At 56.4% G+C, this 129,902-nt stretch overlaps 3 protein-coding genes across 5 annotated transcripts; all 3 read left to right on the forward strand.

Annotated features, from left to right (window-relative positions):
* Positions 1-2,747: 2,747 nt before the first annotated feature.
* IFFO2 (intermediate filament family orphan 2) lies at positions 2,748-46,308 on the forward strand. 3 transcript variants are annotated; one of them, XM_084872036.1, is made up of 9 exons: positions 2,751-3,750; positions 31,213-31,273; positions 33,015-33,110; positions 34,232-34,372; positions 35,506-35,645; positions 39,517-39,637; positions 39,745-39,837; positions 40,759-40,889; positions 42,015-46,308. In XM_084872036.1, exons 1-9 carry the CDS (start codon positions 3,104-3,106, stop codon positions 42,118-42,120), a joined length of 1,536 nt encoding a protein of 511 aa, XP_084728162.1. In that variant the 5' UTR covers positions 2,751-3,103; the 3' UTR covers positions 42,121-46,308. The 3 variants fall into 3 exon arrangements, with proteins under 3 accessions (XP_084728163.1, XP_084728162.1, XP_084728164.1); XM_084872038.1 differs by lacking the exon at positions 2,751-3,750 and adding an exon at positions 8,930-8,997; XM_084872037.1 differs by lacking the exon at positions 34,232-34,372 and having other exon boundaries at positions 2,748-3,750.
* Positions 46,309-48,954: 2,646 nt separating this feature from the next.
* ALDH4A1 (aldehyde dehydrogenase 4 family member A1) lies at positions 48,955-66,755 on the forward strand. Its single transcript, XM_084875249.1, has 15 exons — positions 48,955-49,072; positions 52,880-52,973; positions 53,676-53,768; positions 53,900-53,947; positions 54,782-54,937; positions 56,346-56,495; positions 56,575-56,649; positions 58,066-58,253; positions 59,652-59,725; positions 60,423-60,619; positions 60,766-60,813; positions 61,997-62,149; positions 62,857-62,978; positions 63,730-63,848; positions 64,470-66,755. Exons 1-15 carry the CDS (start codon positions 49,017-49,019, stop codon positions 64,580-64,582), a joined length of 1,686 nt encoding a protein of 561 aa, XP_084731375.1. The 5' UTR covers positions 48,955-49,016; the 3' UTR covers positions 64,583-66,755.
* A 4,652-nt stretch (positions 66,756-71,407) lies between these two features.
* Positions 71,408-81,566, forward strand: TAS1R2 (taste 1 receptor member 2; the record flags this gene model as incomplete). The annotated part of the gene is made up of 6 exons (XM_084871322.1): positions 71,408-71,589; positions 72,400-72,700; positions 74,331-75,125; positions 77,448-77,657; positions 78,554-78,677; positions 80,638-81,566. The coding sequence occupies 6 exons, from the start codon at positions 71,408-71,410 to the stop codon at positions 81,564-81,566; spliced, it is 2,541 nt and encodes an 846-aa protein (XP_084727448.1).
* Between the last annotated feature and the right edge of the window lie 48,336 nt (positions 81,567-129,902).

Genomic DNA, 129,902 nt, shown 5'->3' on the forward strand with positions numbered 1-129,902 from the left:
TAGTACATATATCTCCCTTTTTTCCCCTTGACCTACCCCAGGCCTCCCCTATCCCCTGGCACATGCCCTCCTCCCCTCCCCAGTGTCTTGTGTCCATTGGTTATGCTTATATGCATGCAACAAAAGTCCTAGAATAACTTTTAAAAATAAATATTTTAAAAATTGATTTCAGAGAGGAAGGGAGAGGAAGAGATAGAAGCATCAATAATGAGAGAGAATCTCTCATCTTGCTCCCTACTGGGGATTGAGCACACAACCCAGGCATGTGCCCTTGATGGGAATCAAACCTGGGACCCTTCAATTTGCAGGCCGAAGCTCTATCCACTGAGCCAAACTGGCTAGAGCCTCCAAATAATTTTTAAAAATTGCATTCAGATCACAATAAAAACAATTTTTACTAAAATACAATTATAAAGTATTTAAAAACTTTCGGGATATAATAACATGTGCTTCTTTATTAATCCATTAAGAAAGATTTAGCCGAAACCGGTTTGGCTCAGTGGTAGAGCGTCGGTCTGCAGACTGAAAGGTCCCAGGTTCGATTCCGGTCAGGGGCATGTACCTTGGTTGCGGGCACATCCCCGGTAGGGGGTATGCAAGAGGCAGCTGGTCAATGTTTCTCTCTCATTGACGTTTCTAGCTCTCCCTTCCTCTCTGTAAAAAATCAATAAAATATATATATATATATATATATATATATATATATATATATATATATATATATATATATATAAAGAAAGATTTAGTGGTGAGTCTGATATGACCTTCATACCAAGTTGTGGTAACTTAAACTATCTTTTGAGATGTCTACGGTAACTGAAGTGTGATGTGAAAATATGTGTGATTTTTATTAGTGGCAAAATCACAGGGACTTTTACCTGTTGGCCGCATTCATGACCAGAGCAAATGCTAAGTGTCATTTAGAGATTGGTGAAAAGTGGAGATACAAACTCTTGTCCATCCCAACGTACGAACCCTTCAGAATTGGATCCTCAGCTCCCTCGGGGATGTCCATGAACTCCTGCTTAAGGCAAAGGGGTTTTGACTCTCTAGGTGAAGTAAACAAGAAAAGCACCCAGAGCTGAGGGAACAAAGGGTAGAGAGCGGTGCCCACACTGGGCTGGGGTAAACAGAAGCGTTTCCCGGCAGGGCAGTTTCAAATCAAGAAGCTAGAGGGGAGGAACGAAGCATGTGGAGGATTTGCTCTTAGGAGTGAATCCAAAACAGCAAACATCACAGCCTCGACCTCACCCTAGAGCAAGCCTTTGTGTCACCTTTGTGTCTCTTTGGTGGCTGGGAACATCAAGCCATTGTCCCTGTAAAACAGGGTACCCGCCCTCAAGCTTATACACAATGGGACAAAACAAACACAACATTTAATAACAAGACAAATATTAAATTTCAATTAAAAAATGTGTCCAGAAGAATCTGGAACATGCCACATATCTTGCTAAGCGCACGCAGCACAACCCACAGGCATTCAAAGGTGGGAGTCACCGCCTCTCCGAGGTTTGTGGTGAGGATCAGATGGGGAAGTGGACACGAGGCCAGTGGAGTGGGAAGGATGAGTATTCGCTTTGGGACTGCTTGCTGCTGCTTCTCTAGTCTCAATGATCTCCGTAAAATGAAGATAATAACTAAGTACGGCGCCTGACATATACTAAACAAACAATAATGAGAGCTATTATTACCATTAAAAAATGATAGATGTTTGCCAATTGATTCCAGCGAACACCAGATTGGAGAACTTGGTCTTTAGGGTGGTAGGTATGAAAACAGATTGAATGAATGAAGGAATGTCCCAGCAACGAGAATGAATGAACGCGTCCTCGGGTTGGCTCCGCCCTCCAGATGGGGTCCTCCGCTTCGTTGCCCCCTAAGTGGCTCAATGAAATGGACCTCCTGCTCTGGGGTCAGCTACATGCCAGCTTGTGAGTGGGCAGTGGTGTGGAGGTGGTCAATCCGGGCGGAGCAACAGCAGCCTAGGCTGAGCAAGAGTGTCATATTCCCGAATGGTCTTCACTGGGACTGCCTTCCCCCCTCCTCCGTATCCCCTTAATGGGCGTGGCCCTCTAGGGACTAGAGGGCCCTGCAGTGCCCAGGAGGAACCTGGGGGCAAGGGGTGGAGGGAGGAGCCCGCCTGGGTCCACCGCGTGGGGAACGTGCAGGCACAAGAGAGACCATATCCCGGGAAGGTCGATCTAGGATGCCCAGGCTGGAGTGGAGGTGGGGTGCAGATGCACCTAAGGACGCTATGGTTCCCCAGTCCTCCCAGGCCGAGGTTTTCCGTTCCCCGTGAGAATTTGGGTCCTGGGAATTGGGGTGCGAGAGAAGCGGAGTCTCCTTGGCAGAGGACGTAGGGGAGAGAGGGCTACCTAAAGCGGAAACGAGCACTGCCGAAGCTGCTTGTCCCTTTAAGGGGCCGGGCCAGCTCTGCGGCGGCTCCAGCTCACCGCAAGCCTGATGCAGCTCGGCGGGCCGTGTCTCCTCGCAAAGCATCCGACCAGCGCGTGGCGGCAGGACCCGGCCGGGGAGGCGTGGTCCAGGGGACATGGGCAGAGCCAGAGCTGCAGACAGCCGGTCATTGGCGCTGAGGGAGGGGCGGAGCCCGGGACTGGGCGGGGCCGACATGGTGGGCGTGGCCCAGCGTTGCCGGTCTCCAGGCCCCGCCTCAGACAGGAGCAGCGCCGCAGGAGGCGAGTGGGCGGGGCAATTGAGGGGCGGGGCCTGTGTCTGCAGTGGGCGGGGCCCGCCGCAGAGCGAGGGGCAGTGCCGGCTAAGAGTCCTCTGCGCGCTGCCGCCCGGCGACTCACTTCGTCCGTGACAGCTCCCGCGCCGGTATCCGCAGCCCTCGCTCCATCGCGCAGCCGCCGCGGCCTCCGTCGCAGCCTGAGTCCCGTTCCTCGCCTCCGCGCCCACATCCGGGGCGGCCCGGCTCTCTGTCGCTGCGGAGGCCGCATCTGGAGCTCATCTGGAACTGCCCGCCCGGCCGGCCGCGCTGGAGCCCGCGCCCAATCTGGCCCGGCCGCGCCGGGAGCCTTGCCCGGAGCTGGAGCCTCCTCTGGACCCGCGGGCCCGGGGCCCCGAGCTGCGCAGCCGGCGCATGGTGAACTCGCTGCTGTTCGGGGAGATGGCTTTGGCCTTCGGCTGTCCGCCGGGCGGCGGCGGCGGGAGCTGCCCCGGCGGGGGCGGCGGCGGGCCCGGGCCGGGGCCATCGCCGGTGACGGCGGCGCTGCGGGACGACCTGGGCTCGAACATCCACCTCTTGAAGGGGCTCAACGTGCGCTTCCGCTGCTTCTTGGCCAAGGTGCACGAGCTGGAGAGGCGCAACCGGCTGCTGGAGAAGCAGCTGGAGCAGCAGCAGAGCGAGCGCGAGCGGCGGCTGCGCTACAAGACGTTCACCCGCGAGCAGGCCGTGCAGACCGGGCCGGACCTGCTGCGGCCCCCCGCGCCCGGCAGCGGCGGCAGCGTGGCGGCCGGCACCAACGCCAACGCCGTGGCCCTGGGCGGCCTGCCCCCCGGCGGCGGCTCGCACCCGCAGCTCTACGGCCGCTTGCCGGGCACCATCTGGAGCTACACGCAGGTGCGGCGCACGGGCGGCGGCGGCGTGGAGACGGTGCAGGGCCCCGGCGTGTCGTGGGTGCACCCCGACGGCGTGGGCGTGCAGATCGACACCATCACGCCCGAGATCCGCGCGCTCTACAACGTGCTGGCCAAGGTGAAGCGCGAGCGCGACGAGTACAAGCGGAGGTGAGTGCGCCCTCCCTCGCCGCTCCCGGCGGAATGTGTGCGGGTTCGGGAGGGGCCGGCAGCCAGCTGGTCCTGGCAGGTGGGCTGCACACTGTTTGCAGAGGCCCCTACGTGCGCTTGGCAAACTCAGTTATCTCTAGTTCCAGGAATGGGGGGCGGCGCTGACCACAGCAGGGGGCACCTCGGAACCTTTGTTGGACCAGGCACGTGGTTCTCTGTAGGTGACAAAATAGCCATTGGGTGTTTTCAGTTATCTCATTTAATTCTCATAGCCACACGGAGTGTAGTGCATTCTTATCACCATTGTATAGTTGAGGAAATTAAGGTACCGAAATGCAAGTGGCTTGCCTAAGGGGCCTTGTCTAATCAGTGGTGACCCCAGGATTTGAACTAGTGATTTTAAGGACTCCTGTCCAGTCTGTCTCCCGGCCTCCGTACTTTCCCAAGCATGTGGAGAGGGGCTGCCCACCTTCCCCGGGTGAAAAGAAAAAACTCTGAAGTAACCCACTGACCTTTTGTTCCTTGAATTCAATGAGATTGTGTATTTGAAAACGCATGCATCTCTGTCTATCCACTGGGGCTAGGGTCTTCCTTCTTGCTCCAGCTCCATAGGATCCAGCTGGCTGGGCTGGGTCACCAGACCTACATTAGATAGGCCACACGCTTTTAAAAAACACCTCCCTCCACTCCTCTCCCCTGCCATCCTATTGTCATGGTTTATTGGGCCTCAACACACTCGGCCCTGATGGCCCACAGAAGGAGGTAACCTTGGGCTGGAAGACTGGACATTGAATGGGCCAAGACCACCCTCTCTGAGTAGGGGGCCAGGGAGACTACCTACAGGACTGGCCAGCACACTTCTACCCAAGCCCAGATCCCCCGGGTGGGAAACGAACATGGTTTCCTGCCTACAGCCTGGCTGAGAGGACTGTGGGCTCCACTTTCAGAGGAGAGGAGGGGAGAGGGGTCTGTCTGTAGATCTCAGGCCTGGGTGGAGGTGTCCCAGCCCGGGCAAGTCTGAATTGAGAACTTGGCCCTAAACTCCTGGATTTGGAGGATGTGCTGAGAGGATCTTGTTTTCCACTCCCTGAGTCCTTGAGTCACATGAGCACAGAGGTCTGCCCAGGGAGCTGGGCCTGGGTCTCCTCCTTTTCCTCTACTGGGAAGGCTTCAAATATCAGCGCCATCACCTGAGATTATTGAACCACTTGGAAGCCTGCTTGCTCGTCAGAGAAATGCAACCATGAAATTCACTCACAGTTGCATGAGGGGAGAGTAGGGTGGCGATGCTTTTTGGAAGGAAAAGAATAATCAAGTTGATGTCATTAAAGATGGTAGTCTCTCTGTCAAGCTCGCTGGACACAGGTGCCTGGAGTCTCAGGGCTCTCTCAGGCAGGGCCTGGCTTTCTGGGGTAAGTCTTAACCCCACTGTGCACTAGCTACTCTGCTGGGCTGGTTGTCTCTCGTGAGAGCTTGAGAATGGCCTTGGGGGAGGGGGCACCTCTTGACTCCCTGTGGGCAGCTTCGTGGGGGAGGGTGGGGCAGTCAAACAGGCACTTGGTCTTGATGGTGAAATGCGGAGGGATGGGCCCTTCTGTCTGCCACTGTGGAGTGTGTTGTCATGCCCCAGGCTTGTGTTGCGTGTGTGTGTGTGTGTGTGTGTGTGTGTGTGTGTGTGTGCTTCTTGGAGTTGGCTACTAAGGAGATGAGAAAACCATGCCCAATGTTAAGGGGAGGTAGGCTGGCATTGAGCAATGCTCTGTTTAAGTTGTACTCGGGGTGTGGGCTGTGATGTCAGCCTGTGGCACTGGCCTGGAATGAGATGGGTGCTGTGGAGACAGGTGGAGTGAGGTGTCTCTCCTCCTGCCCTCTGGGATGTGTGTGCACCTTCTCTTCCTCTTCCTCCTCTTCCTCCTCCTCCTCCTTCATTTTTCTTTTTTCTGAAGTTGATTCAGGGCTCACGTTGGATTTTTCCAAAGCAAGTATATGTCCTTGCTTGGGCCTCAGTTTCCCTAACTGTAAGCCCCAGGCTTCCTCAGAGATGCCTTAGGGATTTCCTTGAAAATTAAATAAAAATCAATATCTAAAGAATATTAAAATGTTACAATGGTCGTAACAATGTGCTCACTCCCTTTTAAGTTCTTAATGTTCACTCATTGAAGCTCACTTCCGTGCTAACTTGTTAGTAGTCGGACTCAAGTGAAACTTTCCCTTCTGCCATCTCTGTCCGGAGAGTATTTTGAGATTACAAAGCAAAGGGCTAAAAACTATTTCCATTTGTAGCCACTAATCTGTGTGTCAGGATCTTCTTGACGCTCTGCAGCCAAAACTGGAGATAAAATTAGATGGAATGTGGAACTGTCATCCACGATCCCAATTCTAAATATTAACAGATCAAAACAGCCCCAGCAACCTCGGGGATTGAATTCAGAATCGGGAGCTGTTATATGTTGGGACCTGCGCTACAAATGTACACAAGTCCCATTCTGCTTTTACTTGTTTCTATAGTCAGGTTGCTCAGAAGAATTTTCTTTTGCGAGGATGTGATCAACTTTTCAAAAACCGCTGGGTTAGAAGATCTCAAAGGGTCTCCCCAGCCTTGACAATATGTAAATCTGAGTTGGCGCTCCCAGCCCGCTCCTGATTTCCTGTCTGTAAGAGAAGTTAGAGTCTGAGACCAAGGTGTTTGCCGGGGCTGCTGGCCCCCGGAGGCTTCGGGCCTTGCAGGGTGTCTAGCGTGGAGCCCCACGCTGCGAGCAGGGGCAGGAGGCGGTGCCGGGAGAGGTTCCAGGCTCCTCTGATCCCGCTGGAGGGACTCACAGCTTGGAGGCCCCACTTGAGTTCAAGGCTCTCCAATGTGGAAATGTTTCGGGTTCCATCTCCATGACTCGTGGCCAGATCCAGGCGCTATTTTTTATGTAAGATATGTTAAACAGCTTTATGGAGGTACAACGTTCAAGTCATACATTGCTCCCATATGAAGCATGAAATTCACTGGTTTTTAGTAAATCCACGGAGTTGTGCAACCATCACCACAATCCAGTTTCAGAACGCTTGCATCACCCCGATTAGATCCTTCTTGCCCATTTGCAGTTAGCCTCCAGCCCCAGCCCGGGCTACCTCCGACCTGCTTTCTGTTTCTCTAGATTAGCCTTTTCTGGACATTTCATGTGAATGGAATCATGCGAGGTGCCGTCCTTTGTGCCTGGTTTCTTTCACTCGGGTAATGTTTTTGAGGTCCGGCCATGTAGCATATATCAGTGGTATGTTCCTTTATGTTGCTAAATAATGTTCCCCTGTGTGGATAGATCACATTGGGTTTATCCATTCACCTGGGTAGTCAAGAACATGTAAAAGGAGAAAGTCACCTGTTGACCACCTCACCTCAGTCAGCACAGGTGCCATCAGTGGAAACACCCACCTGAAGCAGAGCCCCTGGCCTCGGGTCGCCTTGCCCAGCCCTGCTCACGATGGCCTTGGCTCTGCCTCAGCCCAGTCAGCTCTGAGCTCCTCACTGGGTGGGCGGGTGGGGAATGTGGTTGCAGAAACTGTAGTACCGACAGACCAGGTTGTCAAGCGTCGATGTGGAAACCAAAACAAACATCTCTGCTCTGTCACCACCCAGTGCCACCAAGATATCCTGTTCTGAGTCTGCAAGGCAGGGGCTTTTCCCTGGGAGATCCTTCTGGGATCCCTGGGCACTTTAAAGGGTGGCGAGTTCTCTGGATTGCCCTCCAACAGGCTCAGACTCCGGGTCCGACTCTGCCACCAGGCACTGTGGGACGGGCTAGTTGCTGCTCTCTCTGAGCCTCAGGTCCTGCACCTTTACACTGGGGGTTCATGTAGGGGACCCCTCCCAGCTCTCTCTACACTTCGGGTCTGTGACTTGAAGGGGCCTGGGTGGGGGCTGCCCTCTCTGCCTGCCAGGATGATAGGTGGGGCCCGGAGGGTGTGGATCCCTGTGGTTTTGTTCCCTCCCTCCCCCTGTAGGCTCGGTTTGTTTTTCCCGGGTACCTGGGTGGATTGGAGCTTCGTTTGAGAGCCAGGGAGGACCATTTAGCCTGGTGGTTTTCAAGGAGGCCCTTTGGAGCCTGGGGTCCAGAGCAGGGTGCCTTGAGGTGATTCTGGGACAGTGGGAGGCTGAGCATCTGGGGTTCAGCCACAGCAGCTCCATTTCCATGACTCTCAGATCAATATGCTGAGGATTCAGTTGGAAAACAGGGCTTTGCTGTTAAGGAAATAAAAAAGAAAGGAAGGAAGGAATCACCGATTCAGCTGAGATGGGGAAACTGAGGCACAGAGGGGCTGACCCACCGCTCCGAGGTGATGCCATCATCCACCAGAGGTTGGGGCTTGGCAGAGTTTTCATCTCCTTTTTGCGTGTCTGCCTTTAGGCATTTTTTTAAAAAGCCGCTTTCAGGGAGGGGAGGGACTTTTGTCACAGCTATTTCTGATCCTGAGCCGGAAGGGGCTGGGCTGCTGGCCTGAAGAGAGGGCTCCCCTAAGGGGTGTGGGGGTGTGGGGGAGCCAGCTGGAGTGTCACCTGCCTTTCCCCTCCACACCCTGCGAGGCCCTTGAGCAGGGGGCGTTGGCCCCTGAATGTCCCAAAGCCCGAAGATGGCCCGAAGGGCCTTGTGTGCTGTCCTTCCCAGGGACACGTTGGTCACTTCTGCAGCTGCCACGGAGAGGGATTCTTTGTTTCTGGTTTTCCTGGGGCAGCCTGGGGCGGTGGGAAGAGTGTCTGAGCCTGGGGCGCCGTGTCCCCTGCACCAGCCCACCCCCTTCCCTGCGCAGTGCCTGCCCTCTTCATTTATGGGGTTTCCCAGTGTGTGCCGGACTCCCGGCACACCCATTTCAGGGCATGCTGCCTCTCTGTCCCACGGAAGGCGCCGCGATGGTGTTGGGGGGGAGGGGGAGGGCTCCTTCTTTGTCCAGCATCTAAGGAGGGTGTTATTCCTCCTCTTAGCGGCTGATTTGTGCCTCCGGAAATCTACCCCCGACCCCCCATCCCAACCTCCTTTAAAAGAAGCACCCAGCCCCCCTCCAACTAGCTCCTCAGTATTCCACAGTCCTCTGGCCGAGTTGGCATTCGCTCCGAGGACACATTTGGGAGGGATTTTCAGAGCCTCACGAGAGGGAAGGGAATGAGGTCCCAGAAAAGAAAAGGAAGCAGAAGCTGGGAGACAGCTGGAGCCGAAGATTCCTCCTCCCAGGAATGCGAGGCGGGGCCTTGCCACCGGATGCGATGTGAGGTCCCCCAGCACGCGCGCTCTCTCTCTCTCTCTCTCTCTCTCTCTCTCTCTCTCTCTCTCTCTCTCTCTCTCTCTCTCTCTCTCTCTCCAGGCCTGTGGCCTGCATCCCCACACGTGTCCGTGTTTGAAGGACACAGAGGGTAGACGCAGAATCTGAACACGCCCTCTGCTGCAGGGCGACGGGTTGGCTGGCAGGGGAATTGATTGACACCACGCCACGTGTCAGTGATGCCGGAGGCTGTGGGCTTTGCATCTGGAGTCCCAGCTTTTGATCCCGTTGCCGAGATGTAGCCCGGCTGGTGTTCTGTTTATTCCCATGTCATGGCTGGTGGAAGGCCTGGGACAGGAAGGAGGCAGCCAGCCCTTTTGTCTGCTGTGTTGGGATTAGGATGGGTTGCTCTTCTCTGACTTTCTTCTATCGGAAATTTCTGCGCACCCACTGCCTCCCGCAGCACAGCACTCTGCGCCCTGAACTGTAATTGCCCAGGATGTGTCTGCAAGCTCTGAGGGGCCGGGCCGGCTCTGGGTCTGTCTTCACCTTGTGGTCACAGAGCCCCGCCAGGGCCTGGCCAGAGTCCCCCTGAGCGAGCATTTGTGCGGCGAGGGAGGCTTTGGGCCTGGCTGCTGGGTGCTGGTGGCCCCGTGGGGCGGGGGCGGGGGGACAGAAGGCACAGATGCAGGGATGACCAGCGCGGACTCTACATTCAGGGACTTGCTGCTGGTGGAGGGAAGGGTTTGGACTTGGAGTCAGAAGACCCCACGCCTCTGTCCCAACACATCGCTTCAACAAGTTTGAATGAGCATCCGTTGCCTGGTGCCAGACGCGGGGTATTGAGCACAGGAGCTAAAAGCTGAGCTTGCTTGGGCGAGTCCCTTTGCCTCTCTGAGCCTCAGTTCCTTCTCAGGACAAGAGGACGCTGAGCTCTGTGTCCCAAGGCTGAGGGAGAAGTGAACGGGTCCGTATGGCTACAGCCCTTTGTAAATGGTGACGGTGAAGAGAGTTCCATGGCAAGGTTCACAGGTGGAAGGGCGGGTGCCCTAAGGGGCGAGTGGTGCCAACTCTGTGAGATGGGCAGAAGCCGGGAGGAGGGTGGTGCATGCCCTTGCTGGCAGCATCCGAGGGCTGTGCAGCCTCTGGGGGTTGTGCAGTCTCTGTGCATTGCTGGCTGTGAGCTACTTAGAAAGTTCCGGGCCAGGTGGGAGGCTGGGGAAGATTTCTGATGGCGCTGCTTGCCTGCCAGGGCAGTGCCCTCCCACCCTTCGTGGGCTCTGGGTGCTTGGTTTCCTGGGCAGGATGTGGTTTCTCACTCTAGTTCCTGGTACAAGAGAGGGTACTTGTCACCCATTGGTAACCCTGATACATGACCCAGGTTCCCTCGAGGGGCTGTGGCCTGGCTGAGCCCCCTGGCTGGTGGCATGGGGCAGCTAGAGCCCTGTGGAGTCCAGGCCGTGTCCTGTTGCCCGCCTGGGAGTGGAGAAGGTGGGAAGATAGGCTTAGCCAGTCTCCTGTGGAGGCTCCTCTCCCTGTAGCTTTATTCTGCACATGCTGTTTAATCTCTTGCATCTCAGTTTGTCGCTCTGTGAAATGGGGATAAGGTTTCTTATGAATTCCACTTCCTGGGGTGGATGAAAAAAATTTAATTGAAATAATCGAGTGTGAAAGCATTTAAAAAAAGGTTTAAAGACAAATCGTCGTAACTTAATAGCCACCATCAACTGAGCACCTACTATGCGCTAAGCTCTGCGATGGCTCCTTTAAATAAGTGAGATTTAGTGATCGCAGCAACCCCCAGAGGTGGGAATGGTGGTGAAGAAGTCTGGCCCAGATCCTGCATCGAGTTCAGTCTGGGTCTCCAGACCCCACGTTCAGTGCTCTCTGGAGGAGTCCAGGCTGGTCTTGGCACATGCCAACTGAGGCAGGACTCCCCAGTGCCTGCCACAATATTGCCACGGCTGGAGGCGGTGGAACAGGAGGTAGCTGCTCCGCTGGGAGGACTTCCTGCTGTCACTTTACAGTAGCTCTTTCTTGAGAAGCCCAAGAGTCACAGGCAGTGGCGTGCAATGAGCCTCCGGGGCCACCATCCTAGGTCGTCCGGACCCCCTCCCTCTCTGGGTAAGGGAACTCCTGGTCTCAGCAAAAGAGGTTAGCACACCTGGGCTGGCAGGCCTGGCAGGGGAAGGGATGGGGAGCAGGCAACACGTACATATTATTACCCGTCTAACACTTGCCATGTGATCTGATTTAAACCGGTGGCAATTCTGCGGGATAGAAACCAAGGCTCAGAGCAAAAGTAACTTGCCCTGAGCCATGTAGCAGAGCCAGGCCTGGATGTGGGTCCTACATTCGGAGTCCGTGCTCCCTTGATCATGCCCAGCACCCAAGTGCTCCCAGGGCTACACGCTAACTGCTAGCAGGCAGGAGGGAGCCTCGGGCATTCTGGTGGCAGGAGAGACGCTGGCTTCCGCCTGGGCTCAGGTCTCCCTAACTTTTGCTTTCGGTTGGTGCCATGAACTCTGCCAGGGTGGAGGGAACTTGTTACAGTCATTCCTTGACACTTTTGGGGAAGATGAGACTGCGGGGTGTGGCTATCTGAGAAGCCGAGGTCCCGTTGTCTTGACAATGGCTGGCACCCACCACACCAGACACTGCCCCCTCCCTCAGCAGCTCAGAGTCTGCGGACACAGGCTATGGGACAAGAACCTGCTCAAATAGTGCCTGTGCAGACTAAGGACATAATAAATAATTATTAGTCCATTAACTTATTAAACAATTATTTATACGGTCTTGATTCTTTGCCCGGCTCCACTTAACGCAGTTTACATTTAATTCACGTAACCTCATATTAACCTTATGAGTTGGGCTCTATCATTATTCCATTTCAGAGATGCTGAAACTGAGTCACAGAGACAAGAAGGGAATTGGGCCAAGACACAGCTTGCAGGCAGCAAGCCAAGATTTGAACCCAGGAAATCAGGTTCCAGATCTCACTTAGGAAGAGGCCTCAGTTTTCACATCTGTGAAACGGGAATAATAAACCGGACCTCATGGGGCTGTTTGGAAGATGAAATGAAGTGATGCCTGCAGGAGCACTTTATGAACTGCTGGTTGCTGTGCCCGGGGGACTAAGTGATTGGAAGCCCGGGGCCCTCCCCACACTGCTGTTCCTTTTCCAACTTCCTGTGCACCCAACTTCCTGCCCCATCCTCCCCTTGCATTGACACTCACCCTTTCCCTGGATCCCGGGACAAGCTGTGATGGGGTGTCCGACAGAAACCTGCTAAACCAGACAGCTGGGAGCAGAGCACCGGTGCAGAGCTGGGAAGCTGGGAAGAGAGGAAGCTGAGGAGCACATTTCTGCCGCTTATCAGCCCTGTGACCTTGAGACGGTCCGTTGCTTCTCTGAGCCATGTTTTCTGATCTGCCAAGTGGGGACACACATACTGCATGGACAGCATGAGAGAGAGAATGGGGTGATGAGACTCAGACCTGGCAGCGGCCGTGGCGATGGCTACGTGAGGCTGGGTGTTCTGGGGAGCGAAGCCAGGCGGGGGGATTGAATGGCATTAGCACCCTGGCCTGGGCAGGAGCCCCTCCACGGGGCTGCGCTGGGTGGGGGCTGCCTCCACGCCGTCTCTCTCCGATGCTTGCTCAGCGCTCCCCGGGCTGCGTGCTCTGACTGGGGATGTGCAGGTTCACACGGCCGCCTGCTCCTCAGCTGCTCCATGGAGAGGCCCCCACCGCGGAGACTCTGCCTTCCGCCGTCTTTACTGCCTCGGTTATTTAAGACGGCTCTTGGCTGGCCGCCGCCTGTGTGCCGCCCGGGGGGAGGGGCCTGCCAGCTGGGCTGAGTGGACCTTGTGAGTCCCCGGCAGACCGGCTCCTCTGGGGCAGGATGGGCATGTCTTCCCAGGGCCTCCTTCGGCCCTGGCCGGCTGTGGTCCTGGCACACGGCCATCTGGGGGTGCGGTGGGAAGACCGGGACGGGAGCAGCCTTGGGGAGAGCTTGTGGCAAAGTCAGACACAGGACCCCAGAGGCTTTGGACTCTGTCTGGGTGGGAGCCTGGTGGGACACGGCGGTGCCTGAAACCCGGGGATTCTGGGAGGCACTTAAACCCGACTGGGGTCAGTTAAGGAGGGCTTCCTGGAGGAGGCACCGCCTGCGTTGGGTTCTGAAGGCCCAGTAAGAGTTCGGGGGAAAGGGGAGGGTGCTCCAGGGGGCGAGGACGGCGTGTGCAGAGGCCTGGAGGTGAGATGCCGGGCCGGCGCCTCGTCCAGAGCCCCTTCCTCGTGCCCAGGCCTGAGCCAGGACATGGCCTGCCTGCTCCTCCTTCCTCCCCTTGGTGTTCTCCCGCCCTCCTCGTGGCCTTCTCGGCCCTCTTTGTTCTGTTTGCTATCTCACATCCTCCCTCTCTCTCTCTCTTGTTTTGGGCTCTGCTCCCCATGGCCGGCTCTCACCCCTGCCCTGTCCTTCATCGGAGGCAGGGGAGGGCTGGGAGGGGGCCCTGTGCCCCCCTCCCCCTGCCTGATGCCAGGCCTCGACCAGGGGCTCTTTGTCGGCCGCTAAGGCTTTGTGAGCCCGTGTGCGTGTGTGCATATGAGCATGTGTCTGGGGCCTCCCCCTGCACCCTATGGTCCCGAGGTCAGGACCTGCCTCTGGCCACCCCAGATCCTTTGTACTGCCCCTTGTAGGTCATGGGGGAGGGCAGGGGCAGCCTGGTGAGAGCATAGCTGCCGGGTCTGGGAGGTCAGTGATGCTCAGGGGACCTCAGCCCCCACCAAGGTCTGGGCCCAGGATTTGACACGGGTTGGGGAATGGGGTGGGAGGCTAGGCTGCCCACCTTAGCTCCCCCTGGCCTGACCACCCTGCCTGTCTCTTCTCCCTCACACCTCTGATTTCCTCTTACACCACCCCCCAAACCCCTCACTCCCCGCAGAGGGTCTGAGGCGCTCTCAAAGCCCCTTAACCCATCCACTGCTTCCAGGCAAAGTCATGGCCTGTCATCCCAGACGGCTAAATGCGCCCTTTGTGTTTTTAGAAAGACCCGAGTGTTTATGCTTTAGTGTTTTATATTTCCCTCCCCACCCGCCCTGACGTGCCCATGCCCGGTTTGCGGATGAGGCCCAGAGAAGGAGAGCAGCTACCCTGAGGCCACACAGCCGAGTAGGGGCCGGAGCCCAGGCCCCCTGAGCAGGGTTTCTTACAAACCCCTGTGCTAAGGGATCCTTCTGGGCTGCCAGTCCTTTAAAGAGAGTTTGTAAAACGCCCAGAGGCCAGATCGCCTGGAGTGGAGGCTTGCCCGTGGGCCGGAGGGAGGGGTCCTCTGCGTGTAGCTGGACCTCTCGGTCTAGAAGTAAAGTCGCCATGGGTTTGTCTCCTTCGAACGAAAGGCACTTCCTGGCTTTGGCCCAGCTTTGGGGTCTTGGGGTGGTGACTGACTGATCTACTATTCCCATTGCCAGTCACGTGCTTGGCTGCGTCATTGCTCTGTGCCTCGGTTTCCTCCTCTGTAAAATGGGATGGTAAGCCCCACGGGCTGTTGAGAAGCCTGGGCCAGTGAGGGCCATCCCCACCCTCTCTTTCCGGGAGACCCCTGGGGTTGGACGGTCTGAGGACTCTGTCTGAGGGTGGAGTTGGGTGACTTGTGGAGCCTGACCCCCTAACTCCCACAAACTGTTTCCCGGGGTCCCCCGTCAGGGGCTGGGGCCTGACAGTGAGTACTTGTGGGTCTCTCGACAGTTCCGTGTGGAAAAGCTTAATGCACACACCGTGCTTTTACACTGGCCTTCAAAGAACATGCTAGGACTTGTCCACGCTGGGGAAACTGAGGCCCGAGCTCAGCCAGCTGCTGGCAGAGCCGGGATTACCCTGAGGCCAGGCTCACAGAGCCCCAGTTCCCAGCTTGTTCCTCTCTGTGCCTCCAGGCCCGATGCATCCATGGAGAATTAAAGGGACATTGCTTCGGCCGCTCTTCCTTGGTGCACGCCGTTGGCCGAGACCTGGGCCTTCCCGCGGGTGTGAGCTCCGACTCTGGAGTGAGCATGTCTGAGCTCCTAGCACCATCCTACGCCTCACTCCTCTCATCTGCAAAATGGGGGTGACCGCCTCAGCTCCCAAGGCAGTCATGAGGATTCGGTGAAACAGTGGGCGCTTGTCCTCCTGCCCAGGCGAGGCCCTCCCCAGCCCCCGGGCCCAGGCAGTGGGAACTGCCTGCTCCCTCCCCGTTCCGGCTGCAGGCTGGCCTTTTGTGTTCGGGCCACTTCCTTTCTCCAGCAGAGCCTGCTGCCTGGCCAGCGTGGAGGAGGTCACATCCCCTCTCCTCCCCAGCAGACTGTCGGCGCAGGGTCACTGGGAGGACAAGGCCTCGCCTGGAGCCTGTGGTGGAGAGTGGACTCTCCTTAAAGTCCCTGTCCCCGCTCCCTGGGGCATCTGTCCCTGTCCCTGCCTCCTGGCCTCCTTGTGCCGATGCGGAAGCCGCCGAGGAAGTCCCGTCCCACGGGGTCTGAGGTCTCACCATGGGGCAGGGGCAGAGCTGGGATTAGAACCTGGGTCTGGCAGACCCCTGTAGAGAGAGTACCTCCCGTCCCACGGACGGGCTCAGTCTCCCAGGCTGAGAAATGGGCCGTGTGCTCCTGGCCCTGGCCCTTGAGCTGAGAGACGGGAGTTGCAAGTTCAAGTCCTGCTTGCCCCTCAGGATTCTGGGACTCCGGGAAGATGGCGTCCGTGCCTGTGCAGCCCACAGACCGCCTCTGGGAGGCCTTGTGGGTGAATGCTTGCTCCCAGATCTTGGCAGAGAGGTGACGCGGAAGGCTGCCTTGGCATTGTTTTTCCAGGGTTGACGTCAGGGCGGCTGGTTTAGGGTTTCACCTGAGACAAAGGCTGCTTTGTGGCTTCTGCTCCCCCCCAGGTGGGAACAAGGTGGATGGGATTGTGGGGCCCAGGCACAGCAGCCCCGGAGGCCCGGCCCTCCCTCTGCTCCTCCAAGAGGAAAGCCGGGATTTCATCACCCAGGATCCTCATCTCACCTTTCCCAAGCACTGCTCAGGGGCCCGGCACAGGCCAGCCCTCGTGGCTGCGATCATGGCCCTCCCGGAGGTTGGCTGTGGTCATGCCGCTGTCCCGAGGAGGACACAGCCCCGGCAGCTGAAGTGACTCAATGGCTTAGGAGTCCCACTGGGTTCCACCGCTATTGAGTCTCCTGACCACCCCTGTGTGGGGGGTGTACTTCAGGGAGCCGGGTGCTCGGGGGAAAGGCGTCGGGGACCCATAGCTTCAGTTTCTGTTCTCAGGGCTCAGAGCTGGGTTACTCCGCTTGGAGTGTGTTGTGTATGCAACCATGCGTCTGTCGGCATATGCATGTGTGTGTACACATTACGTGAAGGAGGCTGGACACTGAAGGGCAGCCATGAGAAAGTGACCCAGGGAGGCCTCTGGGCAGGTAAGGAATCATTTCAGGGGGTACCGGGGACCTCCTGCTCTTCTCCTTCAGGAGTTACCCCAGTTTATCATCCATCCATCCATCCACCCATCCATCCATCCTTCCATCCATCCATCCATCCATCCATCCATCCATCCTTTCATCCATCCATCCATCCATCCATCCATCCATCCATCCATCTATCCTTTCATCCATCCATCCTTTCATCCATCCATCCATCCATCCATCCATCCATCCATCTATCCTTTCATCCATCCATCCTTTCATCCATCCATCCATCCATCCATCCATCCATCCATCCATCCATCTATCCTTTCATCCATCCATCCTTTCATCCATCCATCCATCCATCCATCCATCCATCTATCCTTTCATCCATCCATCCATCCATCCTTTCATCCATCCATCCATCCATCCTTTCATCCATCCATCCATCCATCCATCCATCCATCCATCCTTTTATTCATCCACCCATTATTTTTGGGACCCCTATGCTCAGGCCCTATGCTTGGGCTCTGGAGAGGCAGACTCTTATCAGTGGGGAGCTTGCCAACTGACTCTTCAATCAGAGCTGGGAGAATCCTTAGAGATGGTTTTGTTTCTCCCCCAACACACAGTCTTTTCAGTGAGGGGCAGTGACTTGGCCAAGGTTGCACAGCGCGTTGATGGCAGAGCCAGGACTCACAGCCGGGGCGCACCCCATGTTCTCGCCCCTCTGCACCAACAGCTCCTCTCCTGGCTGCCGGCCCTCTCGCCCGGCCCTCCCGCCATGGCTGTGTTGACGTGTTCTTGGCTTTTCTGGATCCTCTGCAGCCTCTGACCTGAGAGGCCTCCAGAGTTGCCGGCGGGACCAGAATGCCAGTCCCAGCCTGGAGCCAAGCTTGGCCGTGCTCTGCCCTCGGATGACATACGCGTCTACTGGGAATGTCAGGTTGGCTGGACACTTGAGCGCAGAGACCCTGGGGCCCACTTCCCTGATCCTTGTGGACACCGGCTTGCTGCCCCCAGGGCATCTCCGGAGGTCACGTGTTCCTTCCTCACCTTGAAGCGAGGACCACTGCAGAGCAACTTACACACCTTAGCGTCCTTGTCGCCTCTTCCTTTGGGAATGCTTCCTGGTCTCTAGCCCTAACCCCACAGGCAGCCTGTCCCCCTGTTTACCTCCCTTAGAGGAGCGTGGGCGGATTTCCACTGCCTGGTGATGACCCTTCCCAAGTCCTCAAGGCAGGCCCCCCCCCCCCCCCCCCCCCCGCATCCCGAGGTTTCCTCTCTTCCTGCCCGAATCCCTCCTGACTCACGCTCACTGGTCGGGGCATGCTCTGTGCAGAAAGGCTCTGGACCTGTAGGATCCCACAGGTTCCTAGGAGGGAGGCACATTCCATCTCGTGGAGTCATGGAACCCTCTGAGCCAGAGCGGCGTCACCTTTCCCGATAGAGAAACTGAGGCCCAGAGAGGCTGGGCCACATGCCAGCCTGGGCAGTGCGGTTTCTAGGGTTTGGCCTGGGAGTGGGGTTTCCAGTCCCATAAAGGCGGCTGCTGGCCTTCTGTCCTGGCGGGTCCTGCCCCACAGGGGTGTCTTAGAGGCAAAGCAGCTGGTTCCACCTGGCCCCACAGTGCTCCCCGCCCAGAGTCGGTGCCCTCCTCTGCGCGCTCGCCTCTGGGCTGGCAGATTCCTGGCGGTCCAGGCCTGCCCTCACAGCTGGCAGCGGCCTCCTCCACTCCCACCTGTCCCCTGGTTCCCTCTCATCCCCTAGCCTCCCTGCCTCCCTTTTGGCCCCGGGAGGCCCTTCGCTTGCAAGGTGAAGTGAATGGCAGTGGCTCAGTTGCCAAGCAGACACTACCTCCTACGGCTGGGGCAGGAAGGGGTTAAGCAGCTCTGCCTGCCGGGCTGGACCTGCAGCTGGTGTCCTGGCCCTTCAGGCCAACCAGGCCATCTGGCTTGACAGATGCCACACGGTGTTCCATCTGTCCCAAGGCAAAGTCACCAGGAGGAGGCCTTTGTGGGCCTGTGGGGTGGGTGTGGACCGGCTGTCTGTCCCATTGGGGAAGGGCCCACCCTGGGCAGCTGCCCTGAGTCCCCAGGGGCTGGGAGAGCTTCCCTGTGCAGAGGGGTCCAGGAGATGCAGGCACTGGCCCAGGGTCGGTGCAGGTGAAATGGGGTCAGACTGGACTCTGCTCGCTGCTCTGCCCCACGGCTCCAGCTCACAAGCCCATTCATCCAGTCAATTGGCACCAGTTGAGGGCTTTCTATGTGCTGGTCCCTTGGCAGGACTGGGGTTGGTGACCCTCTGCCCACCCTGGGCTGGCACTTGGCAGGGTCCGGGCAGCTTGGGGACTTGCTCAGGAAGGGGGCCTCTCTGGTGTCTGAGGATCCCCCGGCCATCTGAGGGCCTGGGTCGGGCCGGACCAGACTGGACGGGCACTTCATTCAGGGGCCACAGTCAGGGCCAAGCGGGGATAGCGTGCTCGCATCCTGCATCCGCCATCCCACAGGGAAGCAGAGGCAGGCGCATCGGGTGGCTCTGAGCTTGGGCCCCGGAGCCGGACTGTCAAGCTCTGAGACCTTGCATACCTTGCTTCACTCCCCTGGGCCTGTTTCCCCGTCTGTAAAATGGGTAAAATTATAGTGCCCACCTCCTAAGGTTGCTGTGAGGATTGGATGAACTAACAGTGCCTGTCAGTGCCAGCACTTCATGACGTTAACTATTGTGATGATGTCACCTGGGCAAGTCGCCTGACCTCTGTGAGCCTCAGTTTCCCCATCAGCAGAATGGGGGTGAGGAAAAGAGGGGCTCCAATACAGTACCTGGCCAGGGGCTGTACGGTCACAGAAAGTCCTCTGGGCGTCTGGAGGGAACTGACTTGTCTATCTCCATCAGAGAGGCAAGGTCAGGTGGGAGGAATAGTGTGTGTGTGTGTGTGTGTGTGTGTGTGTGTGTGTGAGAGAGAGAGAGAGAGAGAGAGAGAGAGAGAGAGAGAGAGAGAGAGAGAGATGGGGACACCCCGGTGCCCTCCCCCAGGTTCATGTCAAGTTGAATGCCAGGGCCCGCATGGAGACAGGAGGCTGGTATTAAGTACTGAGCCTGTCCCCTTGAACTGTGTGTGGTCACTAACCCCTCTCTTGGGGCAGGCGATGGCAGTTTGTCCCGCTGCCTGCAGCCCTCGGGCCATTGATGACACACAGGCAGGGTCCGCAGTGGCCCATCCTCAGCTGCACAAGCCCCACGTGCAATTGATGGCTCCTTGTCTCTCTTCCTCCTTCCTCTGTGGCGGTTACTCAGGAGTGGCCTCCTTTCCGGTGGCATGGCAGGAAGTACGCGGCTCTGGGCTCCTGACCCCGCTCGGCCGCTGCCCCACGGTGTGACCTTGGGCAGGTCACTTTCCTCTCTGAGCTTCAGGCGTCTCCCTTACAAATGGCCTGGGCTTCTGGGCGTCCCTCTCTGACATCCCGGGACCCCGTGTCCGTGTGCTGTGATGTTTCCTCCCACACAGGGAGCCTCTCTGTGCCTGCCTGTCCTCATTTCACTCCGGCGGGTCCTTCTCCCCCACGTCACAGATGAGGAGACCGAGGCCTGCAGAGCTGACTTGCCCAAGGCTGCAGGGTCTTGGCTTAAACGCAGGATGGGGTGTGCCAACTCCTGGCTGCAGATGATTCGAGAAACTTGGCATCGGAGGAATCAGCCCCAAGGCTGCGGGGTGAGCAGTGAGAGCGAGGATCTGACTTTGATAAGGAGATTGCATCCAGCGTCAGACCCACAGTGCCCTGCCTTTACCTGCGGGGCACAGGCACTTGGAATAAACAAGGGAGAGATCCAAACTGCAAATTAGTTTCCAAAATAGCCCTGGGAGTTGCTATTTTACTCAAAGCTGTAAACATATCCTGGGGTGGGGCCCCCAGCCTCCTGGACACAGATAGGGCCTCCCAGCTCCTGGCCTGGGTGCTCAGACCCCCTGCCAGCTTCTGGAGTTGAGCAAGAGCAGCAGCCCTGGGGGCGGAGAGCCTGCGCCACTGGGAACGCAGTTGGGTGGAGGGTGTCTGGGGGCTTGGCCAGGCCAGGCAGAAAGGGGAAGTGCCAGGATGGAGAGCTGGGAGCACCGTCCTTCCTGTCACCTGCCCCCTGCGAGGTAGGCCCGGGCAGGGCAGCGAGACAGGAGGATCATGGGAGGAAAGTCGCAGAGCTGGCAGGGACTGTGGAGGTTGTCTGGGGAAACTGAGGCTCCTGGGGAGGAGCAGGGAGGTCATGTCCAAGGTCATATACTGTGTAGTGGAATCAATGCTTTACTGACTCCAGATTGGATCTCCTCAGAAGGCCCTGGAGGTGACTCTCAATGGGCCCTCTGTCCAGCGAACATTTGTTTGGTGCCTGTGTGCCAGGCTCCATGCTGGGCTCTGGGGTTGCAGCTGGGGAGCTAGATAGACATGGAGTTGTAGGAGCTGAGTTAAGTAGGGGAGAGCCAACAGGGGAACAGATAACCTCGGTAGCCAGTGACTGGAGCCTTTAGAGTCAGAAGAGGGGCATTTGACTTTGAGCAAAGAGTCGGGGAAGGCTTCCTGGAGGAGGGGGTAGATAAGCTGTGTTTGAAGTCGGCATGAGGAGGGAGAGAGGTGACAAAGGAGGCCAACAGAACAGAGCCTTCCAGGCAGATACACAGCACATGCCAAGGCCCCGGAAGTGTGAGGCAGCCTGGCATGCCCAGGGCTGGAGCTGCTCTGGGGGTTGGTGTTTTGTGTGGCCCGTCCTGGTATATGGCACGTGCTCCAGGGCTCATCACACACCAGGTGGGAACCTCTGCCCTTTCCGAGAAGAGGTTTGGCCGCTCCCAGCCCTTCTCCTTGGGGATGTCAGAGTGCCACCCCAGCTAGGGCATGGAAGGGAAGTACTTATGATGAGTCTTCCTGTACCTGAGCCCTTTGATGAATAGGGAAACTGAGGCACAGATCAGTGTTGTGGCAGGAGCTGAGGTGAGGACCAGGGACCCTGCTTTTCCTTGGCAGCTGCGGAGCCCGGAGACTGCAGCCCCATCACACACACACGCTTTTTTTTTTTAAAAAAAAATATATATATATTTTATTGATTTTTTACAGAGAGGGAGGGAGAGGAATAGAGAGCTAGAAACATTGATGAGAGTCATCAATCAGCTGCCTCCTGCACGCCCCCTACTGGGGATGTACCCGCAACCAATGTACATGCCCTTGACCAGAATCGAACCCCGAACCCTTTAGTCCGTAGGCTGACGCTCTATCCACTGAGCCAAACCGGATTCTCGCGCGCGCGCGCGCGCGCGCACACACACACACACACACACACACACACACACACACACGCTTTAGAGGGCACGGAAGCCCTTTCTAAGTTTGCTCCCTTGACCCAAGCCACGCCCCGTAGACACCCGGACGGATATGCAGATACGAGTGCACTGAGATGCACTTCGCGGCTCAGATGGCTGGGATTTGGGGGGTGACAGTGCAGGACCCCTTAGGTCAGTGATGCCCCAGCCACCTGCCGTGTCACCTGCTCGGAAGGAGGCTTGCCGAACGCTGTTCAGTGGAAAAGGATCCCAAAGACCAAATGTGGACCGACCCCATTTTCATTTTGAAAAGATCGCACAAGGAAAACAGTCTCATAGAGAGGGTGTGCAGCCAATGCAACATCGATCGTCTCAGGAGGGGGGATCGGATGGGTTTCGATTTTTCTGTTTTTCTGTTTGGCTTACCTGATTTTAAAAAAAAAATGATTTCTTGTGTAACCATTGTGAAATTCTCATGCTATTTAAAACAGGGGGAAACGAGCAGGTCTTTTTGCCTTTCTAAAATGTAAATGGTTTTGGTTTTTCTTATTAGGCGACACATCACATCACTCAGAAGTTTTAAGAAGATACGGAGGGAGAGGGGATTGTGGAGGAGGCTCAGGCTTGGCAGTCAGATGGACCTGGGCTTGACCCGGAGCAATCGTTTCACTGGCGCCTCAGTTTTCTCATCTGTAAGGTGGGAACAGTCACACCTGGCTCGCAGAGCTGTGGTGGGAGTAGAGTGACGTCGTGAACATTATGCAGTTAATGCAAGTCTTCCTCTTCTCCCGGGAGACCAGAGTCTGGTGAGAGAGGCAGAGAAGTAAAAACGCACAGCACCCTGGATGCCGTGAGGAAGGCGTGTGCCAGGACTGGAGACGCCGGGATGGGCGTATTAATTCGTGCTGGGGAAATCATGAAGGGCGCCCTGGAGGAGGTGATGACGATGTAGCAAGCCTGGAAGAAGTTGGAAATAGTGCCCCGAAACCTCACGGTGGCCTGCAGTTTGGGCCGCAGATTCCTCCTTGCCATGAGATGCCCGCTGAGTCACTTTCCTTCTTGGAGTGGCCTGGGTTGTTGGGGGGGAGGGGCAGTGCCCGCTTGGGGTGTGGTTCCTAGACAGAGGCCTGGAAGGAGGGTGCTGTCCAGCCTACAGCTCTGGGTCGCAGGCATCCACAGAGCAGCTGGGTCTCCAAAGGAATTTGCAATAAATGGCACCAACGTCGAAGTGACGCTGGGAACCAGGGCAAATATGGCCACTGAGTAATTGGACCATTGACTCATATAAACAGCCAAAACCTCAGGTTGGCATTGGGGCAGGTGACCAGGGGTTCCTCTGGGCCTGGGAGAGGCCCTTAACTGCCTCATGCCTCTCAGGGTGGCTCTGGCTGGTGGGACCTCTCCTGCCTTGGTCTCACCTGCTGCTATGGTGGCTCTGGTACAGATCTCAGAGGGCTGGGCATGTGCCCATTCATTCTTGGGGCACATTGGGGGGCATAGAGGGCAGACACTGGTAGGCGGATTGGTGCCAGCTCTGGTTTCTTTCCCTCTGCCATTCCCACCCTTATGTACCCCTGATCATCCATCCAGGTGAGTGTGGGATCTACCTCATTATTATTATCATCATCATCAACATGATTATTATGGAAGCACAGTGGCTCTGGGGTCAGCTGGTCCTTGGCTCAGGTCTGGCCCTGTCACCTGCAGTGTGGCCCGGGACCACTGTCCAGGTCTCTCCCGACTTCTCTGGCCATCTGTCATTGGGAGGTCCTGCGGAAGAGGATGACCCGCATGCTCATGGTGTGTCAGGCGCTATTCCGGACACCCGCCATACACGAGCCCACTGGACACTGGCAAAAACCCTATGAGGTGGGTGGTCTCCCCGAGGCTCAGAGAGGGTCAGTAGCTTGCTGCAGGTCACAGAGCTGCCAGATGGATAGCTGGGTTTGATCCCCAGCCCCTCGGGCTCCAGAGCCCTTTGCCCTTCTCCCTGCTGCACACATTGCTTTGGACTCAGAGACTGATGCCAGCTGCCTTCGAGATGTTGTGGTTTGTTAGAGAGCTTTGTGGTCAGCCTGGCGGGCCTCTCCGGGGACCACGGACGTTGTTTCCTGGCCTGGCTGGGTGGGCCCTTAGAATGGATCTAGTTTGACACCATGGCATTGAGAACGGGAAAGTCATACCAGAGGAGGAGAAAGGGACGTGCTCAAGGTCACAGAGCAAGTCAGGGCAGAGACAGGACCAGGTACCGGGCTTCCTGCTCAGCACAGGCTTCTCGCCGCCTGAGGGTGTGTGGGATGGGGTCCATCTAGGTAGGGACTTACCCGTCTTTCCTGCCCACCTCTCTCCGGGCCTGGTGGCTCCTTACAGAGGGGAGGCCCGCCAGCAGGGTGCAGAGGGCCCCTTTGGTCACTGAGGAACAAGCAGCTCGCCCCACAGACCCCGCAGGGCTTGCTTTCACCTCTTTGCTGGGAAAAGGCTTTAAAGTGGAATTTCAGAGCCACGCCTCGGTGGGGCAGGATGGAGCAGTGTCCCTGCTAAGGTGCTCGGAGTCTTACCTGCTCACCGGTCCCTTCCTCCCTCCTCTGAGCAAGTGCAGTCTGGGTAATTCCAGTGGTAAAAGTGACTGTCTACCAGGAGCACCTGTGTACCTTCCCGTGCACTCTCTAAACCTGTCTGAATCCCGCAAGGCAGATTGCTAGCCCATTTTACAGAGGAGGAAACGGAGGTTCCTGCCTCATGGTAAGTGGGGCCCCCGGGATCGCAACTTTCTCAGTTTGCCTGTCCTTAATGGGGCGGTTGAGGGTCCTGTAACCGCTGATTCTATGAAGCCCGGGTGCACATGGCAAGCCCCCAGGGACAATTATGGAATGAATGAATGAATGAATGAATGGGCAGATGATCGAACCAATGTTCGATCTGCACCCGAGCCCCTGCTGTTGGTTGTTGGCGCAGAGAGCCAGAGCCAGAGACCTGGGCCCTGACCCAGGAAAACTCTGGATGGGGTTGGCATCCCTGAAGCTGTCCCCTCCTCTGGGCTCCAAGGAAGGGCCACCTGCAGGGTCTGCAAACAGCGCTGCAATGTCATATGCAGAGGGACCCTTCGAGATCCTATGACCGAGGGATTGGGAGGCCCAGGCGGGGAAAGGACTTGCTGGGGTCATGCCGTGAATTAGTGACAGAGCCGGGACTCGAACCGGGACCTCCTGTGTCCCAGCCCAGAGCCCTCTCCTCCACGGGTGCTTCCTGCTCACCCCCGGATAGCCTGGCACAGGCCTCGCCCACTGGGGTCCCGGAGGAGACTGCTGAGAGCAGGTTCATGTACATGTCTGCGTGGCGGCAGCATGTGGGGCGGGGTGGAGGGTGGCTGCTCAAACCCGGCCCGTCACCGGCTCGCACGCAGCCTGCCCTCCCGGGCCATTACCGCCGCCTGTAATGGAGCCGGAGCCGGCCGCCCCGGCTAAGTGTTCGCATTAAATGAATCCCTCCTCCGCCGAGACAATCAGTTGGCATTTAATTTGTCTTTCCTTCGGAGCAGCGGAGTACAGCGGGGCGGCCGGGCCTCTGGTGGGCACGTCTGCCAGGCATCCCTTCCCTGCGCTCCGGGGCTGGTGTGGATGGGAGCAACAGGGAGGAGGAGGAGGGTGTGTGGGTGCTGGTAGGCACCTGGAAGAGGGGGGTCAGGGACGCGGGGGGCCTCCCCACTTGCAGGCTGGGGGGGGCCAGCCCCTCTTTTACTGGAGAGAAAAGAGCCAGTACAAGCAGGTGGGAGAGGACGGGGCCAGGAGATGGAGGCTCTCCGTGTCTCAGTGCTCAGCCCTCAGCGGGGCGGGTTCTCTCGGATCCCCCGCCCCACCCACTCCCCCTGCCTTTGTGCCCCTTTTGCTCCTCGCCGTGACTTTTCTGCCCCAGATGTGAATTGCTTGTGATAACAGACAAGGGCTGGTGGTGGTGTGGAATGAGGAAGTTGACTCAGTTGTGAGTGTTACGCTCTCTAGGTGGGCTCATAGGTGGGCTCAGCAGAAGCTACAGGAGTGGGGGCATTGAGCTCCCATCACGCCATAGTGTCCACTCTGATCTGTTAACCCATTGGCTTCTGGGAAACTGCACCGAAGACAGGGCCCCTAGTCTGCCTCTGTGCCCGCAGCTGCCTCCTCCAGTCAGGGCACGGGCTCCGCCTCAGCGTGGCATCACGGGGTGCGGAAGGCCCAGAAAATTGGGGGGCAGCTCAGAGCCCAGGGGTGCCGGCAGCAGAATGGCTCCAGCACGCCCCCGGCCACCCCCTGCAGCCTACACCTGGCCGAGCTGCCATGGGGTAGAAAATGCTCTCCGCCCACCCGCCCGTCGCCCCGGGGGCCAGGCCCACGCTTGGCCCAGAATGAAGTTTTCCACTGAAGCCTCACCTGAGCTCGCTTCCCGGCACCCGAGTGACTGGCCTGGGTGTGCTGCCCCCGCCTTTCCTGGAAGGTGTGGACCATTCCTGGGGTGCCCTCCCCGAGAAGTGAGCCGCTGAGCGCTTTGTCTGCCATGTGCCAGGGCTGGGCTGGTGTTTGCACCCGCACGGTCCACCTCATGGGCTTCTCACATCACCCTCAGGAGTGGTGGTGTGCTCCCCTCTCCCAGATGTGGAGACTGAGGCTCAGAGCTGGGGGGGAGGAGGGACTGACTGGCCTGAGCTCACACAGCCGGGAGTGGTTAGGATGGGCAGGAGATGAACCCAGGGCCTTGCTGGCCAGGAGTCCCCAGGACTTTCTCCCCAGAAGCCCCGAGGCCTCCTTTTGCCGGGGGCTGCCCCCACTTTCCTTCGCGCTGGAGCCCCGGAGCCTCTTTCTGATCACAGAGGAAGTGAAAAGTCTGTGAGTCAGTCCCCGCAGTGACTGAGCTGGGCTCCCCTCCCCTCAGTAAGCCGGGCTTTGTCAGCCCCTTTCCTGTGGGCTGTGTCATCGGGATGGAGGGGGAGGCGGCACAGCACGCTGGTCCCAGTGTTGGCTGGGGGTGGGGGCTGGCTTTGAAGCTGCCCATCCCCTCCCCCCAGGGGCTGGCTGAGACTTCTGGTCCGTCACGTGGGCACAGCGGAGGCTCCGCAGGAATGTCTGGAGAGCACATCTGGCTGGGGCGGGCGCTGCCCCTCCCCCTCCGGGCCGCCGGCCTCACACGTGTGCTCCTTCTGCGGAGATGGTGGCCCGGGCCCCGGACTCAGCGCAGTATGGAGTCATTTCCTCTCCCGGCCTCATTGTCCGAGGCCCCTGCACCCCCTCTCGGGCCGGAGGGCCGTGGGAAGTGGGAGAGGGAGGCTTTCTTCCCTCGCCTGCTTCCTGCCTGGCCCTCTCCCCCGGCCTGGCCTGGTCTCTCCCTGGAGAGGCTCCGGAGCCAGCCGAGCGGACAGAGCTGGGGGGAGGGCTGGTGCTGGGAACGCAGCTCCGGGAAGCCCCGGGCTAGCAGGGGGCAGAGAGGAGTCATCCTTCCAGGCAGAAGGGACCCTCAATGGGAAAGGGCGGAGCTGGAGGGTTGCTGTTAGGATCCATTTGTTCATTCATTCATTCACTCATTCACAAATTTATACAGCAATTCTTTGACCCTTACCCGGTGCAGGTGAGCTGTAGACGCAGGGACTAGAGCAGCGAGCATAGGAGTAGTAACGACAAGCAGTTCTCTAGGCTGGTGGAGGGGCTGGACCCCCAGCTTTGGTCCCAGCTCATCTAGTGACCGGTGACATGTTGCATTTTATGAGTCTATGAATGTCTAACATGGTGAACACAACCCAGAGGCTGCCCAGTAAATGTCCCTCCTCTCCTTTCTCTAGTCCCGTGGTCGGCAAACTGCTGCTCGAAAGCCACATGCGGTTCTTTGGCCCCTTGAGTGTGGCTCTTCCACAAAATACCACGGCCTGGGCGAGTCTATGTTGAAGACGTGGCGTTAGAAGAAATATAAGTTTAAAAAATTTGGCTCTCCAAAGAAATTTCAATCATTGTCCTGTTGATATTTGGCTCTGTTGATTACTGAGTTTGCCCACCACTGCTCGAGTCTAACACTTGAAGAGAGAAGAATTTGGAAATTTTAGGAGCTGGGGGGTGGGGTGGGCAGGATGGCTCTCAGTGACTCAGGCCATCTTGGCCCTGGCGTGAGTTGTCTCTGTGCTGTGGGCCTTCATTTTCCCACCTGTAAAATGGGTTTTTTCCCTCTGTGTGTGTTTTTTCCCCGTGACCACCTTTGCTGAGCATAGGGTCAGGCAAGAGAATTGGACAGTGAAGGTTAAAGGACATGACATCCGCCAGCCCCTGACCCATAGTTCCCTTCTCAGTGGCCACCGGCTACTCCCTGCCTTCCTGCTGCCCCTCTTTGCTGATGCTGGTCCCTCTGCCTGAAACACGGTCCTACCGGAACCTGACTCCTGTGGACTGATCCAGGACGGGGAGGGGGCCGGGCCGGGCCTGGCAAGCAGGTGTTGAAGTTCCATAGCCCAGAGCTTGGCAGACCGGTTCTCTGGAAAGCGGGTGCTCCCTCCTCCCGGGCTGCACGCAGTGAGTGAGGGTGGGGTGTCTGGGGCATCTTAAGAAGCATATCACCTGTCGTCATCCTTTCGCCCCGTCAGCCGGAGCAGCTGAAGGGCAAAGCTTTTCTGCACCGTCAACACTGGGGCCGGCCGCACAGCCAGGTTTTCCCGCCGCAGCCAGAGGCCCGTCAGCGTGGGCAGAGGATCCGGGCTGCCAGGCCAGCTGCTATCTACACGCTGGGGTCCGTGCTCGGTCTTCTGGGACCAGGAGTGCCGGCTGCCCACGCAGCCTGGCTTTGGAAACAAAAGGCTCATGCAAGAGTTATCTGCTGGGGTGCAGCTCAGAATGGCTGGCGAGGAGTGGAGCCACTCCACGTGCCATCTGCAGGGGAGCTCACTGGGACTGCAGCATGTCCGCCCCACCCCGGCCCTGCCGAACCCGGTCTGCACCTGAGCCCGTGTGTGATGCCCATGCTTGTCACGGTGTGAGCAGGGCCTGGGCCTCAGTCCCAGCCCTGCTGAAAGCTGTGCGACCTTAGACAAGGGACCTCACCTCTCTGAACCTCAGCTCTCTCATCTGCAAAATGGGTTTGGCGGGACATCCTTTGCCCTAGAGCAGGGGTCTTCAAACTACGGCCCTCGGGCCACATGCGGCCTGCAGAGGAGTCTGATCCGGCCCGCCAGGTTTTTTGGGCAGTGAGCGCCGCCGAGGTGTTACAGTAGGAATTAGTAGTTCATATAGTCCGGCCCTCCAGCTCTCTGAGGGACCGTGATCTGGCCCCCACTTTAAAAAGTTTGAGGACCCCTGCCCTAGAGGGTGAATAGTTCACATGAAAGGTGATGAGTTTATGTGTAGGAGGCACTGAGCCCAGGGCATGTGTGGTACCCAGATGTGCTCACCAATCTGTGGCTGCTAACGTGGCTTGGGTTCTTGGGTCTGGGTGGACTTGGGGCCAGTGGTTCTCCTTCTCTGGGCCTCACTTTTCCCATCTGTACAATGGGTCTGCTGACTCCTGCCCCACCTTCCTCAGGAGAAGGTTGCTGAAAGCAAAAGTGGGAGGGGGCTGGCGCCCTGTCCAGGAGCTTGGGGAATGGGGGTGTGTGTAGGGGCGGAAGATGTCTCTGGCGCCTGCATCTCATCCTTCGCTGCCCCCTTCTCTGCTGCTCCAGCTGTCGCTGTAAGATGCAGCTGTGAGGCCAGGCGCTGGCACCCGCTCAGAGCGGCATGGCCAGGAGGGATGATTCAGCATGGGACCTGCCCTCTGGCCTTGGCTTCTCCTGTGGGAAGCCCTGGATGCCCCATGCTGCTGCGCGGGGCGAGGGCAGTCTGTGGGCTTCTCCCCACCGGGGACTTCTGTCCCCCACATCGGGCCTAGGGGTGAACTCCTGGCCTGGCCCTTGACACACTGGATGACCTTGCAAATTCCTGGCACATGGTGGGCCTGGTTTCCCTGCTTGTACAACGAGGGAGTTCAGTGAGAATGTCCCGCCTGGGTCAGACCCTTAGGTTGCCTCTCTGCCCCTTGGCTTCCTCTGGGTCCTCCATCCCTGGGAGAAGCCCTGCCCAGCCCCGCTGCCCTCCAGGTTCTGGAGCCGGTGGCCCTCGGCAGATGGAGGCCTGGCTGCCAATGTCAGGGGCTGATAAGGATCCAAGAGAACATGGGAGAGGGTGTGTGTGTGCGTGTTTGTGTGTGTGTCTGTATGTCCCTCCGGGAGCCCTAGCCAGGCCCGCCTCGTCTCGTGTGGGAGAAAGGAGGAATTTTCCTCTGTGTGTGCAAACAGTATCCGTTTTCTCTTATTTCCAAAAGCTGGTGACGTAACCCTCCATCCATCCCTCCCCCTGGCCTATTTTTAGCCGCCCCGGCAGCATCCGAAAGGCTTCCAGGTCTGCCTGCTCAGAGGCCATGTAGGGAGGCGGCAGTGGGGCCGGGAAAGAGAGGAGCTGTCTGTCTGTCCCAGGATGGAGAGGGCAGGGAATCCTGGCCCCGGCCTCCTCTGGGGAGGGAGGCGGTCTGGGTGGGGAGCCGGGGCAGGCCTTTGATTGGTCCTGGGTCCTGGAGGAGCCTGGCAGGGTTACCAAGCACTCCATCTGGGGCCTCGAGCCCAGGGTTTGAGTCCTGGCTCCACCTGTCTGCACCCTGACCTTGGGCACCTGCCTCGGTGCCTGCCTCTCTGCACCGGTAACGTGGGGATAATGGAGGCTGTTATGACGATTGAATTACGTCATGGAGACGAGAGCCTCATACATAGTAAGCCCTGAGTGAAGGCGAGCTGGGATTGTCACGGCGATTGTATTGGTATCGTCTCATCCAGCCTCCAGGGATTGCTCGGGTGCACCGTTAGCCCACTGTGCCTGCTCCTGTCATTTCCCGTCCAGCTTCGACCCGCGTGGTACATGTAAAGCCAGGAACAGGGCCTGGCGTGAAATAAGCGCTAGAGAAGTGAGCGCCGTGTTGGTTATCTTTTGTTTTCTGTAATAAAACAGACTTGGGTTTGAAGTCCAGCCCTAGCTGTGTGTCGTTGGGCAGGACATTTGACTTCTCTGAGCCTCTGTCCTCCTCTGGCCGGTACAGCGATGTCTTTGTTGGTGAGGGTAGGCTACGGGACCACAGACTATAAGATGGAGACAGTTAGCACAAATGAAAGTGCAGAGAGCAGCCTGGCTCCTGCGTGCCAGCCTCGATACTGCGTCTTGCAGCCACAGCAGGAGCAGCAGCATTTGCACAGCACTTTACAGTTTGCCTTCCTCTCCCGTGTGCTGTGCTCATGCCTGAAGCATGACATTCGTCAGCACCACCTGGTATCATGGCCTGTGTCAACCTGGCTGTCTCTGCCCCACCCCCAGCCCCTAGCCGGGAGCTCCCGGAGGGCAGGCAGGGGTGGAGTCACTGCTGTGCCAGGGACAGGCCCAGGGCGGCTGCCTGCACGGTGTGAGGCCGGACGGGCATGGGCGGCTCCCTCTGACCGCCTGTCCTTCTTGGCTCTTACAGATGGGAGGAGGAGCTGGCCAAGAGCATGAACCTGCAGACCATGGTGGACACGCTGAAGGAGGTAAGAGCCCCCAGCGGTCCTGATCAGAAGAGGTGCAGTCCTCAGTCCTCAGGGGGCACCGTCGTCAGGGGGAAAAGCCGGGGGCAGTTCCCAGCACAGCCCCTATTCGGTCATTTCCTGCTGCCTCAGTCTCTCCTTGATGGGGCCAAGGGGCCTCTTCTGTCCCCTGCTTTGGAGCGAGGCGGGGATGGCAGTGTGGCAGCGAAGTTCAGGTACTGGCGTGGGGAAGCCTGGGCCCGAGTCCTGGTGCCGCCCCAGCTGGTGGGGTGACCTTGGGCTAGTGACCCCCCTCTCCTGCCTCTTCTCCCCACCTGGATGGTGTTTAAGCCCCTCCTACCTCCCAGCTTACGGGAACTGACTTGGGGCCCAATGCCTTGGAGAGGGCAGTGGGCAGGTCACCAGGTGGGCACCCAGCCCGAGTGGGCTCTCCGGGGGGCGTGAGGGCCTTCCTTGCCATTTTGGCTCAGTAGCTCTGTGTTCTGGGCCCCGAACTCAGCCGCCTGCCGGGTACCCTACGCACCTTCACCTTCCTGCCTCTCTTTTCCCCTCAGCCAAATGGGTCCAAGCATAGTGACCCCATGAAAAGGCGTGGAAAGCTCTTTCAGATATTTTTATTTTTTTAAAATATATTTTATTGATTTTTTTTACAGAGAGGAAGGGAGAGGGATAGAGTTAGAAACATCGATGAGAGAGAAACATAGGCCAGCTGCCTCCTACACCCCCCCCCCCCCCACTGAGGATGTGCCCACAACCAATGCACATGCCCTTGACCGGAATCAAACCCGGGACCCCGCAGTCCGCAGACTGACGCTCTATCCACTGAGCCAAACCAGTTTGGGCTCAAATATTTTTAAAAATTGCTTTCTGATACTTAAAAAATGTATCTTCTAAGCAAGTTAGAGACAGGCTAAAATAATATCAGTCCTTCGACGGGAGAGATGGACGTCCCCCACTTTGACAACAAAAGTGCTTTTTGCTTCCCAAACATACATGCTCACGCTCAAATATTTGGAAGGCTGGGGAAAGCTTGGCGAAGAGAATAAAGCCGCCTCCAGCCCTGCCCCTCCCCGTGGCACAACGGGGTGCCGCCTTCCGGTCGTTCCCATGCACACACGCATTCCAGGTGCAAATGTTCCATTAGGCTGGCACTTGCCATTTTGGAGACCAGGGTGGTCAAATATGGGCGATGCCCCACGAATGGACCTGATAGCTTCACCTGTGGGGACCACTTACTGCATTACTTCCTCTTACTGTCTGCCACGGGTCTCCGTGCAGGAATATCCCTTTGAGAAGTGTTTTAGTCGAAACCGGTTTGGCTCAGTGGATAGAGTTTTGTTGGCCTTCTGACTCAAGGGTCCCAGGTTCGATTCCGGTCAAGGGCATGTACCTTGGTTGCGGGCATATCCCCAGTGGGGTGGGGGGTGTGTGTGTGCAGGAGGCAGCTGATCGATGTTTCTAGCTCTATCCCTCTCCCTTCCTCTCTGTAAAAAATAATTTAAAAAAATATATATGTATATGTATATGTATATGTATATGTATATGTGTATGTGTATGTGTATGTATATGTATATATTTTTAAGAGAAGTGTTTTAACTGAGTGCTAGAAGTCAGGCTGGGCCGAGGTCCTTGGTGCCCCCTCCCCAGCCATCAGGCACCCTGGCCTGGCTGGGCCCCGGTGTCCAGTCCCTCCTGCCCTCAGGGTGCCCGGCCCCCCTAAACCCTCCCATCTCTGCCCCCGCAGGCAGCGCAGGAGGCCGAAGCCATCCAGGAGGAGATGAACGAGACGATCGAGCGGCTGAAGGCCGAGCTGGTGGTGTTCAAGGGGCTCATGAGCGACGTAAGTGCCCTGGCCGCCGCCCAGGTGCCGTCACCTCCCCTCCCCCGTCATGCAGAACGCTTCATCCACTCCGAGGCTCCGAGCTCGGCTTCTAGTTAGCGTCCTGGCTGCGCGATGGACTGCGAGGATGACCGATGCATCCGAGACCAGGCGCCCCTCCCGCCCGCCCTCCTCCGCTTCCCTCGGTCTGATAGAGATGCATTAATCTGCCGCTTAACCCATCCCGCCTCCCGGGCTTCTGGGACGGTCTGTGTGTGTTTTGGCTCCGACTCTGCCCCAGCTCGCCAGGACATGGCAGGCGGAGGCCGTGGGCCTCGGTGTCCAGGCACAGGTCGAGGGAGGCCCTGGCCTTGCCGTCCCTAGAGGCTCCCAGGCCGGCGGCCTTGCGAGGGCTGCTCTGTACGGTCGGGGAAGGCGAGTGTGTGCTTCCTTTTGCCAGTCAGAGCCCTCTGAGCGGCCACCTCCCTGCGGGGACCCGGGGCTCCTGCCACCTGCGCCAGCGGGCGGGGTGCAGGGAGAGCCGCCAGCAGAAGGTGCCCGTTTCTGGGTGACTGGTCCAGGGGCGGCCTCTGGTCCCGAGGGGCGTGAAGCCGGGTGTGGCTGGGAGAAGCCTCCCGGGGCTCCAAGTGGGGGCCACGTGGCTCCCCTCTCCGGGGTCCTGGGGGACCCCTGTCCTGGGCAGACCCCGCTGTCAGACTGGGAGAAATCCTGAAGAGAGAGCCGCCTTGGCAGGCACCTCCATGGACACAGGGGGCAGGCTGGGTGGGGAGAAAGGAGTCTTTCAGTGTGGATTGCCTTTGTGTCGTCTTTGCTCGAACAGAACACACAGTGACACTGTCTGCAGAGAGGTGTCGTCCAGCCCTCAGGGAGCCGCCAACGCGGCCTCACATTGTCCCCTCGGCGCCAGAGCCGTTAGCTCCCACGGCCCCGCCGCCCTGCCCCAGCCCGAGCAGCGCTGACCCAGCCCTTCAGGCCCCTCAAGGCCAGCCTCGGACTCTGGGGCCTCCCACCAACACCTAGGGCCCTCCACCCCTCTCTGTCCAGCAGGGGCCTGGGAGCAGCACCCCACGCCATGCCTGCTCCATCCCTCGCTCACGTAACCCCTGCTGTCCTCCCTGCAGCCCATGACAGACCTGGACACAAAGATCCAAGAAAAGGCCATGAAGGTGGACATGGACATCTGCCGCCGAATCGATATCACGGCCAAGCTGTGCGATGTCGCACAGCAGCGGAACTCGGAAGACGTGTCCAAGATCTTCCAGGTGACTAGGGCCAGCCCGCTCACCACCGCCATCTCCTCCCGCCACCGCCACCCTCCCGAGGAGCCCCAGCCTCAACCCCTGCCTGGCCAGCCCTGCTCCCCTCACATCTTCCCTGCCCCTCGCCCCCCGGCCCCCAAGGCAGCGTAGACTCAGGGACTCTAGACTCAGGCTGGCCCGACTCCATCCTCAAAGTTGACAGTTTCATCCTGTGGCTGAGGAGACCTCTCCCCCCGGGGGTGACAGGATGGGGCTCAAGGACGGAAAAGGCAGAGCTGGGACTAGAACTCGGGTCCCCTGACCCTGCAGGGCTTCGTCCACCCGCCCACACTGTATGTTGTCATTCCCACTGAAAAGGCGCTCGTTCTTCCCCCTCCCTATTCCCCCCTTTGTGAGCAAGTGTGTGTCCCGAGAAGAGGCGATGGGGTCACAGCCGCTGTCCGGGGCTGGCCAGTCCCGCTGCCTGAAGGGCGCTTCCCCGAAGGTGCTTCTGGAGTCTGGGTCGTGGCTGGGCTTCTGCTAGCCCAGGGCAGGGTCTTGTTGCTTTCAGTGTGTGACTTGGGATGTAGCTGGGTGAGACCTGGGCGTCCCTGGGCCCCCTGTCCCCCTCCGGGCCTCCTTGCTGCCTCTCTGCGGGGGAACAGGGGGCACCATGTCGGCCGTGGTGTGGTCAGCTCACGTCTTGTCTGCTGGGAGTGGAGGGAGCTTGGTGGACCGGGCCTGCTGCCTTCGCATGTGAGCAGGAGGGCTCTGGGCGGCGGGGAGCCATCTGGGCCTCCTCCGTCGGAGCTCCTCCGGCTCCCTGGCCGCCGCTGAGACATCCCAGGGGGATTCTGTACCCCAGTCTAGCTCGCTCCCCTCCCCGGATCTGGTGGTGACGTTTCTGGTGAAGGGGTGCGCTGAGCCGGCCGGGGTCCAGGCTCTCTGTGTCCTCCCTCCCTCATGCATGTCTCCCCGCCTCATGCTTCCTGCTAATTCGCCTGCTTCTTAGAGGACCCTGCATCTCTGCTGGCAGCAGCTGGCCCCAGCCACGCTCCATCCATCCCGTGAGATGCTGGCTCCCTCCCCGGCCCTACCCTGGCTCTCCTTCCCTGCCCAGCCTCCCAGTCACCTCCGTCTCTTCCTTCCTGGGTCAGGTGGTCCCCAAAAAGAAAGAGCGTAAGGTGGCTTCGGATGAGGACATCTCCGAGCAGGATGGGGAGGTGAACCGGTTCTCCGATGAGGAGGTCGGCTCCGTGAACATCACAGACGAGATGAAGCGCATGTTTAACCAGCTGTGAGTACCGGGGCTCCTCTCTGCTCCCCCAGGTCACGGGGGCCGGGTGGCAAACTGGCGGCCTGGGTTGAAAGCAGCCCCCAGGTGTGTTCTGTTGGGCCTGCATCCTGAGCACATTTGCATTCATGTTTAACCTTTATCCTTTGGGAAGATCCACATCCTCAGAAAGGATCAGTGTTTGCATGAGAGTCTTGGCCAAGCCTCTGACTCACTCCGACTGGTCTTCCTTATGGTGGGATGGCTGAGCCGAGCCACACGCTGGCCACCACACTATAGGATGCTTTACAAACGTGACTTCATCGACTCCACACTGTCAGCCCTTTTGTAGACGAGGAGACTGAGGCTCAGGGAAGTGCCCTGGCGGAGACTACTCCGCCGATACATGGCCGAGCTGGGATCGGACCCAGTGCCTGTGTCCTCTCCCTCTGAGACGCTGCCTGGGTTAGTGGCAGACTGCAGGTTGTATATGGCCAGTGGTGGGATGGAACCGGCTTGTACCAGCTCATGAAAGCTGATTGTTCACGTCTGCCGGCTCCAGGTTCAGTGATGGCACAGTAGTAGCTTAACATTTGCCAGCGTGGAAAATCGTCAAATGCTACCGAGCAGGGCCGACTTCTGCCCTCCACCCTCCAACCCCCCTCAAGCAAAAGCTGTTTTATCCAAAGCTCACTGTGTAGAGTGATCTGGGGCAGGGATGCTTTGTGCACCCTGAGGTAGGGTAGGAAAGGGAAGGGGAGGGGAGAGGCATCCCTTCGGGCATTGCCTGACTTGTTTAAGGGCCTGGCGTCGAAGGGCAGGGCTGGGGCTGGTTTCTGGGGTCACCTTTCCCCTGTCCCAGTGACCTGCTCCTGCCTCTCTGTCTGGGGTCCCTTGCATTTGGGCTCCTGAGCCCTGAGAACTCAACTTTTCCCCAGAACTCCACCCCTCCCGCTCTCCCTCACACCCCCCTGCATCAGTCTCAGTGCTGAGCAAGCTTTCTGACCAGTGCCTCTCCCCTGAGGTCTCCGGTCTCCAACAGCAGGCCTAGGTTTGCCATCACAAACCCCCCAGAACCCCTCCCAAGAGGACTCGGGACTCTCCTAATGCTTCCTGTAGCAGTGTTTTTCAACCTTTTTTGGGCAAAGGCACACTTGTTTCATGAAAAAAATCACGAGGCACACCACCATTAGAAAATGTTAAAAATTTAACTCTGTGCCTATATTGACTATATATAAAGTAATTCTCTTGAATAGGAATCAAATAAACACAAAGAAAGTATTTTATAATTACTTTATTATGAAATATTAAGTAAACAAAATAGTGAAAAATTATAAAATTCTTGTCTTGTCTGCACCTACGGCACACCAGGCGCTGCTGTAAAGATCACTCTGCCCAGCCCCTTCCTGTTCAAAGGGGGAAACTGAGGCTCAGAGAGGGATGTGGGAGATGGGGTGGAGCCGGGCCCCCGATGATCCCCAGCCAGCTGTCCTCATGCCTGGAAGAGCTGTCCCTCTGCTCTCCGGGCACCATCCCTGCCCTGGTCCCTTTGCAGCCGAGCCCAGCTACTTGGCAAGGAAGACTGTGGGGACCGCAGGGTGTGTTTGCTACCCAAGACAGGCTGTGTTTTGGGGATCGCTGTTGGAAGGTGACAAGGAGACTCCCAGACGCTTGCTTCCTCTTTGACATCCCCTCTCTCAGGTCTCCTATTCTCATCTTTTGCTGACAAGAGGGGATTGGGGGTAACCCTTGGTTGGGTCTAGGTTTTCCAAACATCGCTCTGGGCATTCCTGCGCCTAAGGCAGACTTGTATGGCCCCCACAGACCCAGACTGTGTCCCGTTTGGTTGAATTAAATGGCTTCTCTGAAGAAGTCATTGCCTTCATTTTCATAAAGTCATCAGGGAAGCAGAAGGCTGCTTAGGAATGGGTGAGCTGAGAGGGACAGTCCCAAGAGCTGGTCAGGAGCGCCCTTGGCCCGGCTCCTGTGTGCACAAAATTAGATCGATAAGTTTAAAACAAAGCCTCCAATCACCCAAGGCCCTGCTCACCCCACCCTAAGTGGAGCCCTAGCCCCCACCCCTCCATCTCCGCTTGCTGAGATTCAAGCCAGAGACTGCCCCGGGCAAGTTCCACTCAAGTCTTTGAATAATGCACCCGTGTCCGGCTGTTTTGTTTTGATCAAAATCTGTTGCTTGGGCTTCAGACCAATGAGAAGGGGAGGAATTGGCTACTTTTTCTGGGTGGTGGCCAGCCCTCCTCCTCAGCCCTGCCTTTCAGGTCTGCAGGGAGGGGGGTCGCCTCTTCCCAGCCCTGTCTCTGGTCCGTCTTCCGGTCTTTGATGGCTTCCTTATTCCTCAGCTGGGGTTTCCTTCAGCTCCCAGACCCTGGAAGGAAATGAAGTCAGCAGTTGAGTATGTGATGCGCTGATAGTGGACCCCAGAGGCTTGTCTGAAGCTAGTCCAGCCGGTGGCTCCTCCCCCTGCAGCCAGGTCCTCAGCTCTGCTCCCTGGACTCACAGAGCCCCCTATAGGCTCCTGCAGGAACTGCATTTTGAAGAGGAGGCCGGCTCCAGGGGGTTCTCTGGGCAGCTTTTTACCAGAAATTCTTTCTTCTTCCAGTGGCTCCAGCCTGGACCATTTTTGGAAGGCTGGGCAAATCCAGGAAGGAGTTGAGGGAGGGAGTGTAGCAGTGGGGAGAGCCCTGGAGACTTGGGACCCACTTCCTTCTTGGCGAATTCACTGGGTCCAGTGGTTTACCCTATTGACCTCAGCCTTCTCACCTGATTAGTGGGCATTTTGGGCTGAGTGGTTCTTTTTAAAAATTATTTATTTATTTACTTATTTATTTTTAATTTTTTAATTTTTTTAATTAAATTATTATCTGTGTACATATTTTAACATTGCCCCCTCCATATATACCCTCCCTCCCCAGAGTTTTGTGTCCATTGGTTGTACTTATATGCAGGCTTACAAGTCCTTCAGTTGACCTCTTATCTCCCCCAGATCTCCCTACCCTCCCGGCTGTAATTTGACAGTCTGCTTGTTGCTTTACTGTCTCTATATCTGTCTTTTGGTTCATCAGTTTATAATGTTCTTTAATATCCATAAATGAGTGAGGTCACGTGGTATTTCTCTTTCATTGACTGGCTTATTTCACTCAGCATGATGTTCTCTAATTCTATCCAGGTTGCTGCAAATCATGAGAATTTCTTCTTTTTTATGGCAGCATAGTATTCCATTGTGTAGATTTACCATAGTTTTTTGATCCAATCATCTGCTGACGGGCACCTAGGCTGTTTCCAAATTCTAGCTATTGTAGATTGGGGCTGAGTGGTTCTTAAGGTCTCCTCCAGATGGGGTAAACATGCATCTCCAGTCCCAGACAATCCTGTATGGTCCGGCCCCCTACTTCCAGCCCTAGTGAATAGGGGAGCCCTGGAGTCACTCAGGCTATGAATTCAAATGTGACTTTCAGCTCGTATTGTTCCGGAAGCCTACCCGATCCCTCTGAGCCTCAGTTTTCTCACCTGTAAAGTGGGAATAATAATCAAGGTTGTCTCATGGGATGGGTGCGAGGATAGAACAAATGGCGTTTTACTAAGCGCTCAGAAGCCAGACTGTGAATGAAAAACGTACAAGATTGGACTTGGGAGGAAATTGCCTTTAGTCTCCATTGATGGTAAAAGTCTGGCCCCTTAAAAACCCACATTTTAAAGGGTAGAAAGAGCGTGTCAGAACATCCTGCATTTTAAAGGACTTCAACTCCACGGATAAGGCCCGCGTCCCCTTTGCACCACCTCTTTAGGAACACACACCTGGGCAGCACCCTATCTGTCCCGTCCTGGCCCCGGAGCCTGGCTCCCGCTCAGTCCCGCCCTCCTTGTCACCCCCCAGGCGGGAGACCTTTGACTTCGACGACGACTGTGACAGCCTGACGTGGGAGGAGAACGAAGACACTCTGCTGCTCTGGGAGGACTTCACCAACTGCAACCCGAGCATCGACCTGCAGGGCGAGGTGCGTGGGGCCGGGCTTCCCGGGGGCCTGGAGGGGGGGCCAGGGGGCACCTCCTTTCAATCATCCCTCCTCCCGACTAAATGCACCCCTTTGATCTGTTTCCCCAGCAAGAGGAAAACTTGGGCAACTTGATCCATGAGACGGAATCCTTCTTCAAGACGAGAGACAAGGAGTACCAGGAGACGATAGGCCAGATCGAGGTGAGGACTCGGCCCGGGCAGCCCCCTCGTTGAGACCCCAGGAGACTACGTTGCTACCCAGGCAGGGGCTGGTAGCCTGGGGCGGCCACAGGCTCTGGAGTCGGGAGGCCTGCCAGTTCCCTGCTTGGTGCTGGCAAAGCCATACCCCTCTTAGGGCCTCTGTTTCCTAGCCTGTGAAATGGGAGTAGTGATCCCTGTCTGCCCCAGGGAGGTTTGATGTAGGTTACTCAACTGAGATGGGGATCCCAAAATAACGAGAGCTGACATTTGAGTGACATCAAGTGACACTGGGCACCGAGTAAGCCCATGACAAGTACATCCTTCCTAGTCTTCGCACACCCTAGTGTGGCTGGACCTGCAGGTACCCAGGTACCCAGGCAGTAGGTACCGAGCATCCAGTGTTACAGAGGAGGACATGAGGCTAACAGAGACCGATGACATGGCCAAGGCCCCCAGCCAGCACACAGCCTTGGAGCCCCGCCCTCTGGACCCAAGAGCCTGCACTTGGCCATGTCTGCCCGTGCGGTCCCTGCTGTTGTCATGTTGGAGAAGGAGGGGCCTCTGGCCTGGGGATGTCTCCTGTGGGGGAGAAGGGTCAGAAATGTGAAGACATGAGGACTTTTCCAATCAAGGCCACCGAAAGGAACTCAGAGGTGCTGGGTGGAGGAGAGTTGTTAGAACCAGGTGGGCTCATCAGGGAAGGCTGCCCTGTGGTTGCTAAGCAACCATTCCCCTTTCCCAAGAAGCCCTGCGAGAGGCCATGGGGATGGGTATCCAGAGAACAGAGGCCGAGGCAGGGTCCTGCGGGCGTGGGGTCCAGGGGTGGTCTGGAGGCCGCCGGCACTCAGACGGAGGGAGGGGATTGCTGAGGGTTTGCTGTGAGGATAACCCCTCACCTCACCCCACTCTGGTTCCCCTCAGCTCGAGCTGGCCACCGCCAAGAGCGACATGAACCGGCACCTGCACGAATACATGGAGATGTGCAGCATGAAGCGAGGCCTGGACGTGCAGATGGAGACCTGCCGCCGGCTCATCAAAGGCTCCGCGGACAGGTGCCTGGCCCTGCCCCGCTGGGGAGTCAGCGGTTGGGTCCTTGCGGGAAGTTTATGAGGCTGCAACTTACATGTCTGGCCTGTCTCGTCTGCCCGGCGCACCTGTCTGGCCATCCATCCATGCATATTAGTCACCTACCTCCTGCACGTTAGATGACGTCTCTAATTTCACCTAACTCCCTGCACCCACTTACTCAACAGCTCCTTGTCCGAGGCCTGCTCTGGGCAAGGCCGCAGGGATACAGGGATGAGCGTAGCAGCCATAGCCCCTGCTCTAAGGAGCTTACACCCCCTTTCTGCTGAATTGGGGAGTGGAGAAGGTGGGCAGGACACTCCCCTCCACCCTGGCTGATGGGACCCCCATTTGCCCATCGGAAGCAGTTTCACCTCCCATATTCCACACCGGGGCCAGGTGACCAGGCCCTTTTATTTGCTGGGGTGGCTGACACCCCAGGACAAAGACAGAGCCTCGCCCAACCGGCCTGGTTCGGCGGTTGAGCATTGCCCTATGAACCAGGAGGTCACAGTTCAATTCCTGGTCAGGGCACATGCCTGGGTTGCGGCTCGATCCTCAGTGTGGGACGTGCAGGAGGCAGCCAATCCATGATTCTCTCTCGTCATTGGTGTTTCTCTCTTTCTCTGTCTCCCTTCCTCTCAGAAATCAATTTTATATATTATATATATAATATATAACATATATAACATATATAACATATATAATATACAATATATAATATATAATATATATTTATATATATATTTTTAATATATATATTTATATATATATAAAATAAAGGAACACATAGCCTTATTGGGGAGATAGCCAAGCTACTAATACTCTTGATCCGTGGTCTCTGCTCCCACGGGGCTTCCGGTACCCGGAGCAACTAGAGGCTGGACAGGAGGCCCCCAGAGCTCCTGAGAGCCATGTTCGACGTGTGGGCTTAGGAGAGTCTATGGAAAGCAGAGCAGGGGCGGAGGGGAGAGGGTCTCAGGGAAGGACCCCCTCGGAGGTCAGGTCTTCCAGGAGTGGTTGCTCAGCCCTTCCTGTTCCTTAAATCCCTCCTCAGGGGTCCTCAGGCTGCCTCCCCTCCCCCACTGACCCCCGTTCTCTCCTCCTTCCAGGAATTCCCCGTCCCCCAGCTCCGTGGCCAGCAGCGACTCAGGAAGCACAGACGAGATCCAGGACGAGTTTGAGCGGGAGGCGGACGTGGAGCCCATGGTCAGCTGATGGCTGAGGCCCCCCCCGCCTGGTGGTCTTGGTGACGGGGCCTCTGCCAGGAAGGCTCCTCGGAGTGGGACTCCGGTCCTCACCGCACGGACGTCCTCTGCCCTCCCTTCTCCGGAGGCCCCAAGGGACCGCTGCTTCCTTCCTCCCTTCCACTCACCATCCACCCGTGCCCCCTCTCCACCCTCCCACCCTCCCACTCACCCACGGAATGGTGCTCTCAATTTCTATTCTCCACGTTACCAATGCAGACTTCTGTCCAGATGATGCAGCGTGAACCGTGCCTTTTCCCTTAAGCTGAGCCACTTTGAGCTCCAAAGAATTCCTCCTCGCAGGTGTTGTTTTTATACGAAACTCTGAGGCGAGGTGCGGCAGACGGTGGTTTTCTGCCCTCCCACCTGCTCCTCTGATTGGCTCTGACCTATGCCCTCCCGTCCCCTGCCAGCCAGCACTGATGGAGTGGGGCTCAGGGTGGCCCACTTCCACCCAGGACGGAGCTGTTTGCCTCGGCGAACCTTTCACGCCCAGGTGGGACCTCCCCAGGTTTTATTTTCACGTACCAAAAGGGGGAAAGATGGAAGGAGGGAGGGAAGACAAATTCTTAGTTTCTTTTCGGACCGAGTGGCACAGCGGAGGGACAAGGCACTGTGGGGGAAGGTGGAGCCTCACTGTGTTTAAACTACTATGCAAAAAAACAAAACAAACAAACAAACAAACAAAAAAAGCAGCTTGCCTTATATACTGTGGAAGGGAGGCCCTCTCCCCGACTCAGGGTTTTCCCTTGGAGCTGGGAGGGAGGCCACCGCTGGGGCCATGTCTCTCGCAGCCTGTGAGGGGGTTCGGTCAAGGTCAGTCAAGAGGCCTGGGTCCTGCCACGCCCTTGGCCACCTGACCGCTTGCTTTCTGGGGACCTCGGTGGGCTGTGGGGGAGGGGGTCTTTTATTGCCCTGATGACTCGATGCTTTCCCCTCTGTTTCCAGCCAAACTGTAAGGGCTGGGGGTCTGTCATTTCTCTGTGAGAAAGCCTGTGGCCACCCCTTCCCCAGTGGAGTCGGGTCAGGCCCGCCTGCTGCCATCTTGGTTCTCCACTGGGCCCAGTCGGGTCAGTGGCAGGCATTGGGAAGGGAGGAGGAGGGAGGCAATGAGGGCTGCTGGCAGGTTGGAGGTGGCAGGCCGCGCTCAGGAGAGAACCATCCTTATCTCACACTTGCCAGCTTCTTCCCGTTCTTCACTGACTGACCCTGGGAGTTCACTGAGCCAGTCTCTCCCAGCGCCTGAGAGTGCCTGGCTGTGTGAGGCCACCTGCCAAGTCCCAGCTTGGAGCCAGCTGACCAGGCTTTGCTTTTTTTTTTTTTTTTTAAGTCTTTTGTCCCCATGCCTGTGGTGCAAGTTTTGTTTTTGTTGGCCCAGCAGCGCCCCCTGGAGGTCAAAGGAGCACACTGAGCCCGAGGACCAGGACTCCTTACCTCCGGGGCCTATGACTAGCGGCACAAGAGGGGTTCTGGCTCCCAGTAGGTTGTGTCCCCCGGTTTTTTCCCCCCCCTCACCCCCCGGGGTACCAGCCACCATTAAGGGTCTTCTTTCTCTTCTGTTTCCCCTACATGTTTTGCAGTCTTAAAACCTTTGTATATAATAGTCACATAATATATATATATATATGTATATGGAGAGAGAACAAGTGAGTTATGACAGTGTGTTATTTTTATTTATCAGAACTTGGTGGCCTTTAGGGTGTTTTTCTTTCTTTCTTTCTAATTTTTGTTGCTGTTGGGCGAGTCGTTCTGTTTCCCGCGGCGTTGTGGCCGGGAGGCTTCTGTGCCCAGCGTCTCCCATTGGCCAACAGGCCCGTGGCAGGTACGAGGGGGCGACGGCTTCGGAGGAGGCCGACCCTTGTTCTCAAGGTTACAGGGTTCACACATACCGGCCATTATTGCTGTTGTTGTTGTCGTTGTTTTAGTTTAGCTTTATTTTAACCAAAGGTTATCAGAGCCTGTCGGGCTCGGACCTCAGCTGCTAAAAAGACGTTCCGTTTCCTGGAGGGCAGGGAGATGGCCCTGCAGGCCGCCGTCCAGGGCTAAGGGAGGTGGTGCGGGGTGTGGGCAGGCGGGCAGAGCGGGAGCCAGCCCTGGGCGGTTCCTTCAGGTGGTGGTGGGGAAAGATTGGGGGGGGGGGGGGAGAAACAGGCCTATCAATGTTAGAAATATGACAGTAAGGCAACGGTGTATTTTGGGGGTGACTAAGGTGATTGGTGTCCATGTATTATTTTTTCCTTCCCCCTTTGTAGACATTTGTCCCTGGGGACTAGAGGACTCTGAATTTGTCCAAGGACTATAGATATGGCAGGAGCCAGAGAGAGAGAGAGAGAGAGAGAGAGAGAGAGAGAGAGAGAGAGACTGGCTGAGAAGTTTCTTCCTTGCTGGGGAGCCAGGATTTGGGGCAGGTAGGCGGGGCAGGGACCCCAAGGATGTGGCCCACCTGCTTCCGGTGCAGGGTCCCGGGTCCTGGCCTGGCTGCTTCCCTCCCCACCCAGTTCTTCTCTGAGTTAGCTGCCAGTGGGCCTCGCTTGTCCCCTCGCCACGAGCCCACAGCTTGCCAAGAAAGACCCCAAGTGAGGCAGCGCTGGGTCCAGAGGGGACACGCTGGCCTGTCCTTTGTAAAGCTGTAAATACTTAATTTTTTTTTTTTTTTTTTTTTTTTTGGTTTCTACTTCTAAGCCCGGTGTCATATTGACATTGGTATTTTAGGTGGTTCTCAGAGGGGCTCTCCTGGGCAGCCCTCTCTCACCCTCCTCTTTTGGGGGGTTTATAAACAGAGAGGATTGGGGGAGGGCAGGATGAGGAATTCCTTTTGGTTCCTTGGTTGTGGAACACACACACACACACACACACACACACACGCACACTAAGCACGCACGCACGCACTCCTCTGAGAGTCCAAACAGGGGAAAAAATTCTTGGCAAGTGAACACATTTTGTCTTCTTGTAGCAATATGTCTTGACGGACGGGTCTCTGAAGGGCCAGTCCACCTCGCACTTCGCTCTGTGCGTGCAAGCTCAGATGTTTTCGGGAGAACCAAGCCTCTTGGGCTGGGGATGAGGAAGAGGGCGTGGGGTAAGGGGATAATATAAGGGTGTAACTTAAGCTAAATGTAATCTATTTATAAAGCAAGAGACTCTCGTCTATTTTTATGAAAGGAAGGGTTTTGTAATCTAGGCTCGGCGGCTGTGGCGGCCCAGCGTTTTCCTGTGGGCGCCGTGCATGTTGCTGCTGGATTCCATATAACCGGTCCCCCCCACCCCGTCTCCCTGTCCTCACCGCCTGCTCCCCGCACCCATGAGCCGGCTTCGGCAGCCCAGAGGCCCCACCTCGCCCCGGTTCCCTGTTCTCTGATCCCTCAGCTCCTGGGTCCTTGGATGTCTTGCGGGGAGGGGAGGGCACTGGTGGGCGTGGGTGGGCAGTGGCGAGTTCAGCATGAAGGTGGGTGGGAGGGGGATGAGAGGGGGCACGAGATAGGGGACACGCTCTGCTTCCCAGGTGGGCTCCCACTAGTCATTTGAACTGTGTGAAGATCCACTTCCGAGTCCGCCGAGTTTGGGAGAGTGTGGGTGGCATGGGGCTGCTGGTTCTGGGACCACATGGCTTCCCTGGGGCCTGGGACCTTCCAGAGCTCTCGTGGGTCCCAGGTTGCTAGGCAGCTGGAGGGGGAGAGGAAAAGCCATGAAATGTCCACGCCCTGGCTGTGCCCACTGCCCGGGCTGCTGCCCCAGGCCCTGGGTGAGGGGTGAGGGCTGACTCTCTCGGGGAGAGAGTCATCCGTGGGTGGAAGATTCACAGGCTCAGGGTGGGCCATGTGTTCGTTTGGAGCAAACCCCTCACCATTCCTGCTGCCAAGCCCTCAAAGGAATGAGGTAAAGGCACCCCTTACCCCCAAGACCCCCTCTGTGGGCATTTTCGCATCCACGTGGTTTTTAATCCCTTCAGGGAGACTTTCTGTCCTGCAGCCCCATCCCACCCCACGGTCGCTGTTTGTCTGCCAGCTGGGCCTAGCATCACGGGGAAGGGGGGGTTTATACTCATGAAAGACTACTGATCCTACCGGGAAACCAACCTGTTTACTGTACTGTTGTAAATATCGTACCCTTTATATCCTGTATATTGGCTTCTTTTAAATAAAGTGAAATGTCTTAGAAACGATGGTGTGCTTTTTTCTTTCTTTTTTTTTTTTTTTTTTTTTTAACTGAGGATAAAATGGCAAGAGGACTGAGGGCCACATAAACACGAATGCAAACTAATTAATGGTGACATAGGGGACTTTTCACATCTCCTGCCTCTCACAATAAGATCTCGGTAAGCAGGGACAGCAGGATTTATTATACACATTTTACCAAAGTGAAGGTCACAGGCAGAGGAACTGAGGTCCTGCTAATCCCCAAATCCCTGTTTTGTAAACTTCCTCACAGTGCCCAAGAGAGGCCAGCTCCCAGACTTTGAATTTGACATTGTCCAGCGTTCCAGCTTTTTCTTGTTAATGACCAACTTCAGGAAAACACTGCTCTGTATGAACTGCCTCCGACCCCCGACTAGGGTTTTCTTTAAGGATTAAGAGAAACAGTCCCATCAATCCCAATCCACTTTCTGAGGTATCCAAGACTCACTTATTGTTTCTTTTTTTCCAACTCCCAACTGTTTCTTTTCCTCGAGTGTGACCTTCTGAAGGAAGGATAGCATGGATGCTGAGGTCATTCTAAGGTGGGCATCATTACCCCCACTTTATAGACAAGGAAACTGAGGCCCAGGGAAGTTACAGATTTTTGTCAATGTCATAGGGAGGAACCACAATGAGAGTGGGAACGGACTCCTTAGCAGGTGTGACCGTGAGGAACATTCCCATCAGTAAGGAGTTTTTTTGTGTGAGTTCATTTGAGCCAAACTGTCAATAATTGGCGGGAAGCAGAATCTCAGTGGGTGAGATAATGGCAGTCTTGCCATTTGTTTTATACATTATGACCCAAAGAATAGACATAAATGGGTTACATGAAATCCATCGGTGATAGATTAGGGAGGCTGGAGAAAGCAAAGCCAGGGGAGTGGGGGAACCTCTGGGATTGGATCAAAAGTAAAATGATAGACACGTATTTAGCTGGGTGCAGGAACAATTAGCATGATAATAATGAAGGAATTTGGCTGGCACACAGCACATAAGGTGGTGCCCCAAAGGGTCCAGAAGAAGGGAAGTTACAAGTTACCCAGACATTCCAAGTGTATGTTATTATAGATGCAAAAAGACACTTAGGCTCAGTTAAGGTAAAGGTTGACCTTGTCAGTGAAGATACCTAGGATGTAATTACCCACCATCACTGCTTTTAGTTAGTTTAGAGACCATCCTTTGTGGTTACTTAGGTCTCCGAATTTGCAAGACTGCCATGCAGGCCTCCCCTGGGCTTGTCAGATTAGCATGTGGCCCCTTTCGTCCACATAGTGCTTTAGAAATACAATGGGTCCCTAAAATGCTGACATCAGAAAGGTTTAGAATCCACCTATGAACCAGGAAGTCACGTTTGGATCCCCAGTCAGGGCACATGCCCAGATTGTGTGCTTGATCATTAGTGTGGGGCATGCAGGAGGCAGCCAATCAATGAGTCTCTCTCATCATTCATGTTTCTTTCTCTCCCTCTCCCTTTCTCTCTGAAATCAATAAAATATATTTAAGAAGCCGGGACCGGTTTGGCTCAATGGATAGAGCGTCGGCTTGGGGACTGAAGGGCCCCGGGTTCGATTCCGGTCAGGGGCATGTACCTTGGTTGTGGGCACATCCCCAGTAGGGGGTGTATAAGAGGCAGCTGATTGATGACTCTCTCTCATTGATCTTTCTAACTCTCTATCTCTCTCCCTTCCTCTCTGTACAAAAATCAATAAAATATATTAATATATATATATATATATATATATATATATATATATATATATATATATTTAAGAAGAAAGAAAGGAAGGAGGAAAGGAAGACTTGTAATTCGAGTTTTAAATAACATTCAAGCCTTCACCCAATTTCTCCAAGAGAAAACTAAACTTTTGATCCAGGGAGGGGAAAAATTAAAACTGCAGGAGCAACTGGTTCCACAGCCAGAGACTTTGAAGGGAAAGCCGGGTGTAGACCAGCTCCGATGTTATCTTTTATTGACCTTAATCTTCAAAGAATTGAGCTGCTTTCTTTATCTAGGCGCCAGGCCCGGGGGGAATCTGGTCCAGCTCCAGGCGAGAGGTAGGGGGTTCCTGGGTCCGGGTTAGGAAGCTGGAGGCAGGGGCGACAGGCTCCTCCCCGGGCCTGCACCCCGCGGGGAGACAGATGGCCGCGGTGTGGCCTTGCGGGGAAGGACGGTGACCACCCCCGTGGTCATGCTGGGACAGCCGCTGCACCTGACCCCCGGACCTGCGGTCCTTACCCACGGCCACGCACGTGTCCCATTCCCGCTCTCTCATTGGCTCTTTCAGCCCCCCTCGGTCATAGGAGACTGAGACACTATCGCCCTCTGATTGGCCTAGGAGCTTCCATGTGTCATTCTGATTGGCCGGTGGGGCTCACGCCCTCTTCCTCGGGAGCCTCCAAGGAAACCGGGTCATACCATTAAGAGAGGAGGGGGGAAACGTGAATACCTCTAGACTTCCCTTTTGTATTACCAGGATCCTTGGCAAGTAATGGCCTCTATCATGCACTAAAAACGTTATTTTATTAACGTAGATAAATATATAGGTATTTCTCTTGACTTTGACTGGGAGGACAGCCGAGGGGTCACCCGGAACTTCCCCTCTTTCCGAGGTAGTGCGCTCCGGGCGGGGCAGCGCAGTCAGGTTGCGACCCAGGTCGACTGTCCTGAGAACAGCGACACCGTGAGCCGGAGATGCTGCCGCCCGTGCTTCGGCGCGCCCTGCTGGCCCGCCCCTGGAGTGGGGCCAGGTGAGTGCCAGCCGGGCCCGGGGACCGACACCCCTGTCTCCTCCTACAGCGAGGAGGACCCCCTTCCCGAACTCCGGCCGGATTGGGGGGAGGAGGGTCTCGCTGCTCTTCCGGCTCCCGAGCTCCGAGAGGAGCCCCCTCCGCCCTCGTCTCGCTCCTCACATGGATCTTTCCAAGGTGCCCACTGCAGGAGTGCTGGCTTCCCCCCGGGCACTTCCGTCTTTAGTACAACACCCTCTCCTTCCCTCCCTCTGGCTCACGCTCAGGACCCACCTCCGGGATTCCCTGAGACTTCTATGTCTCTTCCCCTTTTTCAAGTTTAAGAGTTGGGCCGAGGGATGGGGGGCAATGTTAAAATATGTACACAGATAATAATTTAATTAAAAAAAAAAAAAAAAGAGTTGGGCCGATAAGGGACTCCTTTCTTGTGACATGTGGGATAATGTGTGTGGGGTGCTAGGCACTTGGTGTATATGCTTCGTTGTAAAGACGTGAAGGAGTTAGTTCATTGACGTGCATCCACCGGTGGCAGGCACCTAGGCAATGCCAAGGTATGATCGCGATCCTTGTTATCCCTTTTATTTTAAACTCCTGTGCGGTAGGTATTGTTATTTCCCACTACAGGGGAAGACTTGTAATTTCCGAGTGGGAGTGCAAACCCCCAGGGTGTGGAGTTGGGTTCCTGGACCCTTGCTCACTCAGTGACCAATGTCCCCGGAGCCCCCGCCTGCTGGGGACTGGGTGGGGGAGGTGGGACACAGACCCTGCTCCAGAGGGGCCCACAGTCGGGTGAGGCTGCCCCCGTATTGGACCTGTGTTCGGTGGGTCTGCCTTTCCCAGCTGGGCAGCCGCCTCCTCCTCCCCCCTTGAGTTTTGTTTGCCTGATCTCTAGGACTGTGACCAGCTCTGTCTCCTCTGCTGAGCTAGGCTCTTTCTGAGTTAATCAGTGTCCTGAGGGATGGCACAGGGGCGCCCTGGGCAGGGGTGAGTTTCAACATTGCAGTGTGTCCTCTGTGGTTGGGGATGGGGTAAGGAGGGCACAAGAAGAGGACGAGGGAGAGAAGGGTTCCTCCCGAAAGCCAAGGTGGGATTCGTAGTTGCCACGCCCTGCCCTGCCTTCTGAGACCACCCCTCAGACTGCACACGGAAGTCCCATAGAGGCACAGCGTGACCTCGTTTCTTGAACTTAATTTGTTCCGGAAGTCTGTTCGAGAAGCGATCTGTTCGAAAACTGAGTACTTTTTCCCCAATTAGAAATAATGTAAACTGAATTTATCTATTCCAGAGCCCCAAATGATTTCCTGTTTCAACCTTTCTTTTATACAGCGCATGTCTAATGTACTATTTAATTTATAAATAAACACTGCTCTACTTAAATTTATCCAACCACCCACTACTAGCCTTAAAGGAATCCTCCCAAATCCTGTCACCAGCTAACTGCTTTGACTTTATCCAATCAAACAGCCAAGCTTGGTAATTTCGGTAATTGGTTCTGTTGTCAGTGGCAGGACTTTCTACAGCAAGCGTGCAGACTCACAGCTGGTGGGCCGCTTGCCTAAATAAATGAGGCATGTGGCACGCTGGCCATGGCTTTGACATGCTGGTTCTACAGCTTTTGTTTGTGTGTTAATCCTGACCTGAGGATATTTTTTCCCATTTATTTTTACTTTTTTTTTTTTTTTTTTTTTTTTAGAGAAAATGAAAGGGAGGGAGCAGGAGAGAGAGAGAGGAACATTGATTGGTTGCCTCCCACATGTGCCCCAGGGCTGGGGAAGGAACCTGCAACCCTTCAATATGGGCTTAAGCTCTACTACTGAGCCACACCGGCCAGGGCTCTGCAGCATTTTTCACAGGCAGGCCCATACTCAGAAGTGCACTAAGCCCCCCCCCCCCCCCAGCCACGTGCATTTGTTTATTTGAGGTGACTGGTGAATGCACAGATTTACTAAGCCTATTCAGTCTAACTTTAAAATTATAATTCATGTAGAAAACTTTCTGTGAAAAATTTTAATTTTAATTATACAGATGTGTCTATGTAAGTGAAAATAGGTTAACTGAATAATTTGTCAATTTTTTTAAAAGAGATAAATAGTTTTTTTTGTTTTTGTTTTTTGTTTTTAATATATTTTTTTATTGATTTTTTACAGAGAGAAAGGGAGAGAGATAGAGAGCTAGAAACGTTGATGAGAGAGAAATACTGACCAACTGCCTCTTGCACACCCCCTAACGGGGATGTGCCCGCAACCAATGTACATGCCCCTGACCGGAATCAAACCTGGGACCTTTCAGTCCGCAGACCGACACTCTACCACTGAGCCAAACCGGTTTCTGCTATTTGTCAATTTTTTAACGTACACATTCAGAGAACCTACTTTAACATGTAATGGACTTTCGGCTGTAACAGATGCCGCCTCGCCCAAATTAATCTGTTTTATCGAGGTTTTACTGTTCATAATACATTTGTAGGGTGGATTCAATGAGATAATCACTCAGCAGGGTGCCAGGCATGTTGTTAGTGCTTCATAAATGCTCTTTGATGTTTCCGGGGCAATAAAGTACGATATCATCCCGCTGGAGGTGCCCCTCCCTCCTGGACCTGCTCTGGGCCCCACACAGTCCACTTGCACAGCCGGCCGCTTATCTCTGTGATAAGGAGGATTAACCTAATCAGGGCCCAGATAACAGCAGCGGAAGCCCGGGTGCTGAGTGAAGCTAGCGTAATCTCCCTTCTGCTCTTCTTCTTGGCCTGGCCACCTGGGCCTCAGCCTCTGGGGAGCCCCTGGACCTGCGCCAGCCCCCGGTGCCAGCAGTGCGCATGGCCTGGGAGTCCGGTCCTGGGGCCTGGTGTCTGCTCTGACATTGCTTGTGCATTATTTTCTTTTTTTAAAAAATAATCTTTATTGATTTCAGAGAGGAAGGGAGAGGGAAAGAAATGGAAACAATGAGAGAGAAACACTGATTGGCTGCCTCCTGCACATCCCCCTTGGGTAAGGTGACAAGATCACCCCGCTTTTGGCGGGATAGTCCTGGTTTTTAACAATTTGTCCTGCGTCCCATGGTGTTTTAAAAAAGTCCCAATTTTTGGAAAGACTTTTTAAAAACGCTGCGGGACACGGGACATGGGACAAATTGTTAAAAATGGAGACTGTCCCGCCAAAAGCAGGATGATCTGGTCACCTTACCCTTGGGGATCAAGCCAACAACCCAGGCATGTGCCCTTGACCAGAATCGAACCTGGGACCCTTCAGTCCGCAGACTGATGTTTTATCCACTGAGCCAAACCAGCTAGGGTGCGTTAATTGTTTTCAGAGGTATTTCTCAGGTGCTAACCCCTGGCTGGGCCATGTGTCCACTGGCAAATGGAATGGACACAGGCCGGCCCAGCGGAGCTTACGGCCTGGGGTGAGCGCCGTAATGAGGGTTGTCATGGGTGCTGTTCTGGGATCAAGTTTGCCTCATGGGGACACGCTCTCCATGCACACACTGAGATATGCTTTTGCACCTCTGGATTTCAACTCCAAACACGTGGGGTTTGCATGATTACTCTCACTTCCTAGTGTAGAAACAGGCTCAGAGGAAGCAGCTCACGAGCCCAAGGACACACTGCAGGCCTGGGACTTGAACTTGGATTTTGCACCCCAAGGCCTGTCTCGCCTTCCCCCCGTTCTATAGTTGCTCTGGATCTCAGGATTCCGGGCCAGCCCAGGCTCCCCTGTTGAAGACTGGTCTGTGGAGGTCTCTGCTGACCGCCACCTCTCCCTGCCCTTCATCCAGCTGACCTGCCACCTCTCCCTGTCCTTCATCCAGGCTTCGGTGGAAACACGCCTCCTCCCTGAAGGTGGCCAACGAGCCCATCTTGGCGTTCACCAAGGGCAGCCCCGAGCGAGAGGCACTGCAGAAGGTAAGGTGCAGGGCGTGGGAGACAGCCCCACAGCCCAGGGTGCTCTCTGAGCTGAGCCATTCCCCCTCCTGCCCCTGCTCCCAGCCCCGGGTCTGGGGAGGCGGTGGGCCCAGAGCCTGAGAGAGGCAGGGAGCAGCCGGGTGGCCTCGGTGCCGGTCAGGAGTCATATGCTCACACACCTTACATGCTCTCCCATTAATTGCTAGCATTTTAAAACAGAGTCCACATACATGTCAGGTGCAGTTTTTGAATCTTTTTTTTTTTTTTTTTTTAAATATATCTTATTGATTTTTTACAGAGAGGAAGGGAGAGAGATAGAGAGCTAGAAACGTCGGAGGGAGAGAAACATCGACCAGCTGCCTCTTGCACACCCTCTACTGCGGATGTGCCCACAACCAATGAACATGCTCCCGACCGGAATCAAACCTGGGACCTTTCAGTCCGCAGGCCGACGCTCTATCCACTGAGCCAAACCGGTTTCGGCAGTTTTTGAATCTTTTTAACAGGGAAGCCTGTCCATACTGGCCTCGCCTTCCTGCGTGACAGGAAGTGACCGAGGAGGGGCTGCATCCTGTCCCGCCAGGGAGCACACGCTCTGCGGCCACAGCCCCGCCGGCCGCCTCTTTGGTTCTGCTTCTGTGTCGGGTTCTAGGTGGGAGAAGGGGAAGGAAGTGCCCGTCTGCCGTCTTGTCCCCTCCTCAGGCCTTGAAGGACCTGAAGGGCCGGACGGAAGCCATCCCGTGCGTGGTGGGGGACGAGGAGGTGTGGACCTCGGACGTGCAGTACCAGGTGTCGGTGAGTCCAATGGGTGGGCAGGGCCGGGCCCCTCCCTGAACCTGGGGCCCTCGGGCAGCACTCGGAGAGGGGAAGTCAGCTTACATGGCACCTCCCTCCTGGGCAGTGACCTCACTCTTCTCTCCTTTCAGCCCTTCAACCATGGACACAAGGTGGCCAAGTTTTGCTATGCAGACAAGGTGAGTCCCTGGCAACTTTGGGGTTGGGGTGCTGCCCCTCTTCTGTCCTCCTGGTTTCAGACTTGGAGGTGGACATCAGACCCTGCTTCCCTCTGGCACGGGGGGTGGGGTATAGATGGGACAGCTGGGAGTGGGAGTCCTGGATGGGTGCCTTTAAAGGGCCAGGCATGCCAGGGTTAACTTGAGCCTCGTGGGAGCTACCTTGATCCAGGCTGGGCTTGCTCTTGCCATGGAGCAGACCCTGATATGGGGTGGGTGGGGGCGGTGGATTCTGGAGAGCTGGGGCAGGGAGATTGGAGACATCATGGATGGTAAGTCGGACGCCATTGGTATCAGGGAGAGGGGCTGGGGTTACCTGTGGCTCGGGGTCTAGGAGCAAGCATCACGTGGCAGTGAGGCAGGTGGCATTGGGGGTGCCGGCAGCAGGTGTACGTCTCAGGTTGTGGCTCTGATCTAGCCAGGACAAGCCCAGGGCCCTGACCTTGAGGGCTGGTGGCTCTAGGTAGTGGGTTCAGGGGCCCCAGCCCCAGGATTAAGGTGAGGCCCTGACGAGGCCACAGGAGAACGTGGTCTAACAGCTGAGGGGCTCAGTGCCAGGTGCTGGCATGCGGACCCCGCTGGCAGGTCAGATTCCTCCAGACTGGCAGCAGGTCAGGTTCCGCGCCTGGGGTGGCCTGTGGCAGTGGGACACAGTAGACACCGGGGAGGGGACGCTGAGGGCTCAGGGAGCAGGGCCTTCCCGGGGTGGAGTGTGACCTCCAGACCTCTCCTCCCTCGCTCACCCCTGGGCCCTTCTGGCCACAGAAGAAGCCCCCAGCCTTGTCCTCTTCCTAGGCCCTGCTCAACAAGGCCATTGAGGCCGCCCTGGCCGCCAGGAAGGAGTGGGACCTGAAGCCCGTCGCAGACCGGGCCCAGATCTTCCTGAAGGCGGCAGACATGCTGAGCGGGCCGCGCAGGGCAGAGGTCCTTGCCAAGACCATGGTGGGACAGGTGAGGTGCCTGCGGCGCAGTGGGGGTTGGAGTGGGAGGCAGTTGCACCCCTTTCAATTCGGCAGTCATCAGTTCTGGGTGCCTAGACCTGCTCTGCTGGCTGGAGACTCAGAGACGTCCTCGAGGGACAAGGCCTAGGAGAAGGGACACCCAGAATGGTGGACAAGGTGGACTGTGCTGAACCTGCGTGTCCGACCACGGAAATGTCCCTTCCCCTCCTCTGCCCGCACCCTGGCAGGCCTTTGCCGTGCTTTGCCTGAGTGACCGTCGCCCTGTGCAGTCCTCTGGGCTCGGTGGGACCCTGCACCCTCAGGTTTTCCCGACACCCCAGCAGGCTGCTCAGGCTTACACCCCACTGAGAGGCACACCCAGATCCTGAGCCCAGCCCCCAGGGCCCCGCATTCCCACCTCTCTCCAGCTCGCCAGTTGCTGCCCTTCCCGCCAGGCTGTCCGCCTGTGGTGATGCCAGTCTGGACCTGGTGACATTCCTGGGCACCATGGCGCCCCCTATCCCCGCCTCTGCCTGGTGTCTCCTCTCTTCTGTGCCCCGTGAACTATTACCTATCAACGGCCGGCCCGGATAGCACCTCCACTGTGAGGCTTCCAGAACCTTCTCTGTCCAAACGGCTCAGCCTGCCCCCTAGCATGCTGTTCATTTGTCAGTTACAGCCCAGTTCGCAGTGGGGTGGAATGACTTCCTATGTGTCTGTTGCCCCTTTACAAGCTTTTTGGGGACAGTGATCACGTGTTCTCGTTAGTTCTCCCTCTTTCTGGGCCTTGCGTCATGTCTTCCTGGATAAAGGTTTTTTGAGTGAGTGCATTTGAGCCAGAGCGTGGCTGAGGAGGGAGAAAGCGTTAATTTCACCATCCACAGGAAGGAGCCTTTAGGGGTTGGTCAGCCCAGCGCTCTTCCTGCAGTGAGAGCTCCCCCTGCTGCACAGATCGGTATGGCAGCTCCACACCCTGCCAAGTGTCCCAATTTTCTCAGTGGCCCCTGGGGTGGGTATCACACTTCGAGTGTCCCAGGTGAGCCACACCCGGCCAGGAAGAGACACACAGAAAGTTGTGAGAAGCGCAATGGCCGAGCAGAGCAGCTGGCAGTGTCTTCACTTCCTTGGCTCCATGTCCGGCAGGGCGAGCAGCTGCCAGTGACCCTGTGTGCCGAGGTGGGAAAGGCCCATTTTTGCTGCCCACAGTCCTTTCCCCGCGGCTCACATCCACCATCGGGAAGGACAGACGGTCTAAGAAGGAAACGTTTGCGGTCACAAGGCCTCCTGGTTCTAGCCCAGCTCGCCTAGCGAGGGCACGTATTTACCCTGCGGCAGGAGTCACCGTGGCCCAGGGCCCCACGTCAGGGCCAGCGGAGGCAGCTCTGCCACTGCTGACCCCCGGCCTTCCCTCCTCGCAGGGTAAGACGGTGATCCAAGCGGAGATCGACGCGGCGGCCGAGCTGATCGACTTCTTCCGATTCAACGCCAAGTTCGCCGTGGAGCTGGAGGGGGAGCAGCCCATCAGCGTGGCGCCCAGCACCAACAGCGTGGTGTACCGGGGGCTGGAGGTACCGCAGGGCCAGGGTGCACGCACACGGGGGCTGCTGGAAGCCTTGAGCTTGGCCTCACCACCTCCTCTGTCTCCAGGGCTTCGTGGCGGCCATCTCCCCTTTCAACTTCACTGCGATCGGTGGCAACCTGGCGGGAGCGCCGGCCTTGATGGTGAGATACGGGCCGCGGGCAGGGGTGGCGGGAGCTCTGCACCATTCCCATCTCGAGCCCCTGAGGTCCCAGCCCCAGCCACGGCGAAGCACAGCGGGTGGAGTGCGTGTGGGGCCGTGGGAAGGCTTTGGGGTCAGAGGCTGGTTTGGGTCCTGGCTTGCCCTGCTCTAGGTGACCCCATTAAGACTCCACTCTGCTCTGAGGCGGTTTGCTCATCTGCAAAGTGGCAGCAATAGGAAAGCCTGTGTCCAGGGCTGTGAGGAGCGAGTGAGACGGCCACGTGACACCCCGAACGCCAGGCAGGTCTGGCCCTGTGCAGGCCAGTCTGTGGTGATGATAGTGATGGTGATGATTAGCTCACCATTGAATGCTTGCTGTGTGCTGGTAACTTAGTTGTCATGGTCGTATGGGTAGCTTTTTTTTTTAATCCTCACCCAAGAAAAATTTTTCCATTTTTTTTTTTTTAGAGAGAGTAGAGGGGAGGGAGGGGAGAGAGAGAGAAACATCAATGTGAGTGAGATACATCTATTGTTTGCTTCTTGCACCCGCCCTGACCAGGGCCAGGGATTGAACCTGCAACCCTTTAGTCCACAGGCCAACACTCTAACCACTGAGCCAAACTCCACTTAGTTTTTTAAAAAGTGTTTTTATTGATTTTCAGAGAGAGAGAGGAAGGGAGAGGGATAGAGAAATAGAAACATTATCGATCGGCTGCCTCCTGCATGCCCCCCTCTGGGTATGGAGCCCGCAACCCAGGCATGTGCCCTGCCTGGGAATCGAGCCGGTGACCTCTTGGTTCCTGGGTCAGTGCTCAACCACTGAGCCAAACTGGTCAGGGCTCCACTTAGTTGTAAAGAGTGAAGCTGACCATCGTCCTCATGAGCTTCCGTCCGATGGGCAGACAGGGCCCTGCCTTCGGAGGGCCTGGGTGTCTGGGAGTCGCAGCAAGAGGGCTCACAGTCGTCGGGGGCCTGGGCCCAGGCAGGAAGGCTGGGTGATCCGGAGAATGCTCATGCACACGGCCATCCCCGTGCCTCTGCCCATAGACAGATGCGCACACGCGCACACGCGCACACGCCCACGTGCTCTCACCGGGACACGTGCAGAGAGAGCCTTGTGTGCACTTGCTCAGCCACACCCGTGAGCACCCAGCAACTCAGAAACGCCCAGAACAGAGCTGCCCCGGGGTGCAGGCGGGACCAGCCCGTGCAGGCTTCTGGAGGAAGGGCGCCTGGGCTGGGGTGGGGTTGGCAAGGGCTGTTGGAGCACATGCGTGGCACCTGGCGGGGTGGGCGGGCAGGGGACATCCTGGCCTGCACAGGGGCCTGTGGTCCAGGGGAGGGATGACCCGGCTGCAGGGTGGGAGGAGTCAGGCTGGTGGCCCCAGCCTGTGTCATCCTTGTGCCTCCCGAGCAGGGCAACGTGGTCCTTTGGAAGCCCAGCGACACGGCCATGCTGGCCAGCTACGCCGTCTACCGCATCCTCCGGGAGGCCGGCCTGCCCCCCAACGTCATCCAGTTTGTGCCGGCTGACGGGCCCACCTTTGGGGACACTATTACCAGCTCCGAGCACCTGTGCGGCATCAACTTCACAGGCAGCGTGCCGTAAGTGCCTGGGAGGGAGGTGGGCGTGGGGGGGGGTGGGGGCGGGAATAGGATGCTTCAGGGAAGTTCGCCTTTCACCTCTCCAGAGCTGGGCTGTGAGGAGCCGATGAGACGGGCACGTGACGCCGTCTGCCGCTGTCCCTACTCACTTGCTGTGCTGCTGTAGGGGAGCCACTTCCCCTCTCTGGGCCTCCGTGTCCTCACTGTCCCAGTGAGGGCGCTGCTGCTCTGCACACAAGTCTCTCCATATGAGACAGGACGACAGGGCCTGCACCCGGGGGGGAGACCGTGGGAATGGAGAAAGCAGCAGGCAGATTCGATCGCCTGTCTGTGGGGTCGGGGTGGCGGGTCAGCAGGAACCTCCAGGCTCGGGGCAGGAGGCATCGCTCACAAAGTGGCACCCAGAAGGCCCAGCAGTGGAGGGTGAGGGCAAAGAGGAGTCACATGTTGGTTACTTTGAGTTTGGGGTGCCCACGGGCCACCTGGCTAGAGATGTCAGGGTCAGCCCTGGGGTCCTCCGGCTCCCCCACGCTCCTCCCTCCTGGGCTAGCCGGGTGGCACGGCGGCGTTAGAATTGCTGAGGAGGCCGTTTCCAGAGGCTGCTCTGCCAGCGCAGCCCCGCGGGGCCCTGCCTGCTAGCGGGCGGAGCAGGCTCGGCCCCCATTTGCCATGCTCTGATGAGCAGAGGCTTAAAGGTGGGAGAGTCATAAATTAGTATTAGCTACTGTGTCGCCGGCTCCCTGGTGATTAGCATTTTTATTGTTTTGTGGCGCTGGGGTTGGTCACACTCGGAGCCTGGGGAGGAGGCGCCCGGGGAGGAGGCGCCCGGGGAGGAGGTGCCCAGGGAGGAGGCCGGGCCTACGCTTCCTCTCCCAGGATCCTCCTCAGTTTGGCCTCTGGAGCCTGGGTTCTGGGCAAGAGCGCCCCATGCAGATAGTGACAGTGTCCGGCCCCAACGGGGCACGTGCGGTGTGCTGGCACTGTCCTACCACTGGACTCATTAGAGTGAGTCACAGAACAGCCCTGCCGTGGGACTGTTGCCTCCAGTTCCCCATTCTCATCCGGAATAGATGAGAATTTGAGGCTCAGAGAGGATAAGTAATGAGTGATAGGTCACACAGCCAGGGGTGTCTTGAGTTAGAGCTTGAACCCAGTACTTCCTCCCCCTCCCTGGGCTTCTCTGCACCATCTTGCCGCCAAGGCTCCCCTTGCTGCCTCCCTGTAGCCTGGGGTGCTCCCCATTTCTAGCTGCCACCACCTACTGGGTCCCTGCTTGCCTCCCAGGTTACTGACCCTGGCGTTCGTTCCTCACTGGGCTTTTCAGCCCCACCCATCTCGACATTCACCCTCAGATACCCGAGCTGGCTCCCTAATCCCCACTTTGTCCTCTGATTTCAGCACCTTTAAAAACCTGTGGAAGCAGGTAGCCCAGAACCTGGACCGCTATCGCACCTTCCCACGCCTGGCCGGAGGTAAAGGCCCCTCCCCCTGCCCCCTCCCCCATGGCTCCAGGGAGCCTTCCTCTCCTGGCCATCATGAAAGAGGAGGAAAGCCATAGGTGGGGTAGTGCTGCAGGATGAGCCCTGGGGGGGCCATAGGTGCGGAATCCTGCTCTGGCAGGCACGGGGGTGTGCAGAGCACTTGTGCCTCAGGATGCATTTTTCATTCATTCATTCATTCATTCATTCATGCCTCAGTCATTCAGCAGTTTAAGTGCCATGAATAGGGAAGGAGCCCTGGCAGCTGACATGGGTGGGTCCCTCTCCTCTTGCGGGGGGGGGGGGGGGGGGGGTGTTAGGGGAAAGCTTAAAGAAAGCTGTGCCACCTCTGGGAGGGGAGTGGGGCCTAGGATCCTGCTATCATTGTATTGGGCAGCACCCTGGCCCTGGCCTCAGTTACTTCATCTGTATAATGGGGGAGTTGGTCCTGATGACCCCTGATGCCCTTCATCCTTGGGCGTCAGTTTTTTCATCCGTAGAGTGGGAGGATAGGCCTGGCTCATCGGTGTCTGGGATGCTGTCCCGCTCTCACTCTGTGCCTCTCCTGCTCTCATCCTGGTGTGAGGGGCTGATCACAGGGCCCCGTGGACAGGTGTAGGCAGTGTGGTGGGCCCCTGAGCTGGCCGGAGGAGCCCGCTCCTTCATTCGTTCCCCGCCCTGGCCCCTGTAGAGTGCGGTGGGAAGAACTTCCACTTCGTGCACCGCTCGGCGGACGTGGACAGCGTGGTGAGCGGGACCCTGCGCTCGGCCTTCGAGTACAGCGGCCAGAAGTGCTCGGCCTGCTCCCGCCTCTACGTGCCGCACTCGCTGTGGCCTCAGATCAAAAAGCGGCTGCTGGAGGAGCACAGCAGGATCAAAGTGGGCGATGTGAGTGCTGCCTCCGCCCCTGCCTCGGCCCAGCGGGGGGCTGATGGGATTGGAGGTCCCGTGGGTGGGCTGGGTGTGCGGGAGGGGCCTGCCTTTGTCGGGGTCCGTGGCAGCTCAGTCTCCTGTGGTGTCTCCCCTGCCTGCAGCCTGCAGAAGATTTCGGGACCTTCTTCTCCGCAGTGATCGATGCCAAGGTACGGGCTGGAATCCAGTTGCTCCAGGGGGGCTGAGCCTGGACTGGGTGGAAGAGGGAGGAAGAGAGATAAGGGGCCTAAATGGGGGACAGCCCCGCCCCACTGCTTCCGGGAAGACAGCCAGATTGCCACCCTGCCTCCAGCTTGGTGAAGGGCAGAATCCTCCAACCAGAGAACTCGCCTCCTGCACACCCTGCAGCCAAGCTCAAAGCCCCTTTAAGTGCATGTTCATACACAGAGATGCAATTAGGCCTGCATACTTGTGTGCGTAAACCTAAGTGTGCACGCATGAACACGTTCATGTGTAGGCATGCATGTCTGCTTTCCACAGAAATGCATACACATCCATACATGCACATCTCCATACATGAACAAATCCACCCATGTGTGTGCATGCAAAGATATTCATATTCAAAGGCAGCCCGGCTCTTTGTTAAAGTGCAAAGAATATCTTTGTGTTTAGAGGCACATGTGTAGGTCTTCATGGATAAACATGTGCATGTTACAGGCATACATATAAGGGTGGGCAAAAGTAGGTTTATAGTTGTAACGTAAGTAATACAATAATTAATCGATAATACAAGAATAAACTATGATTCCTGTACTCATAATTGTAAACCTACTACTGCCCATTGTGTATATTTATGTGCTTTAACAAAGGAACATGGTCATTCATATGCCCGAGTACATGTGTGCCATGTGTGTTTGGTTATATTTATTTTATTTTATTTATTTATTTTTAATATATTTTATTATTTTTTACAGAGAGGAAGGGAGAGGGATAGAGAGTTAGAAACATCGATGAGAGAGAAACATCGATCAGCTGCCTCTTGCACACCCCCTCCTGGGGATGTGCCCGCAACCAAGGTACATGCCCTTGACTGGAATCGAACCCGGGACGCTTGAGTCTGCAGGCTGATGCTCTATCCACTGAGCCAAACCGGCCAGGGCTGTTTGGTTATATTTATATGTGAATATATACCTGTAGTTCTAACACACACAAGCATTCATGTCTGCCCTTGTCTCCGCCATGGCTCATCCAGATACTCAGGGCCCTCCCCTCCCCCTTTCAGAATTTGGGTCCTTCTGGAACAGGTGTGTGGGGTGAGTGTATTGCAGGGCTGCTGCTGGGAATGGTCCCCTAGCCGGTCTCTGACCCCCTTCCTCCCTGCCCGCCCTGCAGTCCTTTGGTCGCATCAAAAAGTGGCTGGAGCACGCCCGCTCCTCGCCCAGCCTCACCGTCCTGGCGGGCGGCAAGTGTGACGACTCTGTGGGCTACTTCGTGGAGCCCTGCATTGTGGAGAGCAAGGACCCTCAGGAGGCCATCATGAAGGAGGTGACTGGGCCGGGTGGCTGGGAGCACCAGAGGACAGCCTCCCACTCAGCACAGCGCACACACCGGCCCTTGTCCGTGGTCTTCTCGGGGCGTAACCCAATTACAGTGAGGACAGAAGGCCCTAGACAGCGAATATCACACCCAGTGAGAGCAGAGCCAGGCCTTGAGCTCAGGCCTCCTGACCCAAACCCAGTGCTGGCCTGACAGCCTGGCCATTGTTGTAGCACTCCCATTGCCCACGCCCCACATCAATCTCCTCATCTGACATTGGCTCTTGATTGAAGTGAGGGCTATATTATCAGTCCCATTTTACAGATGAGAAACTGAGGCCCCGGGAGATCAAGACACCTGGGTGGCAGCAGGGACAGTATATTGTAGGGCAGTTCCTGGACCAGCTGTTCCCAGAAGCCTACCGTTTCCATGGCTTGGGCCTGTGCCTCTGCGGGTGTGGGTTTGGCTGGCAGGGGCCCAGAAGTGTCCTTGGACCTTTTGCCACGGTGGGATGTGTGACAGGGCAGGATCTGGGCACGGTTCTGTCTTGGAGGGAATCCAGAGGGACACTGCGTAGGCCTGGCCCTTCTTGCAGGGGCTGAGGTGTGGACTGGGGCCTGGGGACCGGGTCTGGGAAGAGTGGCAGAGGCCAGAGCAGGCTGGGAAGCCTCAGGGCACTGGTCCAGGCTGACACTGACCTTGGACTTCTCTCCCAGGAGATCTTCGGGCCCGTGCTGACCGTGTATGTCTACCCAGATGACAAGTACAGGGAGACATTGCAGCTGGTGGACAGCACTACCAGCTACGGCCTCACGGGGGCAGTGTTCGCCCAGGATAAGTGAGTGGCCACAGCCCCTCTGCTCTCAGTCTGGTGTCCTGTCCGCACCCTGGACACTGCCCTCCTGGACATGGGTCGTAGTAATAATGGCGCCCCTTGCTTTCTGTCCACTCCCCTCACCTCAGCCCTGGCTGGCAGGCAGGCCTCCCAAGCACAGGGACCCAGAGGCAGCCCGGTCTTTGTTACAGTGCTGGTCCTGGGCCCCATCTCGAATTTGGATCTAGGATGGGCCTGGGAATGGGAGCTTTTGCCCAGCTCCCCGACTGAGGGGCCCCGCTACTTGAGGTCATCGTCTCAGCTGCAGAGGGACATGCGCTCAGGCCAGGTGCATTGCTCATCCTTCAGAGGCAGGATTTGAACCAGTGCCATGGTATTCATCCTGAGGCTTTGCTTTTTCCCGCCTCCATGGCTCCCCTTGCCTGCCTCTAGAGGGAGGGGATGGAGGTGGGAGTGGAACCTGAGGGGCAGGCTGGGGGCTTGGGGGTTCCCCAGTTCCCGAGGTCCAGAATGGGCCACTCCCTTGAGTGTGTGCTCAGTCCTTGCAGGAGCCACTCAGGGCCGTGAAACCCCCTTTTCAGAGGGGAAGCTGAGGCTCAGACCCTGAGTCACGTGCCCAAGGGCCCACAGCTGGCGGCTGGCCCAGCACTGCCCCAGGCTGGGCCTAGTGCTCTCCGGGATAGCCAGCCTGGGCTGGGGGTGGAGGCTGCCCCTGGGCTGGAGCGGTGGGTGAGCCGGCTGCCCTGCCTTGTAGGAACGTTGTCCGGGAGGCCACCGAGATGCTGAGGAACGCTGCCGGCAACTTCTACATCAACGACAAGTCCACTGGCTCGGTGGTGGGCCAGCAGCCCTTTGGGGGAGCCAGAGCCTCCGGTGAGTGGGTCCCCGTTTCCAGAGGGGAGCCACGTTTCTATGGGAGACTTGAGAGCCTTCATTCAAGGGCGTTAACAGCACTGTACTCGCCCCGAGTCCTTTCAGCAACCTCGTGAGCCAGGGTGCTAAATTCTCCCCATTTTACAGAGGAGGAAACTGAGGCACGGGTGGTGAAGTGACTCGCTCAAGGGCACATGGCCAGGAAGTGGTGGAGCTGGCATTGGACCCAGCTCTTGCAGCCTGTACCACCATGGTCCAGGTCACTTTGGTCCAACTCCCTCCTATTTAGAAGTGGGGAAACTGAGGCTCAGATTGGGCTGGTGACTTGCTAAGATCCCAGCTGCCTAGTGGCAGAGCTGGTGCTCTCCACAGTTCCCCCCTGCCCCTCCCCTGCCTCCGAGGAACCCCGGGCAGGTGGGGCACATGGACCCCCGGAGTGTCTAACTCACAGTTCTGGCCCCACCCAGCCTCCCGCTAAGGGTGCTCCTCGCTGGTGCGCTTAGGGAACTGGCCCTGTGAGCACATTCTGTTTGAGTTTAAGTGCCGGTGCCCCATTCATCCCGTCAGCTCCTCCCCATGCCTTGCCCTCCTGCCCAGCGCTGTTGTGTCTCTTTCCCACAGGAACCAATGACAAGCCCGGGGGGCCCCACTACATCCTGCGGTGGACATCGCCCCAGGTCATCAAGGAGACCCACAAGCCTCTGGGGGACTGGCGCTACTCGTACATGCAGTGAGCCCGCTCGGCGCCTGTCTGTCCGTCCGGGCGACTGACCTCGGTGCGCTGGCCCACCCAGCCCCCCACCGGCCCGTTTCCTGGCCTGTCCCACATCTCGGGTCAGGCGCCCAGCCCTGGTTTGATCCTGCTGGGAAGGGACAGGAGAACTGCTGCTCATCCCATCAGCCCTCCTAGGAAGGACATCTCAGAGCTGACCTCGGTGCCGGCTGGCTCGCCATCTTTTCTCTTTCTGCTGCACTGTGGCCCAGTGGCTTAGCCGGGCTGGGGAACATCTGGCCCAAGGGCTATTATAAGGCCCACAAAATCATTTGGTCTGGCCCTGCCAAGGCATTAGGAGGGAGTTAATTAAATGTTTGACCAATGATAGCAGGCTAGTTATTAAGGTGATAATTTTGTATGGCCCACGAATGATGTTATAAATATCCACATGGCCCTGGGCAGAGAAAAGGTTCCCCACCCCCGGTTTAGGGACTTGGGGAATGACAGCGGGGCAGCTCCTGACCCCTTGTGGGAAAGGAGGCAGCTCTGGGCCCCCTGGCAACCTCATTACCCCCAGGGGCTCCTGGCCTTGGCCCTGGCCGCTCCAGGGCTGCAGGAGTGGGTGTACCAGGGTGGTCTGCAGGGTGCCAGGGCACTAGCCGACCTTGCCCTCTCAGTCTGGGTCATCCTCCTTTCACACTAGCTCTTTGCCCAGCCACATGAGCCAGTGCGTGCCTGTGCCTGACCTTAAGCCTTAGCTGTCCGTGTGCCTTTCTCCAGGGCTCCTGCACACCCATGTGACTCCTGGCTGTCTCCATGTGGTGAGGCTGGGGGCCGCTGGAGGCTGCCTGCCAAGATGTGGGGCAGGCTGGGCCTTCCTGTTGGGGCTGGGATTCGGAAACCGGATGGGCCCCGCCTCCAGGACAGCCGCCCTCAGCTCCGTGGGGCTGGTTTCCCTGCGGGAGCTCGCACAGACCCAGGTAGCTGTTGCTCCCACTATCCCAGCCCCCTGAGGCCTGCCCTGGGTCCCCGCCCTTCCAGGGCCTGGCATTGCCCATAGAATCTTCTTTGCATGCGAGTGGCTTGGCGTGGACCGGCCCTCGGGGGGCCTGTTCTTTGTGTGATGCAGCCCATTATGGACTCAGCCAGGTTGGGTTCTGAGCGGCCAGGGATGTGTAAGGGGTGACTTGGGAGAGCACTTTTTAAGGAGCCGTAAGTGCTGGGCCCTCCTCAGGACAGCTGTCAGGGCACCCCACAGGGCAGGGTGGCCATTGCCCAAGTGCCATGACCTCACCCTGGGCGAGTGGTCCAGGGCGAGTGCTGATGCCGCCTGGCAGGGTGCGGATTCTGCACTGTTTCCCACAAGGCACCGGGTCAGGAGGCTGGTGAGTGGGGTGGAGATGTTTCTGGTTTTGCTGACTTTACACTGTGAGGCGCCATGGGACTTGCCCTGACATCCACCCAATAAAACACCTGTTACTTCATCAAATCGGTCTTTCCGGTGGGGGTGGGGGTGGGGGTGGAGGGACAGCTTCTAAGTCTGAGGGCATTGCCAGAGTGTCATTAGGTGTCAGGAGCGCAGTGCCCTCTGGTGGAAGGAAGGGCAGGCACTGATATATGGGAAAACCTGCTGCGGGTGGTGGGAGCTCCGGAGCCAAATGGGCTGGGTTCAAATCCCAGCTCCAAAAAGCTGTGCCACCTCTCTGACCTTCTGTCTCTTCATCTGTAAAACGGGAAAAATAATATATGTATACCCACACAGAGGTGGTCATGAGAATTAAATGAGTTACCAATGTAAGTGTTTAGAACAATGCCGGACACAGAATTCATGATTCGCCAATGTTACCCATTTACCATTGTTGTAACAATCACTGTTATGTGCTGTGATGCGTTTACATGCCTGTATATTTTAGTTAAATGTCATTCTAGATGTTTCTGTGAAGGTGTTCAGTGGACTGAGTAAAGCAGATTACCCTCCATCATGGGGGTGGGCCTCATCCAGTCAGTTGAAGGCCTTAACAGAAAAAAGACCGAGCTGCCTTGAACAAGAAGGAATTCTGCCAGGAGACTGCCTGTGGACTCAATCACAACTCCTCCAGGTCTCGGGGCTGCCAGCCTGCTGGCAGGATTTGGATTTCCTGACCCCACAATCTGTGAGCCAGTTCCTTACAATAAACCGGTGCCTCTCTGTGCCTCCGTTCGGTCCTGTTTGTCTGGAGAACCGAGAAGAACGTGCCGGGGTCTTTGTTTCTCCCACGCGCCTGCGGAAGCAGGTGCTGCCATGCCGCGTTCTGCAGACAGGACAGTGCAGGAAGGTGAGGGGATTGCCCTGGGCGTGGCATCACTGGAGCAGAAGCACAGGCCGGTCCAGTTCCGGAACCCGCTCTTTCCTCCACCCAGATGTCCACATGGCGCTGTCGGCCTTGCAAAGACCTGCTCAGCTGCCAAATGCCATGAGGGGAGTGACTGTGGCCACTTGGCTTTAGCCCAGTTTCTGGGTCCAAGCCCACCTTGGGCTAGGTGACTTGGAGGGGGACACGTGTGTCCTGGCCTGTCCCCACCCACAGAGAATGCATAGGGGCTGCTCCTGAGCCACGCTGACACTCCTGTCCCAGGTCCAGCAATCTGGGCGGGTGGCATGGAGGACCTCAGAGCTCTGGGAGGCGATGGAGACTACCCTTGGCAGAGACCCCACCCCGCTCACCCAGGGGCTACCCCTGATTCATGCAAGAGGGGGCTTGACCCAGACAGAGGGTAGTACTCAGTGCCCAGGCTGGAGCTTATGGAAGTTAAGGATGGCAGCTGCACTTGATAGTCCTTACTAATGTTTTTGCATGAATGGAGTGACTTGCTCACGGTCACACTGAGACAGCAGAGTTGGCTGACCACTGGCTACTAGTAAGTACATTAGCTACCTAGTTTTATGGAGCCTTGACATTGGCCTTACTAGGTAAGGCACATCGGGGTGTGATAGTTACTTCAGTCAATCATCTGTGCCTCAGTCTCCTCAACTGTGAAATGGGAGCCATAGAATGTGCCTTTATGGCTACCATGAGTATCTGAGGATGTGACGTCTAAAGCCTTGAGCTCAGTGCCCTAGCTGGTTTGCTCAGTGGCTAGAGCATTGGCCTGTGGACTGAAGGGTCACAGGTTCAATTCCAGTCAATGGCATGTACCTTCATTGCAGGCTCAATTCCTGGCCCTGGTTGGGGCACATGTGGGAGGTAACCAATGAATGTGTCTTTCACACATTGATGTTTCTCTCTGTTTTTCCCTCTCCCACTCCCACTCCTTTTAAAAAAAAAATCAATGGAAAAATATCCTTGGGTAAGGATTAACAACAACAATAACAACAAAAAGTGTGCTGCCGAAACCGGTTTGGCTCAGTGGTAGAGGTCTGCGGACTGAAAGGTCCCAGGTTCGATTCTGGTCAAGGGCATGTACATTGGTTGCGGGCACATCCCTGGTAGGGGGTGTGCAAGAGGCAGCTGGTCAATGTTTCTCTCTCATCAACTTTCTAGCTCTCTATCCCTCTCTCTTCCTCTCTGTAAAAAATCAATAAAATATATATATATTTTTAAAAAAAGTGTGCTAATCTCGGTGCACGGAAGCAATGGATAGGGCTTAAGGCAAAAATAAAGCCTTGGGCACCGTCCCGGGCCCCTAGGCTGCGCTCAGGGACTGGTGGATCTATTTCCTACGCTGGCCTCCAGACAGAGCACACAGGAACCGGATGGACGGGTGGTGGGGAATGAATGGAAATGGCGTGCCTCAGCGAAGAGGGTGGGTCTGCACCCTAGTGCTTCCCATGGACCCCCGGGAGCTCCGAGTCAGCCTGTCGGCCAGGAGCTGGCACAGGTGACCTTCATTTCCTTAGAGTTCATGCCTGACCGGCCGTCTCTGGAACAGCGATGGCGCGAACATCCGGCCTCAGTCAAATGGTTCACGCTCCATGCCCGGGCCTGCAGCTGGGCCCGGCCACAGAGGGAAATGAAGAGACTCCTGGGCCAGCACGGACACGGGGACTTACTGTGGCGACCATGCAAAGAGGCCTTGGGCACCTGGTCGGGTACCGGGCTCTCAGGAGCCACCAGCCCCCTGGTCTGGGGGACGACGGAAGGCAGAGGAAATGGAGCGAGCGTGGCTTGGAGCCACCGCCTGCCCTAGCTAAATGAAGACGAAGGTGCCAGGTGGGGAGGGCAGGCTGACGTGGCAGTGGTAGAGGAGCAGCTGGAAGCCGGGGACATGGTGGGGAGCAGGTGTAAGGAGCATGAGCTGTGAAGTTCACAGACCAGGGTTCATCCCCGGCCCTCCTACTAACTAGCAGGATGACCTTGAGCTGGTCGGTCCACCTCTGGCCTCCATTAGGCCTTCCATAGACGACATTAGGCTCCTGAGCCTTGGTGTCCTCATCTGTACAACGGGGACAAAATCCTTCCCACGGCTGTGCTGAGCAGACGTAATGATGTTTGAAAGCATCGCAGAGGCTCCACGCAGGTGGCTTCCCTTCCCTTTGGCTCTTCTTGAGCTTGTGGTCACTTTGGAACCTCCAAATCCTTTTCTGGTTGAGACACAGCCTGCTGGAGGTTACCCAGCCAAGTGTGGTGAGGAGGCATAAGTGGGTCTCTGGGTTCAAGTGGAGTTTCTCCCGCAGGCCTCAGCTGACCCTTAGATCCCCAACCTCTATCCTCTTACAGGCTGGGCCCCCTGAGAAGTGGCTCTGAGACCTCCCTGGTGACTCTCCTCCGAAGTGTCTAACCAAGTCAGCTGGCCGAGGGGGCCCATCTCCCAGACTTTTTTTGGGGAGGTCTTCCCTACCACACCCTAAACCGGCTGCCTGGCTTTGCCCTGGATGAGGGAGCATGCAGCCCCCAAGGCCCTGGGGTCAGGCCCCTCTTGGGGGTTCCTCAAAAGGCAATGGGCAGCTTCTCCAGGGCCCCCCATTTCCACAGCTGTCCACACCCCACGTACTTAGCATATGTTTGTCATGGCTCTCTGTCACCTTGGCAACCAGTGGCCACACAGGTGTGAGCATGGGGACCTCAGGCCCTGGACCGGGCCACCAGGGCATGTGCTATGTGTGCGGCCCTGAAGGAGAGTCATGGTGACTGGGTCCCAGGCACCTGCCCTCAGGGCGGCCAGTGACTCGGCCGCATCCAGTTGCCTCTGAGATGATGTCAAGGCCAGAGGACCGTAGAGGCTCTCGCCCACAGCCCAGGGCATCTCAGCACGGGGTCTGCGGACAAGCCCAAGCCTGGCAGTGCCCTGGATTCGGACGCTCGGCTGCATTTCCCAGGTGTTACGTTAGCATCCAGAGCTTTCATCAGAATCTCCAAAGGATCCCTGCCCTACATGTGAGTCCATTTTACAGGAGGGGACCGAGGCCCAGAGAAGGGGAGGGGCCTGCCTGCCCAAGGGCACTGATTGCCATCGAGCTGGACCGGAAGCCGAGACGCCTGCCCTCTGTCCGTTGCTCCTTCAGATTTCGGGCCTCAGAGGGCTCCTCCGTCCATGCCGACACCCACACTAAGAAGCTCTCCCTGTCCGGGGCCCTGTGCTCCTTCCACATCAGAGCTGCTTGGTTTCCACCACTCCCATCAGCCCCTGATTCAGTCTTGGATTCCTTTAGTCCACAAACCTGCTCTGTGGCTTTGAATAAGTTCCTGTCCCTCTCTGAACCTCAGTCTCCTCATCTGCTCAATGGGGACACAGACGAGGCAGTGAGAATAAAATGGGATGACGGAGCATGGGGAGTGCTTAGCAGTGAGCCTTCGGGTCATGGTCACAATAGAAATGACCTGTCACTGCCCCCCCCCCCAAATGCTGTGGCACAGGCCCTCCTCCCCTCCACCCCCCATCCCCCACTCCTTATCTCCTCTCGGGCTGGCACAGCCTGGGGCATCACACAGCTGTCCTGACTGGTTTTATACTTGGATGGGGTTGAGGGGAAACCACCCTGGAGTCTGGCGGTGTGATTTGAATTTCAGCTCTGTGGTTTGTCCAACCCAGGGGGAGTTTCTTAACCTCCCCGTGCCTCAGTTTTCTCATCTGTGAACCAGAGTTAGTAACACTTCCAGTTTTTGTGAGCATTAAGAGAGATGGAGACTGCCCAGCCGGTGTGGCTCAATGGTTTAGTATCAACCTGTGAACCGGAAGGTCACGGTTCGATTGATTCCAGGTCAGGGTACATGCCCTGGTTACAGGCTCAATCCCCAGTGTGGGGCGTGCAAGAGGCAGCTGTCCAATGATTCTCTCTCATCATTGATGTTTCTCTCTCCCTCTCCCTTCCTCTCTGAAATCAACTTGAGAAAGAGAGAAGAGATGGAGAATGACAAGAACTCAAGGTCACGGCACCTGGTTCTTATTGACAATGGCTACAGCTTTGGGGATACCTGCCATAGGCCAGAAGCCATTTAATTACCACAGGCCAAGCCCCTTGGTCAGGCTCTGAGGTAGGGCTCCAACTGCCAACCTACTGTGTGTGCTGGCTGATCTGCCAACCTACTGTGTGTCCTTCACTGCCAGATGTGTGAACCTCAGGGGATGCCACTGTCCTCAGCCATGAGGCAGAAGGCCAGGGCCCAGCTGGCAGGACATGCTCCCTTTGCCTCCAAAGGGGGTTCTTTCGACCCCCCAGGCCTCGAGGTCCCTCAGAGGGGTCCTCCGCATTCCAGCCTCCTCCCCCTCCCCTGAGCCCTCTGACCTCTCCACCTGTCCCCGGTGCTTCCCCACCCCAGACAGTGGCAGAACCGTCACTATGTAAATGTCTGTGCAAATTCCGTGGAGTCAAGCGGCCAGCTCTCCGGTGAGGCAGAGCGACCTCTGGGGACCCCACTTCGCAGCCATGGGACCTCCGGCCGGGGTGGTGTGCTCCCTGTTCTTTCTGCTCCAGGCCCTGGCTGCTCCCGCTGAGAACTCGGATTTCAGCCTGGAGGGGGATTACCTCTTGGGTGGCCTCTTCACCCTCCATGCCAACATGAAGGGCATCGTCCACCTCAACTTCCTGCAGGTGCCCAAGTGCAAGGAGTGAGTCTCCGGTGGGAGGCTGGCCATGGTGGCGAGGGTGGGTGGGTGGGTGGGAGCCGGGGCTGGTCCTGTGGTCCTTGGGAGGTCAGATGGTGATCGGTGGTAGGAACGATAGTTGTGATAGTGATGATGCCAATGGTGGTGGTGGTGGTAATGGTGGTGATGGTGATGATGATGTTAATGGTGTTGGTGGTGGTGATGATGGTGGTGGTGAGGATGGTGATAATGGTGGTGGTAGAGATGACAGTGGTGATGGTGACAGTGATGATGTTGAAGATGGTGGTGATCATGATGATGATGATGGTGGCATTTTGATAGTGGTGATGGTGATGGTGGCATTTTGATAGTGGTGATGGTGATGGTGGCGATGATGATGGTGGTGGTGATGATAGTATTAGGAATGGTGATCACAGACATGTGGTGGCAGTGGCAATGTATTGTAATTGGTAACAGGAATAGTAGGTGATGATGGTGACAGTGGTGACAGTGATGATGGAGGTGATAGTGGGTAATGGTGGCCACACTGGCAGACATTGGTAGAGGGGTGACAGAGTCCAGAGTGATGGTGGTAGGGTGGCAATGGCAGTGACAGTGGCTACAGAGACCTAGTGTCAGAGGTGATCACAGGGATGACGATCCTAGAGATGCGGTACCGAGACAATGAGGTGGTAAAAATGCCGGAACCTTCTGGAGTGTCTCTTTCTTGGGCAAGGCCTGCCTGGCTCTCCTTCGGCATGTAGGACCGGCAGGCGGGCTCCCCTGCCCAGCCCTCTCATTCTGGACCTGCCTCCCCCCGCCGCGGCCCTGCAGGTACGAAGTGAAGACGCTGGGCTACAAGCTCATGCAGGCCATGCACTTTGCGGTGGAGCAGATCAACAACCACAGCAGCCTGCTGCCCGGGGTGCGGCTGGGCTATGAGATTGTGGACACCTGCTACGTCTCCAACAACGTCCAGCCCGTGCTCTACTTCCTGGCGCAGGAGGACTACCTCCTGCCCGTCCAGGAGGACTACAGCCGCTACATGCCCCGCGTTGTGGCCGTCATCGGCCCTGAGAACTCCGAGGCTACCATGACCGTGGCCCACATCCTCTCCCTCTTCCTCCTCCCTCAGGTGAGGTCTCGGGGCCCCGGGAGAGGGGCTGGCAGGGGACGGAGGGGCGGCTGCCAGGGGGCTCACTGCCCCACACCCGGCACAGGGGGAAAGCGGGTGGGCAGAGCAGAAGCAGGACGTCAACCCTGATCCTGGGCAAGCGGCCTGGCCTCTCGGTTGAGAGCTCAGGCTTTGGGGGCAGACTCCTGGGTGTGTGTCTCGGCTCTGAGTCGTGCCCATGGAGCCAGTCTCTTAGGCCTTTTGAGCCTCAGTTTCCCCAGCTGCAAAGTGAGATGGTGTATCAGACCACTGGTGGTATGCGAGGTCCGAGAGGTTGGTGACCGCTGATGCTGAGCATCTTGCACAAGAATGGAAACTCGGAAAATGCTCAATATTGTCCTGTGTAGCTGCCTAGCACAGAGCCTGCTGCAGAGCAGGTCCTCAAGAAAGTGCTATTGGTATCACTGTTATTATCATCACCAGGGTGGACATGCCTAGTCCAGAACTGGCATAAAATATCTATCCATTAAACAGTAGCTGCCTTGGACTTGGCACACAGTAGGGGGTCACAAATTCTGTAAATTTTGCTGTTTTAGATAGAGAGAGGAAGGGGGAGAGAGAAAGAAACATCAATTTGTTCCACTTATTAATGCATTCGTTGGTTGTTTCTTGTATGTGCCCTGACCCTAGATCAAACCCGCAACCTTGGTGTATCAAATCAACACTGTAACCGAGCCACCCTGCAAGGGCTTTTTCTGTTTTTTTGTTTGTTTGTTTGTTTGTTTGTTTGTTTGTTTGTAAAGCATCTGGCACAGGGTCTGACACATAGTAGGTGCTCAATAAATGTTCATATTCTTTTTTTAAAATATATTTTTATTGATTCCAGAGAGGAAGGGAGAGGGAGAGAGAGATAGAAACATCCACGATGAGAGAGAATCATTGATCGGCTGCCTCCTGCCACGTCCCTCACTGGGGATGGAGCCCCACAACCCAGGCCTGTGCCCTTGACCAGAATCAAACCTGGGACCTTTCAGTTCCCAGGCCGACTCCATCCATTGAGCCAAACCGGCTAGGGCAAATGTTCGTATTCTTATGTGAAACATCTACTCCCGGACTGAACTCATTCTTTCATTCATTTAACAAACACTTACTGAGCAGCTACTATGCCAGGCACTGTTGCAGGCTCCAAGGATACAGATGGGAACTTAGAGCTTATCTTCTAGGTGGGGAGAGACAGACAGTAAACGTAAATAAGTGGTTTAGTTAGGATGTTAGAGACTGAGGAGGGCAGTGAATAAAAGGAAAAGACCAGCTGAAACCGGTTTGGCTCAGTGGATAGAGCGTCAGCATTCGGACTGAAGGGTCCCAGGTTCGATTCTGGTCAAGGGCATGTACCTTTGTTGTGGGCACTTCCCCAGTGAAGGGTGTGTAAGAGGCAGCTGATCGATGTTTCTAACTCTCTATCCCTCTCTCTTCCCTCTTTGTAAAAAATCAAATATATATATAATCTTTTTTTTTTTTTTTTAAGACCAACAGGATTAGGGAGATGGGACTTGTCCTGGACGGGCGGAAGTGGGTGGAGGTGGGTGGAGGTGGACTGCAGTCGGAAACGGCCCCCTCCCTCTCTTCCTCCCTCCCTCCCCGCGGGCAGATCACCTACAGCGCCATCGGCGACGACCTGCGCGACAAGCAGCGCTTCCCGGCCGTGCTGCGCACCATGCCCGGCGCCGACCACCACATGGAGGCCATGGTGCAGCTGATGCTCCGCTTCCGCTGGAACTGGGTGGTGGTGCTGGTGAGCGGCGACGACTACGGCCGCCGCAACAGCCAGCTGCTGGGCGAGCGCCTGGCGCGCCATGGCATCTGCGTGGCGCTGCACGAGACGCTGCCCACGCCGCAGCCCGGCCTGGCCGTGACGCCGCAGGAGCGCCGGCGCCTGGGCGCCGTGGTGGACAAGCTGCGCCACAGCTCGGCGCGCGTGGTGGTGGTGTTCTCGCCGGACCTGGCGCTGCACAACTTCTTCCTGGAGGCGCTGCGCCGCGGCCTCACCGGCATCGTGTGGCTCGCCTCTGAGTCCTGGGCCATCGACCTGGCCCTGCACAACCTCACCGAGCTCGGCCGCACGGGCACCTTCCTGGGCATCACCACGCAGAGCGTGTCCATCCCGGGCTTCAGCGAGTTCCGCGTGCGCCGGGCTCGGGCCGGGGGGTCGACGGCGTCCAGCGGGACCAGCGGGACCGGCCAGACCAGGCGGAGGGCCACCTGCAACCAGGAGTGCGACACCTGCCGGGACAGCCTGGAGGCCTTCAGCACCGCCCTCACGCTCTCCGGCGAGCGCGTGGCCTACAGCGTGTACTCCGCCGTCTACGCCGTGGCCCACGCGCTGCACGGCCTCCTGGGCTGCAGCCCGACGCGCTGCTCCAAGGAGACAGTCTACCCCTGGCGGGTGAGGAAGGCCAGGGCACTGCGCAGGCGCAGAGTCTTTGGTTGCCATGGAGAGTGAAGGGCAGCCCCGCCCCCTTCCAGCGCTGGTCTCTCTCCATCCCTAGTGGGGTCTGGGCCAGTGGGTGGAGAGGCCATGGGACGTGGTGCCAAAAACAAATGCCTCTCTTCCTTCATTTACTCCGCACCATCCAAGACGGTCAGTCTGTCTGGAGGTGCAGGTAAAATTCTGGAGAAGCAAAACCTGCAAGGAGTGGAGGGTCCCTGTGGTTGCTCCAGGGTGGGGTCGGGGGTGGGTCTGGGGAATGGGCTTGTGGGCTCCCATCAGCTCTCCAGGCCCGGCTTCCGGCTTAGGGTAAGGTGACCAGGCATCCCGCTTTTGGCGGGACAGTCCCGATTTTTAACAATTTGTCCCGCCGCGGGACACGGGACAAATTGTTAAAAATCGGGACATCTGGTCACCTTAGCTTAGGGATCTCTGCCCAGGTCTGCAGCACCTTGATTCAGGGTTTAAGGCTGTGTTTTCGGACTCAAACCTCCAACCACCACGCCCTCCCTCGGGGGAGGCTTTACTGAGGAAGTGCGGGAGGGTTTGGCTGCGGAGAGGTGCACTCTCTCCTTCGCCACCAGACATCGCTGCTCTGAGCCCATTCCCTGGGGTTTTCACAGTTTGGGGCTCAGCCAATCCTCCAACCCTTGTCTCTGGCCCTTCTTTATTTTTCCCTTCCTCACTTTATTCTAGATACCCACCCCTCCCCATATACCCGGCCACTTCATTAACTGAGCAATTTAGTTAGTTCTTTAAAAATCCCCCTTTTTTCTATTTATTTGGGCCTCTCTACCCCATAACCTCACAGTCTTACCTTGCAGCCCTAAGTGGTGTGTGTGTGTGTGTGTGTGTGTGTGTGTGTGTTTAATGCAGTTATTCTTTAAAAGGAATTCTGGGGCCAGCTGGTAAAACTATTTTACTATGTGCGCTGCTGCATTAATAACATACAAATGATCACGGGTGCTTTACTGTGTTCTGAGTGCCCAGCATACACCCACCTTACCCTGTGGCCATCCTATGAGGCTGATAACCTACAAGCAGGGACACAGAGGGGTGGGGAGGGAACGTGATTTACCTGTGGTTGCTTGGTGGTAAACGGCAGCCCGTGGCTTTGAACCCAGGTCTGGCCCGTTCCCCTGTGGTATTCCCACTTTGCCTTCCAGGAGTTCTCCCAGCCACGGCTGGCAGTAGCTGTGATGAAGGACCAGTCGACTTCTTTCCTCCCCTAATAGTGGATTCCAAAGAGCATCGATCATAGCAACCAGGCTGTCCAGGGCCATTTGCTGAGCACCCATTATGCGCCAGGCCCTGGCTGGGCACTGTGAGAGGATCAGACCTCCATCCTAGGAGGGGACAAGGGCAGCTAGTAAGACCTGTCCCTGCTGAGTGCAGCCGGAAGTCAGGATTACCGCTATGCGGGGTGGGGCTGGGAGTGGGGGCGGGACTTAAGTAGGGGAAGGGCAGCATCCTGAGCCTGAAAGCCTCTTTGGGGAGAAGGCCAGGGACCAACTCCCTTGTCTACCTGTCAATCCCCAAGGTGAGGTGAGCTCTGGGCCCCCAACATGTACCCAATAGCCTCTCCTATTTATGGAGGAAAATAATCTAGGAGCCAGATTAAGTTGGAAGCCCTTTCAGCATCAGACCAGAGAGGTTCACCGATTTGCTCAAAGTCACACAGCAAATTGAGGACAGAGCCAGGATGGAATTCAGGCCCAGGAGTTCCCAGCCCCGTTTGTCTGCATCCTGAGAGGGATGGGATGGAGTTGGGGGAGACACGCAGGACCTGGAGGGCAGGGGAGATTCCAGCAGCTCTTACAGGAGAGAGAGGGCATGGACTCTGGTCCCCAGGTACTAGGTTCCAGGGGGATGGCCAAGGGGACTTCCAGAGCAAAGGGGTATTATCGAATCCTCAATAGGAGGTGAAAACTTACTATTTTCAGGCACTGTTCTAAGCCCCCAACATAGATTAACTTATTTATTGCTTCACAGACCAGAAGATGGGGTTTCTGTTGCTCTCATTTTGTAGGAAAAAGCTGGGGTTCTGAGAGGTTAAGTGACAAAGGCTCATAGCAAGTGGCCTAAACCCAGAGGTATTCGAGTCCAGAGCCAGAGCTCTCAGCCACTGCCTCCCAAACGCCACATGTACGAAGTCCTGGGGCCCCATTTCACAGATGGGAAGATCAAGGCGAGTGGGATGGGACTGCTCCCAGGTCCGGCCCCACCTCCGCTGCCAGCTCCACTTCCCTGTTTGTCTGCCCCCCCCCCCCCCCCCCCAAGCTGCTCCAGGAGATCAAGAAGGTCAACTTCACCCTCCTGGGCCACCACATCTTCTTCGACGAGTACGGGGACCTGCCGCTGCCCCTGGAGGTCGTTCAGTGGCAATGGAACCTGAGCCAGAACCCCTTCCAGACCGTCGCCTCCTACTACCCCGCGCAGCGGCAGCTGAGGGAGGTCCGAGGAGTCTCCTGGCACACCCCCGACGGCACGGTCAGCTCGCAGGGGCCTGGGCGGGGACTGTGCTGGGGTGGCCGGGCCCTTTTTATCAAGGAGGACGCCCGAGATTCACGTCCCGCAGCTCGTGGGATCTCTATTTGTGGCTGTCCTGTCTGGGATCCTGTCCTTACACCAATGATGGAGAACTGAAGTTCAGGGCTTTCTGGCTCCTTGGGAACCTGGGGATCGGGACCTCTGCAAAGTAAATATTCCCGTGTGTGCTAAGGACGCCAGTTCTCATGTCAAACCCAGGCAATAGATACAACCATCCTCCTATCTAATTAGGAAACGGAAGGCACGGAGAGGTTGCACGACCTGCCTAAGGCCACACAGCACGTCTGTGGTGGAGGTTCCCTCTATACAGCATTCAGGCGGCATCCCGTCAATTAGCACTCAGGGTTTGGTACAGGTAGCTGTGCCTTTAACTGTGTCCGACAGCTGTCCACCTAAAGCTGCATTTTTAATCCTCCTCAGATAGTATGCTGTCAGAATTCGGCTGGTGTGGGGAGGGGTGGAGACCCAGCCTCGAGGCAGAGGGGATCCAGGGACCTCAAAACTACTGGAAAACCCCATTACGCCCCTCCTGCCTCACTCTCTATCCCCAGTTCCAGAGCTGCTGGTTCCAAGCTTCTTGGGGATTTTATGGAGTAAATTGGTTTGGTGTCTTCGTTTGCTAAGGCTGCCGTAACACACTACACAGACTGGGGGCTTAGAGGGCAGACATGGAGCCCTGGCCAGGTGGCTCAGTAGGTTGGAACATCATCCCGTTCACCAAAAGCTTGGGTAATCAGGGCACATACTCAGATTGTGGGCTTCCCTCCCCAGAGGGAGGGGAGGTCCTCAGAGCTAGAGGAAAGAGGGTTTAGTATCTGGTGCCCACCTCCCTCCAGGTGCCCGTGTCCACGTGTTCCAAGGACTGCCAACCTGGGCAAATGAAGAAGTCCGTGGGCATCCACCCCTGCTGCTTCGAGTGTCTCGACTGCCTCCCTGGCACCTTCCTCAACAAAACTGAAGGTAGGGCTTGCAGGGTGGCACCCCTGCCCTGCCTTGCCCGGCCCCAGGGGTCTCCAGCCCCCCGACCATTGGCTGGTCTCCCGGAGGCAATGTAAGTGTCCAAATGCCAGGGGCCATGTTTGACTCCACTTGTATCTCCCCAAAACCTGGTGTAGAGAAAGATCCTCAGCGCAGGTGGCTTAGCGAGAACGGACAGCTACCAACCAGGTGGGGCCAAAACTGGTCTGGATCCTCACACATGTAGTCCGCGGCCCAGTGTGTCAGGCCAGGGAGAGTCCACCGGGGGATGGATGGATGGATGGATGGATGGATGGATGGATGGCTCTGCCAATAGAAGAGACATTTCTGGAAGACCGGGACAGTACAGTAGGTCCTTGGGTTACATCGGAGATCTGTTCCTATGGTGACGCAATGTTCACTGTAAGTCAGGACCCACCTACATACCGTATTTTCCGGCATATAAGACGACTTTTGAACCGAAAAAGATGACTGGGCGTATAAGATGACCCCCTAATTTTTACAGTTAAAACATAGGTTTAGGCCTATATTCGCCTATTTTCGGGATATACTCGGCGTATAAGACGACCCCCGATTTTCGGTTGACTTTTTTTTTGTTTCAAAAGTCGTCTTATACGTCGGAAAATACGGTAAGCACCCAGCCATTCACATGGGGCACACACACAGCAGTAATGAAGTGAAACAGTAAAAAAAAAATAATTAAAAGGAAGATAACAATTCCTCACCTTTACCTGTGGTAAATAAATAATAAAAAAATAAAGCAAATATATACATAGGTCAAAATGATGGAACTTTTTTTTTTTTTTTTTTTTTTAATAAATACTGTAAATGGGAGATGGCGATGTAAACACAAAATGACATTCATGGAGTGTGATGTAACCCGAGGATTTATCTCTGGCCTCCTAAGTGCCTAGTGTAGTTCAGAGCGTACAATGGTTGCTCGGTGAATAGGTCCTGGATGAATGAACTAACATCTCTCCCTAGAGATCATAAACTCCAGGGGGCTGGGAGACAGTGTCATCTTTCTGCCCATGTTAGTGTTTAGCACAATTCGGAGCTGGGGCTCAAATTATTTTTTTTTCATGACTTCACGGATTAGTAAACGAAATGGGCGCATCTGTCTGCCAATCAGAGCACTTGCTGTGTGGAGTGCAGGGGAGCGTCGCTGCCCAACAGAAGGGTGTCCAGTGACTTCACTGGCTTTTCTCTCCCAACTTGTGGAGAGCTTGCCGGCAGGGGGCGGGGCTTAGCCATCCCTGTGGCTCAGGGGCCTATCACAGTGGGCGGTGCTCAGAAACATATTCGCTGAATGAATTCTGAATGAATAGTGGAATACCTCTCCCACCAGAGAGGGAGGTCTTGGAAGGGAGGAATCATAGTCGTGTGGCTCTGAGTCGAGGACACGGCAGCCCAGATCCTGCCGCCGTCAAGTACTGGCTTTGTGAGCTTCCCTGGCTGAGCCTCAGTTTCCTTTACCTGTGAAATGGGTTTGCTGTGAGCATTAAAAAAAAAAAAAATATATATATATATATATATATATATATATAATTTATTTATTTATTTATTTTTTACAGAGAGGAAGGGAGAGAGAGAGAGAGAGTTAGAAACATCGAAGAGAGAGAAACATCGATCACTTGCCTCCTGCACACCCCCTACTGGGGATGTGCCCGCAACCAAGGTTCATGACCTTGACCAGACTCGAACCTGGGACCCTTGAGCCCACAGGCTGACTCTCTATCCACTGAGCCAAAAACAATCAGAACTGCTGTGAGCATTTGACGAGCCGGTGGGTAGAAGGGACTCAGTGAGTCTTGGCTTGGACCTCACGGGTCGCCCTTCGCTCCCTCTCTCCATCCCTGGAGCCTGGCCCCAGGCAGGCCTGGAGGCCATAGGTACTGGGAGGGTGGGCTCGGCTGACAGGCATCGCTGGGGGCTATTGCAGACGAGTTCGACTGCCAGCCCTGCCCGAGCAACGAGTGGTCCCACCGGCGCGACACCTCCTGCTTCCAGCGGCGGCTGACCTTCCTCCAGTGGGACAGCGCAGCCACCGTCTTCGTGGTGCTGCTGGCGGCCCTGGGCTTCCTCGGCACGCTGGCCACCCTGGCCATCTTCTGGAGGCACCTCCAGACGCCCATGGTCCGCTCGGCGGGCGGCCCCATGTGCTTCCTGGTCCTGGCGGCGCTGCTGGTGGCGTACCTGATGGTGCCCGCGTACCTGGGGCAGCCCACGGAGGCCACGTGCCTCTGCCGCCAGACCTTCTTCACCCTCTGCTTCACCGTCTGCGTCTCCTGCATCGTGGTACGCTCCTTCCAGATCGTCTGCGTCTTCAAGATGGCCCGCCGCCTCCCGCGCGCCTACGGCTACTGGGTCCGCTACCACGGGCCCTACGCCTTCGTGGCGGCCCTCACGGCGCTCAAGGTGGCCATCGTGACCGCCTATCAGCTGGCCACGCCCACCGGCCCCACCGCCCGGGCCGACCCCGGGGACCCCAGGATCATGATCCTCTCCTGCAACCCCAACTACCGCATGGGCCTGCTGGTCAACACCAGCCTGGACCTGCTGCTCTCCGTGGCCGGCTTCAGCTTCGCCTACATGGGCAAGGAGCTGCCCACCAGCTACAACGAGGCCAAGTTCATCACTTTCTGCATGACCTTCTACTTCACCTCCTCCGTCTCCCTCTGCACCTTCATGTCCGTCTACGAGGGGGTGCTGGTCACCTTCCTGGACCTCCTGGTCACGGTGCTTAACCTCCTGGGCATCAGCCTGGGCTACTTCGGCCCCAAGTGCTACCTGATCCTCTTCCACCCCGAGCGCAACACGCCGGCCTACTTCAGCAGCGTCATCCAGGGCTACACCATGGGCAGGGACTAGCGCCGCCCGCGGGGCCAGAGGGCCTGGGCGCCGGGAGGTGCGGGTCAGGGGCTTGCTTGCTCATGCGATCCCTCTCCGTGACCACCTCGTCCTGGTCTCTGGCGTCTCCTCCAAGTTCTCTGCCTCCTGGTTTTTACCCACCTAGTCATGGGCGCCTAAAAATATACTCACACTCGGTTCCTTTCCTTCAAGCTGTTTAGCTTGCCGGGCACTGCCACCCCCTGGGAAAATGACCCAAGGTGACCTGAGGCTGGTCTCCTAGGACCAGTCTGATTTGGCGGCCTACAGCGCCATCTGGTGGTCACAGCGGGCATCTGTAAATTCCAGCTCATTGCTTTCCTTTGTGCTCATGGCGGGGAAGGGGTTGGTGTGGGAGGATGTGAGCTCACGGAATGTTGCCTGGGCATCATGCTCTAGCTCCCCCCCCCCCCCGTCCTCCTGTCTGTGTCTCATCGCCCAGGTTCCCCCAGAGCTTGGACCCAGACTTCTATGTTATGTCTGAATAATGGATGGCACAGTGGGCACTTCCTAAGTGGAATAAACCTCACGTGGGTGAAACGAGTGCATTGCCTTCTTGTTTCCTGGGGTCCCCGAGATAGAACGTGTGGGATGAGAGGGACCTCCCCATCCCTAAGATGGAGCCAGAGCTCTTCACCAGAGACATGTGTGTAAGGTGCACAGAGCAGCTACCCGGCCAAGGCCAACCATTGCACATCCACATGACCCGGAACCACCAGGGACCAAATACATAGTGTTTCCTCTTTATACCCAGATGACTGTGGCACCTGCTCTGGCCCATGGTCCTAACCCACCCCGGCAGATTCTGGGTGTTGTCCTCAGGGTGTTGGGCACCCCTGGGTGGCCCAGAGCTGGCGTGAGCCAGGCCATTGCGGAGCCTGGAGACTCTGCATGCTGGCGTGGCCGCGCCTCGCTGACCACCGCCAACGGTGGCTCCGGCGGCAGGCGGGGCCCTGACTTCCTTACCTCTCACAGCTCATCAGGAAGCCAGGGTTCGAGTGTTGAGGCCGCCACACTGCTGCCCAGGGAGGCGAAGTGTCCAGCTCGGTGCACCCCGCTCTCAGGGGGGAGAGCAGCTGCTGGAAGCTCACCTGACTCAGGCGGAAGCACGGGGCCCTGGGGAATGGGATGCCGTGACACCATGGCCTTAGCGCTCCTGGAGGTGGGAGGGGGTAAGGACCGGCCGGCACCAGCCCTGGCCTCAGTGCTCGGGGGTGGGGGGGGGTGGTGGTTTATGGACCAGCACCAGCCCTGGCCTCAGCGCTCCTGGAGGTGGGAGGGGCGTATGGACCGGCCGGCACCAGCCCTGCAGGGCCACTCCGGAGCTCGGTGCCACTGGGCGGGCAGGGCCGGCTCCTCCTCCTCCCGGATTGTCCTCTGGCATGCTTCAAGGTGGCGGCCGGCGGGCTCGGGGCTGGAATCGTCTGGGATTTGGGGGAACAGCCTGCCCATTTTGGGGAGCCACCTCTGCAGGATGGCAAGGACAGCCCTCTTTCTCTTCTCTGAGCCTCTTTCCAGAGCCTGGCGCATGGCATGTGAACGTGGATGAAGTGGACCCTGTCCCCTTCGCCCCACCACCCATCCCCTCCGGCCATCGCATCATTAACTCCGCTCATCTCCCACGGCCTCGGTGCTGGACGCTGAGAAATACTCAGAAACACAAACCAAGCATTTGGCCCTCCAACCAAGGAGGACCTGGCTAACACGTATCCCTCTCCCTGCAAAGGTTGCTCCTGTATCCGCTTATTCATCACAAAACTCGATTCCTTGGGCTCTGTTGGGACCCTTGTCTCACAGATGGGGAATGCAGGTGTGGGTGGGGGACTCAGTCTCCCCGCCAAGGCCCTGGGGTGCTGGGGGCCTCAGATTCCAGGGCGGCGGCTGGTACAGGCAGGGGCCGAGGAGACTGCGGGGAAGCTGGCATTTGGGAAGAGCCTGGAAGGACAGAGAAGCATCTGGAAGGCAGGGAGTTAGAGGTTGGGAGAGGGACTGGGACCGCAGGAGCAAAGGTGGGGTGCAAGGAGGCCAGGAGAGCTTCAGGGGAGCTCGTGGCTCAGGGTGGCCAGGCTGTCAGAGCTGAGCTTGGAAGCTAGACGTGGGGGACCCTGTCCAGGTCCTCGGACCTTGCCTCCCCTGGTGGCACTGCCAGCTACTGGGCACCGGCCAGGCTGGCCCTCCCTGGGGTCACCCTGACTGCAGGCTGCCCCTCGCTGCTGTAACCAGCCTCCTTCCCACGGCCCTGGGTGTGGGCCTGGCCTAGTGGGTGGGGGGCTGGGTGGAGAAGACCCCAAGAACGATCTGGCCAGGGGCCCACCCTGCCCTGTTCCCTCCACCCGCCCCCCGGGAGCCCAGGGGCCCAGCTGAGACCCGCCCGGCCCTGAGCTACGGCCGCTCTGCTCCTTCTGTTCCTGGGCGAGCCCGTGTCCCGTCGCCGCCCTTGGGACCAGATTGTCAGAGGATCAGTGAGTTTTAAGCTCTTAATTGTCCTTTCTCGCAGGCTTCGGATGGCTCGGTTTAACTTTTCTCAAGCAATAATGACCTCATTTTCCCGACGGGCTCACGGACCGCCTCAGAGCGAGGATCCGGACCCCACGGCCTCGGAGGCGTCTGCGCACACCTCCCAGCGGCGCCCTGAGCCGGGTCCCATCTGTCCTGTTCCCTCCAGCGGTGGAGGCTCGCTGAGGAGACGCCGGTGATGAGAACCCTCTTCTTAGATGGGAGTCCAAACCCCGCTATCGGGGTTTCTATTACGGACCCAGTTTTCCCCTTTGGCACCAAAGTTAAATCTCACTCCTCTTTGTGGTGATGCCTTTTCTATGCAACAATGGAAGAATGACTGCCTCTCAGGAGCAGGGCCTGCACGCCAGGTGCTTTCAGCACGTAGCTCTACCCCCACAGTGACCTGCCTGATAGGCAGTGACCGTGGTGGCCACGTGTGGATGCCTCCCAGCGTCCCTTCCTTTATCCCAGCACCCCTCCCCTCCTCCCTGCACCCCTCCCCTCCTCCCAGCACCCCTCCCCTCCTCCCAGCATCCCTCCCCTCCTCCCTGCACCCCTCCCCTCCTCCCTGCACCCCTCCCCTCCTCCCAGCACCCCTCCCCTCCTCCCTGCACCCCTCCCCTCCTCCCAGCACTCCTCCCCTCCTCCCAGCACCCCTCCCCTCCTCCCTGCACCCTTCCCCTCCTCCCAGCACCCCTCCCCTCCTCCCAGCACCCCTCCCCTCCTCCCTGCACCCCTCCCCTCCTCCCAGCACCCCTCCCCTCCTCCCAGCACTCCTCCCCTCCTGCCAGCACCCCTCCCCTCCTCCCAGCACCCCTCCCCTCCTCCCTGCACCCTTCCCCTCCTCCCAGCACCCTTCCCCTCCTCCCTGCACCCTTCCCCTCCTCCCTGCACCCTTCCCCTCCTCCCAGCACCCTTCCCCTCCTCCCTGCACCCTTCCCCTCCTCCCTGCACCCCTCCCCTCCTCCCAGCACCCCTCCCCTCCTCCCTGCACCCCTCCCCTCCTCCCAGCACCCCTCCCCTCCTCCCTGCACCCTTCCCCTCCTCCCTGCACCCCTCCCCTCCTCCCAGCACCCCTCCCCTCCTCCCAGCACCCCTCCCCTCTTCCCAGAACCCCTCTACTCCTCCCAGCACCCCTCCTCTCTTCCCAGCATCCCTCCCCTCCTCTCTGTACCCCTCCCCTCCTCCCTCCACCCCTCCCCTCTGTTCCCCTCCCCTCCTCCCTCCACCCCTCCCCTCCTCCCAGCACCCCTCCCCTCCTCCCCCCACCCTTCTCCTCCTCCCATTGTCCCTCCCCTCCTCCCAGTATCCCTTCCAGCATCCATTCCCTGGAAGGGATGCTGGGAGGAGGAAAGGGATACTGGGAGGAGGGGAGGGGTGCTGGGAGGAGGAAAGGGATGCTGGGAGGAGGGGAGGCAGGGAATGGATGCTGGAAGGGATACTGGGAGGAGGGGAGGGACGCTGGGAGGAGGGGAAGGGTGCGGGGAGGAGGGGAGGGGTGCTGGGAGGAAGGAATAGGTGCTAGGAGCATAACCATTGATGGGGGCACCGGATGGAGTCCCAATGGGCTCACTCCACAGCGAGGCCCTTTCGCCCCGGGGCCGGCATCTCCCCGGGGCCTCGCATCTCTGGACCTGCTGCCGTGGGCGGGGCGTGTCCAGGGTGGTCCCGGGGAGAAAGGCGGGGCACGTGCAGGGTGGTCCCCACAGTAACCTGGAGGCCCATCTGCTTCCCGTTAGCAGCTCCGGGAGCCTAATTGGCAGATCAAGCCCCTCGATGCTGCCCGTTAGGTGAGCCGTGAAGTGAGAGGAGCCCCAGTGGGGTCTGACACTTTGGACGGAGCCCAAGCCCGAGTCCGACCACCGCGCCCGGGTGCTAATGGGAACCAGACGCTGGTGCTCGGAAGCGGGAGGATATTAACCAGTGTCAAATCCGGGAGGCGTCTGGGCAGACACGCCCGCTCTGGCCCCTCCCTGCGACGGGAGGCCACAGCAGCTCGAATGCTGAGGAGGAGGGAGAGCTCTCGGGGTGTCCCCTGATGCTGGCGGTGGCTGGGACATCCCCGGGCCGAGTCCTGCCCCAGCAGAGAGATGGACGCAGTGGAAAGCCGTGGGGCTCCAAACGGGGAGACTTGCTGTGGGTCACAGGACACGGAGGGACTGGCTCTCGCTGTGTGACTCTGGGCAAGTGGCTTTTCCTCTCAGAGCCTCAGCTTCCCCATCTGTAAAATGGGGAGACACCATCCGTCTCACTCCAGGTGGGAGGACTTGGATCAGACCCCGGCCTTTCTGGTTCCCGCCTTGGACATGACACCTGACCTGTCAGAGCTTTCCTAGCCTCCTCTGTGAAACAGGGTGGATGGCAGGAGCCGTCTTAGGAGGGGTGCTGTGAGGGGGAAGTGAGAGGGTACCCGAGAAGTACTCAGAGCTGTGCCTGGCTCACGGCAAATGCTGGGAAAATGCCACATGCTGCCGAAACCAGTTTGGCTCAGTGGATAGAGCATCAGCCTGCGGACTGAAAGGTCCCAGGTTCAATTCTGGACAAGGGCACATACATTGGTTGCAGGCTCATCCCCAGTGGGAGGTGTGCAGGAGGCAGCTGATCAATGTTTCTAGCCCTCTATCCCTCTCCCTTCCTCTCTAAAAAAAAAAAAAAAAAAATCAATAAAATATATTAAAAAAAAAAAAAAAAGAAAATGCTACATGTTGTATCAGTCAGCAATTGATGGGTTATGCTTTTGTGACAAACATCCCCTGAATCTCAAGGTTTCACCAAAACCAGCATTTCTTTCTCACGCTGCAAGGCAGCGGTGTCGTCCTGGGGTCCAGCTGCAAAAGCAGGTCTTATTGGAAACGTGGGACTCACGCAGCCGAGGGAGAGGAGTGACGCCAAAGCCCACAATGACGCTTAAAGCTTCCCCTAGGGCTGGCTCTTGTCCCCGTGCTCATATTCCATTGGCCACAGCCAGTCACATGACCCAGCCTGAGGCTGAGGGGGCGGGAAATAAATCCTCTGGCAGGGAGGGGTTGAGAACGTGGGGATGGCGAGGCCACAGGCCACTGTCATGACAGGGATGAACGCAGGGAGCACAGGGACGTGGGGGTCATGATCCAAGGTGCTTTGTCATCGGTTTGGTTTGGATGGTGGCAAATGGTGAGTTTTGAAGCTTTGTCATTAATATTTCAGATTCTGACCTTTGTCCTTTGTGAATCATTTTAGGTCTTTTCCTTACGGCAGGAGGGATCCATTATGCTCAGGGAAAGACCCTTGGAGCTCTGGAAAGCCAGGGATCGGAGGGAGAGGGAAACCCAAAATGGGGGGTGGGGTGGGGCAAGGGAAGGCCTGCCAGACCCTTTCACAGGAAGTGAATACAGGCCCCGCCCCTGGAGAGGGTAATTCTGAACCCGAGATAGTGAAGGAGCCACCTGTTCAGGGCAATAGCTCTGGGCTGGGACAGAGGCCAGTTCTAGCCATTGGTCCCTGTGACCTCAGGGCTGACTCCTCCCCCGGGCCTCAGTCTGCCCATCTGTAAACTGGGGGCCAGGCCATCTCTCCGCGAAGGCTGCTCCCTCCTGCACTCAGCAGGCGTCCGGACGAGGGGGCTGGAGCAGGTGCCAGAGGCAGCGAGGGCCTCCTCATCGGCCTTCCTCACATGCCCCGTCCCGTGTGCCTTCGGGCCTGGCCTGCCCACCTCTGCCGCCCCTTCTGCAGGTGAAGTATGTGTGCGTCCGTGTGGGTGAGAACACGATCCGTACGTACAGGCCTTCCTGTCCAGCGCAGGGACCAGCATGTCTCCACTGCTTCACTCAGGCTGCTGGCTCCTGGCACCACCACACGGCCCCCAAATGAGTCTCCCACCATCTCACACTCCCCCTCTTCCTGGGGCAAGCTGGATCTCCTCACTCACTGACCCTGGGCCTCAGTTTCCCCATCCGTATAAGGTCTCCAACTTGGGTGAGAACCTTCCAGGGTTCTGGCCCCGAGCCTCGTTCTAGATTAGGGGTGTCGAACTCAATCAGAGAAGGGGTCAAAATCTAAAATCCAGCCTAAATCGCGGGCCGAATGGTTTACTGAACAGTCATAAACTGACAATGTCATAAACTGACAGCTGAGTGCAGTGATGATAGCGCGGTGCGGGCCTCATTGCAAGGCCTGGCGGGCTGGATTTGGCCCGCGGGCCTTGTGTTTGACACATGTGTTCTAGATGGTGCTATTGGGGAGGCCCTGCAGCCCCAGCTTGTTCTCAGGATTGTGCCATGACCTGGTCCTTCCCAAAAGTCAGTCCAGGGCCAGACCTGTGTTCTCTGACGGGAAGTTCCAGAAGCCGACAGCAGGTGGCGCTGTTTTCTGACTGGAGCAGGAGCAGCGGCCACTGGTCTCCCAGGCTGCATCCAGGCTCAGGGCCTGGCAGGTTCTGTGGCGGTCGGGGTCCCTTCTCCTTGGGGCCTGAGGCTGGACCCTTGGGCACACCCTTTCGGGCCCATCACTTGCCCTGGGGAAGGGCTCTCAGGTGAGAGACAGCGGAGCAGGGAGCAGACGTGTGCAGACGCGGTCACACGGGACACACCGAGGCGCACACAGGCTGTTCGCTTCTGTGTGTGTGGTGCCACGTGCCCGGCCTGTAGCCACTGATCACGTGCGAGCCTGCACGTAACCCTCATGGCACAGGGTTCTTTAGGCTGGGGGTGTGAGTGAGGGCAGCAGGGCTAAACGGAAGGACGTGTTTGCGTATGTTCCTGTGGGTCAGCGTGAGTGCAAAATGCTGTATGTGGTGTGTGTGTGTGTGTAAACACGTGTGACACTTTCCCTGCCAGGACATTTGTGAGTTTTCCTCGCCACCGGGGGTCAGGGGGTGAGGGCTCCAGGCGTAGACCTGCTGTCTGGGCCCAGACGACAAATCCTAGCTGGTCTCCTATTGGCCGAATTCCTTTTCTGAGGGCCTCGGTTTCCCCGTCTATAAAATGAAGGTGGCGATGCTCCTCGAGGATCAGTGGGGAGAGGACTGTGATGGAGGGCTCGGGGGGCTCCCCGGGGAGAGGACTCAGGGGGAGAGGACTGTGATGGAGAGCTAGGAGTGCTCCCCGGGGAGAGGACTGTGGTGGAGAGCTAGGAGTGCTCCCCGGGGAGAGGACTGTGGTGGAGAGCTAGGAGTGCTCCCCGGGGAGAGGACTGTGGTGGAGAGCTAGGAGTGCTCCCCGGGGAGAGGACTGTGGTGGAGGGCGCAGAGGGCTCCCCGGGGAGAGGACTCAGGGGGAGAGGACTGTGGTGGAGGGTGGGAAGGGCTCCCCGGGGAGAGGACTGTGATGGAGGGCGCGGGGGGGCTCCCGGGGAGAGGACTCAGGGGGAGAGGACTGTGGTGGGGCGTGGAGGGCTCCTGGGGGAGAGGACTGTGATGGAGGGCACGGGGGGCTCCCGGGGAGAGGACTCAGCGGGGAGAGGACTGTGGTGGAGGGCGCGGGGGGCTCCCAGGGAGAGGACTCAGGGGGAGAGGACTGTGATGGAGGGCTAGGAGTGCTCCCCGGAGCCCGGCGTGTGGTCGTCACAGCTCCCCGGTGTGGGGCACCCAGTCCCCTGAGCAGCTGCTCTGGGCCCGGGTCTCCCGGGGACCCAGTGCCTCCTGCTGCACAGTCACACCCACTCTGAAGGCAAAGCCAGCTTTTCCCGTGTTTGTGGGGAAATGCCTGGCCCAGGGTGGGTTCTCAGGAAACGTGGTTTTGGGTTCTGCCCCGGCTGGCCCAGGGAGGCAGGCCAGGCCAGCTCTGCAGAGGTGGCTTCCGGGGCAGGGGCATGGCCAGGAGGGTGTTGGGGTTAGCACAGGCCCTGCAGGCCCTCCCTGCGTGCTCCCTGCCTCTCCCCTTCCTCCAGCCCTGCCCTGTGCCCGGGGAAGTGGGTGCAGGGCATTCTCTGGGAGTCCCTTGCCCTCCCCCAATTTGCATGCTTAAACCACATCTGCTGACACTCGGGAGCTTTGGCCCAGCCTCCATGCGCCTGGGAGCTGAGCCCTCTGCATGCACCAGAGCCGCTCCCGCCAGCACCTCTGGGCGCCCTGTTCCCATCTGGGGGTGTCGGGGTGTCTTTTTATTTCCCCCTCTTTGCCTGCACCGCTGGGCTGTACTCGCTCATCGGCTGCTGGGTGATGCTTTCAGATCCCTGGCCTGACATTTCAGTGCTGGTGTCTCTGTGCCAGGCAGGCACCAGCCCGAGCAATCGATTCTCCCTGCATAATCGCTGAGAACCGTCCATGACGCTCCATCAGCCCCATCGGCGCTCGGGCTGCTTCCTCCGGGCCCCACGCTGGGCGGCCCGTGCCCTCTCCTCTGGGGCTGAGGGCCTGCTCTGTGCCATGCACTCCCCCGGCTCCCTGCACTACCCTCCCTCCACTCTGCCCGAGGCTTGAGGGGGGGGGCTCGATTCCTGGTCACCACCACCTTCCCGTGTCATCGGGGACCGGTCACATCATGTTCCCCTCAGTTTCTCTAAGACGAGCTGCCTTTCCTACCTCAGGGCCTTTGCACATGCTGTGTCCTCCACCAGAACTCTTTCCCAGCAACCCCAGAGTATTCTCCTTTAGTGCCTGGCTCCCTCCCACTCGGCATTCAGGTCTCAGCTTCACCATGATCTCCTCTAGGAGGTCCTCTTGGGTTTCCCAGGGCAGGTTTGGTTTGCCCATTCCCCTTGTTTCCTGTAATGATTCACTTGACACGTGTCCTCCTGGCGCCACCTGAGTCGGCCTTGTTTCTTTGTTTACTTGTGCATCCCTCTGCTCATCCTGGTGGAGGTGTCCAGGAAATTCTGGTTGAACAAAGGAAGGAAGGAATCCTACCTAATAAAAGGGTAATATGCAAATGGACTGTCACTCCAACACACAAGATGGCTGCTCCCAGGTGGCCAAAGATGGCTGCCACAAGATGGCCAGGAGGGGAGGGCAGTTGAGGGGGGGACCAGGCTGGCAGGGGAGCTGTTAGGCATCAATCAGGCTGGCAGGGGAGTGACTTGGGGTGATCAGGCTGGCAGGCAGAAACAGTTAGGGGCAATCAGGCAGGCAGGCAGGTGAGTGGTTGGGAGCCAGCAGTCCTGGTGGTGATGACGGGACCTGTCTGAGGATTAGGTAAGTTTGTGCATAGCCACGGGGGGAGGGGGGGGGAGGGGGCGCGAGGAAGGGGAAGGGGTGGAGGGGGGTTTGTTACAGGCCCCGCACTTCCTATGTTCAGACGTGCTTCTCCAATGGCCCCCCTGAAATAGGAACTACCCCCATTTTCCAGGTGAAGAAACAGACTCAGAGGAGGGAGTGGGAGTTGGTTGGCCAGGATTCACACCCAGGCCTGCCCAGGCCGGGACACGCGGGACGGGGGCTGGAGACGGCAGGGGCTGGGGGCTGGGGGCAGAGTGGGAAGCAGCGAGCCTGACATAAGGCCCTCAAGAATGCGACCACTTCCTTCTGGACCCTGGGAGCTGTAATCCTGGGGCGGCGGGGACGCGGGCAGACAGCTGTGCTGGGCCTGGCGCGGGTGGGGCGGCTCGGGGGCCCCCTCTGCTGTTCCTGTGGGCTGAGCGCGGTGGGCCAATTAACCCGGCAGAGCCGGAGCCAGGGGGCGGGCAGGGAGGGCTGCGCGGTGGGGATTGGCGAGATCTGAAACGGCCTGGGCGGCCCACACGGCGGCCCTTCCCCAGGTGTGGCCAGCTGGCCGCCTGGGAGGTGGCGGGAGACTGGCTTCTGGGCCTGACAAGGAGGAGGAGGGGGCGGGCTTTTCACAGGGCCCAGCTGGAGGGGCCACTGCGGGTGATCCGGCCCAATCCCCTCGCTTTGCAGAAGGGGGACACTGAGGCCCGGAGACGGGCACCAACCGCTCAAGGTCACACAGAGGTCAGCGCTGAGCTGGACCTCTCTCTGCCCGAGCTGGGCCGCCTCTCCTTCCTGCCGCAGGGCGTGACTCACCGGGGCGGAGGGCGCAGAATCCACTCCATCTCCGCTGCCCCCTCGGGCCTCCGGCGCGGCCACGGCCCCTCCACGGGGGGGGGGGGGGCTCCCCTGGAGCGGCGGTCCGAGGATACTGTGCAGCTTGGTGATTTTATGGTTTTTAGAGCTTCTGTGTTGTAGTGTCTTACACATTACCACACCCTTCGAAAGCTTCATCTCAGACCACCCTCACCGCACTCCGCGTGAGTCCACGCTCTCGCTCCCATTCTGCAGACGCGAACACTGAGGCCCGGAGAATCGCAGCGATTCCCTTAGCCTCAGACAGTGACACTAGGAGGGAAACTCCGTGGACACTTGCTGAATGCAGGCTCCAACCTCGGGACTCTCCCACGGACCGAGCGGCCCCCGCCCTCCATGGCCCCCTTGCCTGCCCCCCACCTCTCACCCAGGAGGAGCTGGGCGATGCCTCTGGCACACGCACGTCCCAAATCTGGTCCCCGTCTCCGTGGGTGCCACGTGGAAAGTGACCGCCGTGTCCTTGTGCGCCGGTGGCACCTGCAGCCCCCAAGGGCCTAGGACCCCTCCCCCACCTCACCGCTGCTGTCGGCGAGCACAGGACAGACACTCTGGGCCCCAGCCCAGGCGCAGTGACACTCAGCGTTTTATTTGTTCAGACCGTGGTGTCCGCACTCTGTGCCCGCTGGCCCACGAGGCCCAGGGGTAAGAAGGGTGAGGAGGAACAAGGTCCTGCCTTCGGGGTGCTCAAAATGTAGAGCATGAGGGGGTGGGGGATCCTAATGCAAGCCAGGCAGCATGTGCGGAGCACCTACTATGTGCGGGATGCTTTGCAAACATTAGTCCATGGAACCCTCCTGGGATCAATAGCTGTTGGGTGGAGCCTGGCCTCAACGCACGTCCCCCCCGCCCCCCCAATCCCAGCACCGAGGGCATCCATGCATCCATGTGACAGGGGAGGGGGTGGGGGTTGAGGGGCCCATGGACATGGCTGCCTGGCACAGCTGGACCAAGCCCAGGTCTGCGTGACTCCGGAGTCCATGTCCAGGAGACGGGGGTGGGGGGTGGGGTCAAGTCTGCCTGGGTGGGGAAGCCACATTGAGTTGAGTGTGTGAGCAGGCAGCCGAGGGAGCCAGGGCAGTGGGTGCGGAGGGAGCTGGGACAGGACAGGCAGGTACCCAGTCAGGAAGCAGATTCCTGGTGACAAGGGCCACCCCAGGGGCTGGGATGGAGGAAAGGAGAGGCTGAAGGAAGACGGTGTAGGTTGGAGAGGGTTGGAGACTGGAGTTTGCAGCTCTGGGAAGCGGCAGCCCACAGCCTTGAGCTGGAAGGGGTGGGCGCTCTGGGTTTTTGGGCTGCCAGGCCCGGTGTCAGTCCCCTCCCGCCGTTGCTGGGCTGGGGTCCTTGTGCGCCAGAGGCTCTCAGCCTGGGGTCCTCAGCCTGAGAGGAACAGGGTCCCGTTACTCCGAGGACAGAAGGGTCTCCGTGTGTTCTGTGCCGACACGGTCATTGCATTCAAATGCTCAGTAAAGATGAGTTTTGTTAGTTCGATTGTTTATTTTTTGTTCTGTGTCCCACACCTTAGTGAAGTCACGTGGGTCTTGTCCCTTTCCATCCGACACGATTCCCTTAGCTGAATCCCCTCCTGACTCAGCCACGTGGCCCCAATGGCAACATATCTCCTTTTCCTGGCCGCATAGTATTCCCGTCCACACACACCCTCTCCATCCATTTTCCTCTCGGAGGGCACTGAGGCTATTTCCAGGCCCTGGCTGGTGTAAACAAGGCTGCAGTGAACAGAGGGTGACAAGCATTCTTGTAAATGAGTGTTTTCTATTTTGGGGGAAATTTCTGGAACATATGGGAGTTTTAGTCTTTTTTTTTTTTTAATGAGAAATATCTTTATTTTTATTTTTTAAAAATATTTTTATTGATTTCAGAGAGAGGAAGGGAGAGGGAGAGAGAGATAGAAACATCAATGATGAGAGATAATCATTGATCAGCTGCCTCCTGCACACCCCACCCTGGGGATCGAGCCCACAACTCTAGCATGTGCCCTTGACCAGAATTAAACCAGGGACCCTTCAGTCCATAGGCCAACGCTCTATTCACTGAGCCAAACCAGCCAGGGATGAAGTACTAGTCATAATTATTAAAGGAGCCTCCATGTGGTTTCCATAGTAAACTCATAGACACAGACAGCAGGATGGTGGTTGCCGGAGGGGAAGAGGGTGGCGGGGGAGGTGGGGGAGCAAATTGGGCAAAGAGATCAAATACGTGGTCCCAGCAGGAAGCTGGCCTGGGGAGGTGAGCACGCAATGGCGTACACAGATAGAGAATTATGAGGTGGCTCACCTGAAGTTTATATAACGTTATTAACCAAGGGTGGCTCAATACCTTAACCAAAAGGGTCCGTTGTCAAGTTTTCCCGCCTCCACCCCCCGCCCCAGAGGAAAGCCTGGCCTTTGGGGTTTGCCAACCAAATTCCTTATAGGACCCTGTACCGGGGCGAGGACTCTGGGAACCATGTCACCAGAGTGTTCTTTTAAAGAGAGGCTGAAGTTAAGAATTTTTATTTTTTAAAATCTTTATATATATATTATTGATTTTTTTACAGAGAGGAAGGGAGAGAGAGAGAGAGTTAGAAACATTGATGAGAGAGAGTCATCCATCAGCTGCCTCTTGCATGCCACCTACTGGGAATGAGCCCGCAATCAAGGTACATGCCCTTGACCGGAATTGAACCCAGGACCCTTCAGTCTGCAGGCTGACGCTCTATCCACTGAGCCACACTGGTTTCGGCTGAAGTTAAGAATTTGAATGTGAACTCACCCACAGCTATGGTGTGAGAACCACCCTGTTCCCCAAATAAAATGCCCCTGGGCCCTGAGCTTAGGTTTGCAAACTCCTGTAGAGCGCCTGCTGAGGAGCCGGAGGAACTCCTGAGGTGGGTGCGGGAGTGCAGGCTGGCTGGGGGTGCAATGGCATGGGGTAGGGGGGTGGATCAGTCTGGGGTGTTTTAAACACTGAGGGTTGTTAGCTGACAAGAATGAGGGAGAGCCGAAGCCGGTTTGGCTCAGTGGTAGAGCGTCGGTCTGTGGACTGAAAGGTCCCGGGTTCAATTCCCTTCAAGGGCATGTACATTGGTTGTGGGCACATCCCCAGTAGGGGGTGTGCAGGAGGCAGTTGGTCGATGTTTCTCTCTCATCGACGTTTCTAGCTCTCTATCTCTCTCCCTTCCTCTTTGTAAAAAATCAATAAAATATATATTAAAAAAAAAAAGAATGAGGGAGAAAAGCTTCCTTGACCTGGTCAAGGTCACGTCGGAGGAAATCACTGGAATGAAACTGGGATTGAAAGACAGGAGGCGGAGCAGGAAGCTCGAGGCTGGGGAGCGGGAAGCCGGAGCTGGCCTGGGTTCTGGACAAGACTGCTGTGTGTCCTCGGGCGAGCCCCTTGCTCTCCCTGTGCCTCTGCGGCATGAGTGACCGGGCTCTGTCAACAGGATTTTTCTGTGGGGGAGGCTGGGTCTCTGGCCCGAGCTGGGGGTGGGGGAGAACGTGGGGAGAAGGCCCCACCTCCCCCTTGGACCCTGGGAACAGCAGGAGGGCTAAGCTGCTGTTGACATTCTGCCACCAGCCCAGGGGCTTGGGTTTCTCCTCCCCGCGTGATCCCAGCAGCAGGCAGATGCCGGCCTGCAGCACTTGCTCAGCATCACTCTGGGGTGGATTAGGGACCCCAGGGCCAGGGGATTGGGGGTGCTGAGAAGAGGGGAGTTTGGGGCTGAGGGCCAGCTGCTGGCTGGGGGGCTCTTCTTCCTTCATTGTCCATGTCTTTGTGTGTGTGTTGGGGGGGGGGGGGTGTCGGGGGGAGGGTGTGCTCAGATAACCAGACTGAACACCTACTATGTGCCAGGAGTAAATAAGAAATCACAGGTCTGCACTATCTCACATTATCATTCCCATTTGGAGGGGAAACTGAGGCTCAGAGAGGGGGGATGATGGTGAGACTTGAATCTGGGCAGCCAGGCTCTCAAGCCTGCACATTTAACTCACATGTGGTCACGTGGACCAACACTGAAGGCAGAACACTGGAGTGATGGGTGCTACTGATGGGGCGTGGCCCGGGCTTGGGGTGCATGGTGAGGCCTTCAGTGTGGACGGGAGGCACCCCAGGAGGCTGGCCCTGGAGCCCGGGAGCTTTGGGGTGGGCTGAGGGACTCTGAGGGTCCTCAGTGGGTCTGCATGTGCTTAAGGAGCTTTCCTAGCTGCGCTCCTCGGGAGCAGGCCTGCCCGGAGCTCTGATAGCTGGGCGAGTCCCCAAGGAGGGCCTTGCTTTGTCAGGTGCTGGCCCTGGTACCCCAGGGTCTGAGCACCCCAGGCTGGGTCCGAGCACCCCAGGCTGGGTCCGAGCACCCCAGGCTGGATCCGAGCACCCCAGGCTGGGTCCGAGCACCCCAGGCTGGGTCCGAGCACCCCAGGCTGGGTCCGAGCACCCCAGGCTGGGTCTGAGCACCCCAGGCTGGGTCCGAGCACCCCAGGCTGGGTCCGAGCACCCCAGGCTGGGTCGGAGCACCCCAGGCTGGGTCCTCAGGCTGAGCACCTATGCACGGCTGACCGGGGGCTGAGAAAGCCACATATCTGCACTAGGGTTCCTCTCTGAGCCGCTCTTGGAGCAGAGGCAGCCGTGGGGCTGGCTGGGACCCTTGCAGACCCTCCTTTTCTCTCCCTTTTCCTTCATGCTCCCGTGTGCTCGGGGCTGAGTGAGAGGGAGTCCCAGAGACAAGTGGGCACCATCTCTGTCCCCACAAACTCGAGGTTGACTAGGGGAGCAAAGTGGGTAGGTCTCCAGTGGAGGCTGCTGCACAGCCTTGGGCGCTGCTTCCCGAGACTCACTGTCCTCACATCCTCACATCACCTCCTCACCGCGGGAGTTAAATAAAACATCCCGAGAAAGACCACACATGGCCCGGACACCAGGTCCTCCCTCCCCCCCTCCCTCCCTCCCTCCCCCTCCTTCCCTCCCCTCCTTCCCACCCTTCCTCCCTCCTTCTTTATTCCCTTCCCTCCCTCCCTCCCTCCCTCCCTCTAACAGGGAGCGCCAGGCACTGCTCCAGGATCTGAGATTACATGAGTGCTAGTTACCCAATGCCAGGCCGATGTTAGGAGTTCTATATGCATCCCCTCATTCGCTCTGCACCAGAACCCCCAGTGGCAGGGCTATTATCATGCCCCTTCCACACCCAGGTGATTTCTAGGCAGAGGAGGTTCCAGCCCAGGCCAGCCTGGAGGCAGAGCCGAGCCCAGCCAGCACTGCAGGCCTGGCCTGGTCCTCAGCCCCGCACACCATGGGGGAGGGGGTGGGGGCGCCATCTCTGAAGGCCTGCTGGATTGAAAGCCCCATGAGGCCAGGGCTGCATCTAGCCTCTGAGGCTCCTTCACTGGGCACGTGGTAGGTGCTTGGAAGTGAATGAATAAATGAATGAATGAGTGGCGGCCCAAGTCAAGGCTGGCAGGAGTCCCGGAAGGGGCCCTGTCGGCCATTCTCAGGGCAGGCGCTGGGCTCGGGCCCTCTGTCCTGTGTCTTGGCCGTGGAGGGCAATGAGTCTGCCCTCCCCGCCACCCAGCCTGGTCCGGGGCTTCCAGGGCCCACGGGGAAGGGCCTGTGGTAGGTTCCAGAAGGCCCGGATAGGATATCAATGGCTGAGCCCCTGAAAACCGAATCTCGCAGCAGCCCACCTCCCCAGGTCCCCCCAGACCATCAATCAGCGGGGAGACACGATCAATCGTGTTTTATAGCCAGGCCGGGCGAGTGCGTGAAACCCAAGCCGCTCTGCCTGGGGTCCTGCTGCTCAGGAGGATCAAGGCAGACCCCGGCCGGCCTTAACTCTTTGTGGCCCAGCTCCTGCCAGCAGTGGGCACTGCTCCTGTCCACAGCCTGGCAGACCAGGTCCCTCAGGGTGCTGGAGGGGCACAGGGGCAGGAGGTAGGCTTTGGGGTCTGACTGCTCTCACGGACCTGCAGGCAGCCTGTGGGTTAGAGGACAGTTCTAGCTGATTCTCAGAAAACCTGGGTTCTGGTCCCAGGTCTGTCACTGTAGCTGTGTGACCTCGGCAGGTTGTATCTGTCTCTGGGCTGACTTCTCAGCTCTAGCCCAGGAATCCCCACAGTTCCCTGCTTATCTTCTAGGGATGGTCCTGATGGTCCTTTGGCCCCACCCCCTTTATAACAGCTCCCTCCTCAGAATAGATTATACAGAACTAGAGGCCCATGCATGAAATTCCGGCAAGGGGCTCAGCCCTGGCTGCCTTGGCTGCCTCACAACCCAGCAGTGGCCCTGCCCACTGGTCATTCCCGAAGGTTCCCCTGTCCGGTCTAATTAGCATATTAGTTTTTTATTATATAGGATAAGAGACTCTTACCTCTCTTAGAAATTTGTTATTTCCATTTTACAGATGAGGAAACTGAGGCCCAGATCTGAGTTCCCATTTCCTCAGGCCACTCAGCAGATTGCTCTGGAAGGAGGCTGGCGCTCCCACGTTCTGCTGCTGACGCCAGGGCTGGGCCTCTCCCCCGCCCCTTCCTCTCTCCTGTCCTTACAAACAGACCCTCGGCCACCAGGGCCTGGGCTGTCAGGGCTCAGGAGGCAGGGATGCCTGGCTTCCCCGAGCAGAGCAGCGGGGTCAGAGACCGGGCTGAGGGCCGGAAGGAGCTGCCTCACCTCCAGCCCTGGGGGCACCCTGGGAAGATGCCACGCGTCTCTGGGGGAGCCAGGCTTGGCAGGAGCCATGGGGTGGGGACTTCTGACACCAGGCGGGAGGTCTGGTGCTACAGGGCCGATGCCCCAGCTTTGGCATGAACCAGCCTCCAGAGGAGCCTTGGCCGGGGGGCCCTGGAGCCAATTCTGTCATCTCTTGAGTGGGAAGGAGGAGAGTAAGCTGCCTGATTGTCTTGAAGTTGAACTGGGTGGAACCTAAGTTACCAGCAGGGCTGCCGCAGGAGGGTGAGCGCCCCGTCACGGGGGCTAACCAAGCAGACCCGTGGCTGTGAGGCTGGAAGGAGGGTGAGCCAGAGGGTGAACCCCAAGGCCCCTTTCAGTGCTGAGGTGGGGGTGGGGGAGAGACTGGCAGGGAGGTGCGTTCTGGGGTATCCAGTTACCAGCTCTGGAGTCACCCAGGTCATTTTTTTTTTGGGGGGGGGGCCTCCAGGAGCAGTTTCCTCAGGTGGGTGAGGGTCTGGGGACTCATCAGCTGGACCAACAGCTGGACGTGCCGGGTTGATGGACGGCTGTTAGCAAATCAATTCTCTGAAGCCCAGACAGGGGTGGCAGGTGGGCCTCGGGGAGCCTCGTGATGGGGGGTGCTGTGCCCAGCAGGTGGGATGCAGCCCCCCCCTCCCCCACTCGCAGCTCCAGGCACTCCTCCTGCCCTTCACCGGCTGTGCCTCAGGCTGGAGACCCTCCCGCCTGCTCCAGGGTCCCGAGAAGGACAGGAGTCTGCGTCCTGGGGCTGGGCTTGGACCAAGGGCCAGGGGGGTGGAGGACAGGCAAACGGAGTGGGGCCAGCACAGCAGGAGGTCTTTTCTCCTCTTTCTTTCCCTTCTTTTTTGCCTTAAAAACAAAACAAAAAACAAAACAATATCCCTGATCTCCCACGACTTGAAGAACTGGCCCGAGTCCTGTGTCTGGCTCCAGAACGGTTACGGGACGTGGAGTCCTCGGTGACATGAGCTCCCTGCTCCTCCGTCCTGGCTGGGAAGCGCCCATCCATCTTCCCAGCTGGCGGCCAGTGTGGGAACCGCTGCGGGGCACCTGCTCCTCTCACTCTCCCTAAGCTGGTTGCTCTGGTCCCTCGTGGGGGCTATGACGGGGGAGTTCATGGGGGGGGGGGATCTGTCATCATGGCAGACTCTGAGCACCGCATGGCAGTGCATGTGTGATGAGGCCTTGAGGACAGCGAGGGTCTACATACAACTACTTTCCTCCCAGAAAAGGTGGCAGATCCCAGAGGGTCGCAGGCGAGGGCGGGAGCCAGCCCCAGCCTGGCAGGGGGGCAGACCAGGCAGCTGGCAGTTGCAGGGCTGTGCGGAGTGCGGGCGCTGAGAGGACACCCCTAGGCTGAAGGCATAGCACCTACACAGGTCCAGGGCGCAGCAGGCAGGTGTCCGGGGAGCGCTGTGTAGGGTGTGAGGTAGGGATGGTGCCGGTTCAGCGGGGGATGTAGGCAGGGCCTCAACCATGGAGACGGGGCCAGATTCCGAAGGCCTTGGGAGCCACTGGGTGACACGCTCAGAGCTACACTAGCAAAGGACCTCCCCCATGCAGGGCCGAGGGGGCATCGAAGCCCGGCGGCGAGGCAGAGATGGGACGTCTGATGCAATGTGAATGCGGCCAGAGATGCTTTGGACGCGAAGGCCCTGAGGTGGGGTGGACCAGAATGCGCTCAAGGGCCAGACACACCTGCTCTCGCCCAGCCCGACAGCCCCGGCCTGCCCCTGGCAAGCCCCCTCCCCTGCCTGGCCTGCAGCTCCACCTTTGTAAACCAGGGAGTGGGGCGGGCCGGGTGTGAAGGACCTTAGTCCAACCGAAGCTCCCACCCACCTGTGCTGCTCACCAAGCAGCTCGCCTCTCCGAGCCTCCGTTTCCCTATTTGTAAAACGTCAAACTCACGAGGCAGTTGGGATCGCTGACTGCCGTGTGTAAGGTGCCTGGCACGGGGCCTGGCACAGGCTAGGTGGCCAAGGACAGAGAATCCCCTCTGCTCTGAGCCCCTCCCAGGTCGGAATGACTCTCTCTGTGGTTGCTCTAACCGGGGGCTTGCTGGGGAAAGAAGGGGTCCTTGAAGGCAATGGTGGCTGAGGTAGCCGTGGGCGGGGGGGAGGGGACGGTGTGTGGAAGGAGAGAGCTGGGGTTTGGAGGGGCCACTCAGGTTTCAGAGAGCCTGGGCCGGGCAGCCGTGCAGAGCTGCAAGGAATTTTCCCAGGCCGGGCGCAGGCAGCTGGAAGCCATCCGTCCGGAGCAGCAGAGAGGATCAGGGGTCCTGCCAAGGCCTTTCTCTGGGAACGGGAACTTGGGAGGGGGGCAGAATCCTGCCGTTCAGCCCGGAAAGACGAAACCCTTCTGCCTGGGCAGCTGCTCTGGGGGATGCCAAAACCCCAGCCCGCCTGGCCTCTGGGCTCCCCTGGGGCTGTGACAGCATTGGGGAGCACTGGAGCCAACATAGCCCTGGAAGCCGGAAGGCAGGCCTGGGATCTGCCCCCCTCTGGGTCCGGCCGCCGCCTCTGGCATAGACCTGCACTGGCTGGGGGCTGGAGGTCACGGCCCTGAGGGGCTGCGGTCTCCCCTGGGTAGCCGGGATGCCACTGCCTAGAAGACAGGGAGGTGGGGGGCTCCACTTTGGACCTGGCCAAAGCGAGAAGCTTAAGTTCAAGTTCGTCTCAGAGTCAGTATTATCTGCTCTGCAGAGCTGTCTGGGGATTAGAGATAACATAGGAGAAGCACCAGCACGTAGTAGGTGCTCAATGGATGGGGATGATTTCACGGGAGGGGACCTGGACTAGTGAGTAAGGGCACAGGCGAGACTGCCTGCCTGGGTGAGTTACCGTATTACGATCCCTGAGCCCTCGGACGCTGCCTGGCCACCCAGTGAGGGCTCAGTGAGCGCTGGTTGTTACTATGACTGTGGGGACCGAGGGCATAGGAACACTTGGGGCCCTGATCTCCAGAATGGAACGTTCTCTTTTTCTTGCCAGCCCTCATCACAGTAACAGCTGCGACCCAGCCTCGCCTTCTGAGTGCTGGTGCACTTCCCCAGGGACTGAATACACCATCCGGGGAGTCTGCCCACCACGCAGGGATACGTAGGATGATGACAGCCCCACGATGACAGGCGAGGAAGGGAAGACCTGGGATAGGGAAAGGCCGGCCAGTAAGTGCTGGGGAGAGAGTTCAGGCCCACCCCATAGAGCACCCGGAGCAGGCGGAGGGAGGATTTCAAGGCAAAGGAGGCAGACACACAGGCCAAGCCCTGGGCTAGGGTTAGGCCTTCCGAGCCCCTCTCTCATAGTTCAGGTAGAGGTGTGGCTAGCAGGTACTGCATGGAGTAGAGCTAGGCCTGAGAACATGTGTGTAGGGTGCCTGGCACAAAGTGAGGGCTGCTGGTGATGGAGTGTAGCAGGGGTTTGTGTTTATTTTATTTTATTTTTTTATTTAAAAAATATATTTTATTGATTGTTTACAGAGAAGAATGGAGAGGGAGAGAGAGTTAGTAACATCAATGAGAGAGAAACATCAATTCAGCTGCCTCCTGCACACTCCCTACTTGGGGATGTGCCTGCAACCAAGGTACATGCCCTTGACTGGAATCGAACCTGGACCCTTCAGTCCGCAGGTCGATGCTCTATCCACTGAGCCAAACCGGATAGGGGAGGGGGTTTTGTGTGTTGATGAAGGTGTTCCATTAGGGTAGACGTTAGTGGTGGTGGGCTGATGTAGTATAGTGGACAAGGGTGGGGTTACAGTTGCTGCTGTTGTTGATGGTGGTGCTGTGGTATTGGAGATGGTGTTGGTGGTGTAATTTTTGGTGGTAAGCTGGTAAGGGCAGTGCTCTTGTTGTGGGTGTTGGAGTTGGCCCTGGCAGCGTTGATGGTGTTGGTGTTAATGTTACAAGTGGCAGTGTCATTAGAGAGAAATGGTATGGTTGGGACTGGCAATGTGGGAGTAATTGGAGTGGAAGTTGAGGTTGTTATTGAAGGTGGTGGTGTTAATATTTTTGCTGGTGATGTTAGGGTTGGGGTAGGAGCTGTTATTCTCGAAGTTATTGGTAGTATTGTTGCTATTGATGATGTTAAAGTCATTGGTGTTGATACTGAGATTGATATTTTATTTAATTTTTTAATTTTTAAAAAATAGATTTTATTGAGTTTTTACAGAGAGGAAGAGAGAGGGACAGAGAGCCAGAAACATCCATGAGAGAGAAGCATCAATCAGCTGCCTCCCGCACATCCTCCACCAGGGATGTGCCGGCAACCAAGGCACATGCCCTTGACTGGAATCAAACCTGGGACCCTTCAGTCCGCAGGCCGACGCTCTATCCACTGAGCCAAACCAGTCTCAGCTGAGAGAGATTGGTATTTTAATTGCTATTGGGAGTGGTGATGTTAATGTTGGTGATGGTGTTGGTACTAACGTGATTACTGGTGTTGATGGCAGTCGTGGTAATGGTACAAACATGATTACTGGTGGTGTTAGCGTTGTTGGTAGTGCTAACATGATTACTAGTGTTGGTTGTTTGATGATGATGCTAGTGCTGACATGGTTACTAGTGGTATTTGTGTTGTGGTGGTATTAACATTATTATTGATTGGTTGTTTTGATGTTGATGATGCTGACATTTATAGCAATGGTGCTGTTGGTGATGGTACTAACAAGATGACTGATGTCGCTGGTGGTGCTAACCTGATAACTGCTATTGTTGGTGATGCTAACATTGTTGCTGGTCTTGGTTTTGATGTTGACATGGTTACTGGTGGTGCCGGTGCTGGTGTTGCTGACACGATTACTGGTGTCGTTGGTGGTGGTAGGGGGTGTGGTGGTTAGGGGATGCTGTTGTTTACTGAGCCCAGTGCCCAGCCCAGCTGGGCTGAAGCAGTGCCTTGGCCAGAGACTCTCCCGCTGCCCCAGCCAGACATTCCTGAGGAATCTGTGCCCTGCGAACACGCCTGTGTGCTTTGGCATCTGGCTTTCTTTGTTTTCCTTTTGAAAAACTCCAGCCTGGGCTGGAAAAGCAACTGCTCACAGTTCAGTTGGGTTAGAGGGGGATCAGGGTGTCTGGCGAGGCCAGGATGAGAAAGAGGGAACAATGTGAGACGGGGGCGGGGGGGGGAGTTGGGGGGGAGACACTGGGGAAGACAGGACTCACAGCGCCTTTCCCACCAGGGCTTTCCCTCCATCCCCTCTCTGTCCATCCACCTCCCCTCCTTCTCTAATTTGCTTGTTCAGTGGACCCACTGGGGACTCTTGATGTGAGGCTCCAGATGGGTCCCTAATGTACTGTGATGAATGCAGCGCTATTTCAGACCATGTGTCTCTTGAAAGCAGTATCCCCAGCACCTGATGAATGAATGAATGAGTGAATGAGTGAGTGAGTGAATGCACAGACAAATTGATGCCCAACCCTTTCCTCAGGGAGTTCACAAGATGGTCAGTGGGAGTGGCACTCTGATATGGAAGCACAGGGAGGGAGGGATCAATTCTTCCCAAGGGCTCGGTGACAGTTGATCTGGCATTCGAGGACCAACCAAGTGAAGAGCCCCCATAGTTGAAGGAGCAGCCTTTCCTGGCAGCCACTGACCCTCACTTTTCTACCCTTCCCTCCATTCTCAAGACTGCCGCTGGGGGTTTTGGGCCCGAGGGAGGGCGAGCTGCTTCCCTGGGATGGGGTGGGTGGGCCCCTGTCAAAGCCTTGCATGTGGGTGTTAGTGTGGGCCAGTGTGCCCCTGAGGCGCTTCTACATTCCTCACGCAGCCTGGAAGGTCAGTGCTGGTGGGGCCCATAGAGGTCACCTAGCCCAGTGGTTCCCAAATGGGGTTCCTCAGAGTCTGCAGTGTCTCTGGGAATGAGAGGAGGACCGAGGAGCAGCCGCAGGCACAGCAGTACCTTTTGTGGGCTCTACCCATTTGGGTTCTGGGCAGGAACTTACCCAAATGCAATGGCTGCCCAGTTGTTCTGGATATTGGCAAAGTGGAAGAATCTGGTGTTGGGGTTGAGGTTGTTATTGTTGTTGGTGGTGATGCTGGGGCTGGGACTGTTATCGTTGTAGCTCTCGGTGGTACTGCTGCTATTGGTAATGTAGGCGCCATGCTCTGTCCCTCAGGCTGCTTTCTCCTCTGCGACACCTGCCAGCTCCTACCCACCCAGGTCCCCCAGGGAGGTCCCACCTCTGGTCATTCACCTTCTCCCTGGGGCTGTTCATGGCAATCCTTTGCTTCCCCACACAATGTCAGCCCTGAAGGGCAGGGAGGGGCCAGGAACCAGCACACAGTAGGTGCGCAGTGAATGCTGTGAAGTAAACCACCGCATGCAGCCCTCTTGGGTTGCAGATGAAGGAGCAAGGCCCCGAGAGGGACGTGGCCTGGGGTCCCACAGCAGGTCAGTGACACGGGCAGCCTGTGTCCTACGTCCCATGCCTCCTGCTGTTCCCAGTGACCTGTCCAGGGCTCCTCTCCCACCTTCCCCGGGCAGACCGCCCTCCTCCCTGCACTTCCCTGACCCTCCCTGTAATATCTGTACGCCGGGGTGGCATGGGAAGCTGGCAGCGATCTCCCCCGCCCTTGGGGGCAGGAAGTGGCTCTTCCCGCCAGCTCTGGCCCCTTGGCCTGGACCCCTCTCCTCTAAGCCCCGGCCTGGGAAAGGCTCCCCTGGCCCCAGCGTGGCATTCCTGGCCCAGCCTTGCCAAGGGCCTCAGAAGGCCAGGAGATGGGGTGGGCGGGTGGGTGCTGGCATCCAGACCCATGGAGGGTGGGGGCATTTACGGGAATCAGCCTCTGACCCCTCCCTCCCCAATCTCAGTTGTGATGGAGGCAGGGAGGGTGGAGAGGGTTTGGCCAGGACGCAGCGGGCGGCCGGGGCGGGATGAATGAATAACAGCACCAGGGAGGCCAGACCGCTTCTGGGAAACACCCTTGCAAATCGATTCCCAGTGTGGAAAACCGATGGGTGAAGCAGGGTCTTGGGGGTTTTTGGAGTCTTGGGGGCTGTGGTATGTTTCCCTCCGTCCTCTGGGGACGGCCATTCCCAGGGCGGCTCCATTCCGCCCATGAGGATGTGCGAGGCTTTGCCACCAAGACAGAGACAAGAGGACAGACACAGGGACACGAGGACAACAACCACCCGTGACATGGTCTGCTTAGCTACTTCTCCTCTGGAGCTCCCGGCAGCATTTCAGGGCGTCGTTAAATGTGCCATCCACCCTGTGAATGAGTGGCCGGATGCCCTCAGACCTAAGGTGATCAGACGTCCCACTTTTGGTGGGACAGACAGTCCCGATTTTTAACAATTTGTCTCGGGACGTGGGACAAATTGTTAAAAATCGGGACTGTCTGTCCCACCAAAAGCGGGACGTCTGATCACCTACTCATACCGTAGGTGCCAATTACAATAAATGCTGGTGGGATGTACATTTTTATTCCACTTGGTGTTCCTGACTCCCATTTTGCAGATGAGGAAACTGAGGCTCCCAGGTCCCAGTCTTGCCTGAGGGCTTTCAGCTGGTGTGGAGTAGACCTGGGACTCTGACTGCAGACCCCACTGCCCACAGTGGGGGTGGGGTGGGGGCCAGAGCGCCCCAGGGGCAGGCCCCATTACGCAGGCAGCCGGGCCAGGATAGAGTGTCTCTGAAACAGAAATTACAGACTTGCAGTGCTACGGCTCCAGAACAAACAGGCAACCCACCAAGGAACTCTTTGTGGGTTTGCTTATTTTTCCTTCGGATTATTAGTCAGACATGCTTATTAGAGAAAATATAGAGACGTATAAAGATAAAAAGGGAAATGCCACCGCCCAATGGCACGCTCTACCAGCGTGGAGACCAGCTCTTCTGGCTTCATACCTGCGTTCTGCCCCCGCGACAGGCCCTTGAGTTCCCCGAGACTCGGTTTTCTCCTCTGTAAGATGGGGATAATAATCCCTTTGGACATTAGGGGAAGATGATGGGGACAAGATGATGCTTGAAAAACACCCTCCACCTGGCCGGCGTGGCTCAGTGGTTGAGTGTCCACCTATGAACCAGGAGGTCACGGTTTGATTCCTGGTCAGGGCACAGGCCTGGGTTGCAGGCTCCATCCCCAGTGTGGGGCGTGCAGGAGGCAGCCGGTCAATGATTCTCTCTCTACATCGATATTTCTATCTCTCTCCCCCTCTCCCTTTCCCACTCTGAAATAAATCAATCCTATCGTTGGGTGAGGATTTAAAAGAGGTCATGTGGATGGTGAAAGAGTGCTGAGAGAGTCCAGAGGAGGAATGGTCTGGATCTGGGCGTAGGAGGGAAACCGAGGGCAGCTGGGAGGCTGACAGACCCGCTGAGGGTGGAGGGTGAAGAGCTGCGCTCAGAAGGGGGGAGGGAGGGCGCTCCAGGGGGGATGGGAGGGGAGCAAATGCATGAGGCCTGTGGGCAGGGCAGAGGGGTATGGGTGGGATGATGTAAGGGGCTGGCAGCAGGGGACACAGGAGAGGGACAGGACACTGCGAACTTGACTTTGGCTGCAGCGTGGAGGCTGGCAGAGGGAGTGGCAGGGAGAGCTCGGAGACTCCTGAGCACCCAGACAAGGTGGGAGTCACAGCCAGGTGCCCCGAAAATGTCCTGTCCTCTCGCTTTGCAGTCGTAGAAGCGAGGCCTTGAGAAGGCAAGGGATGGGCCCGAGGTCACACAGCATGGTGGTGGCCGAGCCAGAAGTGGGGTGAAGAAGGGGGAGGCTGAGTGGGACCCCAGCTAACCCAGGCCTTCCCCACACGGCCTCCAGCTTCCCACCAGCGCTCGGACGGTCACGCTGAGACCTCCTGAGCCTCGTCCTCCACCAGTCTCTCTGGAGACCAACTTCTTGGCCATTGGCCAGGCCTCGTGGCTAAAGTCTGAGCGACTAATGGGAGCTGATGGCGGAAAGGCCTCCTGTTAATTGGGGCCTAATCGGGTGGTGGGTGGTGGAAAGGACACAGCCCACCATGCTGGTTCCCCTTGTATCCCTCCTGCTACCCCCCACGGAAGAGGTCCAAGTCCCACCACGGGGCTTCATAGACCCTCATTCATTCATTCATTCATTCACCCATTCATTCATTCCACAAAGATTTATTGGGGCAGCTCCACACCAGGTGCTGACACAGCTATCACCAGGATGGCAGGCAGCAGGCAGCCACGCCCGCCTTCACTGATCGAATGGTCTAAAAGCAGAGTCCGACGGTGAGCAGTGAGCAGGTGGATGAGACAATGCCAGCAATCTCCAAGTGCCCTTGGAGAATAAAGCAGGGAAGGCGATGGAAGCTCCGGGGAGGGGTGGTGTGGGCCTGTGCTGAGACGCTGTGATCAAGGGAGGCAACGTTTGCGCTGAGACCTGAAGGACGAGAAGGAGGGAGCCTAGCAGAGACCCGGGAACAGCCAGTGTAGAAGCAGAGCGGGGAGCCAGGAGCCGGGAATCCTGGGTTTGAGGCTGGAGTCCGCCCTCATTTGCTGCGTGGCCATCACTCCCCTGATGAGGCTGGACTTGCTCATTCTCCTCCTTGAGCTTTGGGGTGAGTGGAACCCTCGAGGGCCTGGCTGAGGGCCGCACAGGAGGTGGACGGGGAAGCGGAGGTTTCTTCGGGAGCTGGGCCGTTCTGGCAGGGCTGTGGGAAGTGCTGGGAGCCTGCAGGGCTGAGGCTGCAGGCCGAGAGGACCGGCTTCACACGCCCTGGCTAATTGAATTAACTCTTAGCACTTTAGCAGCCAAGGCCCCAGCTCTAGGTTTCTCACATTCAGCCAACTCCCGGGTGATTTAGGAAAAGATGTTTCATTTAGCCCAGGTGGCTGGAGAAGGTCACCTGGCAGGTGGGCCTCCGAGGAGGTAGACCAGATGTCTCTCGTGAGGCTGGGCCTCAGACGGGAATTGGGAAGATTAAGGGCAGGCAGGTGCAACACTGCCCTTAATCAGTGCTCCCCTCCTATCCTCACCCCGAAACTCCCCAAATGATGGGGGGAAACAGCCCCTGTTTGGGGGAGCTCCCAACCTGAGGGGAGAGACATAGTACCTTCCCTGGGGAAACCGTCATTGGAGAGAGGCAGAGCACTTACCCTGGGAGAGGTCGCCCTCTGATTTTTAAAAACCAAATTAGTCCGACTGACGTGGCTCAGTGGTTAAGCATCAACCTATGAACCAGGAGGTCATGGTTTGATTCCTGGCCAGAGCACAGGCTCGGGTCGCGGGTGATCCCCAGTGTATGGCATGCAGGAGGCAGCTAATCAATGATTCTCTCTTATCATTGATGTTTCTCTCTCACCCCCTTTCCCTTCCTTTCTGAAATCAATAAAAATATGTATTTTTAAAAAACCTGAACTAAACACATACCAAGAAATCTGTGAAAGAAACCAGGCCTGGTTGCTGAGGACTCCAAGGGAGCAGTGTGGGTGCTTTCGTTGTACGTGAACTTTGTGGCCGGCCCGTGGGACCTGCTCTTTGGGGCCACGCTGCTCATGGGCCTGGGATCTGCCTGGTGGTGAGAGGCTGTGGAGCAGGAGGGGTGAAGGGGGCGAGTTCCGGAGCCAGGTGGCCTGGCTTTGAATGTGGCTCCAGTATCTAGTACTGCGTGACCTTGAGCACCTAGTACTGTGACCCTGAGCACCTCCTGCTCTATGACCTTGAATACCTGCTGCGGTGTGACCTTGAACATCTACTGTGTGACCTTGTGTTATTTGAAATCTTGGGTTTCATCTTTTTTCATCTATAAAATAGTAGGGGATGGGGTTTACATTAAGTCATATCTGTAAAGTGCTTAGGACAGTGCTTGGCAAATAGCTCCTATTCTGATTATTTGTCTTCCTCCGTTTTTGCAGCTGAGCTGACAGGTTCAGGGAGAGGCAGCTTTGGCCCAAAGTCCCTCGGCTGGCTGGTAGGCTGCCTGGAACTTGAGCCCAGACCTCCTGACGCCATGTTGGCCTGCTTTCCATGGCTTCCCCATCGTGGCCACATTAACTACCCCCCAGAGCCTTCCAATTGCCCTAGGAAGCAGTCCAGGGAGGCGGTGGTGTCCCATTCTTGCAGATGAGAAAACTGAGGCCCAGAGACCTTTGGCCACCTGAAGGCAGGACCTATGTCTTCTTCTCTGTAGCGTTCCCGGCCACATGGTGTGGGATGAGACCACACTCGTTGAGACAAAGATGAAAAGAGGAGGGGATTGGCGGGGGCCTGGCTGGGAGTTTAGGATAACTGAGTGTCCCCCTGGGATGGAGCCGGAATTCCAACCCAGATGAGTCTCTCGGGCTAGCACCTAGCTCTGTCTCTCTTACCTTGCTGCCCAGCCCAAATGCAAACATTTGGTTTAGGGTCCCGCCCCAGGCCTCTCTTCGGGCCTCGTAGGTGTCACTGGCAGCCCATCTTCCTAAACTGGGAGGTTTGTGTGAAGGCGGGAGGGAGGCAAGCAGGGAGGGGGGCACTGGGCCCGGATGCCGAGGCTCCTGTTCAGGCCTTGGGAAACCTCACACCTGGCGGGGGAAGATGACAAACACGGCAGAACAGCGTCTGTGACACCCTGTGAATTAATCTGAGCACCCTGGGCCCCTGGCAGTGCTGGCGGTGGCAGCAGGAGGGTTCTGTCTCCAGCCCTGATTAAATCAGAAGGCACTGCCAGTCCGTGCCCATTGGTACGGCCAGCAAGGGCAGCCAGGGTGGAGAGCTGTGGCTGACAGAGGGGACACAGGGGCACCAGGGCAGTCCCCCGGGCCTGTCTGTTCCATGACTCAGAGCCTTTCCTCAAACTAGTCTTTGCCAGCATCCCGTGCTTCACAAGAGAGTGGTTCTCAAGTAGAAGCCGCCACTGCCCCTCCATGTTGGGGCAGCTCCAGGTGGACCCACATTGTTGAATGTCCCTTTCTGGATAAGACATGGCTTTTACTCACTCACTCATTCATTTCTTCATTCATTTCTTCACCCATTTCTCCCTCCCCCATGCTCCTCTCCCTTCCTCCTCTTTCTCCATCCCTCCCTTCCTCCCATGGACACCCTAGGTCAGTGGTCAGCAAACTGCTGCTAGAGAGCCACATGCGGCTCATGAGCCACGGTTTGCAGCTTTGTTGACTAATGAGTGTACTGACCTAGACTCTCAATTCCAATAATTACAGGCTATTGTTGTTCCTTGTGATTAAGCCCCTATCCCAGTGGTCGGCAACCTCATTAGTCAACAGAGCAGCAAACCGTGGCTCGTGAGCCAAATGTGGCTCTCAAGCCGCAGTTTGCCAACCACTGCCCTAGGTAAAATCCTAATCTCCCAGTCCCAATTTCTTTCTGTATTTTACCCTTAGCATTTAGAGCCATCTGACACTATCTACACTGAGTGGCCAGATTATTATCTCTGAATGCATAATAATCTGGCAACTCAGTATATATAGAGGCCCAGTGCATGAATTCGTGCATGGGTGGGGTCCAGCCAGCCTGGCCAGGGGAGGGGTCATGGGCAGTTGGCCAGCCTGCCTGCTGGTCGAACTCCTGATTGAGGGGACAATTTGCATATTAGTTTTTTATTATATAGGATTATATAGGATATACACTGAGTGGCCAGATTATTATGCGTTCAGAGATCATAATAATCTGGTTACTCAGTGTATATTTTCCATTCATATATTTTCCTTATTTACTGAGGTGTAATTTGTATACAGTAAAATGTACAGCTCCTACCTGTACAGTTTGATAACTTTGACAAAGGTGCACACCCACGTTACCACCTCTTCCATCAAGAGACACAACATGTTCCTCACCCCAGAAAGCCCCCGGGTGTCTTCCGGCCAATCCTCCCTCCGAAGGCAGACACTGCTCTGCTGTCTATCACCATAGATTTTGCCTGTTCTTGAACTTCATGCAAATGGAACCCTACAATAACACTGCATACTTTACTTAGTATCTTGTTTATTGTCTGTCTCTCCAACCAGAATGTAGGCACAGCTTTCAGTTCATCTTGTTCATTGCTGAGTCCCCAGGTTCCAGAACAGTGCCTGGCACATACTTTTGGATAGATAAATAAATGTCTGAATAAAGCTATGGAGTCACCCATTTGCCCTTTGCCCTGCTCCTAATAGGAATCAGGATAAAGTTAAGTGAGCGGCCCCAGAGTCAGACTGCACTTATTAGCTCTCTGAACTAGGACAGGTGCCTCAGTTTCTGCATCTGTGAAATGGGGATAAGAATGGTTCCTCTTGCAGGGGGTAGAAACCCTTCCCTTAGGAGCGGATCAAAGGAGTTGATATATGTACCAATTTAGTAAGTTTTCATTAAATGCTAATGATTGCAATTATTGATTTATCAACGGTTAATATACCTTTAGAGGTCATGTAGGTTATTCATTCATTTATGTGTTCAGCAGATATGTGTTGAGGACCTACTGGTGACACCCATTTGTATTATAACAGTGACTAAAACCAAGTCCCTTCTTATTATTATTATTTTTTATTTTTTTTAAATATATATTTTATTGATTTTTTACAGAGAGGAAGAGAGAGGGATAGAGAGTTAGAAACATCGAGGAGAGAGAAACATCGATCAGCTGCCTCTTGCACACCCCCTACCAGGGATGTGCCCGCAACCAAGGTACATGCCCTTGACTGGAATCGAACCTAGGACCTTTCAGTCTGCAGGCCGACGCTCTATCCACTGAGCCAAATCAGTTTCAGCCTAAGTCCCTTCTTCATGGGGGCTGGCATTTTGGTGGGAGAGTGCGTTAGGTGGGGTACAGGCTAAGTTACTAGAACAAATAAACCCCACACCTCAGTGCTAGAAGTTGCTTAAACAAGTTAGACATTCTTAGTTTATTTTATTTTTATTTATTTATTTATTTTAGTAACACTCAAAAAAAGTGTCAGCCCTGCTAAGGCTGCCATTCTCAACATGTGACTTCTACCTCTGAGGTCAGTTATGGCTGCAGCAGCTCCTGCCATCTTATCTGCAGCCCAGGGAGCAGGAAGTGGGAAAGGGCAAGACAAGTGCCTGTCCTTTCTCTCTAAGGCTCCATCTACCAGTGGATGGATCTGACATCATATTTGACATACATACTCCTGTGACCACACCTAGCCCTAAGGAGGTCTGGGAAATAGCATTTCTTCCTGAAGTTTCTAAGATCTTGGGAACTGGTGGTCTGGGGCATTGACTCCATATCCCCCAGGGGAGCCAGGCCCCTTATGGGGTAGCTTGGGGGTATCTCAAACCTAAGATTGCCCGGTTTAGCAAACAGAAATACAGGACACCCAGTCCATTTGAATTTCGGGGAAGCAGCAATACTGGGGACGTGCTTATGCTAAGAAGCTTTTCACTGTTATTTGAAATACTGTGTTTTATCAGCCATTCCCAGTCCGAGTTCTCTCATGGGAAGGACCCAAACCAGTCTTCCCTGCGTCTCCCCACCCTCACAGCTCTGCTCCTGAAGCTACGTGGTCAGGTGGTCAGATCGCCGCACCACAAGGCTTACCTGTGCACTTAGTGGGTGTTAAAGTCTGCGGGATGAGGGGAACATGGGTGATGGGGTACCTGCACCCCCCACCCCGACCCAGGGCAGAGCAGCCAGGGACAGGCAGTGGCTCCTTTCCTCCGATGGCACTTAATCAGAAGCCCACAGTTTGTTGTGTGGGGCAGTGAGGGGTGGGGGGGAGAGGGAAGTAGGGAGAGCAGCCTAGAGGCGCCCATCCCAGGGGCTGATCGCAGGGGGCTGAGCCTGCCTGAGAAGGCTTCCAGGAGCTGCTGAGCCTTGAACTTGGGGTTTCCATGAGGTGCCAGAGCAAGGCCCAAGCTCAGAATCCCCTCAGCCCTGGTTCAAATCCCAGCTGCGCCCCTTCCTGGCTGCGTGACCTTGGGCTAGTCCCTTGCCTCTCCCAGCGGGGTGCTCTCCTCTGTAAGTGGGATCCAAACTGTGCGGCGATGGAGGTGGTGGAGATGGGGTTGGTGCCTGCTCCTGGGACACCTTTATCTTGGAAAATGAGACCTGGACCACTGTTTCTTGTGGAGTTGTTGCTATTTAAAAAAAAAAAAAGTATTTTATTGTTTTTTTACAGAGAGGAAGGGAGAGATATAGTTAGAAACATTGATGAGAAAGAAACATCAATTCAGCTGCCTCCTGCACATCCCCTACTGGGGATGTGCCTGCAACCAAGGTACATGCCCTTGACCGGAATCGAACCTGGGACCTTTCAGTCCACAGGCCAACACTCTATCTACTGAGCCAAACCGGTTTCGTCATTGTTTGTTGTTGCTATTTTTATTGAAGGGAGCAATGGGTTGTCATTGTCATTCAGGAGGCAGGCAGGATGGGAGTAGGAGGGAGACAAAGGCAAAAATGTAAAAGGGGGCGCCATCACCCTAGCCACCCAATGGGGCCTGGCACACAGGCCTGGGCTTGGTGTTGCGGGTGACCAGGTTGAGGACGGGTGAGCCCCAGGCCCGGCAGTACCCTCTCTCCCCTTGTCCTTGCCCCCCAGCCTCCAGCCCCCCTCTCACCCAGTCCCGTGCGCTTCTGGTCCCTGCACCCCGCTGCGTCCCAGCCCACCACGGCCACGGCCATGGCCACGGCCACGCTGTGGAATTTCCAATTTTCAGCTAATGTGCAGGTCGTGACAGAGGCTCAGGGGCCCTGGTTGGACATAATGGCAGAAGAATTGTAAATGTCGCCCCGGTGAATGGCAATGAGGCCGGGCGGGGAGGGGCCGGCTCCAGCGCAGAGCCGGCCGCCTTTTCCCTCGGAGTGTGTCGCATTGGATTTCCAGAGGTGCTCGGGCTCCAGGTACATGTCATTAGTAACAGTTTGGGCGGTAATGAATCCTTTTATTTCTTTTCCTCACAGCTCATGAATACATAACGAGGCCCCTGTCTGGCGCATCTGGCCTGGGTGAGCCTCCCGCCACCTCATCTTGTCCCAGATCCGCTCCCACATCCAGGCGGCCCAGCTGGGGCCTGCCTTAAAGGGGCTGCGCGCCCTTTGCTGCCTGGGTCTGCCTGCGTCTGCCTGGGTCTGCCTGGCAGCCGAGGGGCCCAGGCCTGGGCAACACTGAGACCCAGGATAGAAAGGGGGTGGCAGCCGAAACCAGTTTGGTTCAGTGGATGGAGCGTCGGCCTGCGGACTGAAGGGTCCCGGGTTCGATTCCGGTAAAGGGAATGTACCTTGGTTGCGGGCATATCCCCGGTGGGGGCGGGGGGGGGTGCAGGAGGTGGCTAATCAATGTTCCTCTCTCATCCATGTATCTGACTTTCTATCCCTCTCTCTTCCTCTCTGTAAAAAAATCAATAAAATATATATATTTAAATATATATATATATATATATAAAGGGAGTGGCAGACAGGGATGGAAGGGGTCCCCGGATCCTGGCTCAGTTGTGAGCACCTGCCGTGCATCCAGCAGGCACTCAAACAGTGCTGCTTTGTGAACAGTGATGGCCTGGCTCGGTGACGGCTTTCTGTGACGACCTATCACTGAGCCCGGGCAGCCGCTCTACCAGGTGGGGCTGTGAGTTTGAGAGCCCACTTCACAGCTGAGGAAGCTGAGGCCCGGAGGGGTGGGGAGACTTCTTCTTGGGCAGGACAGGCGGAGGCACAGCCCATTTCTCCCCAGCTGGCCATTAATGCAAGGTGACCAGACGTCCCGCTTTTTAACACTTTGTTCCACGTTGGCTTGGCGAGACAAATTGTTAAAAATCGGGACTATCCCACCAAAAGCGGGACGTTGGGTCACCTTACATTAATGGGTAGAGCCGCAGGGAAGGGGGCGCTATTAAGTGATTCTTGCTGTCTGTTTTGCTACTACGGATGTGGCTGGGGCTCCCCAGGATTTTGGGGGTACAATCAGGCCTGCTCCTGTCTTGTGGCGTGCCAAGGGGTAGCCTGAACAGCAGTAAGGCCCCCTAGACATCCCTGCGGTGCGGACCCCCACCCCATGCCCGGCTCGACCTCTCCTGGCCTCGCTGTTGATGTTGGCACGCTGCCCTCACTGGGCGTCCGTGACCGGCCAGGAATTTCAAGCTGAATTTGGTTTGACCTGCTCTTTGGGGTTGGCCCCTAAGCCAAACCATATTCCCTGGGAGGTGGGGACGGAGCTAGCTGAGCTGCTGCCTGGGGCTCCCCTCCCTGGCCAGCCCCCTGCCCAGCGCTGCCCCCTGAACTAATCCCATAATCCCGCCTCCTGCCCAGCCCCAGCGGCTCAGGAAGGGTCCCTGGTCTCTGTGATCCCCGTCCTGCTCGGCCCGGCACAGCCCTTGGCCCCTCGGCCCGTCACCCGCCCGCACTGGGCCCTGCTGAGGTTCTGAAACTCATTTAGATCTGTCCTAGCACCCCCTCCCCGGACCCCCAGCCAGGCCCTGTAACAAGACCCAGATGTTCCTTCCCCTGTCCCCGGGGTCCCTAGCATAATCCGTGACAGTTGGGGTGCTGGAGGGGGCACGCACAGCTGCAGGGACTGCTGGGATAGAGGGCGGAAATGGCGTCTGAGGCCCAGTGTCCGGGGTCAATGGAAGGATACACATACACACCCCAGCCCGGGCACCTTCTGTGCAAGCCGCCCCGCCTTCCCCTGGAACACACCTCCAGCCAGCTGTATGACCTCGGGTGGATGGTGGACCTCTCTGAGCCTCACCTTCTTAGCCAACGGTACCAGCTGTGAGCTCCCAGCATTGCCCTGAGACCAAATAGGTGAGGGGCTAATTTGGCATAGGAGCCTAGCACATAGTAGGTATTCACCAGTCTTGGGCAAGTCACTCATCACTTGGAGCCTCCATTTCCTCATCCATAGCATGGGGACAATAGTACCTACATTTCAGAGCTTCAGGGAGCACTGGCACATAGTAGGAGCTCAGCAAACGGCAGGTGCTTCCCTCTTGCCTTTCAGCATCACTGGCCAGCACCCACGTGGCAGAAGGGGAGGCGGTCCAGCTCCTGGAATCAGCCTCAATGGCCTGGGCTGCCTTGGGGACCCCCTCATCCAATGGGGAATTCAGGACAGAGGCCTGGTTTCTCGTCCTGGGTCTGCCCCTCGGCAAGCCCCTTCTCTTGTCTGGCCTCAGTTTCCCCATCTGAAACACAAGATCTGTTCCAAGAACATAGCGGATGTTCAATAAATATCTGCTGAGCGACACCCAGGATGCTTTCCATCCTTTCTCTCTTTCTCTTTCCACTCCCACAGGCCCCCCCTCCCCCTTGTCCCCTCCCCTCTGCCCCCCAAATGGCTGTGGCACCCCTTGGCCTGACCACCCTTCCCACACTCTCAGGGCCCCCCAGTGAGTGCCGACGCTCAGCAGAGGAGGAACTGGGGAGCCAGGGATGGGCCGGGAGGAGAGGGCCCTGCGGAGAAGCCGGGACAGAGTGGGAGATTATGAACTTTGGGTTGAGGAAACCATGATGGCGGCGGTGGTGGGAGAGGTGGGGTGTCTCAGCAAATCACTCTGCCTCTCTGTGTCCTAATTCCTCCCTGGAAATAAAATAATAGCTACTGAGTCCGGAGGCTTCATAGGGGCCAGGCCCTGCACCAGGACCTCTGTGGCCCTGCTCCCTCTCCCCAGTCTCCCCCACCCCCACCCCCCAGCTCCTCGCAGTAGCTGGGAACTTGTTAGAAATGTAGCTCTGGTCCAGACGCCTGTACCTGCAGCTCTGGGGTGGACCCAGGCGTGTGCGTGTGTGTGTGTGTGTGTGTGTGTGTGTGTGTGTGTGTGTGTGTATGTGTGTATTAGCAAGCCTTACAGGGATGTCTGCTCAGGACTCAAGCATGAGAGCCACAGTTCTATATCCTCACCTTCTTCTTCTTTATCCTCAGTATCCGCATTCCAGGACCCTCCTGTCTGTGTTCCTCTGAGACTGTCCCTTAACAATCCCTGCCAGCGCCCCCCCCCCCCCCCCCCCGTTCCCCCACAGGAAGCTGTCCCTCCTTACTTCCCAGTGTCCTCAGTGTTACGGGCTGCGCCCTTCCCTGGTCTGGAACAGGCAGTTCTTTGTTTCTGAGCCTCCCTGCATCTCAGCTGCTCAAAGCAGAGCTCACAGTAGCCTTTTCTAGGATGGCTGCAAAAATGAGAGATGTTCATGCAGGTGAAGCTTAGAATGGCGCCTGTCACATAGCATGTGCCTGCCACACTTTAGAAACATGGTTCCCGGGCCCTGTCCGCCCACATCTGACTCTTCCTAACCCTCCTTCACGCACCCTGAGCACCGGCCTGGGCTCCTGTGACTCCAGGAACCTGCCATTTCTTGTCAGGCCTCCATCCCTTTGCACATGCTGTGACTCCACCTGCCATGCTTTCCCCTATTCCCTGCATCTTGCTCCCCTCTCACAGCCTGATTGGCTCAGCGCCCCCCTGCCCCCCTGCACACCTCCAACAGGACACACACACTCTGACCCCTCCTGCAGGTCCACAGTCCCCGGGTGCTTAACTGCCTAGTTTGATGTCTGGCTTCTCCCCTAGGACGCAAGCTCTTTGAAAGCAGAGTCTGCATCTTATTTATCTCCGTATCCTGGGTCTGGCTTTTAGTGGGTGGTTTATAGATGATTGTGGAGTAAAAAGTAAGAGTAAAATTTAAAAACGAATTAGCATTACAGGGACCGACAATTACAGATCGTCACGATATAACGAGTGTAACTTCACCACGGCAGAAAAGTATGCCCGTGTGAGCCCCCGCATTCACCCGCCCCAAGCTGTGCTTGTGTGCACATACCAAACACATAAGCAGGCTCTGTAAGAGGAAGCAGCAGCTATAACAGACATGGGCTGGGACAGGAGACTCCTTGCAGGGGTGGCAAAGGGGTCTCTGTCCCCTTGTCTTGTTTGAGTTGTTTCAGAGAGAATGAATGGCAGAGCCTTTCTCTGCCACAGGGCCTTTGCACTTACCGTTCCTTCTCCCTGGCTTCCTTCCAGGTGGCTGCCTCCTTGGTGTCATTCAGGGTCCCATGTAAATGCAGCATCCTCAGAGGCATCTAATTCAGCCCCATCACCCCCTCTCAGAGCCCTCTGCTCGTTCCCACGCGTAGCACAGCCGCAATGATCATTTCCAGCCTTTGTCTGTTCAGTTGCTTACTGTCTCCTTCTGCTAGAATGTGAGCTCTCTGAGGGCAGAAGCTGTATCCATCTTTTCCCTGTTGCACCTGGGGCCTAACACGGCTCCTGGATATAGTAAGTGCTCATTTAATGGTTGTTGAATGAGTAAAATCATGTTTAACAATCTTAAAAAAAATATTTGTGTCCAGTGTTCTTGTACTTCTTGTTTCTATTTTTTTTTTTTTTTAAAGCTTCCGTAGTGCAAATCTGAACCACCAACTCCAGCCCTGCCCTAGGAGCCGGGCGGCTCTCAAGGACTCAGCTCCTTTATGAGAATCGTTTGATGGTCAAGTAAGCTCTGCAGGCACCAGCAGACAAGACGTGCGGGTCCAGTCCTGTGAGACCCACAGGAGAGATGGCTCCGAGCCTGTGGCCGGTGGCCACTGCCCATGTGCTTGGGCTTTCAAGACCAATGTGTTCCTTCTCCTCATGTTTCAAAGCCTTTTTAATTTTACATATTGAATATCAGATAGTCACCTGAGTCAAAATTCCAGAGGACAAAGGCACCTTTCCCTGTCCCCTTCCCTAGAGGTGATCAATACAAACGGCTCCTCATGTAGCTTCTGGGATTGACTAATTATTTATTTATTAAATATGTTTTTATTGATTTCAGAGAGGAAGGAAGAGGACAGAGAGAGAGAGACAGAAGCATCAATGATGAGAGAGAATAATTGATCAGCTGCCTCCTGCACGCCCCACACTAGGGAATGAGCCTGTAACCTGGGCACATGCCCTGACTGGGAATTGAACGGTGACCTCCTGGTTCATAAGTCGACACAGCCACTGAGCCATTTTTTATTTTTATTTTTTTTTTTACCTAACTATCTTGCAGGTCTTTCCTTACTTAACAAGGAAAGAGTATCCATATATTTTCTGAACGGCAGCAGAGAAATGAGCAAAGCATTGCTACGTGCAGTGATACTGACCTGGGTCCTGCCCTGTGAGCCCAGCCTGGTGCTGGGGAGGGCCAGAGAGCCCAGGCCTCGAGTCCCAGCTAAGCCACTGGCCTTTGAGCCACTTGACCAGAGCCTCTTTGTGCACCAAAAGGGGGACAATCCCAGCACCTGAGAAGTTACCAGGATTAAATAAGGCAATGCATGCTGGAGTCTTAGCTCTTGCTGTGCTCAAGGAGTGGTGGCTGCTATGAAAAGATCCTTAAGGATAAAAGAAGCGGTACTGCCTGGCCCATGTGGCTCCGTGATTGAACGTCGCCCTATAAACCAGGAGGTCACGGTTTGATTCCTATGCCTGGGCTGTGGGCTCGATCCCCAGTGAGGGGTTTGCGTGAGGCAGCTGATCAGTGATTCTCGCTCATCATTGATGCTTCTATCTCTCTCTCCCTTCCTCTCTGGAATCAATAAACATATATTTTAAGAAAAGAAAATAAGCAGTGCCTCATCTCTATTGCTCATGCAGGGCTGTTCATTCACTCAATATGTATTGGATTTCTGGAGGCTTCCTATTGACACTGGAATCTTCTGTTTAGAGGAAGCCAGGCTGGTGGGCCTCAGCACACTTGGGCAGGAAGGGCCCTGGGAGGACAGCCACCCACATCTCGCGAGAACGGGGAGGGGGCGGGGTCTCCAGGTGAGCAGGGGAGTCCTGTGTGCACCGTGCAGATGAGGGGTTGAAGCTTTCCTTTCAGCCTTTGTTAGTCCTCAGTCCCTGGACTCGTTCAGGCTTAAACCGTCTCGCCTTTTGTGGAATTTCCTTCCCTCCACTTCCTCTCTTCAGCAGGGAAGGTTGTCATTGACAAGAGGTGAAACCAAGAACAGTGCCTTCTTCTCCTAGTCTCCCTTTGCACTCGCACTCTTTGTTTGCCTCCGTTTTGTTTGTTTTCTGAATTTTTAGTTTTCAAGGCAATAGAACATCATTTAGAGAGTGAAGAGAGAGCCTCATAATGCCATTCTCGGGGGCCATTTCCATTCCCCTCTACCTTCTGGAACTTTAACGTATTTGGGAATGCATCATAAAGTCCTTTTTCTATCCTCAATTACGTGGCTTATCGTCGGATTAGCAACCGCTCCCTGTGTGGTTGAGAATGGCTGCCAAGTAGCGTATTGAGTAGAGAATCCACATTCCTTCAGCTGGCCCCTGAGGACACCCTCGGGGCACCCTCCTGTAGTTCACTGACCCGGGCACCTCCTGGAGAAGGCTTCGCCCCATCCCAGGATTTTCCCGGAGACTCGGATTCCCGGATTCCCGGGTGGAATTCCTTGGCCCATGACTCTAGTGATGCTTAAAGATCTTGATTGCCCCTCCTCCATCACCTCCAATCAGCTTGAATACGTGGCTTAGCAAATCCTGCCTTTATAACAGGCAGGGTTCTGACCCAAGCGACAGGCATTTCACAGTTTGTTTTCCCCAAAGCATCTTCAAGGTCCCCAAATCCAAGACCCCAATAATGTGGTAAAAACAACTTCCCAGGGCACCCACACGGCCCTGCCGAGCCTGGGCACCGTCTCACGGCTGAGGCAGCATGGAGGGCGGGGAGCTCTGCATGGGCAGCGGCCCGGTGTGCCCCCGATCCCCACCCTCCCCTCCCTGTCCCTTCGGAGCTGTGTGATCCTTTGAAATATCTCAGCCACTCTGAGCGTCAGTTACGTTTAAAACAGGGCACCCCTTCACCCACCTGCATGTTGGCTGGTGAATTCCTGAGAGGGCTGTTCATGCACTCGGTATGTATTGAATTGAGCTCTGTAAGGCTGTGGATTCGATCCGCCATTCCCCACAGTTCCATCTATGCTCATTGGTTCAACCGAGGAGTGAGCTGGGGTGGAAGTCCTGTCCGTCTCCCTAATTCACTGTGGGACCTGGACAGTCCCATGAATCCCTCTGAGTCTGTGTTCTCTCCTCTATACGTTGGGTACAATAATAGTAGCCCGGGAGGTGATTTAGAGGATTAAATGATACAATGAGTGAACTTAGTAAGAACCTAGCCAATGTTTGCTGTAATAATAATTATTATATTGCATAGGAGGGTCTCAAACAACTTCTAGACGCTCATTTTCCCCCCTTTTCAAGATAATCAAAGGCCTTCACTGGGTTCTAGTGTGTCTCCGTGGGGACAGGGGAGAGTCTGACTTTGCCTGGATGCCTGCAGGAAGGTCTCTGGGGCTACCGGGGAGTCCCCCCTCCCAGGGGCAAGGAGGCCCCCAGGTCTGAGCACCCTCCTGTCCGTGACTTAGAATCAGACCCTGGGAACAGGCCAGTGGAAGATCCGAGGGCTTTGGAAGGGGCCAGGCAGATTGAATGTTGGAACGAGCAGTGCTGAGCGTTAGGATAATGTCATAATCAAGGGTGACAATGTTATAATGTTAGGATGTTAAAGCGACTCGATGTTAGAATGTGCGGATGTTATAATAATGAATGGAGCTGTATCCTAAGAACTTCAGCCTTGAAAAGGCTGTTAAAGAAGATCTGATCTCTTGCTGAATTTCTAGACATGAACAGCCAAGAAAAAAAATGTAATATAACTTTCCTGGGGGTTAGGGATAGTGGTTTTAGACAGAATTTGAGAGCCGACCTGGAACCATTTTTATATTATAACACGCATTTGGGAACAGAATACAAATTTTGAATACATTTTTAAATTAAACAAGAGTTGGACCATTTAAATGAGTGTTGGGGTGTGGTGGGCTGTTTAGGGCTATTGGCTGTACCCTGGGTCGTGTTCTGAGCAGAGTATAGGGGTGCTTGGTAACCCTGCTTCCTGTACACAGCATCAGTGAGTGCTGACTTGAAATAAAGCTACTTGTGTACATGCTCTACTCAGCCTACTGGCTGTTGACATGGGGCCTAGGCCATATCGTATATGCTTATATCTTTCTACTGGAAAAAAAAAAAAAGTTGGAAAAAGAGTCATCTGGTCTACCTAGAATAGTTGAGTAGAGCAATTTTTCAGCTCCCAGCTCTGCCATTTCCCAGCTGTGTGACCTTGGGCAGAGAACATAGCCTCTTCCCCTAACTGATTTGGCTCAGTGGATAGAGCATCAGCCTGTGGATTGAAGGGTCCCGGGTTTGATTCCGGTCAAGGGCATATGCCTGGGTTTTGGGCTCGATCCCCAGTCAGGTGTGTGTGTGTGTGTGTGTGTGTGTGTGTGTGTGTGTGTGTGTGTACAGGAGGCAGCCAATCAATGATTCTCTCTCATCATTGGTGTTTCTATCCCTTCCTCTCTGAAAATCAATAAAAATGTATTAAGAGAAAGAACACAGCCTCTCTGTGACTCCGCCTTCTTTCTTTGGTAAATGGAATCAATAGTAACTGCCTAATATTGTTGGGAGAATTCAATGAGATAAAGAACCTTACACAGAGCCTGTAGCAGAGAACAAGTGCTTAATAAATATTCTATTTGTAATAATGTATAATAATAATCTCTCTCCTGCTTCCCCTCAGCTCATTCCACCCCCACCCTGGATGCTCCCTCATTCATCTTTCATTTCCCTGGTCCCTGTTTCAGGCATAGACACCTGACTCACCCCCACAAGTGTCTAAGGGGCAGACGTTTTGGAGGTTGGGCTTTTCTTGAACTAAGAAGATTTAAAAAAATATATTTAAAAGACCTTTATTAAGCCGGGAGCCACAGCATGAGAGGGGAAGGCTCACACCTGCCGAATGCTCTGGAAGTTACTTCTCACAGCCTCCATTCCGAAGTATCATCGCCTCCATTTTGCACATGCGAAAACAGAGCTCCAGAAACCAATTCATGTGCCCAACATCAGACAGCAGGAAAGAGAAGGCAATGACCTTCCGACACTTCAGATGCTTGATCCTAAAACCATTCTCTTTCCACTAGGACATCCCATCTTGCTTTCTGAGCTGGAGTATGGCCCAGGCTTCGCTTGGCCCTGGGGTCCAGAGGCAGGTAGGAGGGTGAGGTGTAGGATGGGATGGGGTCGGAGGTGAGGGTGAGGTCCAAGTTCACTAAGTCCCATGAAGTACTTTCCCAACAGACAGCTGGAAGCCATGGCAATGGGTCTTTGAGTGATGGGTCTTGAATCATTTTAATGATTTCTTGCTTTGGTCTAAGATTTGTGGTTACTTCCTCTGTGACATGCTGAGTGGGTCCCTTAGAGAGTGAGGTTCTCCTCTCCGGGCAATGGGGGATGGGACCGAGTTGAAGAGAGTGCAAGTGCTTGGAAAACAAAAGTGAACATGCGGAGCAAATGCTCTAACCAGGGCATCTTATCCTTAAGTTTCTTCCCAGACTCCTTGTGTATGTGTGTGTGTGTGTTATTCTTAGACGCATTGGGATAATGATGGCTAATGACAATATGTAATTGCCTTTTACCGCTCAAAGAGACTGTGGACAGCCACCCTGCCATGGGCCAGGCTTGGGGAGCCAGGATGCACTGAAGAAGAGCCAGGGCACCCTCCAGGAGGAAAAGGCAACCACTCAACAGACAGGGACCAAGGCCGGGGGGTTGGAGCGGTGATGCCCGTCCAGCAAATGATGGGTCAGGACAGGAGGCTCAGAACCAAGACCATGAACAGGAGGCTGAGAGGTCGAAAGTCTGCTTTCAGGTGACTTGGATGCAGGTATAGTGACTCACAGGGCCACCCAAAGCACAGACCAAAGCGATGCTGGGAAAAGGCGAATCAGACTGGGAATGACCTTCATCAGAGTCACCCAGCGTGGTCAGTGACCAGAGAGCAAGTCCAGGGAACCAAGGCCCTGTCCACTCCCTTCCAACCCCGAAGTTTTTATCCCGCCCCCAGGGCTGGAGCAAGCCACAGGCGGCGGCTGCTCATCCTTTGGTCTCCAGCCATAAAGAGACAACAAAATGGGAAAATAATTAAAAAATAAGAGAGGAGGCGGAGGGGGGAGAGCTGGGGGCGGAGGACTCGATTTCCAGGGAAGAGAGGGAAGGAGGGTTGGAGAGGCTGGCGTGGAGATAACCAACAGATGCGATTCTTCAGATAAGCGTAGCAATTTAGATAAATCTCAGGCTTTGGAGCTGGTCGCCTGCGTCCCCTCTCCTCCGTCTGCCTTTTTTCAATTTTTATCTCCGAGCTAAGGGAGGGGGCGGGGGAGGGCCGGGAACTCTGAGGGGCGAGGAGACGGGAGGCGGGGAGGGCAGCGAGGGGGGCCGGCTCCATCTTCGGGGACTTTGGTTTTTCTTTTTAATGTGTTTTTCCCAGAAGGTGGGAAAATGCCAGCACACACTCGGAGACCTAGAAGGCGGCCTATGTTTTTTAAAAAGCGGCAGACAAAAATCAAAATATTTGAAAATGTATTTCATGGTAATTATGTCATATTTCATGGGCTGGTGCCACTACTGAAAGAGAGGCTGAATGCCTTAATTTGTATAGAAATTGTAATCATTTGTTCATTTCAAGGTGAAAATTGCATTTTTTAATTTAAATTGTATCCTGCATGATAGTCTATTATCTAGTAAAATTGTCTCCATGTCTGAATGCCTTATATGCAGCTGCAATGCTTGTTACAAATCCACTTATATTCATAAAAGCAGGTGGACATCTCAGGAAATGGAAGCCGTGGTGTGTGTGCCCGTGCGGACGCGTGTGGGTGCGTGTGGGGGGGCGGTGGCTCCCCGGCCCCTCTCCCACTCCTGCCTCCTCGTCCCCCCATCACCCCCTCCCACCTCTGATTCTCATGTCAGCACGCCCAGACCTGCCTAACAAATGGTAATTAGTTGGAACAAATGAGGAGTCTGGGCCATGTGGGAGCAGAAGCCCTGGGCCGTGTCTCCGCCTTGCTGGGGCCCCTGGGCAGGTTGCAGTCTTGATCCCCACTCTGGGCCTCAGTTTCCCCCACCTGTAAAGTCATCTTCCAAGTGAGGGTTCGGTGGTCACATGGCAGCGTGGCCTCCCCGGGGCCTGACTACCTGACCCTGAATCCTGGTTTTGCCACCAGCGAGCTGTGTGATCTTCCATAAATTCCCTAGCCTCTCCGGGACACGGTGGGCCTCCTTTTTAGAGTGACGTAACACCAAAATCTACGGCATCTGGTTGTTGTCAGCAAACTATTGCCACTGAGCCAACTCCCTCTCCCGCCACCTGTCCACACAGCTTGCCAGGGAAGAGTGATTTTTTGACATTTTCTAAGTCTATTTTTTACATTTTTAAAATTAATTTTTTTTCTGGTTAAAAAATAAATCAAAAGAAGAACAATATATTGTGGCATGATATTCCAATGTAAGTGTCCATAACTAAAGTTTTGCTGGAACACAGACACGCACACGTGAGTACATGTGGTGCTGGGTTCTACACCAGAGGTGAGTGGCTGGGACAGAGCCTGCATGGCCCACAAGGCCAGAAGTATCCATCATCTGGCCTTTCATGGGAAAAGCTTGCCAACCACTCACACAGCGTAAGTCAAGTGCTTAGCCCATTGTCTGGCGTGTCATAAGCATCAGTTCTTGTTAGCTGGGTGGGAGACTAAAGGAAGTTTGGGAGTCAGGGAAAAAAATCAACCAGTATTTACTTAACAGCTATCTTTTTAAAATATATATATTTTATTGATTTTTTTTTTTTACAGAGAGGAAAGGAATGGGAAAGAGAGTTAGAAAAACTCTCTCATGGTTATCCATGAGAAAGAAACATCGATCAGCTGCCTCCTGCAGACCCCCCACTGGGGATTTGCCCACAACCAAGGTACATGCCCTTGACCGGGATTGAACCTGGGACCCTTCAGACTGCAGACCAACACTCTGACCACTGAGCCAAACTGGTTAGGGCCAACAGTTGTCTTTTATCCAGCTTATACATGATTCAAAGATATAGAATTTCTCTTTGGGGCAAAAAAGCAGAATTAGGGACCTTGTTTTCCCCAGAGGAACTTTTATCGAGAGTTTTCTTGAAAATTCAATAACATTGTTTTGACCCAGGGAGGTCAGAAGGGGCCCTGGACCAGAAGTTCGATGCTCTTGTCCACCCACCTGCTCTGTAAATGGGTCTCTCCCTGCAAAAAAGTACAACTGGGTGCGCTCCATGCCATGTGGACAGGGCAATTTCTTCTCCTTTCACTGGGGTAGATTCCATGGTCATTACTGCCCATATTTTAGCCCAGCTCAAAATTCATTCATTCACTCACCAATCATTCATTCATCCCTCCCACCATTTCCAAGCATCCTGGGTTCTCTCTCTCTTTTTTCTAGTGGTGCTTATGCAGTCCTTCACTACCATAGTACACAGTCGAGTTTCCCACGTTTGGGGAAATCGCAGGGGTCAGCATATCCGGAGTGCAATGGATTAGCCTTGCCCTGGGAAAGCCACCCTGGTAATCATGGCCTCTCCCCTGCCAGGTTAGTGTCCTCTGGGCTCTCTCTTCATCCCAGCCTTCCTTTGGTGAAGGAGAAGGCGAACCTGTGCTGGAACGAAGCCTGAGTGTCCTCTGGTGAGTGACTTCTCAGAGCCTCCCTTCCCCAACCAGAAGATGGAGCTCACAGTTCCCCTCTCCCTCTCAGGATCGCGCAGGACTCAGAGCGGTGTGTGGCAAATGCCCCATCAACTGCAGAGAGGCCTGATGGTTATCTAAGGATCTACCTTTCCCAGGAGTCCGGTGAGGGAGGACTTGCCCGGAGGAGGTCACATGGCTAAAAGTGACCTAGTTGAGTTCAACACCAATGCTTGGTGTTTGTGTCCAACTCCCCCTAACCCCTTTGTTGAAACCCTAAGCCCCCAATGCGGTGGTATTTGGAGGTGGGGTCTTTGGCAGGTAGTTACAGGCAGATAAGTCCACGGCCAAACCAACCAATGAACGGATGGATGGGTGGGAAGGCTCTGGGATGGGAATTCAGAGACCTGGCCTCTAGCGATGGTGATCTGGAACTTAGGACCATGCCCCTTGTCCTCTCTGGGCCTTTGTTCTCAATGTTTGTTGGGATAAATTCTCCCATAAAGCAGGCATGGGTACCCCCGTTTTATAGATGAATAAAAAGAGTCTTGGAGGGGCCAAGTCCCATGCCCAGGCCACCCATTGGTAAGGGAGAGGGCTAGGGTTTGATCACGGGTCCAATTCCCACACACTTCCCTACGCTTCCACCCTGAATGTACTTCCCAACCCAGATCTCTGACCTATCCTCAGGTTGGGCCAGTGGCAGGCACATTGAGCTGCTGTCAGAATCCCCACCTGGGGCCCCTCATTCTGCAGGACCCTCCATGCCCCAGGACCTGGCCACTCCTAATCACAGTGCACCTGCCTGAAAAGGGCATACGGCCACATCCAGCTGCCTTCTGGAAAGTACCAGATCTGCTGCTATCAGGAAAGATGGGAAAGTTCCACTAGTTTAATGAGTCCAGATTCAATGTATAATGCTCATAAGCATTCCTACAAGGGCCTATGGTCACAGAAGACTGTGAAACATGGAGCCAAAGAAAGTTAAATAGATTTCTTTATTCTGTGATCTTTTTAGTCTTCCCAGCTCTCTTGGAGGTTGGTAGCATCATGATGCCAGCTTTACAGGTGATGAGAAAACCGAGTCCTCAGACAAGTGTAGACCATCTGCCCACGGTTAGCCAGTGGTGGCACTGGTTTTGGAGCGTAAGCATCTATTCTCTTAAAACACATACAATCATGTGTCTAAGAAACCTGGCGCAGAGGAAATGCTCAGCCTTTCAGCAGAGGCAGCGACAGGGCTGGCTTCAAGCCTGGCTTCACAAAGGAGGGCTCTGCAGGCTCCGGAGGGTGTGGCCCAGCCCATGGTCTCAGGGAATCCAGCAGCCCCTACCCCAACTCTTGCCTAAGCCCTTCTGCCCGAGAATGCTCCTACTCATGTCAATTTTATCCAAAGTTGCTCCAGATATACTACACACCTCATGCTGATCCCCACCCTGGCTTTCCACTCTCAAGAGGCCTGCTCTCCATAGACACAACTGAGCTGCATGGCTTCACAGACATCAGGGAGGTAACTGCTTATTGGTCAGCAGTGTAGCCCTGGAAGTAAAAGAGGTAGAACCAGGCAGAGGATCCTTTTGTGTTTTTGCTAAATTTCCTGAATAATGGGTCCCAATTCTTTTTAAAAATATATTTTTATTGATTTCAGAGAAGAAGGGAGAGGGGGAGAGAGATAGAAACATCAATGATGAGAGAAATCATTGATTGGCTCCTTCCTGCACACCCGCTACTGGGGATCGAGCCCGCAACCTGGCATGTGTCCTGAGAGAGAATTGAACAGTAACCTCCTGCTTCATGGGTCGATGCTCAACTACTGGGACTGACTGGACAATGGGCCCAAATTCTTAACTCCCTTGTCATAGACATACATACCCTCTCCATGCCTTGAGATGGGTGTGATAGACTGGTCCAACTTTTGACTTGGGGCTTGATCATTAGACTTGCCTTGGTCAATGAGATGACAGTGATTCTGACCAGAGAAGCAGCTGGAAATGGGGCTTGCAATGGGACCCACAATGCCTTTAGAATGCTGGTGGTTTTTAGTCATGACCCAGTAGCTACACTCTTCAAGGGCCCTCAGAACAAATATTGTCAGACCTACAGCTTAAGACTGAACTGCCAATATGTATTAGTTTTCTGTTGCTGCATAACCAATTGCCATTAACTTAGCAGCTTACAACAACCCATTCATCATCTCAGTTTCTGCAGGTCAGAAGTCTAAGCATAGCACAGCAGGGTCCTCTGCTCAGGTGTCATCAGACTGAAGCCAAGGTCTTCACTGAGATCTCATCTGAAAGCTTGACTGGGGAAGAGTCTGTTTTCAAGCCCATGCAGGATGCTGGCAGAAATCAGGTTTTTGTGTAGGACTAAGTCCCTGCTTTCTTGCCGGCTGTTGGGCAAGGGTCACTCTCTGCTTCTTAGAAGGTGTCCTCACAGCCTAGTGATGGCCCTCTTACAACAAAGCAAGCAGCTTACTTTTTTATAGGCGGCAGGAGACTTTCACTCCAGGCTGCTGTGATGGTGTCTCATGTAACGTGATACAATCACGACCAGGACTATCCCATCACCTTTGCGAAAGAGTGTAACCATGTTCAGGTAGTGACCATCCCACCGTATTCACAGATCCCACCTCCACTCAAGGGCAGTGGACTATATCAGGAGTATGAAGCAGGGGATGAAAATCTCGGTTGGACGTCATAGAGTTCTCCCTGCTACCACACCCAAAAGTATATTAGCCTAA

This window comes from Pipistrellus hanaki, assembly GCF_964339955.1.
Source record: "Pipistrellus hanaki genome assembly, chromosome: 2".
Taxonomy (NCBI): domain Eukaryota; kingdom Metazoa; phylum Chordata; class Mammalia; order Chiroptera; family Vespertilionidae; genus Pipistrellus; species Pipistrellus hanaki.

Coding starts and splice junctions, on each gene's coding strand:
- IFFO2 (XM_084872036.1), top strand. CDS start 3,104: ATGGTGAACTCGCTGCTGTTCGGGGAGATGGCTTTGGCCTTCGGCTGT. Junction 3,751..31,212: donor CGCGACGAGTACAAGCGGAG/GTGAGTGCGCCC, acceptor TGGCTCTTACAG/ATGGGAGGAGGAGCTGGCCA. Junction 33,111..34,231: donor TCAAGGGGCTCATGAGCGAC/GTAAGTGCCCTG, acceptor TCCTCCCTGCAG/CCCATGACAGACCTGGACAC.
- ALDH4A1 (XM_084875249.1), top strand. CDS start 49,017: ATGCTGCCGCCCGTGCTTCGGCGCGCCCTGCTGGCCCGCCCCTGGAGT. Junction 62,979..63,729: donor GCAGTGTTCGCCCAGGATAA/GTGAGTGGCCAC, acceptor CCTGCCTTGTAG/GAACGTTGTCCGGGAGGCCA. Junction 63,849..64,469: donor TGGGGGAGCCAGAGCCTCCG/GTGAGTGGGTCC, acceptor TCTTTCCCACAG/GAACCAATGACAAGCCCGGG.